The 123,530-nt window shown below is 46.7% G+C and overlaps 1 protein-coding gene across 7 annotated transcripts; it reads left to right on the top strand.

Moving 5' to 3' along the window:
- Positions 1–2,784: 2,784 nt before the first annotated feature.
- On the top strand, positions 2,785–68,474 carry LOC128348801 (maestro heat-like repeat-containing protein family member 7). Of its 7 annotated transcripts, none has more exons than XM_053304479.1 (21): positions 2,785–2,991; positions 8,691–8,863; positions 9,375–9,475; positions 13,362–13,487; positions 19,394–19,498; positions 25,956–26,088; positions 27,527–27,636; positions 29,273–29,422; positions 32,549–32,703; positions 37,638–37,779; positions 38,269–38,465; positions 40,466–40,603; positions 47,904–48,012; positions 52,164–52,304; positions 54,022–54,198; positions 58,238–58,393; positions 60,501–60,599; positions 60,810–60,915; positions 63,960–64,013; positions 64,199–64,367; positions 66,879–68,474. In XM_053304479.1, exons 2-20 carry the CDS (start codon positions 8,716–8,718, stop codon positions 64,339–64,341), a joined length of 2,490 nt encoding a protein of 829 aa, XP_053160454.1. In that variant the 5' UTR covers positions 2,785–2,991; positions 8,691–8,715; the 3' UTR covers positions 64,342–64,367; positions 66,879–68,474. The 7 variants fall into 7 exon arrangements, with proteins under 7 accessions (XP_053160454.1, XP_053160453.1, XP_053160456.1 ...); XM_053304478.1 differs by having other exon boundaries at positions 8,688–8,863; XM_053304481.1 differs by lacking the exon at positions 8,691–8,863.
- Positions 68,475–123,530: the final 55,056 nt, after the last annotated feature.

The following is a 123,530-nucleotide window of genomic DNA, read 5'->3' as shown; positions in this document are numbered from 1 at the left end:
GCAACGTTGCCCTTTGCCTTCACCTTGGTGTACAGTGGACTGTCGAAGTTACAAAGGAGACTGAACCATCTGTGGGATGATATTAAATGGGAACCCTCCCTCCACAGCCGGACTGCCTTGGCCAAATACAGCTGAGTTCAGATAATCAAGCCCCTAGAAAAGTTCTACGGAAAGGATGATGGAGCCGGCACCCCAGGATAGTTTTCTGGTATGGTAGCCCAGAAATTTCTCCTGTACCTCCATCAGCAGCAAGCAATAGAGAGGGAAGAGAGGCACAGAGAGGCAAGCCCTTCTGCTCTGATCTTGGTTTCTCCACTTCTTTCACCTCTTTTCCGAGGTTCGTTCCAAACAATTCATGTCAAAAGCTGGAACTGCTTTTAAAAGACTAGTCCCTTTTCTTCCCTGGAGTGCCAGGGACCAGAGCTGGAAGAGCGCCCTGGCGCTTGCAGCACCAGTCCAGGAAACACATCCAGGGGACACCTGAGGGCCATCCACACGTTCTGTTCAACATTTGTACGTCGAGTGTACACAGGTCATTCACATGTTATGCTGAACACAGGTACAGTAGTACACTTCCTATCGGAACCAAGCATTTGAAGGGCCTGTTTCCAGGTTCACTTTTTAAATGGACACAAGTTACAGGCATTCTGCATGCGTGTACAGACATCTGTATACTTGTACAGCAGAATGTCTGAATCGGGCTCCGAAGCCCTTGAAAAAGCCACTCGCCCACTCAGCGGGCTGCATAGCTTTGACAGGCAGGCTGCTAGAGATGGACTTCCAGAGCATCGACCTTTTGCACCAACTATCCGAATGACCACGAGGGGCCTTGGGAGTAGAGACAGCGAGTCAGGGTCTCCCTAGCTGTTCTACCTGTCTCTACCGGAGACAGAGAGCAAGATGGGAGGTGAAGTGGGCTGTCCTGGTGGAGGTGAGGTACCGAGGGGGCTGAGCCATAAGCAGCAGTCCTTAGGGGGGAAATGGCTAGAAGCTAGGACCAGCAGAGCCAGGAGAGCAGTCAGGGCAGAGGTCAAGCCAGGTAGACAGTCATAGGAACATAGAACATAGGAAGCTGCCATATACTGAGTCAGACCCTTGGTCTAGCTAGCTCAGTATTGTCTTCACAGACTGGCAGCGGCTTCTCCAAGGTTGCAGGCAGGAGTCTCTCTCAGCCCTATCTAGGAGATGCTGCCAGGGAGGGAACTTGGAACCTTCAGCTCTTCCCAGAGCGGCTCCATCCCCTGAGGGAAATCTCTTCCAGTGTTCACACTTCTAGTCTCCCTTTTGTATGCAACCAGGGTGGACCCTGCTTAGCTAAGGGGACTAGTCATGCTTGCTACCACAAGACCAGTCTTCCTCCCTGTTATTCCAGGGATTCTTCTTGCCACCTAATGGCTTAGCGGGGAAGTAACTTGCCTAGGGAGCAAGAGGTTGCTGGTTTGAATCCCCTCTGCAGCGATATAGAAAGATGCTGAAAGGCCTCATCTCATACTGAGCGGGAGATGGCAATGGTAAACCCCTCCTGTAATCTACCAAAGACAATCACAGGGCTCCTTGGTCGCCAGGAGTCAACATAGACTTGGCACAACTTTACCTTCTTGCCATGGCCATGGGGCAAGCTGAATCGGGTTTATTCAAGTTAAGAATGTCAGTTCTGCTTTGCAGGATCAGGCCAAAAAGGTCAATCTCTTTCACCATTCTCTTTCCAGCACCATCTACTCAGATGTCACAAGCAAGCTAGCCATCCCTATTTGTCTCTGGTGTTTGGTACTTTGAAGTATTCTGCTGCTGATGCTGGAGGATCTATTTAACTACAATGGCTAATAGCTGTTAATAGACCTATCCTCCATAAAATTGTCTGTCTTTGTTTATACCCCACCCTTCAATCAAGATTGACTCTCAAAGTGGCTTACAGTTAAAATCCTTGCAAGAGTACAGTATAGTTAGTTGCTGAGATTGTAAATGTTGTTGGGCGAATGTTGGACTACAACTCCCATCATGCCCAGCCACAGTCGCTGAGCTACAAGGGAGGGAAAGCTCCATAAATGCTCTTTTTAATCTTAGCTTTTAAAAAAAATGGAAGGCAAGAAGTGCTTATGGAGGCAGGGGAGATGAGCAAAAATTGCTCCCCATTCCCCTGTTCTGCTGCTTGGCAACATTCTGGCTGAGGTTAAAGCACCTCTCTGTGTGGGGAGGGACACAATTCCACAATGAAAATCAGCCAGTGTTTCAAGTGAGGTCTGACCAAGGCAAAACAAGTGGCACAATTACTTTTCACAACCTTGACATTATGCCTCTGTAAAAGTGGCCCAAGATAGTATTAGCTTTTTTAGCAGCTGCATCATGTTGTTGGCTCATGTTCCACTTGTGTTCCTTTACGTTCTATGCGAACACAGTTTTGAATTAGGGAGACAGCAAGCTACATGCTTCATACTGATGTGTACATCAGAGCATAGATATTTTACTGATAACTTTAATTGTATCCTGCTTTGAGACTGGACTCCCCAAAACGGCGTCACAGCATTCATAGAATGCAATTGTTCCATTAATTATGGCTTGTTCCTGAAGTGTGCTATATCTCCGTCAATAACAACTTTCATAATTTGGATCCATTTGGTGCATACGGGCGCCTGAAGTGAGACTGGCTTGCAAGAGTCCGTTGGAGCAAAGCGTGGGACGGTCACTGGTTGCTTTGTTTGTGAGAATCTCCTGTCCTTTATGACATCACTAACTGCCATGCACACTTGACCGTAACCACCCGTCTGGCTCAGTCTTTGTCGGGGATTGGTTTCAACCAGTGGCAGTCAAGGAGTGTCTTCAGATGTCACAACCAGTCTTCGTCCTTTCAACAGTCTTTGCAGTGGAGAACTGTCAGAAATTCATTTATTTTTGTCAGTTGACTAGTTTAGCTTTGAAACAGTCAGACCTGGGGTGAAAACCATCCGAAAATCCACCTTCCTAGTGGGATTTCCCCCACAATCTGCTCAACAGGTAAGCTACAATTAAATCAAAAGGTAAGATAAAATTATTTTTCTCATGATGTGAACTTTTACTTTCTAATTTAGTCATTTGTTTGCTTTGCATATTTATGTTCCTCTTTCTAGAATAAAATCAAACAGGCATGCAAGAATTAAGGGCAATAAACAATCAAAATACCACGCCAAATACAACTTCTAATGATAAAACCATATATAACCTCAAAAGAACCTCAGAAGTCAAAACAGCAAAAGTACGTCGTTCACACAAAAAATGTTTCCCAACCCCATCTAAAAATAGAGAGGGAAACTGTTGGAATTCCTCAGGAAGGAAATTCTGCAATTGTAATGCCCCCCAGCGAGATTCCTCCATCCTTTGAACCCACCAGCCACTCAATTTTTAACAGGGAAGGGCCAAAGAGCCAGGCTGCGGCAGCACCTATGAGCAAAGATGGCCCTGAAGATAATCCACCCACCCCCGCAAGCCATTTAGGACTTCCAAGGTTGAGATGCAAGACTGTACTAAAGCTCTATGATGTGTTTGTTCAAAGTATGCTCAACCATCCCATTCACATGTTCAAGGAAGCTCTCACAATTACCATTGTACAAAACCATTACAACAGTTCAGTGTGAAATTATGGCAAACAATCAACCTATGGGAAATGGTGGGAACTTGGAGGGTTGACTTTGTGTTCTCCGACCTCCTGCACAGTTACTGGCAAGCCTGACATTATGCTGTACAAGTGTACAGATGTCTGTTCACTCGTACATGTGTTTGTGTGAATTACTGTATCTGGGTTCATTTTAAAAGTAAACCAGGATACAGGTCCTTCAAATGCATGGTACAGATAGGAAGTGTTCTGTACCTGCGTTCCACATAACACATGAATGACTTGTACCCAGGGGCATAGTGACCCACGCGGCCCCGTTCGCAAACCACTTCATTGGTCAGCGCTGGGTTTACAGTGTGGCCAGAAGCACCTTTCCCTGCTTGAAAGGGAGAGAGAGGGGCATTTCTGACCAGGCTGGGAACCCAGCACTGGCTCATGCTTCTCACAAACTGAGCCACTGCTGTTACTAATCCAAATAGTAACAGCAGCACATCCCTGGGATGGCAGAGCTTCCATTAATTGAGGACTGAAAGGAAATACGTTACTAGGGAAGTGCTATCACCCTCTGGATCAAAATGCTCTGAGAGTGATCTGGAGTTGGAAAAACAAACCAGAGAGGCATCCAGGAGAGACAGAGCTGTAATAATGGGTGAGTTCAACTACACAAACATAGACTGAGAAAATTCACATTCAGGTAATGATATAGAGGACAAATTTCTAACTGTGCTAAGTGACTGTGCCTTAAAACAATTGGTCATGGAACCAACCAGAGAGATGGCGGCCTTGGACTTAATCCTGAGTGGTGACATGGTGCCAGATGTCAGAGTTGTAGAACCATTGGAGAACATTGACCATAGTGTGATCCAAGTCCGCATATATGCAATTGGAGGATTGTCAAGGAAGTCCAACACAGATGTGTTAGACTTCAGAAGAGGAAGCTTCTCAAAGATGAGGGGATTGGTAAAAAGGAAGCTGAAAGGGAAAGTCAAGAGGGTCAAATCACTCCAGAAAGAATGAAACTTATTTAATACCACAATAACAGAAGCTGAGTTGGCATATATATTCCAAGAGGAGAAAAGGTACCACCAAGTCCAGGAGGACGCCAGTGTGGCTAACAAGTAGAGTCAGGGAAGCTATAAAAGGGAAGAATACTTCCTTCAGAGAATGGAAGTCCTACCCAGATGATGAGAACAGGAGGGAACATAAACTCTGGCAAAAGAAATGCAAGGAGTCAATAAGGGATGCAAAGAGAGAGTGTAAGGAGCATATAGCTAGAAGTGTCAAGGGAATGACAATTTATTTAAATAAATCAGAAGCAGAAAACCTGCCAGGGAGGTGGTCAGACAGATGATGAGGGTGTGAAAGATAAGGAGATTGCAGAAAAGCTGAATGAGGTCTTTGCATCTGTCTTCATGGTGGAGGATACCGACTGCTCTAGAACTGAGCTTCTCAGGTTTGGAGGCTGACGTTCTGGGCCAAATTGAGGTGATGGGATTGGATGTTCTAAAATGTCTTGAAAAACTAAAAATTAACAAATCACCAGGACAAGATGGCATCCACCCAAGAGTTCCAGAGAAACTCACATGTGAAACTGCCGATCTCCTAGCAAAAATATGTAACTTTCCCCTGCAGTCAGGCTCTGTACCAGAGGACTGCAAAAGTAGCTAATGTAACTCCGATTTTCAAAAAGGGATGGGGGTGGGGGACAGGAAACTAGTGATGTGCACGGAACCGCGGAGGTGTGGTTTGACGCTGGGGGGGGGGCTCTTTAAGGGTGGGGGAGGGTGCACTTACCCTTCCCGCCACTTTCCCCCCCGCCAGCACTCCGTTTTTAGCAAAATCGATGGGGCGGCAGCGTACCTCCCTGTTGCACCTTCTTGTCCGGAAGCGGCCAGAAGTATTGCCTGTGCGCGCACCCGCCACGCACGTGACAGGCATGACGTGTGCGGCGGGTGCACGCGCAGGCAATACTTCCAGCCACTTCCGGCCAAGAACGGGGGAAGGAACCTACAGGAAACTATAGGCTGGTTAGCTTAACTTCTGTGCCAGGTAAATTTATGGAAAGCACACTTAAGGACAAAATGGTTAAGCATATAGAAGAAGGGGCCTTGTTGAAGGAGAACCAGGATGGCTTCTGCAAGGGAAGGTTTTGCTTCACTCACCTTTTGGGGTTCTTTGAGAGTGTCAACAGGCATGTGGATAAAGGTGATCTGGTTGACATAGTATACTTGGACTTCCACAAAGCTTACGATAAAGTTCATCACCGAAGGCTATTGCATAAACCTGGCAGACAGTCATAGGATAAGGGGACAGGTTCATGTGTGGATCAGTAACTGGTTGAAGGACAAGAAATAGAGGGTAGGAATGAACTGACAGTTTTCACAAGGGGGGGGAGTAAGACGTGGGGGGCCCCAGGGATCTGTACTAGGACCAGTGCTCTTTAACTTGTTCAGAAATGATCTAGAACAGGGGTACCCAACCTGTGGCCCTCCAGATGCTGCCAAACTACAATTCCCATCAGCCCCAGCTACAACTTATTGTGGTTGGGGCTGATGGGAGTTGTAGTTCAGCAACATCTGGAATGCTGCAGGTTGGGGACCCCTGATCTAGTTAGGGTGACCAGTGAAGTGGCCAAACTTGCAGATGACACTAAACTATTTAGGATTTAATCCAAAACAGCTTGTGAGGAGCTCCAAAAGAATGTCTCCAAACTGGTTGAATGGGTGACAAAATGACAATGTACTGTAAGCAAGTCATGCATACTGGGGCAAAAAACCCAAACAAACCCAACTTCACATATACACTCAAGGGGCCTGAGCTTTTCAGTTACTCACCAGGAGGGAAATCTTGGGGTTGTGGTGGACAGCTCGTTGAAAGTGTCGACTTAATGTGCAACAGCCGTGAAAACAGCAAATTCCATGCTAGGGATCATTAGGAAGGGGATTGAAAATAAAACTAATATTTTAATGCCCTTTTACAAATTTTATGATGTGGCCATATCTGGAGCACTGCGTACAGTTTTGGTCACTGTATATGAAGGATATTGTAGAATGGGGAAAAGTGCAGAAGAGGGCAACCAAGATGATCAGGGGGCTGGAGTACCTTCCTTAAAAGGCAAGGCTACAGCATCTGGTGCTTTTGAGTTTGGAAAAGAGATGACTACATGGAGACATGATAGAGGTGTATAAAAATATGCATGGAGTAGAGAGAGTGGACAGAGAGAATTTTTTCTCCCTTTCTCACAATATAGAACTAGGGATCATCCCTTGAAACTGATGGACAAGAAATTTAGGACCAACAAAAATTTAGGATGTTACAATTATGTGCTTTCTTACACAACACATTATTAATCTATGGAATTCTCTGTTGCGGGATGTGGTGATGGCCACTAGCTTGAATGGCTTTGAATGGGGTTTGGACAAATTCATGGAGGAGAGGTTTATCAATGGCTATTAGTCTGATGGCTCTAGGCCACCTCCAGCCTCAGAGGCACGATGCCTCTCAATACCAGTTGCAGCGGAGCAACAGCAGGAGACGGTATGCCTTCTCCTCTTGCCTGTGGGCTTCTCAGAGGCATCTGGTGGGCCGGTGTTTGAAACAGGACGCTGGACTAGACAGGCCTTGGGCCTGATCCAGCCGGGCTGTTCTTATGTCTCAAGACTAGTCACCTTGTGGGATTAGATAGATGTTGTATTCTATCTTGTAATCTTTTAGGTTTTATTGTTTAGAAGTTGGTCCCAATGGGGATACTGGAGAGTGCAGGGGCTGAAGGCTGAAAGGAAAAGGACAGAAAGGAGGAGGAGAAAATGGAGTTGTTTCTGAATAAACTCTTAGTTAAATCTATATAGGATTACTTTGTGTCTATGAGGAAAGCAGCTAAAAAACAATAGACATTTTGCAAGTCTCTTCCTCTCTATCTAGTCTTTGCTTTGAACAACTTCTTTAAACAAGTTGCTAAATTCTTCTCTGCTTTGCAAGGGTTGTGCAGAGGTCAGGGACTTAACAAGAAGTAGTTGTTATTGGTGATAGTTCAGGATTTGCATGTCAGATTCCATCTTCGACCTGACCTGCCTGTGATCTTCTTTGGGAAAGTGCTGAATTATTATCCTGCTTGTCATGACCTACTACTGCTCACCTTCGGGAGATGCTTCTTCCCACATGTTGGCACCCCCCACAAAAAAAAGTGGTGGTGTTTTGTTTTGTTTTAAGGAAAGCAAAACAGTAACTTGGCAAAATCTATGGGGACCTCCTAGTCGCTGCCATTGCTAATACATAGGAACATAGGAAGCTGCCATATACTGAGTCAGACCATAGGTCCATCTCGCTCAGTATTGTCTACACAGACTGGCAGCGGCTTCTCCAAGGTTGCCGGCAGGAAGCCCTATCTTGGAGATGCCAGGGAGGGAACTTGGAACCTTCCCATGATGCTTCACCTTCCTGTTCCTTTAAACACAGAATTCCATTGGACAAACCTGTCATTGGGAGAGAATTCTCATCTTGTGAGCAAATAGTTCTTGTGGGGCAAAAAGCAGCTTCAGCGGGAGTGATTTCCAGCAGGCAAAATTTTGCCTGGGGGAAGCGTTGACTTCCCCTGTCCCTGTGCAGAGTTCCCAATCAGGACAAGGCCCTTGCACAGCGGTTCTTGGGAACAGAAGAGATGCTTCCTGTTGGCAGCCTATGCCTGAAGAGCCCATTTCTGTGCATGGCTGGTTTGACCCTAAGAGGATGCCTGCTATGACACGTATGCATCGTATGAAAGCAATGGATGCTTCTTGCTGCAGAACAATTGTTTCGACTCATGTGCTTTGTGGCAGTATAACTGCTTTGCATGCAGAAGGTCACAGGTTCAATCCCTGGCAGCAGCATCTCCGGGTAGGGCTAGGAGAGGCTCCTGCCTGAAACCTTGGAGAGCGGCTGAGCTGCCGGTGTGGCCATTACTGAAGCAGATGAGCCAATTGTTTGATTGGGGATAGGGCAGCTCCAACGCTCCTACATATGCACATTCAGTTAATTAACTGACGGCAACCCAGACCCTTAATCGACTAAGGTCTCGGTAACTGCGTCAATGTCAACATTCGCCCAATTTTGGCTCTTCCCTCAGCAGTGCCTTCTCCTGACTCCATCCCGGGATGTTTGCACAAGAGCCTCCAGCCCCTTCAGCAGCCTCCCTGCATGCCCAGGAATCCAGGAAGAACTGGCAGATAGCAGAGAGCAATGCGTTTGTTCAGACTGTCTTAGGAAGCGCAAGCAGCTCATTTTCTTGCCCCAGGCATGCAGGTAACACCAGCACCTCTCAGCCCTCAGGGCAGACCTGCCACGAGGTGGCGGCCTGCAGCCCTAGGGGGACGTGGATTCCTCAAGGGGTGAGGAGGAGGAGACGCCACGGTACAGGCGTTCCTAGCCTCGGAAGTTGGGGGACCTGAATGCAGCCCTCTTGAGGGAAAAGGCTGGGAGAAGGAGAGATGAAGGCAGAGCAAGTCAGGGACAGTGCAGATGGTCCCACCCTTACGCACTTGAGGAGACCGCCCCCGCCCCCTTCTTTCTCCCAGCTGCCAAGCCTAATGGCCCAAATCTCCCATCCCTGCAAAAAGTCCCTTTCCTCTCCTCCCCCACCCAGTGTAAGTGAGGATCTGCTCTCAAACATCCCCTCAGTCTGCAACACCACTCAGAAGAAGTCAGTAGCACCTCATCCCATCCCGCCCAAGAGCCACGCTGCTTGCGGGCTGGCCATTCACCTGGTAGAGCTGTGCAGGTTAATGTAAATTCTTAAATGAAATATCTGTCCTAGATTCACCGACTTCGATGTCCTCTTATAGCACCGTCGGCTCCGAGGCGGAGCTTAGAGAGGCTGTTGGCTTCATGCGCAGATTCCTCCAGGAAGGCCGGCAGGTACCCACCCCCCCCCTCTCTCTTTTCCAAGCGGCTTCTTCAGAAACAGGCCCTTCTTTCCTCTTGCCACCTGCCCAGCCCCTGAGGCTTCTTTCCCAAGACCCAAAAGCTGTGATTCCGTCTCTATCACCTGGTCGGGCTCAGGGCTGGCAGGTGAGCGACTAGCCGTTCAGCAGGGACAGGTATCTCCATCACGTCTTCTGCCTCCCCAGGACTGGCCCTACTTGAGTATCAGTTTGGCCATTAAAAGCAGGGGTTAACTTCTAAACCAAGAAGCTATGGAACTTACCTCTTCTTGAAACCCCCAGCCCTTAATAATCTTGAACCCCCAGCCCTTACTCTCAAGAGTACGGTTATGTGCTGTAGTTCCCCAGAGGTGAGAGACGTGCACTCTGCATGGGCTCAGATGCGCTCTCATCACATGGTACCCCACATTTCCCAGGACCAAGCTCCGGCATTAAAAAACATATCAATAGTCCAACCCCAGCACAACATCCCTCCAGTGGCTGTTGCTGGTATCTGACTTATGTTTCTTTTTAGATTGTGAGCCCTTTAAGGACGGGGCCATCTTATGTATGTATTCTTTTTAGCCCCAGTTTTATACAAATGTGCATAACTGTGGTTCATAAATGCAACATATTCTTAGTGGATAATTAAGGATTGCCTGAAACACCATTTGGAATTCACAATTCAAGTGCCCTCATAATTTCCTAATAAGGCCTACACACACACAAATATAAATATAAATATAAATATAAATATAAATATAAATATAAATATAAATATATAAATATATATATATTTATATTTATAAAGCAGCAGTCAAGGAACGCAATATACACAGCGGGACATTGTCCCAAATGCTCTTGGGATCAGCAGACACCTGTTGTCTAGACTCCATTCACGAAGAAGCAAGACGAGTTTCCCTTCGGAGGGAGCTTCACAGTTTAGGGGCACCTCTGAAAACACCCTGTCTCTCGCCGTCACCCACTGGAGGGGAATATGGAGCAGGGGCCAGTTAGGTTCACATGGGCGAAGGCAGTATTTTGAGTCAACTAACCCTACGGCATTTAAGGCTTAAAAATTAGCAACCCCACAATTTTAGCTAAGCCTGGAAACAAAGCCAACAAAGCTGTTCTTGTGGTAGCAAGCATGGATTGTCCCCTTAGCTAAGCATGGTTTGCCCTGGTTTGCATTTGAATGGGAGACAACATGTATGGACACTGTAAGATATTCCTCTCAAGGGATGGGGCTGCTCTGGGAAGAGCCCCTGCCTGCTTGCACGCAGAAGGTTCCAGTTTCCCTTCCTGGCATCACCAAGATAGAGCTGAGAGAGATTCCTGCCTGCAACCTTGGAGAAGCCGCTACCAGTCTGGGTAGTCAATACTGAGTTAGATGGACCAATGGCCTGAACATAAGAACATAAGAACAGCCCTGCTGGATCAGGCCCAAGGAGGCCCATCTAGTCCAGCATCCTGTTTCACACAGCAGCCCACCAGATGCCACTGGAAGCCACAGACAGGAGTTGAGGGTGTGCCCTCTCTCCTGCTGTTACTCCCCTGCAACTGGTACTCAGAGACACCTTGCCCTTGATGCTGGAGGTGGCCCACAGCCCTCCGACTAGTAGCCATTGATAGACCTCTCCTCCATGAAGTCATCCAAACCCCTGACTCAGTATATGGCAGCTGCCTATGTTCCTAAAGCTGATATAAATAATATATTGGAATCCTGTGCCCCTCATATCACGCCACAGTCCTTTGTTTGTGTGCTTATATATCTATCTACACTATGTTTGACAATTAATGAGAGGAGAGGTCCTTGCCTCAAAGGACTCACAATCTAAAAATAGACACAAGGTAGATGGCAGAGGAGAGGAGTTAAGACAGGGCAAACGGGGCAGGAATCTAGGATTATTTCATGTACCTGTACTGAGGCTGAGTTGCAGGAGGGTACAGGGGGTTGTGCCAAAGGTTAAAGGAAAAGGTGAATTCCAGGGAAGGACAGACGGGTGAACCCTAGAGGGCTTCCAGGAGGCAGTTCCAGGCATAAAGGGCAGAGACATCCAAGGGATCTGGAGACCTTTGGACCATTGAGGGTGGCCGACCTGGAAGAGCAAGCAGAGAGACTGGGAGGGGCAAGGCCATGGAGGACCCTGAAAGGAAGGAGCTGGGCCTTGTGCTGCATCTGGACGCCAAGGAAGGGATGTAAGGAGGGCCGTGAGATGCTCAAGGTGCTGAGAAAGGCGAATGATTCTGGCAGCAGAGGGCTGGGTGGAGGGGAGGGGCCCAGTGGGAGGTCAGAGGTGGTTGCAGCAGTCAAGGCAGTGGCGTCCTTAGGGCAGAGAGAGCCTGTGTTGGGCCCTGCCCAGACGCAGGCAGTGCACTCCTCCTTCTGGCTGGCGCCACTGCTTCTCACACCTGGGCCGCACTCTCCTTTTCCAGCCAAGGTGGCAAGCAGTGGCAGCACGTGGGTGCATCAGCAGAGTGGCCAGCTGGTGGGGCAGCAAGAGTGGCTGGCTGGCTGGCTGGCAGGAGGAGCAAGGTGACCTGCGTCCCAAGGACACGTTGGCACCCTGGGAGCTCCGCCCCGAGCCAAGGCGCAAACAAGAGATTTAACTGAGGAGGTAGAGGAAAAGGGCTGTATTTTTGCAAAACCGTACTGGGAGAAGCAGCATGATTGGGTGGAGGCCTGAGTACGGGAATAAAAGCGAGGGAGGAGTCAAAAGTAAAGCCAAGGCATTGTGCCTGGTCAGCGTCCATGGGCAAGATGAGAGAGTGCCGAGAAGGGATGGCTTGAGCAGCTCCATCTTGGACATGCTCAGCTTGAGACAAGGAAGAGCCCCACTCGTCTTCCTGCACCGCTTGCAAGGGTTAGACCCATCCCAAAGTGCTGCCCCGATGGCAGTGATGTGGGGGCATCTTGCTGACACCCAAAAACTCACCGCCTAAGGCAACTGCCTCACCTCGCCTCATGAAAGTGCCGCTCCTGGGAGGTTGGAGATGTGGTGCGAGATGGAGAAAGATCTGGGGTAGAGCTGCTGAGCTGGGTATCATGAGCATGTCGATAGCAATGAAAGGTGTGGGATCTGATGAGGTTGCTCAGGGACAGCATGTAGAGAGAGAATAGCAGGGGGGCACGAACAGAGTGCTGAGGGGCCCCGGCAGAGGCGGGGGGACTGTCCCTTAAATACTGAAATAGGATTAGAAGAGAACCATTTGAAGACAGAAACACAGACCTTGGGAGGTGCTGAGCAAGGAAGGGAGATCAACTGGATCAAAAGCAGCAGCAGAGAGATCTAGGACACAACAGAGAGTGGCCATGATCTCCTTCAATTTGACAATGAAGAGATCACTGGTGATTCTGGTGAGGGCAGTTTCAGTGGAATGCAGAGGCTGGAAGCCGGACTGGAGAAGTCACAGGAGAGGGAACTGTCGTGCATCCCGGGAGTCTTGAGGCAAAGGGTTTGAAGGAGACTGGGCAGGAGTTGGAGAGGACTCTTGCTTCCTCTTGCAGGACCAGTAGTAGCTTCTGGATATTTTTAAATACAGAGGCTGGCATGATGAGGAAGATTACTCAAAGTAGTTCCATTGAAATTAAAAGGGCGTTAGGTAATCAATGGGACTGCTGAGAGTCATTTTCCTCATTGTGTAGGCCAGAGTGCATTACAGTAGCCTAGATTAGGTGGTCTCAATTTTGGGTCCTCAGATGTCATTGGACTGCAACTCCCATGGCAGTCCCTTGGCCATTGTGGCTGTGGATGATGGGAGATGTAGCCCAGCAACATCTGGGGTACCCCAAGCTTGGGGACACCTGGTTGGGGGTCACATTTTCCTCTTACTTCTCTTTCCTGCACTCGTCTTCCTGACCTTGTGGGGTCGGGGCTTAGGATTCAACAGAGAAGGCAAAGTTCCTGGGCTGTGTGGATATCTACAACGCGAACACCAACAAGCAGAAGAGCAAGCGACTCATGGATCAGACCTACAATCCATCTGTGATCAGAGATACCCTCAGGGTGAGTGAGAAAATGCCCTTATGCAGGTGTGCGCATGTATAAATCATGCAAAGGTCTCAAAGAAGCTCCTTCTCCCAAAGCGTCCTGAGAGAAGATCAACACAAGCTGCATCTAACTACCATATTTTCCTGAATCCAAGACTAGCCCCCCCCCCCAATTCTTTGATGTTAGAAATTGAGGGGTCATCTTAAATACAGAGTCCTCTTCCTTTTGGGTAAATACAGGAGTATTTGACCTATATTTTTAAGGGGGTCATCTTAAATTCAGAGTTGCCTTCTATTCAGGTAAATACGGTTGTTAGTCTGCTGGGCGCTTTCCAGGTTAGCTGCTCAACAGCAGCAAAATGCTTGCGTTCAGGCAAATCACATTTAAAATGTAAACAGCAGGGGGAGCAGTCTCGCGAAAACTAACAACCTGAAAAAGCAGCAACTTCTTTATGCCGGATATACAACATCATAGCACTATAATTCTAAACTGCCCAGAGACACAAGTTTTGGGCAGTATAGAAATATTATAAATGAATGAATGAATGAATGAATCGCAGTGATTAAATTCAAAATAAGGCATTGGAAATATGAATGGCACTGTTGTCAGCGTAGGGACTGCGGTGTCACAACACAGGAAGTACGGAAGCACACTTCAGACATACGACGTGACCCCGTTGCAGGGTCTAATCTGGAAATTGCTCTGATCCTCCCTTGGGGCCTTTTAGAAGGGTGTGTGATTATCATGTTGTTAGTATTTGCACCTCTGCTAAGCTATAGCAAGACCATTTTGCCAGTCAACCCCCCCCCCCAGCTTTGGGGCATCTGACCTAGTTTGGCTATGAAGGAAGCTATCAATAAGCCCCATACATCTCCCCACTTTGTATCCAAATAACACAAGAACCCTGCTGGAATAGACCAGTGTTCCCTCTAAGAAATGCAAATGTGCGTGCACACACAATTTTTTTAATGTTACTTTTAGATCCCACTCAGGTTGAATCAGTAAGGCCCCATTCTGAATGCATGTGCGCACGCGCGCACACACACACGCACACACTGCCTTGATACTTCTGCTCCGAACAAGACTCTCTGATGCCGCCATTTTTTTTCTCTAGCCCGTCCCGTGCCTATCCAGCAGCTCTTCGAACTCTCGCGAGAGCTGCCACACATGGGATTAGCCACGGGTACGTCTTAGAGAAATACATATAAAGAGGTTGCATGGTGTGGAGAGAGAGCATCAAGAGAAAATTTTCCTCTTCTCTCACAGCACTCGAATCAGGGGTCATCCCATGAAACTGATGGCCAGGAAATGTAGGACCAACCAAAGGAAGTGCTTTTTCACGCAGCCCATAATAAACCTATGGAATTCTCTGCCGCAGGATGTGTCTGGCCACCAGCTAGGATGGCTTTAAGAGGGGCTTAGACAAATGCATGGAGGACAAGTCAATCAATGGCTACTTTTTTTACCCCGGACATAAATCAGGCTAAGCTCCAATGAGCAATGAAAAACCCGAATTGTGTTTGGCATGCTCTCCAATAGCTAGTAAGGATTTTGACTTAAAACTGGTCGATATGTGAATGCTACAGTTTTCACCAGCTCGTCTAGTGGTGACTCAAGACCAGGTCTTCTCCATTTGCGAGAGCTACCACACATGGGATTAGCCACTGGTACGTCTTAGAGAAATAAATATAAAGAGGATGCATGGTGTGGAGAGAGAGGATCAAGAGATCCTTATCATGTTGTGAACCGCCCTGAGCCATTTTTGGAAGGGCAGTATATAAATCTAATAAATAAATAAATAAATAAAATTTGGAACATGCTCCCTGTTGGGGTGAGAGTTCCCCGTCTCCGGCAGCCTTTAAAAGATCTCTTAATCATGAAGACACATTTACTTAATCAATCCTTTGGCTAGCTGTTTGTTGGCTTCACTGTTATTTTAATTGTTTTATGGTTTTTATGTAATTTTATGGTTGGTTTTAACTTTTGTGTAAACTGCCATGAGATGTAAGTTTTTGGCAGTATATGAACATATATGCTAATAAATGTGGTGCCCCGCTTTCCAACCGTTATTCTAAAGATAAATTCACCAACCCATCAGGAGCTCGACTGCTCTATTTAACTAAGATACATGAGCTGACCATTTTAAACGGTACTATATTCCTGGATATTCCTGGGGAATTTACGTTTCTTTCCTCACGGGGAAATAGTGCTGTGGATTATGCTATGGCTTCTAAATCTATTCTTCCCTATGTATCTTTTTTTTAAGTGGGTGAGCAAATTTTAGCAATCACCTTCCTATGAACATCTATTTAGATCTTCCTCAGGAAAGGAGGGGTAATCTGTTCCCCTGTGATTTTGAGGACAGTTCTGCCAATCCATGCTGCAAAATAAAATGGTCATGGGTGGTAGAAAATGAGATATCCCAGTTTTATTATTCTCCCAAAGATAGAATCTTATTTAATTCCATTGTGCAAGCACACTTGGGACCGCATATAATTGTGGCCTTTGAAAAATTAGAAACTGCTCTTATGCAAAAGTTTTTATACTGTAGTAAGCTGCACTCTTTACAGGCCTACCGTAAAAGAGCAGCTAATAATTGGTTTGATCTGCACTGCAGGGCCCTACCCAAGCAACTGCTGAGTATTTACAGAGAATATAGACTGGGCACAGAACAAATAGTTCCACAAATTTACTATCAGATTAAAAAGGCATACAAAAGCAGTCTCAATAATTTGCGAAACATCAAGCATTACGTAATGTCTGGAATAAGCTTATTATGGCTACCATTAATAAAGATAGCCATTCTTTCTGGAGAATGGTTTCGGCAACAGGCCAGGTTTCCATGCCTTGCAGAATTCCGGCTAGCTCGTGGGAAACCCATTTCTTTGCGGTCTATAATGATGCACAGCCTAGCCAGGTCTTTGTTCCACCTTTGATTGAGGAGTTGCCCCATTGGCCTCCAGTTACCCCTGTAGAAATAATGGACCTAGTTGGTCATCTTAAAATCGGAAAAGCCCCTGGTCCTGACCTTCTTCTCCCTGAACTATTAAAGCCTAATATAGAATGGTGGGCCTTAGTTCTAGCCCTTTATTTACATCTATTAATAGTACAGGAGTTGTACCAGAGCAATGGAAAACAGCAATAGTTGTTCCTACCGTATATTCAAAAATGGTTCCTATTTAGATCCATCTAATTATTGACCCATTAGTTTACTGTCAATGGTTGGCAAATTATATGCATTGTACCTTTTGGATAAGCTTGAGGCATGGATTTCAGAAAATCAAATTCTTGGGATTGAACAAGCGGGCTTTAGAGCAGGTCGCTCTACCCTCGATCACTGCATGATCTTGACCCATCTAGCAAAGAAATATTCTAGTGGCCCCAATTGCAATTTTTTGGAGGCCTTTATTGACTTAAAATCTGTGTTTAATTCTATCTCCAGATATCTATTGTGGTCCAAACTTGCAAAAACAACAATAGATAAGAGATTGCTATTTTTGATGATGCAGCTTTATTCTAATTCCTCGTTGCAGGTCAGATATGCTACCAGTGGGGACCTAACTGATCCAATTTCCTCTACTCAAGGGGTCAGACAGGGCTGCGTCTTGGCCCCGACTCTGTTTAATCTCTTTATTAATGATTTGGCACCATTTCCTGCTAACCACTGCTAACTTGGCAAAGAGGCACCTTTTAATGTGGTGATTCTCTTTATTTAGCAGGGGGAGAGTAACTGGCCCTATCCACCACCAGCACAGTACCTCCAGTGACTGTTGCTGGTGTCTATTTTATGTTTCTTTTAAGATTGTGAGCCCTTCAGGGACAGGGTTCCATCTTATTTGTTTGTTATTTCTCTGTGTAAACCGCCCTGAGCCATTTTTGGAAGGGCGGTATAGAAATTGAATGAATGAATGAATGAATGAATGAATAAATAAATAAATTTCTGGAGTGGGTGGATCCCCATGCCCCAAAGCTAGCTAATATACGAGTGCCCATTTTACTCTGCGCCAATGATGCAGCTGTGCTATCTCACTCCAGATTATGTCTGCAAAGACTGTTGCGTGCTTTTGCCGGCTACTGTAATGATAACAAACTAACAGTTAATTATAAAAAAAACAAAGATCCTGGTTTTTTCAAAATCCAGGAAATTATACAAATGGGTAATAAATCAGAATCGCATTGAGCAGGTTTACAGCTATAAATATCTAGGTATAAATATTTCAATATAATCTTAATTGGAATGCCCATAGGCTGTCTTCAATTCATATAGCCCGTAATACTCTCAGTGCCTTTTTGCGTTTTTATTATTCTAAAGGGAGTCAGTTTGTTCCCATGGCTTTTCAGGTATTCCGTGCTAAGATTGTGGCCCAATTACTTTTTGGAGTCCTGATATGGATCCAGGGAGTGTCAGCGGAACTGGAGAGAGTACAGTCTATTTTTTAAAGAGCAATCCTCGCAGTGCCTAGGTGCGTGTCATACTCTGTTCTATGCTTGGAATCTGTGTCTTTCTCCATAGCTTGTAAAGCCTGGGAGCTTACCTTTGCCAGATGGTGTAAACTCTGCTCAGAGATTCAGGAATTCTCTTTTTTTCAATACTTATGGGTGGATTCTTATCCCAACCCTTGGCTAACATATGTAAATAACAAAATAATGCAACTGGTCCTTTCTCCTTTTGAACTTCTCACTTGGGAATGCAATAAGGTGAAGGAAATACTATTTCTCCGGTTGCATGACACTGAACGTCAGGAACTGTTGTCTTTGGCCAACAGGACTTGTTCCCCTCCGCATTTTGGGATTTTGCCACCTAGGGGAGATAGAGGTGCCAATTACTTAACAACGTTGCACTTTTCTAAATTTCAGGTCTCATTTGCTCAGTCTCGGTTCAGCGTGTTGCCCTCTTCTCTTTTGGAACGGAGGTTTGCTGAAGACCAATCTGCTACGGTTTTTTGCCCTTGTGGTGCTGGCCTCCTGGAAACTGTCACCCATGTTCTGCTCTATTGTTCTTTGTATCAGGATGCTAGAGAAGAACTTATTTCCCCTTTGTTACTCAAATTTCCTGGGAGGTGCAAGCGTTTTTATACATATTACTGTCTTGAGGATGTAAGCTCTGAGATTACAAAAATTGTAGCAATTTTTTTTATATTGCCATAAAGTCTCAATTAAGTGCTTAACTGTGAGAGCTGTTTATGCTTTTTAAACTAATTTTTTATGAATGACTGTATTTTGTTTTATTGTGTTTTAGTATTGTTGTATTGGATATGTTATTTCTATTTCTGCTGGCCAATGGCTGTAATAAAATTGATGATGATGCTAATAAATGAATGCCTGAAAAGGATTCGGGTATTACAGAGAGCAGAAAAATCCTCTGTATTACTGCTTGTGAGAGCTGATCTTGTGGTAGCAAGCATGAATTGTCCCCTTTGCTAAGCAGGGTCAACCCTGGTTTGCATTTGAATGGGAGACCACATGTGTGAGCACTGTAAGATGTTCCCCGTAGGGATTGGGGCTGCTCTGGGAAGAGCATCTGCTTCCTTGCATGCAGAAGGTTCCAAGTTCCCTGCCTGCCATCTCCAAATAGGGCTGAGAGAGACTCCTGCCTGCAACCTTGGAGAAGCTGCTGCCAGTCTGGGTAGACAATACTGAGCTAGATGGACCAAGGGTCTGACCCGGTAGAAGGCAGCGTCCTGTGTTCCTATGGTTCTGCTGGCCTACAAGCAGATTTTATTTTATTTTATTTATTTTTACATTTCTATCCTGCTCTTCCTCCAAGGAGCCCAGAGCAGCTCCTGTACATGGTTAATTATGTTTATTCTCACAACAACCCTGTGAGATAGGTGAGGCTGAGAGACGTGTGGCTGGCCCAGAATCACCCCGAGAGTTTCATGGCTGAATGGGGTCTCTTCCCACCCCCTTTTCTTTTCCAGCTCCTTCTCCCTGCAACATCCTCGTCAGTGGCCATGGAGCGGGAAGCAGCATTGTCCAGAATGACCAAACTGATTGGCACCATCACAAGCCACTGTATCACTAGAGTGAGTGATTTATTCCAGCCAGATACCAGTATACCAAAAAAGAACCCATCACAATATGATCATCTAATAGAAAACTATAATCTTTGCATGGGCCTCCAAAGAACTATATAACCTGTAGATTGGAGAGAAGAGCTGGTCTTGAGGTAGCAAGCATGACTTGTCCCCTTAGCTAAGCAGGGTCTGCCCTGGTTGCATATGAATGGGAGACTAGAAGTGTGAGCACTGCAAGAGATTCCCCTTAGGGGATGGAGCCGCTCTGGGAAGAGCAGAAGGTTTCAAGTTCCCTCCTTGGCTTCTCCAAGATAGGGCTGAGAGAGAGACTCCTGCCTGCAACCTTGGAGAAGCCGCTGCCAGTCTGTGAAGACAATACTGAGCTAGATAGACCAGTAGCCTGACTCAGTAGATGGCAGCTTCCTGTGTTCCTAGTAAAAATATGGCAAACCTCTGAACATTATAAAATCAGTAGATAATATAACTAAAACATCAATATAATTATATATAGAAAACCATAGATACTCTTAATGAATACATAAACCAATCAAAAGCATGAGTTCAAACCATCCCTATGTAGTATATGTTCAAAACGGATTTCACCGCTGGCATCTTCAAAGCAAACATAGAAAAAGTGCCACAAATTGCAATCCAGTCATTCATGAAGTTTCCTTCTAAGTTTCTTGATGTCCAGTTTAATAGATAAAAAGTCCAATCAATTATAAATGAAGTGGAATTGCAAGCTCTGTATCTTGTAAAGAGCCAAAATCAGCCACAGAACATACAAGGAAAAAATTATTCCAGTACTTTTCTACAACAATAACAACAACAAATATTTATTTATCACTTTTCCACAAAAGTTTCCAAAGCGGTTTACGTAGAGAAAATAATAAATAAATAAGATGGCTCCCTGTCCCCAAAGGGCTCACAATCTAAAAAGAAACATAAGATACACACCAGCAACAGTCACTGGAAGTACTGTGCTGGGGGTGGAGAGGGCCAGTTACTCTCCCCCTGTTCAGTAAAGAGAATCACCACGTTTAAAAAAGGTGCCTCTTTGCCCAGTTAGCAGTTTGCGGCCTTCTTCAGTGGCATTACTTCAATAGAAGAATCCGTGTTGTTCTCAAAATAATAGCTATACAGTCATATTAAACCAGGTGTTTATTCCTGGTTTGTATAGTTTCTGAGGTCTCTATATAGGCAATAACAATGATAAACAGTCTATACTCTCTTGTTTGTAGAAACGTAGAAGGAAATCTCATGAATGATTGGACTGCAAGATGGATGGAGCTGCATGTCTGAACACTTACCACATATTAAAAACTTGCAGATGGACTAGCTGTCCAGTAGAGAGATGTAGGAGAAAGAATTAACCTCCACTTCCGCCACTCTCACACAGAGGATACTCCTCTAGGGGGTGCGGGCCTCCTAGTATTGGGTGATTAGATCATTAGGGGCATAGAGAGATGGGTCGTGACCAGTGTTCCCTCTAACAGAGATTCCCAGATGTTGTTGACTACAACTCCCAGAATCCCCAAGCAAAAGCCATTGCAGCTGGGGACTCTGGGAGTTGTAGTCAACAACATCTGGGAATCCCTGTTAGAGGGAACACTGGTCATGACCCGCATGTAGACCGCATGGTGACTTGCCTGCCTGGTGTGAAGGTTGTGGATGTCACACTGCGTCTAGGTAGGCAGTTCTGGGGAGGAGTCAGCTGTTGTGGTGCACGTTGGCACCAACAATGTTGGGAAATGCAGTCGGGAGGTCCTGGGAGCCAAATTTAGTATGCTAGGTAGCACACTGAAGTCCAGGACTCCCAGGGTAGTGTTCTCTGAAGTGCTACCTGTTCCACACACAGGGACAGTGTGAGACAGGCAGAGCTGAGGGGTCTCAATGCATGGATGCAACAGTGGTGCCAGGAGAAGGGGCTTAGATTAGTTAGGCACTGGGATACATTTTGGGGCAAGCAAAGTCTATACCAAAGGGATGGGCTCCACTTGAACCAAGATGGAACCAGACTGCTGGTGCTTAGCATAAAAAAGGTTGCAAAGCAGCTTTTAAAATGATGCCTGGGGGACTGCCGATAGGAACTAGGAGGTATCTGGTTCGGCCAGCAAAATCCCCTAAGGTGCGAGGGTGCACCTGTTTTGGATAAAATGGAAGGAGACAGAATAGAGCCAGGAGTTGAGCAGGAGGAAACACATGATAGTTTGCCCAAAAGGTCAAAGGCTGGTACGGGGGATAGCAGACACCAACACCAGATAAGAAAATTGGTGCATAAGTGTCTAAATACCAATGTCAAAGGGAAGATGGGTGACCTGGAGTACTTGGTTACTAGTGAAAACATCGATATAATGGGTGCAACAGAAACCTGGTGGAACGGTGAAAGTGAGCGGGACACTGTTATTCCTGGATATAAACTCTACAGGAAGGACAGGAAGGGGAGGATTGGGGGAGGAGTAGCACTGTATATCAAAGAAGGGATAGATTCCAGCAAGCTAGAAAACCTAGGTGGACCAAAGTCCTCCACAGAATCATTATTTTTATTTGCTTATATTTTTACACCGCCCGAAACTTCCATCTCTGGGCAGTTTGCAATTAAAATCATTTAAAACATTAAATCAACTAAACACTTAAAATCATTTAAACATTACAGTCATTTAAAACCAATAATGTTATTATGGATAATAACATTATGTTATTATGGGTAATAACATTATGGGTAATAACGTCAATAGCATTATAACCTATAATGTTATTATGGGTAACATTACAAGGACTGAAAGGAAATGTGTTACTAGGGACGTGCTATCGCCCTCCAGATCAAAACGCTGAGAGTGATCTGGAGTTGGAGAAGCAAATAAGACAGGCGTCAAAGAGAGACAGGGCCATAATGAGGGGTGACTTCAACTACCCACACATAGACTGGGTAAATTCACATGCAGGTAATGACAGAGAGGCCAGATTTCTAGACGTGCTAAATAACGAAACTGTGCCTTAGAACAGTTAGTCTCGGAACCAACCAGAGAGATGGTGACCTTGGACTTAATCCTGAGTGGTGCCCAGGACTTTGTGTGAGATGTCAGAGTTGCAGAACATTGGGTAGTAGTGACCATAGTGCAATCCAATTCAACATATATGCAAGTGGAGAATTGTCAAGGAAGTCCAACACAGATGCGTTGGGCTTCAGAAGAGGAAACCTCTCAAAAATGAGGGGACTGGTAGAAAGGAGGTTGAAAGGGAAAGTCAGGAGAGTCCAATCACTCCAGAAAGCATGGAATTTATTTAAAATCACAGTACAAGAAGCACAGTTGGACTGTATACCAAGAAGGAGGAAAGGTACCGGCACGAAGGGCATAGCTATAATTGAGCGGATGGGTTCAAAGAACCTGGGGCCCACAGCTACTGAGGGCCCTCCAGCTCCAACCCTACCTATTTTCTCTATTACTTCCCTTGCTCTGAGGGCCGCTGGTGAGAAGGGTGAACACAGGCCCCCTCTCCCCTAGGTATGCCCCTGGGTACCACCAAGTTCAGGAGGACGCCAGTGTGGCTAAAAAGTAGAGCCAGGGAAGCTATAAAAGAGAAGAAGACTTTCTTCAGAGAATGGAAGTCCTGCCCAAATGAGAAGAACAAAAAAGAACATAAACTCTGGGAAAAGAAATGCAAGGAGGCAATAAATGTAAAGGTGAAGTTGTGCCGTCAAGTCAGTGTCAACTCCTGGCGCCCACAGAGCCCTGTGGTTGTCTTTGGTAGAATACAGGAGGGGTTGACCATTGCCTCCTCCCGCGCAGTATGAGATGATGCCTTTCAGCATCTTCCTATATCGCTGCTGCCCGATATAGGCGGTTCCCATAGTCTGGGAAACATACCAGCAGGGATTCGAACCGGCAACCTCTTGCTCCTTAGGCAAGTTACTTCCCCACTGCTCCATTAGGTGGCTCAAGGAGTCAATAAGGGATGCACAAAGAGAGTTTGAGGAGCTTATAGCTAGAAGTGTCAAGGGGAATAACAAAAACTTCTTTAAATATATCAGAAGTAGAAAACCTGCCAGAGAGGCTGTTGACCCCTTAGATGATGAGGGCATGAAAGGGATTATTAAGGAAGATAAGGAGGTTGCAGAGAAGCTGGATGATTTCTTTGCATCTGTCTTCACAGCGGAGGATGGTGACTATATACCCTCTACAACTTAGAATTTCAGGTCTAGCGGCTGAAGAACTGGGCCAATTGGTGGTGATGAGGGAAGATGTTCTAAACTGTCTTGAAAAACTAATCACCTGGGCCAGATGGCATCCACACCCAAGAGTTCCGAAGTAACTCAAATGTGAAATATGTAACTTGTCCCTACAATCAGGCTCTGTACCAGAGGACTGGAAAGTAGCCAATGTGACTCCAATTTTCAAGAAGGGATCCAGGGGGAATCCGGGAAATTGCAGGCCCGTCAGCTTAACTTCAGTGCTGTGTAAATTGATGGAAAGCATACTTAAGGACAAAATTGTTAAATATAGAAGAACAGGCCTTGTTGAAGGAGAACCAGCATGGTTTCCGCAAGAGCAAGTCTTGCCTCACAAACCTTTTGGAGTTCTCTGAGAGTGTCAACAGGCATGTGGATAAAGGTGATCCGGTTGACATAGTATACTTGGACTTTCAAAAAGCTTTTGACAAAGTTCCCCACCAAAGGCTCTTGAGTAAACTTAGCAGTCATGGGATAAAGGGACAGGTTCATGTGTGGATTGGAAACTGGTTGAAGGACAGGAAATAGACGGTAGCAATAAATGGACACTTTTCGCAATGGAGCGAAGTCAAAAGTGGGGTCCCGCTGGGATCGGCACTGTGATCACTGCTCTTTAACGTATTCATAAATGATCTAGAAATTGGGGTAAGCAGCGAAGTGGCCAAATTTGCAGATGACACTAAACTATTTAGGGTAGTTAAATCCACAACAGATTGTGAGGAGTTCCAAAAGGATCTCTCCAAACTGGGAGTGTGGGCGACAAAATGGCAAATGCGGTTCAATGTAAGCAAGTGTAAAGTGATGCATATTGGGGCAAAAAACTCCAACTTCACATATACGTTGATGGGATCTGGGCTGTCGGTGACTGACCAGGAGACAGATCTTGGGGTTGTGGAGGACAGCTCATTGAAAGTGTCAAATGAGTGAGCAGCATCTGTGAAAAAGGCTAATTCCATGCTAGGAGTCATTAGGAAGGGAACTGAAAATAAGAATGCTAATTTTAAAATGCTCTTATGGTGTGGCCACCTCTGGAATACTGCATACAGCTTTGGTCACCATAACTTAAGAAGGATATTGTAGAACTAGAAAAGGCACAAAAGAGAGCTTCTTGAAAATTGGATGATCAGGGGCCTGGAGCACCTTCCTTATGAGGCTAGGCTACAACATCTGGGGCTCTTTATCTTGCAAAAGACGCAACTAAGGGGAGACATGATTGAGGTGTATAAAATTATGCATGGAGTGGGGAGGGTGGACAGAGAGAAATTCCTCTCTCTCACACACAACACTAGACCCAGGTGCCATCCCATGAAACTGAAGGTTGGGAAATTTAGGACCAACAAGAGGAAGTACTTTTCCACACAGCACATAATTCTTTGCCATGGGATGTGGTGATCGCCACCATCTTGGATGGCTTTAAAAGAGGCTTATACAAATTCATGGAGGACAGGTCTATCAATGGATGCTAGTCTGGTGGCTGTGGGCCATCTCCAGCCCTAGAGGCAAGATGCCTCTCAATACCAGTTGCAGGGGAGCAACAGCAGGAGAGGGGGCACACCCTCCCCTCTGGCCTGTGAGCTTCCCAGAGGCATCTGGTGGGCCTCTGTGTGAAACAGGATGCTGAACTAGATGGGTGTTGGGCCTGATCCAGCAGAGCTGTTCTTATGTTCTCATGATCTAATTGGACAGTTTTGTTTGTGAGTTAGGTGTCATAAAGCACTTTTAAAAGTTTGATCTGTCCCAGCTCTGCTGGTAACATATGGTGTAAGAATGGGATATCTTATATGCTGAGACAAAACTGTCCCTTCCTCATCACATCATCCAGCTGAACAGGAAGATGACCTTTATGCCACAAAGGCTAAGTCAGGGTTTAGCCTTTGTAGTTTGGGCCCCCAAATGTTGTTGGACCACAGCTCCCATAATCCAAGGCCATTGTGGCTGAGGATTATGGGAGCTGTAGTCCAACAATATCTGGGGACCCAAGCCTGAGAACCCTGTTGGACTGTGCTCCCTGGGAGACTTGTTCTTCATGGGTAAAGAGTTTCTTTTTTATCTCCTAGCTGCCTGGAATGGTACAGTCTACGAACAGTTTTATCTTTTCTTGATGGTTCTGATGGCCCCATGTTGCTTACACACTGAGGTGACAAGCGCTGCTTGCTGACCTAACACAACGCTTATGTCTTTCTCTAACAATTACCTGTAAGGTTCAGGTGGTTAATTATCTTTTCTTTCCTCCAGGGAATGAAGGACTTCAGGATTGGGCAGCTGGTGGGAAGCATGACCCTTTGCTGCCGTGACTCCAGCGAGGGGGTGCGCCAGTGGGCGGCTGATGGGCTCCACCATTTGTATGCCTTGATCTTGACCCAAAAGGGTAAGAGATGCTCCCAGTGGGTGTTCACAGAGGCCATTCAAAGCGGAATCTGGCCATAGGACTGCTTAGCTGCCATATGTGCTATGAGTAGTCCATCCATCCATCCATCCATCCATCCATTCAATTTATATACTACCCTTCCTGAAGTGGCGCAGGGAAGTTTACATTAAAATCAAAGGCACAGAATAAAACAATTAAGAAATATGTAAACCAGATTAAATCTGATTAAAATTAAGGTTAAAACTAGATATCATTCAAAGCCAGGCTGAAGAGATGGGTCTTTAAGTTCCAGATGGCTCAGGAAGAAATTTCAGTAAAACCTCTTACTGGCCAACTGGGAAATATTATAACCTGACCATAATGCCAAAACCAAAAACTCCAGTCACCTTCAGCAGGGGGTCTAAATGAATCATGCAGGTGCATCCCCTGCTAATTTGGCAAAGAGGCACCTGTTAATGTGGTGATTCTGTTTATATAGCAGGGGGAGAGTAAATGGCCCTCTCCACCCCCAGCACAGTACCTCCAGTGACTGTTGCTGGTGTCTATTCATGTTTCTTTTTAGATTGTGAGCCCTTTGAGGACAGGGAGCCATCTTATTTATTTATTTATTTCTCTATGTAAACTGCCCTGAGCCATTTTTGGAAGGGCGGTATAGAAATTGAATAAATAAATAAATAAATAAACAAATAAATATAATTCCAAGGGTGTCTACCATGTTGGAATCTTCTGCAACACTGCAGGATGTTCTAGAGCAGGGATTCTCAATATTGGGTCCCCAGATGTTATTGGACTTCAACTCCCATAATCCCAGCCCCAGTGGCCTTTAGTTTTTGTTTTTTAATTGTTGTGATTTTTTAATTGTTGTGATTGTTTTATTGCTGTTTTATGATGTTTTAATTGTTAGTTGTTGTTTTGTACTGTTCTATAATTTTTGTTTTAATTGTTAGCTGATTGTAATCATTTTGTTTTAATTGTAAACCGCCCTGAGCCATTTTGGAAGGGCAGTATAAAAATTTGAATAAATAAATAAATAAATAAATATGGCACTTGCAGTCCAGTGACATCTGGGGACCCAATGCTGAGAATTCCTGTTCTAGAAAAGAGATTGGGAACCTATGGCCATTGTGACTGGGGATGATGGCAGTTGTAGTATAATGACATCTGGAGATCGAAGATGGGGAACCCCTACTCTAGAGCATGTACTCTGCTCACAAGGGGATCCCTCTGCACTGCCCTATTTAGAGGGTCAAAAATCTTTCCGCTGATCTTGCCCTTTCCTCTGTGTTTTCTTGGGGTCGGGCAGGGGGAACCCTCTGGGGCAGGCCACATTGCCCGCCACCTTCTCCGTATGACCATCCCTGTCAACTTCTGGAAATTGAACCTGCTCCCGGTGACCCCAAGAGAACACTATTCTCAGAGCTATTCTCCCATGTTTCAGGAATAACCATGACTTATGACAGTCAGGAGTATCTGGATCTTCTGAAGGAGTGGGAGGAAGAAAAGATCTTCTGGCTGGCCTGGTTCTCTGATGTCAGTGACACCACCATGGTAACTGCACCCTCGTATTCTGCCGTTTGTGTGCTTGGGCTTAGGTCTGCTGCATACAGGCCTTTCACACATCACAACTTTCAAATGTACTTCTCCTACTGGCCCAGTTCAGAGCGCTAGATCCCCCTAAGCATTTCAGAACTCCCCCCAACATAATTTCCCTTAGATCCTGCTGCCAAACCTAATAACACATATTGACCCCAGAGGTGTCTTTCCTTCCCCTCCAAAACATTATGTGAGGAGCTTCTCCGGAGGCTTCCCCTCTGTCGGCATCCCTGTCTCTAATGCATATGGTTCTGAAGGAGTCGCGCATCGAAACAGCTGACAGCACTAGACCTGCTTAGCTACAGCAGTAGAACCTCCCTCATTTAGCTGAATGGTCTACTCTAAAGCAAGCAGAAATTCCCACAGTAAAGTCCACTGTGGCTCAGGATGATGGTAGACCCAAGGTTCTAAAGAGTAACTGATGTTACCCCAGTGATGTTGCACTGACACTAAGTAGGTCTTGGCTTGGTTAGGTGGCTTGTGTGCATCTCCTTGAAGGAAAGGGAGGATCTGAATATAACCAATATGAACCCTCCTCGTATCAGATCAGACCATTGGTCCATGAAACCTCGCATTGGCTGCTTTGGCAGTCGCTTTGCAACATCTGAGGCTCCTGAAATCCTTTTACCAGGGATGCCAAGGATTGAATCTAGGCTTTTCTTCAAGCAACACATGTATTCTAGCATCAAGCTATGGCTCCTCCCTCAACATGTGAAGCTATCAGACCCCTTGGCTTATTTTAGACCAGTGTTGTTTACTCTGATTTTTAAATTTGATTTGTTTTTAATTAAAAACAAAGGCTTTTAAATTATTTTGTATTGATTTTGTAGTGTGTGTGTGTGTGTGTGTGCTGTGATTTGATGTGTTTTATGTGCTTTTATTGGATGTTTTAATTTTATTTTATGAGCTGCCCAGAGAACAATTTGTTACTGGGTGGCTAACAAATCATCTTCATCATCTTCATCCTCCTCCTCCTCATCAAGTGGTAGCCGCCCTCCAAAGCTTCAGGGTAATGGCCTTTCCTAGCTCTATTACCTGAGCAGTGTTCCCTGCAAGGCTTGTGCATGTGAGCCTGCACACAAGTTTTTTGTACGTCCGCTCAGTTAATATAGATCCCGCGCGCTCAGGTTGAATCAGAACGGCCCCACTCCGAATGCATGTGCACTGCCTTGATATTGCCACCCAGAACAAAACTCATTCTGTGCACAGCCTTCTCCGTTGCTGCCCCGAGGCTTTGGAATGCGCTCCCTAGTGAAATCAGAGCCTCTCCATCTCTGACCATTCTTTAAAAGTCTTTAAAGATACATTTGTTCACCCAGGCTTTTAACTGATACTGTTTTGATTGTTTTTAATGTTGTTTTAGAATGTTGTTTTAAAATTTTAAAATTGTTGTGTTTTAAATTTCTTGTTTTTGTTTTTAACTAGTGTTTTACTTTTTTAAAAATCTTGTTGTGAATCGGCGTACCTGCATGGACGACGTCCCTCCCTATACATGTGATGGCTCCTATGGTGAGCCCACTGATGCTCCAGTTTAGACCCCAACCTTTGTATGGCACTGGCAGCCCCTTTGATTTAACCTCCTTGTTTTTAGATATTCAAAAAATGCCTCCGTCCTGATGATCAGACAGATTTCATCCTAACTTCCATCAGGGCCATGGTAGACGAAAGCATCCACAGTAAAAAGGCTGCCATCCAAATGTTGAAAGCTATGCTGCGGGAGCCTATACCTAATCTGGTGAAGGTAAGCAGCTCAGGGGCTCTAGGCAGAGGACTGGGAGGAGAGCAGGTCTTGTGGCGGCAAGCAGGAACCGCCCCCTTTGCTAAACAGGGTCAGCCCTGGTCTGCATTTGAATGGGAGACTATATGTGTGAGCACTGCAAGATCTTCCAGAAAGATCAACGGCTACTAGTTGGAGGGCCATAGGCTACCTCCAGCCTCAAAGGCAGGATGCCTCTGAGTACCAGTTGCAGGGGAGTAACAGCAGGAGGGAGGGCATGCCCTCAGCTCCTGCCTGTAGGTTTCCAGCAGCATCTGGTGGGCCACTGTGTGAAACAGGATGCTGGACTTGATGGGCCTTCTTGGGCCTGATCCAGCAGGGCTGTTCTTATGTTCTTATATTCCCCTTAGGGGATGGAGCTGCTCTGGGAAGAGCACTTGCATGCAGAAGGTTCCAAGTTCCCTCCCTGGCAACATTTCCAAGATAGGGCTGAGAATGATTCCTGCCTGCAACCTTGGAGAAGCCACTGCAGGTCTATGTAGACAATACTAAGTTAGATAGACCAAGGGTCTGACTTGGTAGAAGACAGCTTCCTATGACTGTCTTCTCTCCTTGTGTTGTTGTTTTTTTTTTTTTTCCTTTTGCAACTTCTCCCAGCACAGTTGGGTTTTGCAGATTTGCAGAGTATGCTTGGGCTTTGCAGAATTCCATCATAGTGTGTCAGTTCCCGCCCCCATGTGATAACAAAGGCCACTCCAGAAAAACTAACTGGAGCAAGTTAGCAACACACACATCTGATTTCTCATCCTGCTACTGTTTAAATCCTATGGAGCTTTCCCAAATAGACAGCAGGCTTTACCTGCTCATGAGCAGTGTTTACCTGGGTTTACTGTGAACTTGAAGATGTCCCAACAAATCCAATGCAAAAAAATCGATTTTCTTTTACCCCGAATATAAATTGGGCAACACACTAACGCGCATTGAAAAACCCAAATTGTGTGTGAAGTGCTCCCTGATAGCTCTCGGGGATTTGGGGTTAAATCTGCCTGAAATGTGAACGAACACCCTCCATTACGGAGGAGATGCGAGCTAAAGGGCTTTAAAAGCCGCTTGTGAAAAAAAGCTCAGTACAAGAAGTAGCTCTTCAGAATGCAGGGCTGTATCCACACTTTTATTTCTTCAGACATGTCCTTTGGCAGGAGAGGAATCTAAAACATAGCATCACCATAACAGGAGCAGCGAGATGTGCCAGTGCTCGTAGCCCACTCTCCTCCACCAACAGAAAAATGAACCTTGGTACTCAGAGTGAATGCAGGTTGCCAGATGGAGGGTATCCAGCCCCCATCCTCAAGTTCTCTGGGATCTCTCACTGCTTCCTGGGTAGGTCAAGGGTGGCCCTGTTGGGCTTCCAGGTTCAGGTTTTTGTGTAGAGCTACCTAATGGCACAGCGGGGAAATGACTTGACTAGCAAGCCAGAGGTTTCCAGTTCGAATCCCCGCAAGTATCTTTCCCAGACGATGGGGAAACACCTATATCAGGCAGCAGTGATATAGGAAGGTGCTGAAAGGCATCATCTCATACTGTGTGGGAGATGGCAATGGTTAACCTCTCCTGTATTCTACCAAAGACAACCACAGGGTTCTGTTGTCGCCAGGAGTCGACACTGACTCGACAGCACACTTTACCTTTACCTTTAGAAAAGGTGCAGAAAATGGCCATCAAATGAGCAGCTGAAACAACTCCTCTATAACGAAAGACTACAACCTTTTGGCCTTTTTAGTTTAGAAAGAAGGTGGGTAAGGGGGGATATAACAGAGGTGTATAGAATCATGTGCGGTGTGGATCAAGTGGATAAAATAATATTAGAACCCAGGGTGATCCCCTGAAGCTAATTGCTGAGTGAGTCAGGACAGACAAAAGGCTCTGGAACACAATCCCAAATGGAATTATAATCTCCCCAACTCTGTTTGTTTTAAAATGACTTTTGAAAACCTGTTTCATTAGTTTATGATATTTTAAAGTTTTATTTAAAGTAATTCTAAGCTGTTTTACATGATTTGGGGTTTTTAGCTGCTGTTGGTTTAGATTGTAAACCACCATAATATTCTATATAGGGCAGTATATACATGAGATAGATAGATGAGATAAGTATCTTAACTATCTATATACACAGCACGTAGTTTTGTGTATCTATATACACAACATGTAGTTAAATTATGGAACTTGGTGCCAGCAGATGTGGAGATGGCTACCAATCTAGATGGTTTTAAAAGTGATGAGACAAATTCATGGTGGAGAGGGCTATTGGGCTACTAGCCTGGATCAGGGCAGAGCTACCATTGTGTGAACAGGTTCAAAGAACCCGGGCCACCAATGGAAAGGGCCGCCAAAGCCCACAGGGGGTGTGGCTTGGGCTCCAGTGAGCCCCGAGCCAGCTCTGCCCTGGCATTTCTGGCAGCTTCTATTTTTCTTTCTCTCCCTCCACCAAGAGGGAACGCTGCACATGATGTTACTCGATGGAGGGAAAGAAACACTGCCTGAAATAAAAGGGCAGAGCTGGCTTGGGGGCAGTGGGGAAGTTCCCTCGGGGTTCTTACAGAGCCTGAACTATGCCCCGTGCATATGATGTCACGTGCACAGGACATTGCTTGAGGGGCCGCCAGGTGGGGTTGAACCCAGACCTCCGTTAGGCCGACTCTGCGCCTGGCCTGGATAATTGTATAGTTCCATCAGGATCAGAGGTGGCAAACCCCTAAACACCAGGTGCTAGGGAATACCAATGGGACGGGGCAGATCCCCAGGTGCATTTGGTGGACCACTGTGTGAAGCAGGATGCTGGACTAGAAGGACCTTTAGCCTGATCCAGCAGGACTTTTCTTATGTTCTTACGTAGCTTGAGTCCTTGGGATGCCTCTCTATCTTCTCCTCTCTTTCTTCTTTTTCTGGTTTAATGGGGAAAACTGGGGTTCTTCTATAGGAGTTTTTCATCTTGATTCCGAGGGAGGTGCTATCTCAGCAACCTCATTAAACTACACTTGCCAAGGTTCTTCTGGGGGAAGCCATGAACGGTAAACTGATGGAAAACCAGTGAAGTTGGCAGAGTGGATGTGGCCTTGAGGAATAACCTCAGCCTCCCTGTTTCACTTCCAGATTCCCAAAGCCGTCAAGTTCATTTATCATTGTATGGAGCACATCAGTGATGCTTCAGCCCGTCAGGAGATCTACAGATATCTCCGCCTTCTTGGAAACACCAATGCTCAAGAGTTGGTGAAGGCACTCCTCGGATGCTCCCTTCAGTGTGATAGGTAAGAGTAAAGGCATGTAGAGTTCTCCCAGCTGCAACATGTTCCAACACTGACTGTGCTTCTCCTCTTCCTCCTTTTTGTTTTCTGTTCCTTCTCCTTTTCCTTCTCTTTTTTCCCTTCTTCCCTTTCTTATTTTCAAGTTTATTAATAAGCAATTCCACATTTGTAAAATATATCACACGCCTTCACTTTCCCCCCAAAGGTACCTATGTACACTAAATATATAAATATATCTATTTAAATATTCTTAAATTGATGAATTAACAAAAAGGTAGATTATTAACTTAAAATTATTTCGTCATTGTACAGACCTAATTAGTATTCATAAGAACAGCACTGCTGGACCGGGCCAAAGGCACTTCCAGTCCTGCTCCGGGTGCCGACAATGAGGAAGCGCAGTTGTCGTGCATGTGGGACAGGGCCTTCTCTGTTGCTGCCCCCAGACTCTGGAATGCTCTCCCAGTGGCTATTTGCTCCTCAGTTTCCATCATAGCTTTTTGAAAGCATGTTAAATCTTGGCTTTTTACCCAGGCTTTTACGTGATTGTCTCTGATGCTGTTCTTTGTACTTTGTATTGTTTTTATACTTGGGTTTAAATTTTTTAATCAGATTTGTCTTATATTTTTAGCTTAATATTTTAATGGTGTCATTTTTATAATCTTGTTTTTAGATTTTGCTGTAATCCGCCTTGGGATTGTTTTAATGAAAGGTGGTATATAAATTTAACAATCAATCAATCAATCAATCCAATAAAAGCATCCTGTTTCACACAGTGAACAGAAGAACAGCCCTGCTGGATCAGGCCCAAGGGCTATCTAGTTCAGCATCCTGTTTCACACAGTGGCCCACCAGATGCCTCTGAGAAGCCCACAGGCAAGAGTGCCCTCTCTCTTGCTGTTGCTCCTGTGAAATTGGTATTTAGAGCCATCTTGCCTCTGAGGCTGGAGGTGGCCTTTAGCCACCAGACTAGTAGCCATTGATAGACATCTCCTCCATGAATTTGTCTAAGCCCCTTTTGAAGCACGGTGAGAAAACATACTTCCTCTGGTCAGTCCTAAATTTCCTAGCCTTCAGTTTCATAGGATGACCCCTGGTTCTAGTGTTGTGAAGGAGGGAGAAAAATTGCTCTCTCTCCAGAGGAGAGCTGGTCTTGTGGTAGCAAGCATGACTTGACCCCTTAGCTAAGCAGGGTCTGATTGCATATGAATGGGAGACTAGAAGTGTGAGCACTATAAGATATTCCCCTCAGGGGGTGAAGCCGCTCTGGGAAGAGCAGAAGGTTTCAAGTTCCCTCCCTGGCAGCTTCTCCAAGATAGGACAAGATTTTTATGGAGAGGAGAGCTGGTCTTGTGGTAGCAAGCATGACTTGTCCCCATAGCTAAGCAGGGTCTGCCCTGGTTGCATCTGAATGGGAGACTTGATGTGTGAGCACTGCAAGATATTCCCCTCAGGGGATGGAGCCACTCTAGGAATTGCATCTAGGTTCCAAGTTCCCTCCATGGCTTCTCCAAGATAGGGCTGAGAGAGATTCCTGCCTGCAACCTTGGAGAAGCCGCTGCCAGTCTGTGAAGACAATACTGAGCTAGACAGACCAGTGGTCTGAATCAGTAGATGGTAGCTTCCTATGTTCTATGTCCACTTTCTTTACTCCATACACAATTTTATACACCTCTACAGTATCTCCCTATAGTCGCCTCATTTCCAAACTAAAAAGACCCAGGTGTTGTAGCCTTGCCTCATAAGGAAGGTGCTCCAGGCCCCTGATCATCTTGGTTGCCCTCTTCTGCACCTTTTCAAGTGCTACAATGTCCTCCTTAAGATATAGTGGTGAGAACTGTACACAGTGCTCCAAATGTGGCTGCACCATAGATTTGTATAAAGGCATTATTATATTAGCATTTTTATTTTCAATCCTCTTTTCAATCTGTAGCATGGAATTGGCCTTTTTCACAGCTGCCACACACTGGGTCGACACTTTCCACCACAACCCCAAGATCTCTCCCCTGGTCAGTTACTGCCAGTTCAAACCCCATCAGTATATATGTGAAGTTGGAGTTTTTTACCCCAATATGCATCACTTTACTTACAACCACATTTAAACCACATTAAACCACATTTGCTATTTTGTCACCCACTCACCCAGTTTGGAGAGACCCTTTTGGAGCTCCTCACATCTCCATATGGGGCCACTTTGCTGGTTACCCCAACTTCTAGCTCATTTATGAACAAGTTTAAGAGCACTGCTCCTAGTACAGATCCTTGGGGCGACCCCACTTTTTACTTCCCTTCATTGTTAAAACTGTCAATCTAGTCCTGCCCTCCAAGTATACTATGTCATCTGGATCAGCTTTATCCACTTGCCTGTAGACACTCTGAAAGAACTCCAGTCGGTTACTGAGGCAGTACTTGCTCTTGCAGAAATCATGCTGTTTCTCCTTCTGCAAGGCCTTTTCTTCTATATGTTTAACAATTTTGTCCTTAAGTATGCTTTCCATAAATTTACCCAGCATAGAAGTTAAGCTAACTGGCCTATAATTTCCCAGATCCCCCCGGAGCCATTTTTGAAAATCGGAGTTACATTAGCTACTTTCCAGTCCTCTGGTACAGAGCCTGATTGTAGGGACAAGTTACATATTTTTGCTAGGAGATCAGCAATTTCACATTTGAGTTCCTTCAGAATTTTGAGTGGATGCCATTTGGCCCTGGTGATTTGTTAATTTTTAGTTTTTTAAGACAGTTTAGAACATCCTCTCTCATAACCTCAAATTGGTCTTCAGCCTCCAAGCCTGAGAAGCTCATTTCTGGAGTGAATATATGGTCAGTATCCTCCGTTGTGAAGACAGATGCAAAGAATTCGTTCAGCTTCTCTGTAATCTCCTTATCCTCTTTAATAATCCCTTTTATATCCTCTCCTCAGTCTCTGAGGGTCCAACCACATCCCTGGCTTCTGATATATTTAAAGAAGTTTTTGTTATTCCCCTTGACACTTATAGTTAGAGGAAACTCAAACTCTCTTTTTGCGTCCCGTATTGTCTCTTTGCATTTATTTTGCCAGAGTTTATGTTTCCTTTCTGCTCTCTTCATTTGGGCAGAACTTTCCTTTTCTGAAGGAAGTCGTCTTCCCTTTTATAGCTTCCCTGACTGGAATCCATACTGGCATCCTCCTGAACTTGGTGGTAAATTTTCTTTTCTTGATATACATCCCAACTGAGTTTCTTATTGTGGTTTTAAATAAGTTCCATGCTTTCTGGATTAATTTGACTTTCCTTACTTTCCCTTTCCGCTTCCTTTTAACCATTCCCCTCATTTTTGAAAAGTTTCCTCTTCTGAGGTCCAACGCATCTGTGTTGGACCTCCTTGGCAAGGCTCCATTCATATATAAGCTGAATTGGATCACACTATGGTCACTGTTTCCCAATGGTTCCACAACTCGGATGTCTCACACCAGGTCCTGGGCACCACTCAGGATTAAATCCAAGGTCACCTTGCCTCTTAGACAAGTTGGTTCCACAACCAGCTTGTCTAAGGCACAGTCATTTAGCATGTCTAGAAATCTGGCCTCTCTGTCCATACCACATGTGAATTTGCCCAGTCTATTTGGCCGGAGAGGCCAAATTTCCAGACATGTTAAATGACTGTGCCTTAGAACAGTTGGTCACAGAACCAACCAGAGAGAAGTCAACCTTGGATTTAATCCCGAGTGGGAAGCCCACAGGCAGGAGGTGAGGGCATGCTCTCTCTTTTGCTGTTGCTCCCCTGTAACTGGTATTTAGGCATCTTGCCTCTGAGGCTGGAGTTGGCCTGTAGCCATCAGACTAGTAGCCATTGATCACTCGAGTCTGTATGTACTGTAGCACTTTCATGTATTCAAGGTGCTTCATATATTGCAATCCCTAGAAAAAACCTGTATGGTAGGGAGATATGAACATGAATACAAAGAATATGTATATACCACTTTTGATCAAAAAATCCCAAAGCAGTTTACAGAGATATAAATAAATAAATAAAATGGCTACCTGTCCCCAAAGGGCTCACAATCTAAAAAAGAAACATAAGATAGACACCAGCAACAGCCACAGGAAGGATGCTGTGCTGGGGATGGATAGGGCCAGTTGCTCTCCCCCTGCTAAAAGAAGAGCATTGCCACTTTAAAAAGGTGCCTCTTTGTTCAGTTAGCAGGGGATTATGATTTTAATCCCTTGGGTCTGTCTGATTAGACCCATATTGCAGATGACAGACTGAGGCTCAAAAAGTGTGGTTTTGCCAACTTCTAAATAATTCTGTGAAAGATGCAAAATTCAAAGTAGGCACTGCTTGGTTCATAGCTGCTCCGAAGCCTTTTGGCCCTGTGGTGTGACCCATGAAAGGCATAACTGAAATGTGTTTCACATATCACTGATGGTGAACTTGGAGTGCATGGTTACCTTAGAACTGTAAAGTAGTGACCTGCCTAATCTCCTGCTGTGTAAACCATAAGAACATAAGAACAGTCCTGCTGGATCAGGCCCAAGGCCAATGAATCTAGTCCAGCATCCTGTTTCACACAGCGGCCCAGCAGATGCTGCTGGAAGCCACAGGCAGGAGTTGAGGGCATGCCCTCTCTCCTGCCATTACTCCCCTGCAACTGGTACTCAGAGGCATCCTGCCTTTGAAGCTGGAGGTGGCCCACAGCCCTCCGACTAGTAGCCATGGATAGACCTCTTCTCCATGAAGTCATCCAAACCCCTCTTAAAGCCATCCAGGTTGTTGGCAGTCATCACCACATCCTGTGGCAGAGAGTTCCACAAGTGGATCACGCATTGTGTGAAAAAGTACTTCCGTTTGTTGCTCCTAAATTTCCCGGCCATCAGTTTCATGGGATGACCCCTGTTCTAGTGTTGGATTTCTTGCCAGCATCCAGTCCAACCAAACGTATTGCTTCTCCCAACTTCCAGCACTGCATCTGCCATGTGGCATGCCATAACATGCTTCTCCGAACTAGCAAAGAAGATCCTGACCGAGCTGCAGAATACCATGCAGGAGAAGCCTCTCAACCCTGATGAACCTGATATCAGGGCCGCTTTGCAGCCTTTGGCGGTAAGAATGAAACAGGAACATCAGTAGCAAAGGAGGCTTGTTGAGTCTTGAGGTCCCACCCCTTGGCTTGGCTAAGAGCCAGCCGGAACTTAAGGGTGGAGGGAGGCAGAGTCCTGGCTGGGCTTCACCGGGGTCCTCGGCGGCTTCTGAATGCACCCTCGGAAAACGCACGGAGAAGTGGGGTGCTTTGGTTGGCTGCTGGTGACATGGTGGAGCTGCAGATTCTGGCTTCTTGCTTGAAGGGTCTCTGAGCCCCCTGGCTGCCCAAGCTGCAAATCCTTTTCTTCTGGGTGGCCTGAAGAATGCTGTGTGTGTCCTAAAGAGCTTGAAGCATGCAGGGTCCCCAGGGCAGATTCTGTGGACCTGTGGCTGTAAGGGATCCACTCTGCCTCCAAATTGCCCTTAGAGGCATCTGGGGATGTAACCAAAGGAAAAGGTTGCCTGGCAGGCACTCATCCTGCTCAGGTGCAACCCTGCTCTTCCTTGCAGGCCACTGCAGCTCTTCATGACCTTCTGAGACATCCATCTCCGGCCTGCAGACAAGAGCTGAAAGCCATGTATCCCACGCTCTCCATTGCGTTGCTGTGCCAGATCTCCTACACCTTACACTTCACGCCTCAGGAGATAGACATCTACTGGAGGACCTGCATCCAGCAAAATATCCCCACCCCTCCTGTCCCTTTCAGGTCTTCTTCCTTTGGTTCAGATCATTTTGTTTCCTGCTGAAGGGTCCCATCACAGCTAAGGCAAATCTACAGCCCAGAATTCAACTGGTTTAACAGTGATTTCCTGTCCCCAGGCAGCCCAGCCCCCTGGGAACTGTAATTATCCTTCAGTGGTGGAGGCAGTCCAGAAGTGGGTTCCTCCTCCAACTTAAATGCAAATAATTATTACATGCTAGGTCCCTGTGGGTGTGAGAAGCTCCGCTTCTAGGGTGCCTAGGGTCCACATCACCAAAGAAGACAACGTGGGTCACCAGAAGAGAGGGCATGCAGCCCGTTGCAGAAGCGGGGGGCACAGTAATTTGCATACAATCTGCATATGTTAATTTATATGTATAGAATATGAATTAATGTACAAGAGCCCAACCTTTTCCAATGGCTATTTATTTATTTATTTATTTAAAAACAAACAAACAAGCATTCAGGTATAAAACGTCCTTCCTCGCCCACTCATCTGCCCCAATCCCAGACAAAGCAGCAATCTGGGCAAATTATGCTATCTTAGATGTACAGTATCCGCTGACCTGATTGTCAGTAGGGTGGCCAGGTCCACATTACCCCCAAAGAGGATTTGGTCCCAAAGAAGAGGGCTGTCCTCAATAAGAGAGAGCATATGACCACCCTATCCACCTCCGTCAGGCAGAGGCACCCTTTGGACCAGACGTCTGGATGGAAGTCTGGTCCCCCACACCCTATCTTTAAATGTCCTGGGGGCCGGGGTGGCTTCGCCCTCGCTGGACCACCTCCAGCCCGTGCTGTGCCAGGCAGCTGAGCACAGCACACGACTGTGCTGACATGTGCCACCTCCTCAGTGGGTGAAGGCGGCAGGGAAAGAAATGTGGCTGCAGTTAGGCAAGGAAGCACAGCAGCGCCCTGGGGCTGCAGACCATAAGTCCCAGTCTGGATTGGGGGCCCCACGTCTGCTGTTTACAGTGAAAAAAGACCAAACATGGGGGTCAAATGACATGATCATGTCACATTTATTTTGGCCCTCAGTGATAGTTATGTTTCATGCTGGCAACGTGGACAGAACATTTTTCTTCCCCACTCCTGTCAGTGGGCACTAGGGATATCTTACAAAAGAATTATCAGCACCCATACCAAATACAATTAACAGGCTTCTTGAGGGGAAGCCATAATACTTAAACTGGTATAAAACCATTAAGTTTGTAGTACAGCTATAACCTCAGGGAACATCTGCTTGCCTGTTGTCATGATTAGGGCAGTGATGCAGAATCACGGAAGACTATAGCCCGATTCAGAATTTATGGTGCACAAGTCTACAGATGTCTGTACACTTGTACAGTGTTTGTTTGAATGACTGTACCTGTGTTCATTTTAAAAGTGAACCTGGATACAGGCCCTTCAAATGCATAGGAAGTGTACTGCTGTACCTGCATTCAGCATAACGTGTGAATGACTGTACCTGTGTACAGATCTATACCTATGTACACTGTATACTCGTTATGAGTGTTGACCATGTGGATGGGCCTTATGCTATCTATCTATCTATCTATCTTTATTACAGTCATAGACCAGCATAAGGATGGGCCTTATGTTTCCCTTTCTAAAATGAATTTAAGTTTCTAGTCCATAAGTTTGTAGAGAAAGCCTGAAAAGTGCATAGGCATTTTCTTTGAAATGCTTAGAAGTTAGGATTCAGAATGAGACATCCTGTAGCTGTGGAGAAGATGCTGTGGTGCGGTCATTCCTTCAGCTCAGGTTTTTGCCCTTCCCCATAGCCTCTGTCCATCTGTGGCATCCCAGCCTTCTTCAAGTCCAAGCTGTTCTTCACCAAAACTGAAATGCAGCGCACACTATTCAAGCAGAGTAGCCCATCCAAATGGAAGGAATACTCTCACACCCAGTTTGCAACGGCTCTATCCTATAGCAGAATTCCTGCCTGCAAGGAACATGCAATGCATCCAGCATCAAATCTAATAGGAATTTGGCTCTATATGCAGGTCTGCCTTGAGAACCTTCAGATCTCTTATCAGACGCGTAGGTGATGGGGATCAGACCCTCATTATGAATGACAGGAGAGGCTCAGAGCTCCTGCTACACCGTGAGACTCACCAGAAGGGCATCACCCTCTTTGCCAGGTCAGTGTGTGGCTGCTAAAATGAAGAGCTTGTCTCAGTATATTCAGCATCTCCACTAGAACTTAGGTAGTGACCTGCTCTTTATCCACAATCACACCCAACCTTTACACAGCAGATTATAGGTGTGTAAAGCAGTCATTTGGCATTTCACCTATGGTGAGTTTCAGATGCCTCCAGGAGCATTTCCAGACAGGAGGCTTAACCGCGGATTTACTGCAAGGCTTTACTGTGAGTTAGTATTTCCCCATTTTTCACCCCGGACATAAATTGGGCTATGCTCTAACGTGCCATGAAAAACCCGAATTGTGTGTGAAGTGCTCCCCAATAGCTCACAGGGACTTTGGGGTAAATTTGGCTGATATGTGAACACACATCTTCCATTCCAGAGGAGAAGTGAGCTAAAAGCTCTGTCTGGATATGCTCCAGGGTGGTTTCCAGATGACACGCTGCAAGAGTTTCACAATGTGTCCACTAAGTGTGCGTCCATATTGCCTGCGTTCCAACATCACTGTCAGGTGCTGTCCATATTTCTGATGCCTATATCGAGTGCTATTGCTGCGTTGCAGCAGTACAACATTGCATCTGCATTGCAGGAAAGTGGCAGTATTTTTCCGTTGTAGGAGGGTTGCAACGATGTTTCCGTGGCGTCAGTGAGAGGGGGGCCATCTGTTCATATTGCCCCTTCCTGCTTTGATTTTATTTTTATCTTTTATTTCTCATTTTTCCTTATTTTTCATTGTGCAAAAGGGGAGCAGCGGGCAGGAGGTGGTGGCGGTTCGTTGCAAGGGGGCTCCAAGAGGCTCTGCCTGGGCTTGCTTTGCTCACCACTTTTGGGAGGAAAAGCAAGGGGGGCAACTGCCTCGACTCCCCCCCCCCACTGCCACCCTCTCCGCCATTGTTTCTGGAGCTCTTGTGCAAGGGTGCAATGCTGCAATAAAATTTTTGTTTTGGAATAGAGCTTTCCTGATGGCTTTGTACAAGACAGCCCAGAAATATTTTTTTCTTAAGAAAAAGGTTGTCACATCATCCCCCCACTCCCTCCATGACCCCATTGGCCCAAAATGGAGCAGGAGGAGGGGACAGAGAATGTGTTTCAGGTAGAATATGGACACCCACTGCCTGGAAAACCCATTGCTGTGGATGCATTGAAAAATGCTGTACTCACAATTTCAAGCCATGGCCTCATGCCGTCGCACCTTGTAATACTTTTTTACCAGCGTAAAGCTCGTAATCTGGAAAGCACCCGGGTGACTAAAACAAAAGCTTTAGAAAAGGGAGTTTGCAAAAGCAGAATACACACACATCCACAAGCAGCCCAGGTAAGTAGGACCGCCGCCCCCTCCAACCAACTTGTTCCAAGTTTTTAAATAGCTCTCCTATAAGATAATATCCTGCTTTCTCTTTGATGTGTCTCTCGGGGAAAAGACAAACTTGCAGCTCCACCAACAACTTGTGCAGAAATGAAGCCAAAAATCCATAAAACAAGGAATCCCTATTGAACCCCAAGCAGTTCCTTTAATTGCCTCAATGGGCAAAAACCTGTGACTAGATGCTTGATCAGAAAGGAATATATACAAACTCAGTACTGGTACACAGGTTTAACTGAAACAAATGTATAGCAGTTTATTGAAACATGAGATACAACCGGAAAAAGGTGGTGGAATATAGAGTAATAGCAACATACGTGAAAACCAAAAGCAAGGACCTCTATACAGTACTTAGGACTTTTGCATAAGCAGCATCTTTTACTGGGGCTTTCCAGACTAGCTGCTCATCAGCAGCAAAATGCCTCCGTTCGAGCAAGTTGCATTCGGAACATAAACAGAAGGTGAGGCAGTCTCTCAGCAACTAACCTGAAAAAACAGCAACCTTTTTGCACCGGATACCAGACCTCATAGCACTATATCGCAGCGATTAAATTCACAACAAGGCACTGGAAATGTGAACGGCACCCTGCTGTCCGCGTAGGGACTACAGTGTCATGACGCAGGAAGTTCAGAAGCACACTTCCGAGATACGTCCTGACCCTGTTGTAGGGTTTAGTCTGGAAAGCACCCCTGTGACTCTTAAAGCAAAAGTCACGCATGCAAGCAGCTTAAACCACCGTTGTCTTTCTGTTTGAGACACAGCTCCAGGGTGCTTTCCAGATTACACGCTCTACAGCTGTTTGGGGTGGTGTAAAATGCTTCGGCTTGGCAGGATTGCATTGGAAACGTAAAGAAAGGGTGGAAGCCGTTTGTTTAATAATAATAATAATAATAATGTGGAAAGGCGTGTTCTACTCTGTGGAACGGCGTGTTTTCCCAGCAGGGACCATTCATACTGCCCCATTTGGGGCCAAAGGAAAAGGCCCTGATAGATCTTACTGGACCAAACATAGGATCTTGTTTCCAGGGACTTTTACACACAGCAGGTTTTACCACAAGTTTACTGGAAGGCTTTACTGCAAACTTGAAGTTGTCCCAAAAAGCCAACACCAATAGTGGATTTTTTTTTTACCCCGGATATAAATCGGGCTACACTCTAACACGCAGTGAAAAACCCAAATTGTGTGTGAACTGCTCCGTGACAGCTCGCAGAGACTTCGAGGCAAATCTGGCCAATATGTGAATGCACCCCTCCATGAGCCTGAGGAGTCACACGATATCCAATAACTGGGGTAAGGGTGCGAGAGAACCCTTAAACCTGCTAAAAGCCAGGTTTGTTAAGGAGGTTAGAAGGGCGGGGAGCAGAGGGATCTGCGAGGATCCCGTCACTTCTCACAATTAGCCTAACTCTGCCTAGCCCAGGCAGGATTAGGCTGGTCATGAGAACAGTCTTGGTCTCACTTTCATGGAAGTATTATAATAAAGCAAGCTCAGGGACACAGGCTTTTCTATCTAAGTGTGTAACTTACTTAGTAAACCTTTACAAGTATTTGGACCTTAAATGTCTAGCTCAAGATTCCATATTTACCCAAACTGAATATGACTGAATTTTAGACGATCCCCTTAAAAAGCAGAGGTTAAATATAGGTTATACCTGCGTTTACTCAAAAGGAACAGGAATCTGAATTTAATGCAACCTCCTGATTTCTAATACCAAAAACCTAGTCTTGGATTCAGGTAAAGACAGTACTACTCTTAATGGGCTTGGTTCTTCTCATACATGCTTGCTCTGTGTAGCTGGGCTCATTGAAATCCCATCCCTGCAACACTTTCAGCATTTCTAGCAGTAGCCAATCACAGAGGCCCAAAAACCAAATGCTGTTTTCAGGTGCCATGTTGTCTATGGTCATAAGAACATAAGAACAGCCCTGCTAGATCAGGCCCAAGGCCCATCTAGTCCAGCATCCTGTTTCGCACAGTGGCCCACCAGATGCTGCTGGAAGCCACAGACAGGAGTTGAGGGCATGCCCTCTCTCCTGCCATTACTCCCCTGCAACTGGTTCTCAGAGCCATCCTGCCCTTGAGGCTGGGGGTGGCCCACAGCCCTCCGACTAGTAGCCATTGATGGACCTCTCCTCCATGACATTATCCAAACCCCTCTTAAAGTCATCCAGGTTGTTGGCTGTCACCACATCCTGTGGCAGAGAATTCCACAAGTGGATCACACGTTTTGTGAAAAAGTACTTCCGTTTGCTGGTCCTAGACCTCCTGGCAATCAATTTCATGGAGTGACCCCTGGTTCTAGTGTTGTGTGAGAGGGAAAAGAATTTCTCCCTCTCCACTTTCTCCACACCATGCATGATTTTATAGACCTCTATCATGTCTCCCCGCAGTCGTCTTTTTTCTAAACTAAAAAGCCCCAGGTGTTATAGTCTTGCCTCGTAAGAAAGGTGCTCTAGGCCCCTGATCATCTTGGTTGCCCTCTTCTGTACCTTCTCCAGTTCAACACTGTCCTTTTTAAGATGTGGTGACCAGAATTGTACGCAGTACTCCAAGTGTGGTCGCACCATAGTTTTGTATAAAGGGCATTATAATATTAGCCGTTTTATTTTCAATCCCTTTCCTAATGATCCCTAGCATGGAATTGGCCTTTTTCACAGCTGCTGCAAATTGAGTCGACACTTTCAACGAGCTGTCCACCACAACCCCAAGATCCCTCTCCTGGTCCGTCACCGACAGCTCGGATCCTATCAGCATATACTTGAAGTTGGGGTTTTTTGTCCCAATGTGCATCACTTTACACTTGCTAACACTGAACCGCATTTGCCATTTTGTCGCCCACTCCCCCAGTTTGGAGAGATCCTTTTGGAGCTGCTCACAATCCGTTTTGGATTTCACTACCCGGAAGAGTTTGGTATCATCTGCAAATTTGGCCATATCGCTGCTTACCCCTGCTTCTTGATCATTTATGAATAAATTAAATAGCACCAGTCCCAGTACAGATCCCTGGGGGACCCCACTTCTTACTTCCCTCCATTGTGAAAATTCTCCATTTATACCTACCCTCTGTTTCCTGTCTTCCAACAGTTAGCAATCCACACATTTACTTGTCCCCTTATCCCATGACCGCTAAGTTTCCTCAGGAGTCTTTGATGAGGAACTTTGTCAAAAGCTTTTTGGAAGTCCAGATATACTATGTCAACTGGATCACCTTGATCCACACACTCGTTGACACTCTCAAAGAAGTCCAAAAGGTTGGTGAGGCAAGATTTACCTTTGCAGAAGCCATGCTGGCTCACTCCCAGCAGGGCCTGTTCTTCTAGGTGCTTTACAATTTTATCCTTGAGGATGCTTTCCATCAATTTGCCTGGAACGGACGTTAGGCTAACCGGCCTGTAATTTCCCGGATCACCCCTGGATCCCTTTTTGAAAATCGGTGTTACATTTGCTACTCTCCAGTCCTCTAGTACAGAGCCTGATTTCAGGGATAAGTTAAATATTTTAGAAAGGAGGTCGGCAATTTCACGTTTGAGTTCTTTGAGGACTCTTGGATGGATGCCATCCGGCCCTGGTGATTTGTTAGCTTTCAGTTTTTCCAGACAGTTTAGAACATCATCCCTTGTCACTTCTATCTGACTCAGCTCTCTAGCCTCCATCCCTAAAAAGCCTGGTTCAGGAACAGGTATATGCTCAGTATCCTCTGCCGTGAAGACAGACGCAAAGAACTCATTCAGCTTCTCTGCAACCTCCATATCCTCCTTAATAATCCCTTTCACTCCCTCATTGTCTAATGGTCCAACCACCTCCCTGGTAGGTTTCCTGCTTCTGATGTGCTTAAAGAAGTTTTTGTTATTCCCCTTGATGCTTTTGGCTAAATGTTCCTCAAACTCTCTTTTTGCCTCCCTTATTGTCACCTTGCATTTCTTTTGCCAGAGTTTGTGTTCCTTTCTGTTTTCTTCATTTGGACAGGCCTTCCAAGTTCAGAAGGAAGTCTTCTTCCCTTTTATGGCTTCCTTGACGGTACCCGTTAGCCATGCTGGCATCCTCCTGGACTTAGTGGTACCTTTCCTTCTTTTGGGTATATAATCTAACTGGGCTTCTAGTATTGTGGTTTTGAGTAAACTCCATGCACTCTGGAGCGAAATGACTCTCCTGATTTTCCCTTTCAGCTTTCTTTTCACCACACTCCTCATTTTGGAGAAGTTTCCTCTTCTGAAATTCAAAATGTCTGTCTTAGACGTCCTTGGTGATTTCCCCCCCGCATGTATGCTGAATTTGATGGCACTGTGGTCACTGTTCCCTAAAGGGTCGATGACGCTGACGTCACGGACCAGGTCCTGGGTGTCACTCAGAATTAGGTCCAAGGTCACCTTCTCTCTGGATGGTTCCAAGACCAACTGTTCTAGGGCACAGTCATTTAGCGTATCTAGAAATTTGACCTCTTTGTCCTGACTTGAATGTGAATTTACCCAGGCTATGTGTGGGTAATTGAAGTCACCCATAATTACAGCCCTGCCTCTCCTTGATGCCTCCCTGATTTCCTCCTGAAACACCCAGTCACTGTCGGCATTATGATCCGAAGGGTGATAGCACATCCCCAGTAGCACGTTCCCTTTCCAGCCTTGTATAGACACCCACAGGGTTTCTGTGGAGGACTCCAGTCCACCTAGGTTTTCTAGCTTGTTAGATTCTATCCCTTCTTTAACATACAGTGCTACCCCTCCTCCAAGGTGCCCCTCCCTGTCCTTCCTATAGAGTTTATACCCAGGGATAACAGTGTCCCACCGGTTCTCACTGTTCCACCATGTTTCTGTTATGCCCACTATATCTATTTCTGCGTTAGCAACCAAGCACTCCAGCTCACCCAACTTGGCTCGGAGGCTTCTGGCATTGGCATATAAGCACCTATACGCTGAATCTCTCCCCTGATGTATGCTATTCAACTACTCCTCTTAAGGTGGCAACCTGGGCAAGAGTCAAACAGGGATTTTTCGCCCAGAATAACACACACCACAGTTTGTCCCATCCCTCTTCTTAACTTACAAGGGGTTGGAGATCCAGCTCCAGATGACATCGACCTTTTGCAACAGTAACTCTAATAACAACTAGGGGCATTGGGACTAGAGATAGATAGTTAAGATCTCCTTTTTGTTCCTGCTTATCTCTGCCTCTATGATCCCTCTATGGATAGAATATATTCAGGAACTTCCTGGGATTGACTCCCTCCTCTTCTGCTCCTCCTCCTTCTTCCCAGAATGTTTCTAGCTCTCTCTCTGAGCACCATGCTTCTATAGGGCGCTTTCCAGACTAGACCCTACAACGGGGTCAGGACATTTCTCGGAAGTGTGCTTCCACACTTCCTGCATCGTGACACTGCAGTCCCAACACAGACAGCAAGGTGCCGCTCAGATTTCCAATGCCTTGTTTCAGATTTAATGGCTGCGATGACATCAAATATCCGGCATTAAGAAGTTGCTGTTTTTTCGAGTAGTTAGTTTTCATGAGACTGCTCAGCCTGCTGGGCACTTCGCTATTTATATTTTCAATGCGATTTGTCTGAACAGAAAGAAGCATTGGTCTCTCTCTGACCAACAACATGTAGCCAGCAGTTAGATAAAGGTCTTTTGATATCATCATGTACTTCTGAATAAGTAGATTAGTTTAACCGTACATGAATCTCCATGCTTATCATTTACAAGCTGTTGACCCTGAGACTCTGTTAACTTCTGCTGTGATGGGAGTGAGTTAGCTCCTGAAATGCTCTGCTCTGTAAATAATTACCCCCAACGAAGGGACATACATCAGAGTTACATTGTCATAGTTTGATCCTGTGACTAATGACCAGTTATTCCTCTTTGATAACTGAGGCTTGCTTGGATGGATCTTTGGATCCTTTATGTTTCTCTGATTAATCTTTCTGTTTTCAATGACAGAGCCCTGTTCAGAAACCAGGGATGCTTCAATTTGTTGCCCTTTCTGGTGGACATTTTGGACAACAAAGAGGACACGAAGCACATCACTGTAATGACTTTCTTGGTTGAGGTAAGCCTTATTGTCTTTCATTGCAGAAGGAAGAGGAGAACTGAGGTAGGTAGAAGAGGCCATGTTGAGGCCATAAGTCCATCCACAGAATAGGCAAGAACACAATCATTAGCAGCAAGAATGGATGAAGAGAGGTCACCAGCCCTTAGGAGTTCCAGGACTGGATGTACATGGGGACCACTCAACTTGCAAAAAGTATTTAAATAAATTAACGTTTTTCAAGGTACAAAAATATTTTAGGTATTAACAGTTGTGGTGGAGAGGGAAATTTTGCCACTTATCATCAGTGACTTATGGACACAATCCTAGAGGCACTTTATACACACACAACCAAGTTCTGCACAGTACCCAGCAACCATCTTTCTCTGCCAATGCTGTGCTTCCTTTGAGGAAGGACATCTGAATCACCTGTAACAACCACATGACATTGAGGACAGAGGTGTATTTTCCCCACATGTTCCACAACAAATAATGGCAGCTCATTTTTTTGGTACTAAAGATGATTGGGAAAGCCTACATTCCCATGGTTAGTACTTGTCCCATCCAGGACAAAAATAGCCGTGTCCTTTATGATCCATGGTCAGGTAACCTCCAGGTTAGATCATTGCAATGTGTTTGATGTGGGCTGTTTCTGAGGAGTGCTTGTAAACATCCATTTGTTCAGAACGCAGCTGCAAGATTGTTAACCAAGGATGGTTGGACAGAACATCAGGTTAGTTCTTAAACAGCTTCATTGGCTTCCCGTTTTCAAGCGAAATGCAAAGTACTGGTTTTAACCATAAGTTCCCGTGCAGATTGAAAACCAGGTTGATCAATGGTCACCTTCTCCCACATGAACATCTTCAGAGATCCCTCTCAGGTGTCCCTACCACAGTAGCGGCTCGTCCGAATGAGCCATGTGGGGCCAGAGGAGGAGAAGCTCCCTCTAGGTCCCAGCAGCCCCAGTGACTCCTCTTTCTCTGCCTGCCAGCCCTGACCCAATGTTGGGAACCACCCTGCTTGTAGGCTGGCCATTCTTCAGGTAGAGCTGCATGGTTAACTGCCTGTAAGCAGCACACCTGCAGGCAGCACGCTGAAATGCTGGGGCGGGATGGGGCAGGATGGCAGAGAGAGGCAGGAAAAGGTGATGCTCCACTTTAGAAGTCTCTCTCCAGAGAGGCTCACCAGGCACCATCCTTTGTTCTTTTGGCATCAGGCAAAGACCTTCTCCTTTACCTTTCAACCTCTTCATTCCTCTTAATGTTGTCTCTGATTCCCTCTGATTTAATTTGCTGTTTTAGCTTTGCACTGGAATTTGGTTTTCAAAAAATTGTTTTATTCAATGGTTGTAAGCTGCCTTAAGAGCTCAAACTGAACCAAAGGGCGAGATCATCAGTTTTATAACTGAATAGATAGTTGAGTCAGCTCTTTGGGTAAAGGCGTGCAATAGAGATGATTCTCAGTTATGGGTCAGAAGAGACAAATTGTCAATAACTCTTGAGTCTAATGAATGTGAACGTTATTTCTTTAATCTGTGGACAAAAAACAATTTACACAACAATTGATTAACAATCATAACAATGAATAAACAATGAAACCTAACCCAACCACTGTTGTTTACATAATGATGACTGACATCCAGGCTAATTCCTGAGTAGGCTCACTGAAATTAAGTAGTCCTTTAGAGTAACTCCTGAGTAGTACTACTGAGTAACATAATCTGGGCATCAGTAGAAAAAGCACCTTTCAGTCTGTTTGTTCAAAATGATGTACTACCTTTTGATATGTTTATAAACTTGCACCTCTTCTTTCCTCTTTTCTCTCCGATGTCTCTAAAGCGGAGCCAAAATTCCACCCTCCATTTCACAGCTTCATTTCCACATTTTGGAGCTTTTCAAGGGGCCCCAAAGCTGGGTGAACTTAACAGCAGTGATGCTCCTCTCAGTGGCTACTGGCAGCACTAACTTTTTTAAAAAATCCCAAAGTTCCCTCACCATGATGCTGCATTGTACTGTAATCAGTACCTTGTCCTGTACTGTACAGGAGAGGAGAGCTGGTCTTGTGGTAGCAAGCATGACTTGTCCCCATAGCTAAGCAGGGTCTGCCCTGGTTGCATATGAATGGGAGACTTGATGTGTGAGCACTGTAAGAGATTCCCCTCAGGGGATGGAGCCACTCTGGGAAGAGCACCTAGGTACCAAGTTCCCTCCTTGGCAGCATCTTCAAGATAGGGCTGAGAGAGATTCCTGCCTGCAACCTTGGAGAAGCCGCTACCAGTCTGTGAAGACAATACTGAGCTAGATAGACCAATGGTCTGACTCAGTATATGGCCGCTTCCTATGTTCCTATGTAATAAGGTGACTTTGGGGTTTTTAAAAAAATGGGTGCCCAGCAACTAACATTCTAACACGAGACAGTCATATTGTATTCTAGTAGTCTTTTATGTTTTGTGATTTTAGAAGTTTGTCCCAGTGGGGATCCTGCAAAGAGTGTTGGAGAGGAGTCAGGAAAAAATGAGAAAGGGAGGAGGAGGAGAGGGTCTTTTTCAATTCAAAAGACTGCTCTTTGGATTAGCCTCTTCATCTTCAGTATTTCAAAGAAGGATGCATTAATTTGGGGGATTATGGATGGCATCACTTAATTTCAGCATGACATTTTAGTGTGTGGCAAAACCATTGAGGAGCATGATGCTAAACTGACAGAAGTCTCAAGAAAACTCCGACAACACAGACTTACTATCTCTGCAGGAAAATCTCAGTTTTGCACACACTCAGTGACATACTTGGGGCACACAACATCTCAGAGTGGCATACATCCCAAAACAAACTTGGTGAAAGCTGTTTGGGAGGCAGCAGAGCCACATAACAAGGATACACTTTGCTCATTTTTAGGACTCTGAGTATTACTCTAAATTGATTAGACAGTTTGTCTCAAAAGTTGCTCCATGGCTCCTGTTCTCAAAATGACAGGTGGAAATGCCTGTACCATCCTCAAGGGAACTGCTTAGTGGAAAGAATGAACTGGTTAGTGAAGGAACATTTAAGCATGTTTACTACACAAAGGCAACTCTGGAAAGAGGAAATCCATGAAATTATTTGCTTATCTAACTACTCATTCTACTACAGGAAAATCACCATTTGAACTAAGACACAAAGCTACCACCAAACTTACTCCATGGCAACAACTGATAGGGCTTTCCATGCCCTCTCACCCTGAGGATGCAAAGATTCGTGATCGGGTAAGGGAGAAGCAACAAAAATATAAATTGTATCTGGATTGGAAACAGGGTGCGAAACAGCAAACCTTTCAGGTCATGGACTTTGTTCAAGTACGTCTGCCTTATAAAGCAAGAAAAGAATGTTCCCAATATTCGGTACCAAAACTAATAAGCAAAATCCGAGGAGATTCTGTCACATTGGATGATGGAAAGAAATGGAACAGTTCGAGACTTTCAAGCATGCATAAAAGAGGGAAGGAAATCTGATCTCAAGAGGGGAACTGGAGAGGAATTTGATCCTGCCTCCAGTTTTGACCTCAGAGAGGAGGCTGATGAAAGTGATCCTCGGTACCAGAAGAAAAATCACAAACAGCTCCTATGCCAGAGACCCTAAGAATTAGGAGAAGTGTGTGCGACAGGAGACCACGCAAAAGACTTCAAGACCTTGTCACTGGATTTTAAATCCTGGTTGTTATGTAGGGGAGGGATGTGTTGTATTCTGTCTGGTAGTCTTTTATGTTTTGTGATTTTAGAAGTTTGTCCCAGTGGGGATCCTATCAAGGGTGTTGAGGGTAAAGGAGAAGGAGGAAAAATGGAGTTGTTTCTCAATAAAGAGTTGGTGATAAGATAAGATTACTTCGTGCTTATCAGGGAAGCAGCTGTGGAAAAGGTGCACCTGAGGAATTTCAGGGAACTTTCTGCTCCCCTTTGCACTTGAGCTGAAAGTCCTCTTGTGAGGTCCCTCCTCGGTGTCTTCTTTTCAGTTTCCTTCCCTTTCCCGCAACTGTCTGTAACTGACTTTTTGTCCCCTGACTCTTTTCTGGCATTCTGTGCCCCACATTCTGCACTATTGTAGGAGTAGACCGGATGCTCATTAAGTTGAATTGGGGGACTATGAAGGGACTCCCTCCAAACCTGCCTTGACTCTAAAGCCCCATTTGCAATCCTGTTCTAGCTTCTGCACCAGCAAACATTTGAAGGCGATGATGAAAGCCTTATCATCCGGCAACTGAGCAAGCAGCTGATGGCAGCTAGATGTGAGCTCAGGTCTCTGGCACTTGATGGCATGCTTTACCTGGCTGATTATCCAGAGAAGGTGAGAGACACAGTGCCCACCACTGCTTTGCATGCGGCAGGTCCCAGGTTGAGTGCCTGGCATCTCGGCCTATGGGGTCAGGTAGCCGGTGATGGGAAAGACCGTTGCCTTGGAGCAGTGGTGTATTGCTGCAGGGATGCAGACTAGATACCATTTCTAATTCAAGGGTTTCAGCAGGCCACAGAGCAGCTGGCAGGAAGGCAAGCAGTCTTTTGTCTTCCTTGACGCTGGTCCTGTGTTTTTCACAGCAACTCCGGCCTCCGTGATCCTTTCTCCCTTTGCCTATTTAAGAGAGTGCTGCCTTCTTCATGAACCCCGCGGCCTATTAAGGTCATTGGGGGAGGTCTGGTTGCAGTTACCACTGGCTCATTTGGTGGCAACCCAAATCTGGGACTTCTCTAGGGTTACCCTAGAAATTTGGAACACACTCCCAAATGAAATCAGAACCTCCACATCTCCGGTTGTTTTTAAATGACTTTTGAAAACATGTTTTATCAGGCTTTTAGCTTATGCTGTTTTAAATTTTTATTGATGGTAATTTGAATTTGTTTTTACATGAGTTTTAGGTTTTAGTTGGTATTCCAACTAAATGCGAACTAAACTCGGTCTCCATCACAGTTTTTAGAAAGCGTGTAAAATCTTGGCTTTTTACCCAGGCTTATATGATTGTCTCTATTGCTGCTTCCTGTATTTTGTATGCTTGTATTGTAAATCTTTTTTGTCATATTTATGTGTTTATATTTTAGCTTAATATTTTAATTGTGTTGTATTTTTATAGTCTTGTTTAATTTTTCTGTGTGAACCACTTTGGGATCATTTTAATGAAAGGTGGTATATAAATTTAACAATAAATAAATAAAATATTTGGTTTAAATTGTAAAGCCCACTGAGATTTTATATAGGGTGGTATAAAAATATGATGGATAAATAAATAAGCATTGCTTGGCTGAGCAAGCAGTAATCACCTTCCCCACTCCATAATGGTTAGCCCTTTGCTTTCTAATTGGAAAAATACTCTGCTCTTGCTATTATAACAGTTTGTTAAATAACTGAATATCAGACTTCAGTTGATTTTATGACCCTTCTCCCTGTCTTCTGTAACAAGGAGTATCCTCCGCCCTGTGTGGTTGGCCATCTAGGTCACTTTACTGGGTGATTAATCAGATGAAGTTCAAGCTCTGTAGGATTAGGAAACTATCCTTGACTTCTTGTAACAGAACCCCAGGAATTATTGCATCTGTTTAAGTGGGGCATGTATCCATCAGGTGGGTGTGGCCAGAAGTGCACCTAGGTAATTTTGAAGCCTGGACCTAAAGGTCTTTGGAGGGGCCCCCCCTCCTGCAAATTAAGCATCATTTATTAACACGTAGGTTCCTGGGGGCACAAACCACACCACCCAGGACAGACTAAAGAGGGTTTGGGGCACCCTGGGGGCCCCCAACATTGACAGGTAAGGGCGGCTCTGGGTGTGGCTGTTGGGGTGGGCATGGCCATGGGGTCTGTCAAGGAGAGTACCTGCCCTTCTGAATTTGCAGCTACTACACTACTGCCCTGGAGATAGAGACAGAGCCAGTCAGAGCAGACAATACTGGCCTAGATGTCTTGCCTTCCAAGCCAACTACCATAAGGAAGAAAGTCAAGTGAGCCCTGCTGTGACTTAAGCAATGACTCTTCTGCTTCTCTGGAGATTTGACACGCAGGCTTTTATGTCCTACAGGTGGTTAAACTGGAGCCTGCATTGCCAGATATCCTGGCCAGACTGAAGGAAGCAAACCGAGAAATCAACGTGAAGGCCCTCAAACTCTTGCCAAGCCTCTTGAGGAGCCTGCAGAACAATGAAGCTAGTTCCCTCACGATAGATGTGGCTGCCAGGGTGCTCCCCCTTTTTGATGACGTGAGTTGGGCTGGGGTGAGTGGGATGGTGTCTGTGCATATAGAAGAGGGCTCTCTGATTGGAATGGTTAACATAAGAACATAAGAAGAGCCCTGCTGGATCAGGCCCAAGGAAGCCCATCTAGTCCAGCATCCTGTTTCACACAGTGGCCCACCAGATGCCTCTGGAGAGCCCACAGGCAAGAGGTATGTGCATGCCCTCTCTCCTGCTGTTGCTCCCCTGCAACTGGTATTGGGAGGCATCAAACCTCTGAGGCTGGAGGTGGCCCACAGCACCAGACTAGTAGCCATTGATAGACCTGTCCTCCATGAATCTGTCTAAGCCCCTTTTAAAGCCATCCAGGCTGGTGGCCATCACCACATCCTGTGGCAAGGAATTCCATAGATTAATTATGCGCTGTGTGAAAAAGTACTTCCTCTTGTCGGTCCTAAATTTTCCCACCTTCGGTTTCATGGGGTGACCCCTGGTTCTAGTGTTGTGAGAGAGGGAGAGAAATTTCTCTCTGTCCACCCTCTCCATTCCATGCATGATTTCATACACCTCGATCATGTCTCCCCTTAGTTGCCTCTTTCCCAAGGTAAAAGATCTAGCAGGGGGGCTGGCAACAGGGGCAGCTCAAGAGGACCTCTGTGGCCTGAGGCACGGCACCAAATGCAGCCACCTCTTGGGTGCATTCTTTCCCTTTTTTATTTTTAAGTGGGGCGGGTGGGGGCAGGAAGGCTTCTTGCCACTTCACCATCTCTCCTGCATACTCTCCTCCCCATTAACCTTTGTTTCAATGTGGGGGTTAGGAGAGCATCTTGCCACTTTGCTGCCCCCCCAGTAATCTGCTGACTGAGGTGACTGCCTCACCTCTCCTCAGGGAAGGGCCGCCCCGAGTGGTGCTCCGTTTTTATTCATATGATCCAACCTCTCCTCCTTCCCTTCTCCCTTCCCCTCCTTCTCCCTCCTTCTCCCTCCTCCTCCTCCTCCCCTTCTCCCTCCTTCTCCTCCCTCCTTCCCTCCTTCTCCTCCTCCCCTTCTCCCTCCTCCTCCCCTTCTCCCTCCTTCTCCCTCCTCCTCCTCCTCCCCTTCTCCCTTCCCCTTCTTCTCCCTCCTTCTCCCTCCTCCTCCTCCCCTTCTCCCTCCTTCCCTCTCCTCCTTCCCTCCTCCCCTTCTCCCTCCTTCTCCCTCCTCCTCCTCTTCTCCCTCCTTCCCTCTCCTCCTTCCCTTCTCCCTTCCCCTCCTTCTCCCTCCTCCTCCTCCTCCCCTTCTCCCTCCTTCTCCCTCCCTCCTTCCCTCCTTCTCCTCCTCCCCTTCTCCCTCCTTCTCCCTCCTCCTCCTCCTCCCCTTCTCCCTCCTTCCCTCTCCTCCTTCCCTTCCCAAGCATGCCCTCTTTGTGCCACCCTTCAAGCCAGAGCATCCCCATACAGCCCAATCTCTGTATGCAGACTGGTATGTAAAACACCCGGATTTCCTCTCCATTTTGCAAGCAAGGCAGGGAATTCCAGATTCAGTCCTCAGCCCTGTCCCCCACCCTGGCTGCTCCCCTGGCTGTTCCTTGTTTAGAAAGGAATTAAAAAACACTGTTTGGATTCAGCAATATTCAAGAGCATTAAAAAAAAAGAATCCAAATATAATATATGAATATTTTAATACAACAGTGATAAAACTGTATGCTTTAAAAACACTCTCCAACTATACAAAAATTATAGAATGGGATCAATAGAAATATAACTATAAATCTTTTAAAAAAAAACCTAATACAAAATGGCCATCGAGATACTCTCTGTATTAAATCCAATAGTTGATTTCAAAATCGCTGATTAAATGGGAGAAGTGTGAATAAGCTGAAGGGAGAAGACAACAGAAGTCCAAGCCTTAAGTTAGGTGGAGACCAATAGACTAATACATACAGAAATTAATTAATTAATTAAATGGCTCCCTGTCCCCAAAGGCCTCACAATTTACAAAAGAAACATAAGAAAGACACCAGCAACAGCCACAGGAGGGATGCTGTGTTGGGGATGGATAGGGCCAGTTGCTCTCCCGGAGAATCACCACTTTAAAAAGGTGCCTCCGTTAGCAGGGATTTCAAGAAGGGGTTTCAAGAAGACTTGATACAGCCGAAATGTAGCTTTCAAATGTAGCTTTTCTTCATATGGAAGCACCCTAAGAAGTACACAAGAAGATCTTGAAGCAACAGTCATACTGGCATTCTCTGTCTGAATGATGGGTTCTGTTCATACTCTTGATAGCCCAATTCGCCACAGATTTGTGTAAGCCCCTTTCAAAGCAATCTAGGACTAGTGGCCAGCACCACATCTTCAGGCAGCAAATTCCATAAAGATAATTGTGCATAGTCTGGAGACCTCTTGAATATTTTGACAATCAATTTGGCTTATCCTCACACCTGCTCTTTCTGTATGCAAGGAGGCAGCTGCATTTCTTCATCACAGGTTTTTTCAGTTGCAGCAGGCTCTATTCCACTTTCCATATCAGTGAAAAGACTCTTCTCCTTCACTGGTGGTTATCCTTGAGTGGGTTGCTGCTCTCACTCGCTTCAAAGGCAAAGACTTGGCTCTCGCTTCCTCTACGGTGGGAGAAGCCTTCCCATTTCCCGTTCTGCCTACTTCAGTGCAACAGGATGTCGCAGAGCTCCTGCCTGGTGCTAGCTTTTATTGTCCTAGCAGCTGGATTCAGCATTTATTTACCTGGCAACTTATCTGACCCTAAAAGGGAAGCATCTGGATATCCTGAAGTCACTGTTGAAGGGAAGACCTGGTGAAATGGTCAGATAAATAGGAGTACTTGTGAATCCCAAGGCAGTTGCCCTGACAACTATTTCTCGGAATAACTCAGTAGAACTTTTAGCAGTGAGCTAACTCCACCCAAGGTGGCCATTCTGCTCTTCGATATCCCACTCATCAATAACCTCTCTTCAGTGGATGGAGGTTATCCAGACCCAGGGGGACATAGGAAGCTGCCTTATCCTGAGTGAGACCATTGGTCCATGTAGCTCAGTATTGTCTCCATAGACTGGCAGTGACATCTCCAGGGCTATAGGAAGAAGTCTTAGCCCTATCTGGAGACACCAGGGAGGGAACTTCGAACCTGCTTCACAGGCACAGAGCCAGCCAAGCGGCGGTCTGGGTCTGGCCCCGCCCGGCGGCCCCTCTGACAACGTCCCGTGTGCGTGATGTCACACGCACGGGGTATGCCTGGCCCCAGAGAAATCCCCTCCCCGCCCATGAGCGAGTGCTTGCCTGACCTTCAAGCAGCGTTTGCTGCCTGAAAGCATCTATTCCCCTTTCTCTCTCTCCAGAAATCAGATGAATGAATGAACCAAGATGATCAGGGGCCTAGAGCAGATTCCTTATGAAGCAAGGCTACAACACCTGGGGCTTTTTAGTTTAGAAAAAAGACAACTGTGGGGAGACATGATAGAGGTCTATAAAATCATTCATGGAGTGGAGAAAGTGGATAGAGATAAATTCTTCTCCCTCTCACATAACACTAGAACCAGGGGTCATCCCATGAAATTGATTGCCTGGAAATCTAGGACCAACAAATGGAAGTACTTTTTCACACAACGCATAATCAACTTGTGGAATTCTCTGCCACAAGATGTGGTGACAGCCAACAACCTGGATGGCTTTAAGAGGGGTTTGGATAACTTCATGGAGGAGAGGTCTATCAATGGCTACTAGTCGGAATGGCCTGATCCAGCTGGGCTGTTCTTACGTTCTTATGATAACCTCCATCCGCTGGAGAGGATGAACATTCATGGTAAGTCCAACATTCCTTTCAGCTCCATTCATTTGAATGGAGCAAAGGAAATGGGGCAGCAACCAGAAACAGTGGGAGGGGAAGGACACGCAGTTCCCTCCGGCACCTCAGCCTGTGCTTCTCCTTCCATGCCGGACTTCCCAGTATAAGCTCGGCTACTAGCTTGGGCCAGCTTGGGAGTGGCCCTTCAAGTGGAAGGGCGTCCCTCATTTGCACGGATAGGAATGACCTTAAGCAAGCTTCTCCGCCCTCCTCTGCTGGCCACACACAGGCATCCAACAAAGTGCGACTGGCAGCCATCACGACTTTCATCCTTCTGCTGGACACCGTCAAAAGAGGAGAGAGAGAGCAGATGAGAGACCTCACCTTCCAAAGCCTGGTGCCACTCATGGTGCACCTCCAAGACGAGAGTGTCCCTGTGGCCCAGGTAGGCTGCGGCATGCTTCTGGCTTGGGTTTTAGAAAGGGAAGAGTGGGCATGGCGGGGGCAAGCGTTTCTTGAGGTCAGCTGCTCTCCCAAGCATCTGAAGTTGCACACTGGCTGCCTTTGAATACGACGAGACCCACATGTCCCTTTTGAAATGGGGTAGACAATCCAAGGCTAGCCTCACATACCTTTCAAGTCAGGGAAGAAAGGATGCTGAGGGCTGCACTGCACAAAGCATTAATAATGTCACTGCAAGCATGCCAGGCGATTTCCTCTTGTACATAGCACACGCATGGGGGTTCCAATTGAGACTATGGCAGGGGAGATGGGGGGGTGGGCTTTGTGTTGCTCTAGTTCTGAACCAGATTCTCCCACTCTTGTGGGTGCAGTGGGAGCTTCTTTTCCTTGTCAAAAAGCACCCAGAGGGAAGAGATCCATAAGAAGAGCCCTGCTGGATCAGGCCCAAGGAGGCCCATCTAGTCCAGCATCCTGTTTCACACAGTGACCCATCAGATTTCTCTGGAAGCCCACAGGCAAGAGGCAAGGGCGTGCCCTCTCACCTGCTGTTACTGCCCTGCAACTGGTACTCAGAGGCATCCTGCCTTTGAGGCTGGAGGTGGCCCACAGCCCTCCGACTGGTAGCCATTGATAGACCTCTCCTCCATGAAGTTATCCAAACACCTCTTAAAGCTACCCAAGCTAGTGGCCGTCACCACATCCCATGGCAGAGATAGATTAATTATTTGCTGTGTGAAAAAGTACTTCCTTTTCTCAGTCCTAAGTTTCCTGGCCTTCAGTTTCATGGGATGACCCATGAAGACTTCTTTCATGGGAAGAAAATGGCCCTGTGTGCAGTTAGAAGACTGTAGGATCCTGACCACCTTCAGATGGTGGGTCTTGACTTTGTTATGCTTTTACTCCCATCAATGCATCTGTTGGTTTCCAAGCAAGTACGGTCCATGCCCTGAGGAGCTTGCAATCTAAAATTCACCGAAGTGAAGCTACGGAGGGAGGGAAGGAAGATGGAAAAAAGGGTAGCAGTTGCACATAGGGATGTGCACAAACCATCTGACCGACGGTTCGGTGGTGGGGGGGAGGGGTTACCTTTAACGGACCGTAAGGGTGCTCTCCCCCGCTCCGTGTGTTTCCCCCGCCGGTGCTGTGCCCAGAGTCACGGGCACAGGGCAGCAGAATGCCTTCTTGCCGTCCCAGTCAGCATCGGACTGGAAGGGTGCGGTGCGCGGAAAAGGACCACTCAACCAGTTTGGGCACATCCCTAGTTGCACATACTTAGGCTTAGTTTTACTACAGAATGAGGAGGACCGAGGGAGTTAAGCCCCCTTGTTTTGGTGGAGGGGTTTGATGGGAGAGAGAAAGAGATGTGGCATCAAGCAGAGGATCTGGGAGGGAGTTTCAGGAATAAGGTGTAGGAAGGTGTGAAATGTCGCAGGGCCTTGCCTTCTGGAGTTGGACTTGTGTTTAATGTGTATGGCTTCCAAGTTCTTCTTGGGCATTAATGAACATGGCCACTTTGGGTTGCCAGTAAATATTCCAACACAACAATGGAGGGAGTAGGAGATGGTCCTTATCTCCTCCCCAGCCACTCCCTCAAACTCCATGGGCTTTCCATCCCCATGTTGTGACATCGACCAATACCATATGACATGGTGCATCCCATGAGAATCTCCACCCTCACCAGTGGCTGTCATGGTCATGGCCTGAGGGGTTGGCGAGATTTGGAACATGGCAACACCTTAGGAAGTGTCTGTGGAAATTGTAATATGAGGATGGAAGGAAGTCGCAGGAGCATGGCTACAGCAATAGACCAGGGGCTCTCAACCTTGGGTCTCTAGATGTTGTTGGACTACGACTCCCACCATGCTGGGGTGATGGGAGTCCAACAGCATCTGGGGTCCCAAGACCAAACCTGAGGTAGAGAGGGTTCACACAGGTCTCAGGGGGTTGGAACAGAAGCCAACTCCAGGACCAACTTTACTGCATCAGGACAGGGGAATATGGAAGAAAGACCAGTGTGAGTCATTGCTTCCTTCATGTCTGCCATTTGATCTTCTGTTTGCGCTTCCTCATCCCTCTCACCTCTTCTGTAGGCTTGCTGGGATGCTCTGAAGAGAATTGATGCGTATATGAAATCCTTCATCCAGTTGTTAATCCATGACTCTGACCAATGGGGTTTCTGCAAAAGTCTTGTGAGTACTAGTGCCTCTTTGTGCCCACTGCTAGGGAGTTGGCTGTTGGATCCTTCCCTCTGCTGTAAACTGAGGAAAGTGAGAGGAAAAGGGCAGCACTCCCCTTGCCAGCGGTGAGGAAGGAAAGGACTGTCTCTCTCAGACCTGCCTTCTCCCCTGCAGAGGATTCAGGGCTAGTTATCTCTTGCCATTTTTGGTCTTGACTCTTAGGTGAAGCGCTACAAGGAACACGGAGAAAACATCCTTGTGGATCAGACCTTGGTATACCTTGAAAACCCCCGACGTTCCCTGAGAGATGCAGCCATGAAGCTCTTAGGCAAGCCTTACTATTTAGTTCATTTGTGGGCTAGTTACTGTAGTTATGGCTGCCACCAATTAAAGATATCTCAGCCAATTAGGTGAGTTTTAATCTTTTAAATGATCAGCTAATGAGGCTATTCACAAAATGGAGGAAAACCGGGCTAAGGGATTCCAGCCCGGTTTTCCTCCATCGTGAGCACCACCGGGGTCATGGGCGAGCCCAGTGGCTCAATGGTGGCTAGGCCACTAAAGTAGCCCTCCCCTTAAACGAGGTTAACAGAGCAAGCACTCCACTAACCCCGTTTTTTAATCGACCTGGAGGCCAATCATCGGGGGGGGGCTCCCCGAATACCCCACGCACTTGTGCATTCTGGAACTTCCGGGGGCCGGGCAGCCCCCGATCCCCGCCGTCCCAACCAGCTCCATGACGGAGCCAGTAATTGTGTGGGCAGCCGATCTGGCCACCCAAGGATGGCTCCGTGATCGTCTGCGGTGAGGAGTGCGTTAACCCTCTCTCCCCGCAGACCCGCCCGAAGCTCTTCTCACTGATCGTGAGAAGAGTTTCAATGACTCCAAATTGCATAAGGTTAAAATGATAGTTCGGACGCCAAAAAAAAAAAAAAGCCCTCGTACTCTTTGGACTGTGTGTGTGTGTGTGTGTGTGTGTGTGTGTGTGTGTGTGTGTGTGATGCCCATCACCTTAAAATAGTTGTTCTTCCTGCATGGGCGGGGCAGGTGTGTATGTGTTTGCTTCTTTTAAGGTTGTGCTTGAATCTGCAGCTTTAATAAATACTTGTGGGGGGTTTAAAAGTGTGTGTGTTTGTGTGTGTGTGTGTGTGTATAAAGCATTATTTTCTTGTCACCTGCCCGGGAACTCTGCTAATGCAACATTCTTAACTGAAACAGAAGCCATTCATACAATCAAAAACTGTGCTCTACCTGGGTTTGGGAACTATGTGTGCTCCCAATTTTTGGTTGTGTGGAAACAAAGTAGGAGGAAAACCTGGATAGAAGTGATTGTGCGGAAGTAAGGTAGGAGGAAAGCTACCCAGGGTTTTCTCCGACCTTGCTGACACACAATCACTTCTACCCAGGTTTTCCTCTAAACCTAGCTTCCACACAATTGAAAACAGGGAGCACACACAGCTCCCAAACTTGGGTAGAACTGAACACAGTTTTTGATTGTGTGAATGGCCTCACTGTCACTGAGTGGCCTCACCGTAAAATTTGGTTTCCTCTGATTATCTCTGTTGTCAGTCATCTTTTTGTACTCCCCACCCACATGCAGAGAGCGGGGCGGTAACAAGGAATGAATGTGAGGCAAACACAGTTCTTATTCTTTGAGGTCGTTCACACAATCCAAAACTGTTCTAGCCAGGTTTGGGAGCTGTGTGTGCTCCCAATTTTAAATTGTGTGGAAGCAAGGCAGGTGGAAAACCTGGGTAGAAGTGGGTTTTCTTTCTACTTTGCTTCCACACAATCGCTTCTACCCTGGTTTTCCTCTTAGCTTGTTTCCACACAACCAAAAATTGGGAGCACACATGGCTCCCAAACCTGGCTAGAACAGTGTGAGGTGATTCTCATGGTCGCCGAGAGTGGGCGGGGCGGGGGCGGGGGGAAGGCTGCTTTTAACTCGCCTTCCCCACAGTCGACCAAGTTGTCTGTCTTTGGCGCACCTCCCGCACATCCACACATTCAGCACATCAGAAGGAGTGCCGAGAGATCTCCAGCCAGAACCAGCTTTTACTGCCACCACGCATCCCATAATGCACTGTGCGACATCTGCAGTGCATTTGGGGATTCCCCCATTAGACGGGCCCTCTAGACATCCGTCTCTATGTCTCCTTGGGCTGCACACAGCCCAAGGATACCCGGCAGCCGGGTGGTTTAAGGGACCTAGGCTACGCGGAGGCGTCAGGATCCACGGAGACCCCAGCACTGCACACGACCAACCTAAGCTGGGCTAGGCTGTTCCAGGCTGCCAGTGGTCGTGAGAACAACCTCAGTCTTTATTTCTGTTAATGACCTTTTTGTGTGTGTCTAGAAATGATAACTAAAGGGTTAAATCAGTGGTTCTCAAACTTGGGTCCCCAGATGTTGTTGGACTACAACTCCCATCATCCCCAGCTGCAGTGGCCAAAGCCCATTGCAGCTGGGGATGATGAGAGGGTTAAATAACATGATTTAGGGCAGAGCTTTCTGCATTGGAAGCTAACTTTAGGGTCATTACCTCAAGCCCATAACGTTTGCTCACCTCTAAAACAAGAGCAACAGCATATACATGTGAGGGAAATGAATGAAGCTCTGGAAGATGTGGCCATTTCAATGATAGGGATGATGGTCATTGTGGCATCTCTGTTGGACTACAATTTCCATCATCCCCAGCCACAATGGCCAACAGCAACTGGGGACCCAGGTGTGAGAACCTCGGATCTAATTATTTCCCTCTGCAGCAACTTGCCCAGACTGAGGGGATACTGCAGACTTCGGAGCTATATAGTATACAGTGGCAACTGATTGGCTCTCCACAATCACCTGACACCCACGCCCAGGGGAAACTGACCAGTCAGGTCAGTGCAGGGAACCAGTGCCCGGCCTGCAGGGCTCCAGCTTCAAGCTCCTGTCCCTGGGCTTGCCCAAGTGCGAATGTTTATTTTATAGACCTGGTGGTGGTTGGCATCCAGAGAGCAGCAGCCTTGTCACCTTGGAGAGGAGAGCCGGTCTTGTGGCCGCAAGCATGACTTGTCCCCTTAGCTAAGCAGGGTCCACCCTGGTTGCATATGAAAGGGAGACTTGATCTGTGAGCACTGTAAGAGATTCCAAGCAGGGGATGGAGCCTCAGCCTGGGAAGAGCAAAAGGTTCCAAGTTCCCTCCCTGGCAGCGTCTCCAAGATAGGGCTGAGAGAGACTCCTGCCTGCAACTTTGGAGAAGCTGCTACCAGTCTGTGTAGACAATACTGAGCTAGATGGATCTATGGTCTGACTCAGTATATGGCAGCTGCCTATGAAGTTCCTATGACAGCCCTTTCTGGCCATGAACGTTGGTGTTTGTTTCCCTAGAAATCTTTGCTCAGGAGACAAGGAGCAGAGAAACCTTATGCGCCATTGCTACTGGTGAGTAGGTGCTGTGTAACACGCCTCGGACCCCACCCTTTCCCGCCGTGGCCCCGGCTCTGCTCCTGCCTGTGGGGCATGGCAGGCCATTTCTCTCCACCAGGTCCTCCCTGTCCTATCCAGGCCCTGCCTGTGCTGTCTTGCAAGCTGCATGCTTCTGTTTTTTCTCCCTCTTCCACATTTAGTTCTGAATCTTGCGAGGCTGACCAATAAGCCATCCAACATGTACTTGGTGGCATCTGATATTATGGGGGCCATGGGGCGCACATCTACAGAAAGCTTCATCGGGAGATGTTTCAGCAGATTCAGGACGATGTGCAGGAAATAAAACGGCTCTTCTTTGGTGGGGAAAAGGTAAAAATTGGAAAGAGAAAGGCTGAAGTGGCTGGTTCTCCCTTAACTCTAGCAAGTTTAGGCAAAAGGAAACCGGAGGGGACCCCAATGGAGAACCGGCTGCTGGACATTATCATGTAGAGATGGTTGTTTCCTTCACCTGTGACTATCAAAGAAAAGCTTTCTGGGAATTTGCCTTGCATGCACACCTGTTTCTATACTTCAATGAAGCTATGTAGGACCTCCATGTCTAGGAGTTAGTATACCTCTGCATACCATATGAGACAAACAGAAGGGGGAGTCTCTCTTCCCTGTTTGTCAGGTACCCGGGCGCTTTCCAGACTAGTTGCTCAACAGCAGCAAAATGCCTCGGTTCAGGCAATTCGCATTCCTAACGTAAACAGTAGGGGGAGCAGTCTCGCAGCAACTAACAACCCAACAAAACAGAAACTTTTCCTTGCCAGATATACGATGTCCTAGCTCCATTTCGCAGCAATTAAATTCGCAACAAGGCATTGGAAATGTGAACAGTACCCTGCTGTCTGCGTAGAGACTGTTGAGTCACAGTGCAGAAAGTGTGGAAGCACACTTCCGAGACACGTCCTGACCCCGTTGTAGGGTCTAGTCTGGAAAGCACCCTGGAGGTATCTTTTTTTGCCATGGTGGGAAACAAAATATTGGACTGATGGGCCTTTGGTCTGATCCAGCAGAGCTCTTCTTATGTTCATGAGATGGTTGCCCGGCCTCAAGGTCTGACCTGAGTCTCTAGCCACAGGGTCTCCAGGAGAAGAGTAACAGCTACGGATAAGGCTCCAAGCAGATGTGATGCTAAACCCGCTGTTTATGCCTGTGGCGGGGAGGCTTTTAAAAAATTAAAATGGCACCTGTGAGGAAAAGGCTGGTCTGGATGAAGGATGCAGCATGCACATATGCCACAGTCCTGATGAAGACAGCCCCCTGAAACTGCTATAAGCCCTGGGAGGGAAGATTCCATTGGCACCATGCCTGGCTCAACAGGGTTATCAGGACCATAACCAGACTATCTTCTGCCTGACACGATGAGCACGTTTGACCATTGTGGCTGAGGATGGTGGGAGTTGTAGTCCAGCAGCATCTGGGGGCCCAAGCTTGGGAACTATGCTTGAGACTGTGACGGGGATAGAGGATGAGGCACTGGACCACTCAGATGTATCCTCACATAACCTGACTTTCCTGTGGGTGGGTGGGTGGTTGGTTGGTTGGTTGGTTGGTTGGTTGGTTGGTTGGTTGGTTACTCTTCTGTGAGCACAAAGCCTGCAAGAGCAGCCAGATGAGTGATCCCCAATTAGGCTTTCTACATGAGCAGAGCGTCTAAACCGGGGCCAGACGTCCCACCCTGGCCCTGTCAGTCATCCCAATCAGCGCTCCGCTCATGGTTAGGATCAGACTAGTGTCACATTGTTAGGAGTAATTGTCTGTGGGGCATTTCACACGATCGCACAGCCAGGAGAAAGGCAGGCTTAAGCCTACCTTCCCTGTAGATGATCCGGACTGTGGCCACAACCATGCCGTGCCACCACACACACAATTGCCACGGTGGTGACGGGTGCAGTGTTCTGGAGGCCAGGGGAATCCCACAATGCACTGTGCAATGAGCGGGGTGCATTGGGGGATTCCCCCGGGAGACCTGGGCAATAGGTGCTCGTCTCTGTGTTAGTGCAGGTTGGAAGCAGCCCGTGCTGAAACACGATCCCGGAGCCTGGGTTAACAGTCCACTCACTCTGTTAACCCAGGTTAAGAGCCGAGCTTTGATGCTGGGTTTGCACCGCGGCGCTGCCGGGATCCATGTGGATCCCGGTAGTTCTTACAGGCAGCCATGAGAACAGCCTCAGTGTCTGCCAAAATAATCAAGAACAGAAGTTAAACACAGGGATTAGCTTTGAATCATTCAACCCAGTGGGTAGAATTGGCTTTGCCCTAAACTAATTGGAAAGTGAAATCTGAATGCCATCTGCCTCTGATTCCCATTACTGGATCAATGCTTTACATTTTGATATTGATGACCGCCATTTTTTCCTTGTCATAATTCATTTTGAGACAAATGCTAAAGAATATCTGGTTATTGACAATTATATCACTGCTGCTACTGCAGTTTATCATGGATTTTTTCCCCCCACCCTAGAATTCAATGGACAATTTTGTTTCTTGAACAATGTTCTTGGACTTCCAAAAGATTATCCAAGTACAATTGGGCCTGCAACATGAGCGATTGCCTCACTACAGCAATGCCACCCACCACTCATCTTCTTACAGCCTTCATGATGGCAGGCCCTTCCGTGTCCATGAGACCGTGGTGGCCCCATGCCTCCCAATCCTGAAAGCACTTGCCGTCACAGATGCAGCATTTGTCTGACTGCTGCTGTAAGTGTGAGCAGGGTGCTGCTGACACGCATCATGACTGTGGCAGGACTCCCAACCCTCTGCTCATGTAGCGCGCTCTTTGTATAATACCTGAAGAGGGCCACATGTTTTTCTTTTCTCCTCTGAATTCAGGGGCCTGCTGTATACCACTTGGGACCTCTTCCTGCGGTTCAGCTCAGTCCTGGATCTTCTCCATCTGGAGTCTTTTTCATTCAAGCTGTCTCCCATCCTGAGTCTGCTCCACCCAAGACGAGTTCCTGATCATCCCCTGGAAGCTTGAAGGGACTGGCCGGCTGTTTCCATCTCCCTGGCCTGATCGCTGACCATGCCCGCTGTCCCTCATCTTCTGGGGGTGGGATACTTGGCCAGAATCACAGCTCAGAGTCTGCCGTGCCGCTAATGTAAGGATGTGTTACTGCTCTGAGCAGTCATGGATGGACATGTCAAGCCCCTCTGTCTCTTCTGGTCCCTCCACTTGTTTCCTCAAGGGATTTCTCCCTCTTCGCTTCCTCTGGTGCTCTGCGTGGCAGCGTATTGTTTCACGAGGCCTCTCTAAACTGAGGAGTTGTTTCTGGAATCTGGGAATTATCGGGGGAGGGAGGATTTTGGGACCTCCCTGTTTAATATCCTCTTATCTTTCTCTTCTAGTTGGTGGTGCAAAAGTTGCACTCAGGGTGGCGATAATGTGCAGAAATGTAGGGTTTAGTTATGTCTTACATGTTTTACATGTATTAGGCTAAGAGGTTGAACAGTTTAAAAAAAAGTTGTAAAAGATATCTTCCCCAGTATCACACTGAGAGCAAAAAATACATAAATCAGAAAGCACTTGGTTTGTGATTATATCTGGAATATATGTAAATATATCCCAAGATATATCCCAGAAAACAACCTGTATAATGTTTCTTTGAATACAGCATGTGACTTCAACCACATTTAGTGAGAAACTGTGTAAGATTACATTATGGTCTATGATGCCAGTATGCTACATAATGATGTCTCTTGATTGGCAGGAACTGATGTGCATGGTTGACTGTTAATGTAAGAACAATACAAAATGGAACTCCTAAGTCATCCCATTGAGTTTGGGGAATTCTCTCGACATGGCTATAGCACTAACCTAAACCAATTTAATGGTCATAGGTTCCCTCCACAGGGACCCTGGAGTTCTTCTGTGATAGGGCTAGTGACTGCAGACAGAGTTCTCAGTGCCTGCATTAGAACTATAATTCCCAGGGCTCCGTGGGACTTCCCAATTCCTTGACAGGTAAACTTGTTTGACATTGATTTAGGTATCTAGACATGCTATCTGTCACTCCGAGTTGTAGTTATTTCCAGTATCTTCCCTTCACTTTTCTCATTTCCCCTTTACTTTTTTTTTTTTTAAATTCAGTTGTCTTTTTGATACTGCTTGAATGGCATATTTATTTTAAGGGATCTCCTCCCTTTTCTCACTAAGTTTAAAATCTGTTTACTTTTCAAATTTATATCCTCACTGTCATTCTGAATGTGTAAAAATTCATTTTGAATTGGGAAACTGTAATGTTATAATGCCATGGATTATTGTAAACTGAATGTGTGTGTAATAAATCCTGTGCCTTCCTTCCCTTGTATTTAACTCCCGATTCCAACACAAGTTTCAGGATGGTTGCTACTACCATTTCCTAATTTATAAGGGATACAGATCCAATGGTCAACATTACAGAAAATAAACTTCCACTTTTGGTACAACTCAGTCTAAGTAGCGACTCCTCTTTTATCTGCAACATCAAATGTTCACATCTGTCTCCTAGCTTGCATCCATCCAGTGGTCTGCTGTTCCCCAGGCACATGTGCACCATTTGTCTTTCTGAGAATAGGCTGCACAGAGGGGACCTGGGGAACAGTAGACAACTAAATGCATGTGAGTGAAGGACAGGAAGACCAGAATGGCTCAGCACACAGCAAGGCGCTCGGCACATGGCCAACATGGGGAAAGAAGCCTACGAAGGGTTCTGTGAATAGTTCCTCTGCACTCGGCTTCTCCAAATTCAGGACTTGCTAGAGACCTGTAGCCCAAAATGTGTGTGTTTATTTTGAATGAATATGTAACATGATGCCCTCTTCACTGCTCTGCACCTGTTTGCACTAACAGCACAACAGCCTTTCTTTCTTGGAGTTAGAGAGCAATGACCAGTAGATCCGCCACTCTGTGAGCATGCTCTTTTGATTGCATTCTGCTTCAAGCACATAGGATCCTCTCATACCCGTGGGCCACTCACTAGGGATTGATGGCCATGGGACCCTCAACAATCACCACGCAGCACTTAATATCCCCACACAGCACTTAATCTCTTCAGCCAGTCCCGCTCATAGCTGGAATACCAGCAATACTTGACATCGAGACTTCCTCCTTGCACCTGAGTCCACCACCTAAGAACACGCCTGATCCTCACCAGCAATACTACCTGGCTAATAAAACTAGGAAGAAGAAAAGTGAGGTTGAAGGCAATTTATTCAGCAGAGACAATTATTCCAACTTTAAAGGATTTGGTAATAGGTGCTTTGTGGTGGTTTTTTGGTTCAGCTCCTACATAAAACAGAGGAGTAAAAGACGTGCTTAAAGGAGGTTATTAATGGGAGAACCACTTGTCTGTTGCATAACAGGAAGGTCTGAAGGAGAAGCATTCTCAATCTGCAATGAAGAAAGCACCAACATCAGGGTCTGTCTTTCAAGTAATATCAGTATCAGGGCTAGTGACAGATGGAAAGGAATGCTGGCTATAAAATTGATTGTGTTGAGAAAATGCAATTGATTCTATAAGTGGATTTCAAACTTTCTGTCTTCAGGGCAATAATTCCATACTGACTTGTATTATTGATTATTCTGGTGCACGTACTGGGGTTAGGCCATGCAGAGTATCAGCAAAGCCTACTGGGTTTCATTAGAACCCCACATGAATAAAGTGTGCACCCTGGAACACTTTTCTCTGTGGCTGCACTTTGCAAGAGAAAACTGGCAAGCCAACTTTCAGAGAAGCTTATCTGCAATAACTGATATTTTTTTCATGGTGGAACATCCTGAACTTAAACAATTAAAAATAAAGACAAACAATCAAACAGATGCTAACAGATGTTAAGCTAAATGGCTTGTAGATTTCTGAATCCCCTTTGGATCCTTTTATGGGTGAACTCTTCAAGTGATTGCTGTCTGGACCTGGTGATTTGTTTTTAATTCATCAGTATTCCCCAGGACATCTCTTGTCACTTCTATTTGGCCCAGTTCTTCAAACTCACTCCCTGGGAAGGTGAGGTCAGAGGTGCACCTAGGTAATTTTGGAGCCTGGATCTAAAGGCCTTTCAGAGCCCCCTCCCCTGCTGTGTGGGCAGGTGGAGCAGGCCCAGCTGCACCCGGCCCTCAGCACCCCATCCCCACCCCCAAAACAGGAGATTGGGCAGGCAGGCCTTGGAGGGCCCCCCAAGTCTGCGGAGGACTGGACTTTGAACCAGAAGTCCGGTCCAAAGAGTGCCAGTGGGTCAGGCACCGATATCTGCCCTACATCATCTGTAGTGAAAACAAATGCTGCACTTTCTCACCTTTCTCTTCCTTCAATTTGCTGTCCTGTTACGATGATTTTGCTGTTGGTACCAAGAAAAGATCAAATATTGATTTGTGCCAATGCTCTATGATCCTACTACTCTCAACCTGATTTGTATATGGAGAATGAAAATTCCCCATATTCGTATATGGGGAAGGTTCATTACATAAAATGGTCATAATGAAGGTTTCGTTGACAGGAAAGAACCTTGGTAGTCTTACCGTGAAGGTTCTTTCTTCCCGATGAACGGAGGGTATCCGATTTCAAGGGATACCCTTCATCACCGGGAGAGAAAAATGACTAGATGTCTAGATAGAATTGGAAGGCAAGGATCTCTAATTAACCACAAATGAGTGCAGGTGTTTTCCAGAGAGCTTTCAACGGACGCAATGACTAGAGTTGGGACTGCATGAGGAGAAATGAAGGATCAAATCCTTCAGCCATGAAGATAACCAAATGACTTGGGGGAACACAATGAGACTGTTCAGACAACCAGAAACTGGGTGGGAGGTTGGGGAGCTGTGTGCACTCTCAATTTTTGGTTGTGTGGGAGCAAACAACTAGGTAGGAGGAGGAAGCAATGGTTGTGGGGGAGGCAGGAGTTTGGTGGGTCAGGGCCGTCCTACTCAGCTTTCATGTCCAGCATTTGACCAACAAAAGAGGAAAAGTTGTCCTATCCAGCTCCAGTCTCCCACACCTAGGACACTTGTCCTACCCAGTTTCTGCTTGTCTGAACAGCCTCACTTTCTCACATGTCACACTGCAAAATGTAGGCAGCTGCTCCATGTGTCTCATCCTCCACTGGGGCAGTTGCAGAAAAGGACCATTCAACTCCCACTCTAAAATGTGCAAGCACAGTTGTGGGACGTGGCCTCCATTACTCCCAGCTGAGATTGTGTCACGCAGCTGCGTTTGCACCATTTAAAGTCAGACTGAGACAGCCCTGGGAATGTTTTACACACACGCAGCGGTGCAGGCAGTGCTGAAATGCTTGCATTTTGCAATATGGTGTGTGAACCGCTGCCTCCCAGGACTGTGAGAATGATCTGGAACAGGGATATATTGCAAGAAACTCTACACCCTTTAGATAGGGCGGGTATCCATACCCTACATTTATGTAGGCAAATACTGTTACGTGTTGAAAAGAAAAGTACAAATCCATGAACATGAGGTATGAGTATGAGACCCTGAATCAGAGTCTGTGATTGCCACAGCCTCTGTTGCCCATGTACATGAACCAAGGGGAGATTTTGTTGAGTTGAAGGCAGGAAAACACCAGACTCTTGCTATCTGGAGCAAGCAGGGAGGAGACATCTGAGCCATTCTTGTTAATTATCCCACCCTCTTGTTCCTTCATCTACATTGCGGATCATTTATATTCACCTAGTGGTGTCCCTCCCACAGGCTGAATCCTGACCTCTGGTAACCCTGACAAATTTTAATCAATACAAGTTGGCTCACAGATTCACTTGTAAACAACAGCAAAATGTTTTCAAGGTGTACGAAGCAGATTCTAATAAGAAATGATACTACTTGATCCAATTAAATACTTGAACATTGCCAACAAAAGCTTTTTAGTACATAAAAGTTTGTCCCCTGCTTACTGAGCAAAGAGGCACCTTTTTAAAAGTGGTGACTCCATTCCATTTAGCAGGGGGAGAGCAACTGGCCCTATCCAGCCCCAGCACAGCATCCCTCCAGTGGTTGTTGCTTGTGTCTGACTTATGTTTTTTTGTTAGGTTGTGAGCCCTTTAGGGACAGGGAGCCATTTTTATTTATTAATTTAATTTAATTTAATTTAATTTAATTTACTATCTATCTATCTATCTATCTATCTATCTATCTATCTATCTATCTATCTATCTAAACCACTTTGGGAACTTTTGTTGCGAAGCGGTATATAAATATTTGTCATATTCATATAAAAGCTTGTTAACACATAAAGAATCCCCATTTAACCATGAAACTCACTGGGTGACTCTGGGCCAGTCATGTATCTCTCAGCCTAACCTACCTCAGAGGGTTGTTGTGAGGATAAAAACAACCATGAACACTACTCTGAGCTCCTTGGAGGAAGAGCGGGAAGAAGTATATAAATAAATTAAATTAAATTAAACTAAATCCTAAAAGTCTTGATGGTGGAAAAAGGCTAGTAGACAACAATTACTCTCATAACTATCCTCAGTATTAAAAGTCCTCAAATGTTTCTTGACTATGTCCTTAATTGTCTACTAGCCACTGAAAGCTTTTACACCATCAATGTATTAATAAGCTTTTATGAAAACTTGTATGTATTAAAAGCCATGATACTAGCTGGGTGACTCTGGGCCAGTCACTTCTCTCTTATCCTAACCTACTTCACAGGGTTGTTCTGAGGAGAAACCTAAGTATGTAGTACACCGCTCTGGGCTCCTTGGAGGAAGAATAGGATATAAAATGTAAAATAAATAAATAAATAAATAAAATTAAATAAAAGCTTTTGTTGGTAATTTCCAAGTATTTATGTGGATAAAGTATTATCATTTCTTATTAGAATTTTTATATGCATATATTATATTTCTCTTTTTATATAAATACTAGATTGTTAACAGTAGCTGTTCCTGGTCTTCAACAGTTTTCTAGTTTTGGATCAGGTTCATTCCCTGTTGAGGTAAGAAGTAGATTCTCCACACTTCATGGCTACAACTCTCTTGGATTTTACATGCACAGTAATGTTCTGGCTATACCTACACTTACTTGCTCCAGAGCTGTGGAGCCCCTCCTGCTAGATGGTACCAAGTTTATTACAGATCCTGATCACTCATGAGAGGTTCATTTTGGCTGATAAAATATACTGCTAGTTCTTGATCAACAGCCAAATGGCCACTGAACTGCACTGAGATGATTGAACAGTGAGAGATATGAAACATCGAGGCCCACAGGCAGTAACAGGTGAGTGCCACTGAGGCCACTTTTGGAAGACGCTAAAGTGCAGGATAGTTAAAGCTTTTGTGCAGGCTTCCACACACTGCTGTAGGCTTCCACCTTGCTTCCTGGCACAATCCTACCCTCCGTTCATGCTGAACAGGCACCTTGTGCGATTTTCACAGTGCCACCTGCTGGCCAGTTCTTGCATTCTGCGAAGAACCCACCTGTTTTCCCAGTCACCACAAAAGTGGTAATGCAAAGAGATTGGTTCCTCTCCAAACGCAAGAACTGGCTGGCAGGTGCTGCTGCAAAAATCACATGAGGACCCTGCTTGGCATATGTATAAGAGGTAAGATCTTGCTAAGAAATAGCACAGAAGTCTGCAGCAGCATATATACAGGGAGTGAGAACATGCGAAAAATCTTTGAATATCCTGCACTTTGTCGTCATATAGAAGCGGTTTAAGAGCCTGCAACAGCTTAGTCCTTACAGTTCCCCCCTCATCTACAAATATCAGTCTCCTTCTTTTAAGTTGTACATTGTTTGGAGCCCAATGGATCGGGCAGGATGGATGGATGGGTGAGTCCTAGGAGCTGTTGCTCCAATGCAAGGCTCCTCTTCCCCTCTCACAAGGCTTGGAAACTCACCCCGGATTGGAGGCCTGTATCCGTCGCAGCTGATCTTGGGTCTCTTCTGGTTGTACTTGTCACACAGCCGTGGGTCCCCTGCCTGGTTACAGCACCAGTCGTAGACTTTCAGCTCTTCGTCTGGAAACCAGAAATATGAGAAGAAAGGAAAGGAAGTCACACGAATATGATTTAGATATATATTTTTAAAGACAAGGAGCATGACTTGACCATAAGATCACAGGTTTAGGGACTAGGAAGCTTATGCTTTTTACCGGAATTAGGGAGAAGATTGCAGGTGGTCCTTACAGCTGCTCTTATTAAGGCAGGGGTTCCTAAGCCTGGGTATCCCAGATGATGTTGGACTACAACTCCCATCATCCCCAGCCACAATGGTGTCAGTTATTGTCCCCAGGCTGTGGAACTCACCCGTGGATGAGACCTGCAGGGTTCCCTCTCTCCCAGCCTTCAAGAGGAGAGTCAAGACTGCCCTTTTTGTTCAGGCTTTTGGCTAATGAGCGGACCTTGCTCTTTAAAAAAAAAAAAGCTACATTTTGTTCTTTTTTTATTGAATTTCATTGTTGTTATGGTTTATTGCATTTTACTGTTTTATCTTTTTGTTAACCACCCTGGGGTGGGGTTGCCAACATTCCACTGCCTGAATATGGGACACAAGTGTGTGTGTGGGGGGGTGTCTTGGGGGCAGGATCATCTGTGGTGGGGTCACCCCAGAAGCCTGAGTAGCAATGCACTTGTAACAACAACAACAACAACAAAACAAGCCCCATGATTCCACAAAGCTGCTTATACACACAGAACATCCCACGTAGACATAGAGCAAGTGTCAGGTGAAAAATTAAGAGAATCCCCCAGGTTTACACACACACACACACACACACACACACACACACACACCTTCCCCACTGAAAGCCTCACTGAAAGGCTTTTTTATCTGCCAGAACTGGTGAGTCAGTTAACAGGAGTCTGTAGGTCTCTTTACATTTGAAGAGTAAACAATTAGCAACTTGCAAGATGTAAATAAAACCAGGCAATTGCTCCTGCAAGTTTGTAGAGCTTCTTTTGTGAACTTTGTTGTTTCTTTTATATTATAATATGGACTTCAAAGGGCTCGATGCGAATGCATTGAGGGATGAGGGAGAGCCCCAGGCTCTGCCAATAATCTGGGGAAAGCAGCATCCCATTCGGGACAAGATATTTTTGCCTCCGATACGGGACTTCCCATATAATATGGGACTGTTGGGAATGCTACCCTGAGGTATTAGGAGGACAAAGGGCAATATATAAATATAAATATAAATAATAAACGTATTATTAAGAGGAGAGGAGAGCTGGTCTTGTGGTAGCAAGCATGACTTGTCCCCACAGCTAAGCAGGGTCTGCCCTGGTTGCATACGAATGGGAGACTTGATGTGTGAGCACTGCAAGAGATTCCCCTCAGGGGATGAAGCTGCTCTGGGAAGAGCAGAAGGTTTCAAGTTCCCTCCCTGGCTTCTCCAAGATAGGGCTGAGAGAGATTCCTGCCTGCAACCTTGGAGAAGCCGCTGCCAGTCTGTGAAGACAATACTGAGCTAGATAGACCAATGGTCTGACTCAGTAAATGGCAGTTTCCTATGTTCCTAAAACAAGAATCCATGGATTAAAGCATAGCTTCATAGCCTCCTTCCTTTAGGCAACCTTTTTTGCTTTGGTCATGCTCAACAAGTAAAGAAGGCCTTGCGGGCACAAGGAAAGGAGAAATGGGCTGCAGAAAACTTCCACACCTCATCCAGCATGCTGCTTACCACTGGTGTGGGAGCTTTTTTGTGCATCCTTCCAGACTTTCTCCTGATGACCTTCCACAAGCTGGCTATTCTTGTTATACAGACACCGGACCCCAGCGCCATACTTGTTTGGGGTGGAGGAATACAGTATTGTCAAGCGGGAGTTCAGCAAACCTATGAGAGGTAAAGAAGTTAGCTCCGTATTCTGGATCCATGAGTGGGGAAGGGAAAAAGTGCAAGGTAGGCTGGTAAAATGACTATAGCAAGTTTCCTTTTAAAAGAAGAAATAAGAATGCTAAACAGAATGCCAAATCTCACAGAGAGCATGGTGGCCCTCAGTTCCACCTCAGATATTCAGCAACTTTTAGATCAGGGATTTTCCGCCTTGGGTCCCCATATGTTGTTGGACTACAAATCCCATAATGCCTCAGCCACAATGGGCAAAGGCTGGGGATAAGAACAGCCCCGTTGGATCAGGCTCAAGGCCTATCTAGTCCAGCATCCTGTTTCACACTGTGGCCCACCAAATGCCCCTGAGAAGCCCACAGGCAAAAGGTGATGGCATGCCCTCTCTCTTGCTGTTGCTCCCCTGCAACTGGTATTGAGAGGCATCCTGCCTCTGAGTCTGGAGGTGGCCCACAGCCACCAGACTAGTAGCCATTGACAGACCTGTCCTCCATGAATCTGTCTAAGCCCCTTTCAAAGCCATCCAAGCTAGTGGCCAGCATCATATCCTGTGGTAAAGAATTACACATGTGCTGTGTGAAAAGTACTTCCTTTTGTCGGTCCTAAATTTCCCAGCCTTCAGTTTCATGGGATGAACCCTGGTTCTAGTGTTGCGAGTGAGGGAGAAAGATTTCTCTCTCTCCACTCCAAGCATAATTTTATACACCTTTATCACATCTTCCCGTAGTCACCTCTTTTCCAAATTAAATAATCCCAGATACTGTAGCCTTGCCTCATAAGGGAGGTGCTCTAGGCCTCTGATCATCTTGGTTGCCCTCTTCTGCACCTTTTCCAGTTCTACAATGTATGCCATACCATAGATTTGTATAAGGGCATTATAATATTAGCATTTTTATTTCCAATCCCCTTCCTAATGATCCCTAGCATGGAATTGGCCTTTTCCACAGCTGCCGCACACTGAGCTGACACTTTCAACAAGCTGTCCACCATGACCCCAAGATCTCCTGGTCAGTCACCAACAGCTCAGACACCATCAGTGTATATGTGCAGCTGGGGTGGGGTTTTTTGCCCCAGCACGCATCACTTTACACTTGCTTACATCGAAGCACATTTGCCATTTTGTCACCCACTCACACACTTTGGAGAGATCCTTTTGGAGCTCCTCACAAACTGTTTTGGATTTCACTACCTTAAATAGTTTAGTGTCATCTGCCAATTTGGCCACTTGGCTGGTTATTGACTTAGACATAGAGCTGGAGAATCCTTGATCTGCAGGCTGCATGTGTGTTGCAGGAAAGAAAGTTTGAATCCAACAACTCCATCTTAAGCACTTGTTTTGTGCATTAGGTTGTGTGGCATTAAGTTGTTGTGTATAGGGCCTATGAGACATACCTTTTTTGCCGCTTGAGTAGCGATCATCTGACTGTCCTTCTTGCAAAGAGCAAGGGCAAGGGGGTAGACCCTTGTTCCAGGCTGAGGGCCGTCCCTCATGGTTAACCCAGTCAAGGCACCGCAGCCTGTAGTTCACCCGGACGCGGCTGTCCAGCTTGTATATCCACAGGCCACGCACCTCTGGAAGGGGAGGCAATGAAACAACAAGTGTCAAATCATCACAGTGGCTTAAACAGAATCAAGGAGGATCAAGCTGCCCTTCCTCACGTTGCCTGACATACTACGCAATGTTACATGCATCTTGCAACATAACATCTGCGTGCAGCTGCGCAAGTGCATTTTTGCACACATGCAAAAATTACACAGAATTTTGTTAACCTTACGGCCATTATTTCCCATGGTCATACTGTTGTGCAACTCCATTGGCATAATTTGTGCAAGAGCACACTTATGCAACTGCACAAACATTATGTTGTGATGTGCACATGACATTGCGCAGTGTGCCAGCCACTCATCCCATGTTATCATCTCCTCTCCCATTCCTCTCCATTCTGTTGTTTGTTATACTCCATAATTTGCCAAGTTAGCAGTGTGAGCGAGGAAGTTCGCTGTTCAAAGCTCACCTCAGCTCAGCTAGATGGCCTCATGCAGGACACTTCAGACATGTTTAAATTACACTCCAAACCAGCTATTGCAATTGCGAGGGGGAGGTGCATGGGCACACACATCTCGCTCCACACCCAGCACACTGTGCAGTTGCCTGGATCCTGAACTGGATCACCAGGGGCCAAGCAGCAACCTGGCCAGACAGACAGGAGTGGAGAATGATAGCCACAATGATTAAGAGTGTCTTAGGGCAAAAGAAGACAAGGTTCCTGTGTCTCTAAAGGGATGCTGGGAAGGATGTGAAGTATCTTCTATCATTCTGCATCTTTCTTGCCCTGTTGTCCTCCTTCCCATCACACCTTCCTTTGTTAAAGCCACAGGCCAAGCTGTAGCTGCTTGAGGATTCACCTCCAAATTATGAGTGGCAGACTCCAGACTAAGGCCTGGCTCTGGCCTGGGTGCTTTCCAGCCTAGCTGCTCAACAGCAGCAAAATGCCTCCGTTTGGGCAAGTCACATTCGGGCCGTAAACAGCAGGGGGAGCAGTCTCGCAGCAACTAACAACCCAAAAAACCCAGCAACTTTTCCACGCCAGATATACGAGGTCCTTGCTCTATATCGCAGCGACTAAATTCGCAACAAGGCATCGGAAATGTGAACGGCTCCCTGCTGTCCGTGTAGGAACTGAGGTGTCATGACACAGGAAGTGTGGAAGCACACTTCCGAGATTCGTCCTGACTCTATTGCAGGGTCTAGTCTGGAAAGCACCCTGATTCAAGAAGCCCTTTGGGGACAGGGATCCATCTGTATTTATTTTTATTTCTCTATGTAAACTGCTTTGGGGACTTTTGTCGAAAAGTGGAATATAAATATTATTTGTCATCGTCCTTGGAATAGCTTTGGAACAGCTTTGCAGCCTCAAAGGAGAACAGGGCTTTATTCCATTTGCTGTGGGGCAAACCTAGAGTCCTGCTTGCACCTGTAGGCAGACAAGAAGCCAGCAACGAAGATCTGTGCTGGCTGTTTCTTGAGACACATAGACAGTACCTGTGTTGTAGCCCTCAACGCGATCAGGCCGGTATTTCTCAGCTGGCGTTTTATTCATCAAATCATCATTTTTGTAATAGCCATCGCCACTGGAGAAAAAGGAGAAGAAATTATATCCTCAGTGGTCCAGGAATATGCAACGTGCTTCCTGTTCCAGCCTGGAAATTTGTTTTCAGATCTTCACTCAAGACGCTCAATATAGAGTGTTCGGATTAAAAATCATTTCTTTGTTGAATTCTGCCACTGCATAATTTCCAACAGCTAAAATGGGATCATACCAAGGATAATTTCCCACTCATGAATGTTTTTTAAAAACAACTTAAAACACATTTTTAAGGAGGCTTTTTAATGCTCCATTTCTAGTTATATCTGGTAGGTTCTTTAGCTTTTTATAATTTTTAGTTTTTAGCTTTTAAAATAACTTTTAATTTGAACCTAATAATAAGTGTGGCTTTAACCTGACTTTTAACCTGTTTGTTCAATTTGGCTAATTTTATTACTTTTATTGTGTCTTGTATCTATTTTATTGTTGTGAGCCGCCCCGAGCAGTAGTGCACTGGAGGAGCAGGGTATAAATACTTTAAATAAATAAATAAAATTCTTTCTTTGTGTTGCTTCCCATTCATTCCAGTGGCAGAAGCAGATTCATGCTTTCATTCCTTTGCGCCCTCCAGTGGCATGGAAGAGGCGACCCACATGCACAAAATATCCATGTGTGCATTTGACCACACACAGATCTTGGAGTCATGGCAGACAGTCGAATATAATCTGGCACAAATCCTCCTATTCCTAGCTTATCTGGTTAGAGAGAGATGAACGTACCTTGTGTATCCTATTAGCACATTTGTAGCAGCGAGTTTTGTATAATCCCATTGCATCCCGCCATCTTGATAAAGGAAAAGGGCATATGTTTTGTATCCATCGGTGGTAAGAACAGCCTGGTAAGTGTTAGTCTGGAGAAATATATATATAATATGAAAACAATATATTTTTTCCTTGTCTAGCAGCACAGTCAAGACAAAAGAACATTATTTGAGAAGTGATGGTTCTAAATTCTTTCCTGCACAAAAATGGTGAAAGTCGAGCAGGCACAAGCCAAATGGAACATAAAAGCATAGGAAGCTGCCTTCTACTGAGTCAGACCATTGGTCCATCTAGCACAGTATTGTCTACACAGACTGGCAGAAGTTTTCCAATGTTTCAGGCAAGAATTTTCTCCAGCCCTACGTAGAGATGCTGCCAGGGATTGAACCTGGGGCTTTCTGCATGCAAAGCAGATACTCTTCCACTGAGTTATGGCCCCATGCCCTAAAGGGAATACCTTACAGCGCTGACATGTAGTCACCCATCCAAATGCAAACCAAGTCAGACCCTGCTTAACAAAGGGGACAATGCATGCTTCCTACCACAAGACCATCTTAAGTGGTGCAGTGGGGAAGTGCTTGACTAGTGCAGTGGGGAAGTGCTTGACGGTTCAAGTCCCTGCTGGTACTATATCGGGCAGCAGCAATAGGAAGATGCTGAAAGGCATCATCTCATACTGTGCTGGAGGAGGCAATGGTAAACCCCTCCTGTATTCAACCAAAGAAAGTCACAGGGCTCTGTGGGCACCAGGAGTCAACATCGACTCGACAGCACACTTTACCTTTTTACCACAAGACTAGTTCTCCTCCCAGGTGCTAATACAGCTGTCTGATTTGTCCACCCCTCTCATACTGCAGGCAAGCTGATGACATTTATTTAAAAGTCATTTTAAAAATTAAAATGGCATACCTACATTGATGGGTATGATGACGGGGCCTTGAGACCCAAAGTTCTGGTCAAACAGCTTCAGTGTTTTCTCTTGCGAGGGCCCAAAGTCTTATTTTAGAAGCCTTGGCTTATATGGTGCACAGTCTGCCGTTGCTGGAAAGGACCCATCAGGGCTGCGGCATAACTTCAAAGACAGCCTTGACGGTGTCACGATGGGGCCAGTCGCAGCTCATCCCCCCTTGTTTTAGGACCTGCCGTGACTGAGCCCATCACAATGCCATCGGGGCTGTCTTTGAAGCAGCCCCCAGACACTGGCAGCCAGGGAACATTTGGTGGCTACACCCCTAATTACCATTTGTTTGTAAGATAAGGCAAGGTATTACCCATTTAATTATAAGGCTATGTTTGCAACCAAATACTACATTAAAATAACTGTTTATTATTTAAAATGAAACGTCAGCCATGTTCAGTTTCTGAAGGCAACTTACTCTGCTGCTCTGCTTCTGTGCAGGGAAGGGCTGGGCCTTCACCCAGGTGATCTTGAGCGTCCATTTGGCTGAATAAGATGACTTTGTGTACTGCTGGATCTTTGCTTCCACCTCCCGGACAACAGGGTCTTTGGCTGAGCTCAGGGTAACATATTCCTGTGTGCAATGGTGGGGAATATTACATATGATAACCCCAAGAAGGCATCCAAGATTATTTTATTTTATTTATTTATTTAAAATATTTCTATACCGCCCAAAACATGCGTCTCTGGGCGGTTTACAATTAGAAAAATTAAAGGCAACAGGAAGTTCTAGGACCATTTCTAAAGCTCTGTTTTCTTATCTTCTGTGCACAGGCCAAGCAGGGAACCTTGTGACATTTTTGCAGCATCATCCACCAGTCAGCTTTGGTGCCTGGGGAGGGGAAAGTGGGTTCTTCTTGGAATGCAAGAGCTGACCAGCAGGTGGCGCTGTGAAAATCACACAAGGTCCATGCTCAGCATCTGTAAGAGGGTAAGACCACACTAGGAAGCAAGGTGGAGATCTGCAGCAGCATATGTGCACAGAAGTGGCCAGAGAGAGAAATAAAATAAAATAATTTTTTAATTTAAATTAATAGGCATTTTAGAAGAGACAGAGGCAGAAAAGGAGGTGTGAATAGGCTGAAGTCACCTGGGGATGCAAGGCCTGATGTGAAGTAGAAGATCTGCTGCTTGTAGGAGTGCCTGTTGGGCTTCAGTTAGGCTCTACTTGTACATCCACAAATAAAGTGGCTGACATACAGAGCAAGGATGCACCTGTGCGATGAGAGACCAGGCTAACATAACTATCTAACTAATATTTATAATCCACCCCTCCAGTACACTATTGATGGGGGCAGCCATTTGCTGATGCTCCCTAGATCTACTGGTTATCTATTTGTGGGGGATAGCAGGGGTGTTCTTTGTAATTTCTGGAAGTCTATTCTATGAAGGTGTAAGAAAGTGAGAGGGCTTTAAGGGATCACTAGGAAACCCCTATAAGGGCAGCAACGATATAGGAAGACGCTGAAAAGCATCATCTCATACTGCACAGGAGGAAGCAATGGTAAACCCCTCCTGTATTCTACCAAAGACAACCAAATGGCTCTGTGGGCGCCACGAGTCAACACCAACTCGACGGCTCCCTTTTACCTTTTACCTTTATGAAGTTACGGTTGGTGGCTTGTTAGCAAAGCACGGAACCCTGGGATCTTTGGCTGTGAAGCCAGGGGATATCCTTGAAACCTGGAGCTTCTGAAACAGAGGATTGCCAGTATTTCCTCTGGAGCTCCAATATTTCAGTGAGAGTCTTTCAGTAAGGCTACAGGAGGTAACTCAGCAGCATATTGGTAGAGTATGTATGTATGTATGGATGGATGGATTTGATTTGATTTGATTTGATTTGATTTTTATACCACCCTTCCAAAGTGGCTCAGGGTGGTTTACAATTAAAACAAAACCATTAAAACCAATAACAGTTAAAACAGAAATATAAGCAATATAAAACATCAATTAACAACCAGAGGCGTAACTATAGGGGGGGCAGGGGGGGCACGTGCCCCGGGCGCCATCTTTTCTGGTCACATGGGGGGCGCCGCCATGACAAAAAAATTTTTTTTGATTTTTTTTTAATTTTTTGTTAATACAAATGTTTCCTGCTCAGTGCAGCAGCGCTGCAGCAGTCAAGGGAGCACATCAGCGCCCCCTCCCCCACGAACGGTCCCTTCCGCGCCCCCGCGCCCCCCCCCATTGCTTTGCTGGAGCCTGGTGGCCAGTCAGTGGCCTGGCATGGCGGCGGCAGTGGGCGCTTGTGAGGAAAAACCTAAGTATAATGTAGTATGTTGGGGGCGTGGGGGGGCGCCATTTCAGTGCTTGCCCCGGGCGCCGTTTTCCCTAGTTACGCCTCTGTTAACAACTAAAACATCATTAAAAAAACAATTAAACAACCAGAACAATTTTAAAAAACCCGGAAACCAGGTTATACCATTAAAACAATTAAAGCTAATTAAAAACCCTGGAAGGCCAGGCCAAACAGATAGGTTTTAAGGGCTCTCCTGAAGGTCAATAAAGAATTCAGATTGCGGATTACTGCTGGGAGTGCATTCCACAGCCCAGGAGCGGCTACAGAGAAGGCCCGCCTCTGAGTCGCCACCAAACGAACCGGTGGTAACTGGAGATGGACCTCCTCAGATGACCTTAACGTGAAGTGGGGATCTTGCAGAAGAAGGCGCTCTCTAAGATAACTCGGACCTAAGCCATTCAGGGCTTTAAAGGTAATAACCAGCACTTTGTATTTTGCCCGGAAACATATCGGCAGCCAATGTAACTGTTTCAAGACAGGTATAATATGGTCTTTCCACGTTGCCCCAGAGACCAATCTGGCTGCCACATTTTGAACTAACTGAAGTTTCCGGACTATGTACAAAGGCAGACTCATGTAGAGCACATTGGAGTAGTTGAGCCGGGAAGTCACCAGCTGATGCACCACTGTTTGGGTGCTGTTAGAAAATAAACCATGCACACATTTCTTTCTTAAAATCCTTGTTGGTGGAGAGGGGGGCGGAGGATGCTGCTAGCATCGTGAAAAGCCATTCCATCATGAGAGAAGAGTAACTAGCCACATATAAGAAACCCATTTGGACTCACCTGGTAGAAGACGGTGCCACTGCCTTTAGAGAAGTCAGCATTTTCCCAGAACACAGCTATCATTGCTACTTTCTCACGACCGTTAAAACCTTTGGGAGGTGGGTTAGGATAGCTGGAAATAACTTTGTCAGAGGCCGGGAAAATTATTTGTCCATTGTCTGTGAACTGAATAAAATAATATATGTGCATGAGGTCAGAGAAGATTGGAGTATGCAAGACTCAGTTCTGCTTCAGAAATTAGGTATCTGCAACCATTGTAAGCTCATGGAGACAGAGACCTTCCTCTGTGTTTTTGCTGAATGTTAATTCCGGGAAGCAGGGGCTCCCAACCTTGGCTCCCCAGATGTTGGACTACAACTCCCATCATCCCCAGCCACAGTGGCATTTGTCCCTTGTGGCTTGCAATCTGGCCCTTGTGGCTGGGGATGATGGGAGTTGTAGTCCAACAGCATTTGGGGACCTTAGATAGAGAACCCCTGTTGTAAAGAACTATGCAGATGGATGACACAATATAATATCCCTGAGTCATTTTTGGATGGGCAGGATATAAATCAAATAAATAAATAAATAATATTGGCAATAATAATGATAATGCTAAACATCGGGATTCAAGTCTCATCTCCCAAATCCAGGCATAGTCAACACACTTTACTGGCATTTCAAACAAACAAACAAAGATTTCCCCAGTATTTTGCAGCTGTTTAGCGTTTGAGTTCCATAGATTTCTCATTTGCAGAGGAAACACCATTTTCAAATTTGGGGCGAAACAGTAGCATAGTGGTAGAGAACCTGTTTTGCCTGCAGAAGATCCCAGGATCTACTCCTGGCATCTCCAGGCAGGCAAACAACATTGAGCTTCAGGGCTGCTCAACTTTGGCCCTCCGGCAGATGTTGGCCTACAATTCCCATAATCCCTGGCTATTGCCCACTGTAGCTGGGGATTATGGGAGTTGTAGTTCAAAAACAGCTGGGGAGCCTAAGTTGAGCAGGCCTGATAGACGAATCAAGGGTCTGATTTGGGACCTACTTAGAATCTGGATCTGTGGTAAATTCCACTTCAGTAGCTATATCACAAAATACTTAATCCAAATATTAAGAATCGGGGGTCAGCATCAGTGGGTGCCCATATCCCTCAGATGGGCCCACTGCCAGTCCCTGAGACCACCTCTGTAAGGACCCTCAAAGGGGTCCTTGAAATCTCTCTGCTTGAAAGGCTGGCATCACAACTTTTCACATTTGGTCATTAAAATAGATCTGAAATAATATATTACAAATATGGAACGGCATAAGACCCCACAAAATGCTGCAACATATCCCTGGTGTGCATGCCTTACCTGAACTTGCAGCTGAGCATGGTGAAAGTTTTAGGCAACCTCCCCTACTCTGCCCTCCCAAAGCAGAACAGGCTGTGTCTGTCTTGCGAGAGTATTCTTCAAACTGAGAAATTTCCCGCTCTATTTGTTCAAGCCCGACTTCCTTCCCTCTTCGCCTCTGAGTTCCATAAGCTCCGCCCATGGTTGTCTGTTAACTGCAATATGAATCTGTGAACATTCCACTTCATTAAGATATACTGGAGCAACAAGGGGGTGTTGCCTCCTTCCTTTCTTCTTCAGATTTTTGTGAAACCAACGTGTCTGTGGGTTATCCTGAGTCTGCCAGTACCTCCCTCTCACCTGCTGGTGCTCTGGTTATGTATCCATCAGGATCACAACCTTTCCAGCTCTATCAGAGATAGAGATAAAATAGATATAGGATGGACTCACATAGAGGGAATTACACAGCGTCTTTCCCAGTGGGACTCCGATTTCGGGCTTGAACAGCGGGGAGTTGAAGTCCACTTTCCTTTCCACATATTCTTTGTCATTTGCCTTTGCTCCATACGGTAACAGTGACGCCACTGCACACAAGACACAAAAATGGTAAGATGAGTCTCTCTGCCTTCTATCATTGGCTGGCAGAGGTCGGGAAGCAAAGAGGCTCAGAGCATCCATAGCCCCGGTCTCTTACAATATCTGGTTTCACCCATGGGTTTTCACGTCAACCATCATCTCTCTGCTCTGTCCCAGGTCATGCTAGGGCTAGCTTTAGGGATTGAGCCTCTTCATTTCGTGTTCATCAGAAACTCCTTGTAGGACAACTAGAGGGCAAATAAACTCCCTCTCCCTCGAGGCTTCTATTTTATTTTTTTTAATTAAGAGTATAAGAATTGGCCAGCAAGATGTTTGTGGACAGTCTACAAGCAGAACATGGTGGCCTCTAGCACCTGCTATTCAGTGGTATACTGCTGCTGTTTATGGAGATTCCATTCAGTTATCGTGGCTAGTAAGCACTGATAAACCTCTCCTCCAGAAATTCATTTTAAAAGGCTTTTAAAGCTTTAAATGCTTTTTTTTAAACTAGTTTTTAAAGCTATTGGGGATTTAGGACCAACCAATGGAGGTACTTTTCCACACGATGCATAATCAACTTGTGGAATTCTCTGCCACAAGATGTGGTGACAGCCAACAGGCCTTAAGAGGAGTTTGGATAACTTCATGGAGGAGAGGTCGATCAATGGCTACTAGTCGGAGGGCTATAGGCCACCTCCTGCCTCCAAGGCAGGATGCCTCTGAGTACCAGTTGCAGGGGAGTCACAGCAGGAGAGAGGGCATGCCCTCAACTCCTGCCTGTGGCTTCCAGTGGCATCTGGTGGGCCACTGTGTGAAACAGGATGCTGGACTAGATGGGCCTTGGGCCTGATCCAGCAGGGCTCTTCTTATGTTCTTATGGGGCCATAGCTTTGCACCTGTTTTCCCTGGCAGCATCTCTAAGCAGGGCTGGGAAAGACTCCTGCCTGAAACCTTGGAGATGTGTAGACAAAACTGAGCTAGATGGACCAATGATCTGACTCAGCATAAGGCAGCTTCCTATGTCCCAGGTTACCATTACTAGAACTTGTGACAGTAGTAGTAATGATAACTGTAATGATTTTTACAGAAAAGTCCCATTGGCTTCTATGGGGACACTATTAATTAGATCCCCATGTTTCGTCTCTCTTATCAATCGCAGACACTTGATGATCATCGTTTCATTTGTCCTGCTGCACCCACTTGATTGGATGTACAAAAGCAGCTACAAGAGCCAGGGGCGTTTTCCAGATTACCCGCTACATCAGGGATAAAATGCTTCAGCTTGACAGGATCGTATAATCCCCAGAATCTCAAACTCCTACAACGGGAAAATACAGCTACTTTTTTGTGATGCACATGCAACACTGAAGCACTCTATCGCAAAGATAAAACCCGAAAGAAGGCATCGGAAGTGTGAGCGGCCCTTTGCTGTCAGTGCAGGGACTGCAGTGTCACAACACAGGAAGTACGGAAGCACACTTTGCAGATCTGTAGTGACACTGGTCGGGTTTAATCTGGAAAGCCCGAGGGAGGGAGAGAGAGAGAAAATATTATCTGGGCTAGAAGGGGGTGGGGTAGAAGCTACTTTTTCTCACTGGGAGGGTTCTTACCAGATCTGTAAATATATTAAATGCTCTGGTAGGTGTTGGTGATGCAAGCTCCAGAAGGCATCGATTATCCACACCTGCAATCCTATTGAACACCAGGGGCATTGGGAGCAGAGATAGCAAGTTAGGGGCCCCTTTCTAATCTATTCCTCTCTTTGTCTCTGCTTTGAGCTCCCCAGTTTGGTAGACTAATATTCTCAGGTTTCTCTCTCTCACCCGAGAGCAACTTCCTCTTTCTCCTTCTCTCCCCAGCACCTTGAGGTAGTTAGCTGCAGTGATGCATGTGCTCTCTCTCTCTCTCTCTCTCTCTCTCTCTCACATGTAAACATGCATTTCCTCAAAGAAGTCTTTACTTTCAGCATATGCCTTCCTGGGTGTTTTTCACACTGGGCTTTTAGCTCACATCTCCTCCGGAATGGAAGGGCTGTGTTCACATATCAACCAGATTTACCCGAAGTCCCTGAGAGCTATCGGGGAGCACTTCACACACAATTTGGGTTTTTCATTGTACATTAGAGTGTAGCCCAATCTATTCCCAGGGTAAAAAAAATCCACTTTCTGTGTCAGTTTTTTGAGGCAATTCAAAAATGCAGTAAAGCCTTGCAGTAAACTTACAGTAAATAGTGTTGCCATGCCCCCCGGGATTTTGGCTTTCACCTGGATTTTCAGCATCTTACCCAGATTGCTTAGCCCACCCAGATTAGGGATGTGCAAACAGGTTTGATGTCGAATGTGTTCGATGTTGAACCAGTCCGGTTCGACTGTTCGGAGTCGAACCAAACCACTCCTTTTTGGTCAGACCTCAGACTGAACTCCCCGGGGTGTTCACGAATTTTTTATTTTTTTACACTTACCCCCTCTGGGAGAGTTATCCTAGGTGGTGGCGGGGGGGGGTGTCCATGGTGGTTCTCCCTCCCCCTGCCGGCCTCCCTTATTCCAGGTTTTTGGCCTGCCCCACTCAGTGCGGTGGCCATTTTGGAGGCTGCCGCACCTGCGCTATAGGCTGATGCATGGCCTGGGTCATGCCAGGCAGCATGCCAGGGGGAAGGCTGGTTCCTGGAATAAAGGAGACTGGTGTGGGAAGGGAGAACCTCCATGGACCACCCCCACCCTGCTGCCTCGGGAAAATCCCCCAGAGGGGGTAAGTGTTAAAAAAAAAGTTTTTAAAAAACCCCTCTGGACCAAACCAAACTGGGGGGGGGGGGGTTGAGGGGGTGCCGGACCAAACTGGCCCGGTCCAGTCCAGGTCCAGTTCAGACTCAGACCAGCCAGTTCTGTGCCCACCCCTAAGCCAGAGCCAGATCCGCCCGGATTCCAGCTTTATTTAAAAATAAAAATTAAAACTAAGCTCTCAGCTTCTTGGAGAAGCTGAGTTATGGAGCAAAACGTGCAGTCATTCTTCTGCTCAAAAATCATTTTCAAGCCAATTTACATAATATGCAAATTAGTCACCCGGCTCTGGAAAGCCAGAATATGGCAACCCTAGCAGTGAAGCGTGCCCGGATACTCTCCATGAGCTGTGCATCCCCTTCTCCTCCTGAGCATCCTGCTGCAGTCAGGGACAGTTAAAGAAATGCTCCCAGGAGGTCCCTTCCCAGCCAACCCACCTGATGGCACAGGAATTGCTGATACACGCCCAGACTTTGCTGTATTGTCCTGGACGGTTGCGCCTTTCCCACCCTTCGTTTTCTGGGCACCAGAACGGGAGTTCTTGTCAGATGTCTTGCTGGTGGCTGGGGAGGCTTTTGCTGCTGGTGGGCTAACTCCTGGGCCCGCAAGGCGGGAAGCCGAATTCCCGGCTGGAGATGCTTTGGTGTTGCTAGATGTGTCTTTGATTCCCCCGGCAGCTGGCTTAGAAGAGGAAGGGGACAGTGATGCCATGCGAGAACTGGTTGAAGAGCCTGGATTTGCAGCCTTGGAACCCAAAGAGGCACTGCTGGGAGGTGCGAGGACCGAGGGGGACGATTTCCCTGGAAGTGTATGTCCGGCAGTTCCCATGACCTGAGAGGAAGGAACGGATGTTTCTGCTTTGAGCTCAGGGCTTGCTTTGCCAGTGGGCAGTTGAGGCGTCTTTGCTGCACTCAGTCCTGCGTCCAAGAGGGAGGGGTGAACTTTGCCAGCATCAGATGCTGGGAACAGCCCCTTGTTAGCTGTTGAAACAGAGCTGTCAGCATCTCCTCTTCCTTCGGAAACCATAGGAGCTGCGGCCTTCCCGTTCTCTGCGACTGGTTTATTAGAAGGGCCTGGTAGCCCATTTAGTGAGGCTCCAGCTGACTGTGCTTCTGAGTTGGAGAGGAAAGAGTCTGTTTTGCCAGCTTCCTTGCCAATGGAGGTCACCTCCACACTCTGACTCTGGGGAAATGGGCCACTTGAGGACTCACCGGCTACATGTCCTGAGCTTTCAACCGCTGAATCAGAGGGCCCAAAGGACAGAGAGTTGCTGGAGGCAGAAGGAGATGACTTTCCTGGTAGCTGATCAATTGCTGTATTTGTAGTTCCAACCACAGATGACTGAGCAGAGGTTCTGATGTCACCCAAGACCTCTGTGTCACCCCCCAAGCTTCCCATGGGTGTCCCTGCATCTACATTTGCCTCTGAAGAAGAAAAATCTGACCCATCCAAGGTGTCATCGTTGGATTTGACAGGTTGTCCACTTGAAGCCTGCACAGAATTTCCCAAACTTCCTGGGTTATCGGGACCACTCGCACCATCATTCAAACTCACGCCCCCTGAAGAAGAATCTGTAATGCTAGAAATCTGGTTTGGCGCTGCTCCGGTGGCCAAGTTCCCATTAGGAGATGTTGAACCAGAGACCAAGGGCCCTCCAGAAGCTTTGTTGATCATTGCCACTGACTCATCAACAGAAGAGGATTGAGGGAAAGGTTCTCCACCAGTTATTGACCCGGGTTTCTCTTCAAGAAGCTCCGACTCGCTTTCTGGACTCAGGGATGCCTCTGTGGAAGAGGTGAGCCCCTTACTAGCCACCGACCCAAACTTGGTAGTCTCCACCCCTTGAGCAGAGAGAGAGGCTCTCTCATTGCCTAGGTCTTCAGAAACCTCTTCACCTGCAGGTGTTCCAGCTGATTGGGGCTCTACAGCTGACGGACCTAGAGGCGTTTCTGCCCCGCTCACACCAGAAGAGCTTTCTAATTGTTCTGCCCCCTCAGAAGCTGCTGCAGCCTCTGGAGATGGTTGAGGCCTCACGTTCGCAGCTGACTGTGAGCCCACCGTCTCCAAGCCTTTGTTCGAAGGAGAAGCTGACTGTGAATTTGCAGCCAGTGGAGCCAAAGAGGCCTCCTTCCCACTCATGCTGGGAGAGCCTTCTGGTTCTCCTGCCTTGTCAGAGGCTGCAGGTGGCTGAGATGCCTCACTCGCCGCTGACTCTGAGCTGCCACTTTGTGCTCCTGCAGTGGAGAGGGAGGGTTTGCCATTCCCAAATTCTCCAGGGACATCTTCGTTTGCAGATGTTCCCAGCGACTGTGACTCTACAGCTGACGCCCCGAGAGGCCTTTCCTCCCCGCTCACACCAGAAGCGCTTTCTAACTGTTCCGCTCCGTCAGAAGCTGGATGAGCCTCTGGAGATGGTTGAGGTCCAATACTGGCTGATGACACTGAGTTTGCAGTTTCCACCCCTTCAGTGGAAGGATGGGCTGGTTGTGTCTTTGGGGCTGAGGGAGCCAAGGGTGTTTCCTCTCCACTCAGATGGGGAACGCCTTCTAATTCCTCTCCTGCCACACTAGAAGCTCCAGACCCCGCTGTTTCTGTACTGTCTGGAGGTGGTTGGGATCTGTCACTGCTTGCTGGTTCTAAGGCAGCATTTGCTACTTGTTCAGAGGAGGGAGGTGCTGACTGTGACTCTGTAGCCAATGGAGACAAGGGTGTTTTATTTCCACTCTCACTGGAAGCATCTTCCCATACTTGGGCTTCCTCAGAAGCGGCCGCCTCTGGTGAAAATGCATTACCTGGAGAGGGCTGATCAGTTCTGCTGTCTTCTAGAGAACTAGAGGGCAAATTAGGCTGAGTTCCCAATGGCTCTGGAATGAAGGGAAGAGAGGATCCTTCTCCCACAGAGGCTGAGGCAGAGGAGGGTTCTTCCCCAGGAGAGTCTGGGGGAGAGGCGGATCCATCTCCCAGAGCAGCTGAGGCTGAAGGGGATTCTTCTCCAGAAGAGGCTGGGGCAGCGGGGGCTTCTTCTCCAGAAGAGGCTGGGGCAGCGGGGGCTTCTTCTCCAGAAGAGGCTGGGGCAGCGGGAGATTCTTCTCCAGAAGAGGCTGGGGCAGCGGGAGATTCTTCTCCAGAAGAGGCTGGGGCAGCGGGGGCTTCTTCTCCAGAAGAGGCTGGGGCAGCGGGGGCTTCTTCTCCAGAAGAGGCTGGGGCAGCGGGAGATTCTTCTCCAGAAGAGGCTGGGGCAGCGGGAGATTCTTCTCCAGAAGAGGCTGGGGCAGCGGGAGATTCTTCTCCAGAAGAGGCTGGGGCAGCGGGGGCTTCTTCTCCAGAAGAGGCTGGGGCAGCGGGGGCTTCTTCTCCAGAAGAGGCTGGGGCAGCGGGGGCTTCTTCTCCAGAAGAGGATGGGACAGCGGGGGCTTCCTCTCCGGAAGAGCCTGGGGCAGCGGGGGCTTCTTCTCCAGAAGAGGATGGGGCAACAGCAGATTCTTCACCAGAAGAGGCTGGGGCAGCGGGGGCTTCTTCTCCAGAAGAGCCTGGAGCAGCGGGGGCTTCTTCTCCGGAAGAGGCTGGGACAGCGGGGGCTTCTTCTCCGGAAGAGGCTGGGGCAGCGGGGGCTTCTTGTCCAGAAGAGGATGGGGCAACAGCAGATTCTTCACCAGAAGAGGCTGGGGCAGCGGGGGCTTCTTCTCCAGAAGAGCCTGGGGCAGTGGGGGCTTCTTCTCCAGAAGAGCCTGGGACAGCTGGGGCTTCCTCTCCGGAAGAGGCTGGGACAGCGGGGGCTTCCTCTCCGGAAGAGGCTGGGGCAGCAGGGGCTTCTTCTCCAGAAGAGGCTGGGGCAGCGGGGGCTTCTTCTCCAGAAGAGGCTGGGACAGCGGGGGCTTCTTCTCCAGAAGAGCCTGGAGCAGCGGGGGCTTCTTCTCCAGAAGAGGTTGGAGCAGCGGGGGCTTCCTCTCCAGAAGAGCCTGGGGCAGCGGGGGATTCTTCTCCAGAAGAGGTTGGGGCAGAGAGGGATTCATCTCCCAGAGTGGCTGAGTCTGAGAGGAATTCTTCTCCAGAAGATGCTTTGGCAGCAGGGGATTCTTCTCCAGAAGAGGATGGGGCAACAGCAGATTCTTCACCAGAAGAGGCTGGGGCAGCGGGGGATTCTTCTCCAGAAGAGGCTGGGGCAGTGGGGGCTTCTTCTCCAGAAGAGCCTGGGGCAGTGGGGGCTTCTTCTCCAGAAGAGCCTGGGACAGCGGGGGCTTCTTCAGAAGAGGCTGGGACAGCGGGGGCTTCTTCTCCAGAAGAGGTTGGGGCAGCGGGGGCTTCTTCTCCAGAAGAGGTTGGGGCAGCGGGGGCTTCCTCTCCAGAAGAGCCTGGGGCAGAAAGGGATTCATCTCCCAGAGTGGCTGAGTCTGAGAGGAATTCTTCTCCAGAAGAGGCTTTAGCAACAGCAGATTCTTCACCAGAAGAGGCTGGGGCAGAAAGGGCTCCATCTCCCAGAGTGGCTGAGGGGAATTCTTCTCCAGAAGAGGCTGGGGCAGCAGGAGATTCTTCTCCAGAAGAGGCTAGTCCAGCGGAGGATTCTTCTCCAGAAGAGGCTTTGGCAGCAGGGGATTCTTCTCCAGAAGAGGATGGGGCAACAGCAGATTCTTCACCAGAAGAGGCTGGGGCAGCGGGGGCTTCTTCTACAGAAGAGGCTGGGACAGCGGGGGCTTCTACTCCAGAAGAGGCTGGGGCAGTGGGGGCTTCTTCTCCGGAAGAGGCTGGGGCAGCTGGGGCTTCTTCTCCAGAAGAGGCTGGGGCAGCGGGGGCTTCTTCTCCAGAAGAGGCTGGGGCAGCGGGGGCTTCTTCTCCAGAAGAGGCTGGGGCAATGACAGATTCTTCTCCAGAAGAGGCTGGGGCAGCAGGGAATTCTTCTCCAGAAGAGGATGGGGCAACGGCAGATTCTTCTCCAGAAGAGGCTGGGGCAGCAGGGGATTCTTCTCCAGAAGAGGATGGGACAATGGCAGATTCTTCTCCAGAAGAGGCTGGGGCAGCGGGGGCTTCTTCTCCAGAAGAGGTTGGTCCAGCGGGGGATTCTTCTCCAGAAGAGGCTGGTCCAGCGGGGGATTCTTCTCCAGAAGAGGCTGGTCCAGCGGGGGATTCTTCTCCAGAAGAGGCTGGGGCAGCGGGGGCTTCCTCTCCAGAAGAGGCTGGGGCAGCGGGGGCTTCCTCTCCAGAAGAGGCTGGTCCAGCGGGGGATTCTTCTCCAGAAGAGGTTGGGGCAGAGGGAGCTTCTTCTCCAGAAGAGGCTGGGGCAGCAGCAGAGTCTTCTCCAGAAGAGGCTGGTCCAGCAGGGGATTCTTCACCAGAAGAGGCTGGGGCAGCGGGGGAATCTTCTGCAGAAGAAGCTGGGGCAGAATCGGCTCCATCTCCCAGAGTGGCTGAGGCTGAGGGGAATTCTTCTCCAGAAGATGCTGGGGCAGTAGGAGCTTCTTCTCCAGAAGAGGCTAGTTCTGTGTTTGGTTCATCTCCCAGAGTGGCTGAGGCTGAGGGGAATTCTTCTCCAGAAGAGGCTGGGGCAATGGGGGATTCTTCTCCAGAAGAGGATGGGGCAATGGCATATTCTTCTCCAGAAGAGGTTGGGGCAGAGGGGGCTTCTTCTCCAGGAGAGGCTGGGGCAGCAGCAGATTCTTCTTCAGAAGTGGCAGGTCCAGCAGGGGATTCTTCTCCAGAAGAGGCTGGGGCAGCGGGGTCTTCATCTCCAGAAGAGGCTGGGGCAGCAGGGGCTTCTTCTTCAGATGAGGCTGGGGCAGCGGGGGCTTCTTCTCCAGAAGAAGCTGGGGCAGCGGGGGCTTCTTCTCCAGAAGAGGCTGGGGCAGCGGGGGCTTCTTCTCCAGAAGAGGCTGGGGCAGCGGGGGCTTCTTCTCCAGAATTGGTTGGAGCAGCGGGGGCTTCTTCTCCAGAAGAGGCTGGGGCAGTGGGGGATTCTTCTCCAGAAGAGGCTGAGGCAGCGGGGGCTTCTTCTCCAGAAGAGGCTGGGGCAGTGGGGGATTCTTCTCCAGAAGAGGCTAGGGCAGAGAGGGATTCATCTCCCAGAGTGGCTGAGTCTGAGAGGAATTCTTCTCCAGAAGAGGCTGGGGCAGCAGGGGATTCTTCTCCAGAAGAGGTTGGGGCAGAGGGGGCTTCTTCTCCAGAAGAGGCTGGGGCAGCAGGAGATTCTTCACCAGAAGAGGATGGGGCAGCGGGGGAATCTTCTGCAGAAGAAGCTGGGGGAGAAAGGGCTCCATCTCCCAGAGTGGCTGAGGCTGAGGGGAATTCTTCTCCAGAAGAGGCTGAGGGGGATTCTTCTCCTGAAGAAGCTGGGGCAGCAGGGAATTCTTCTCCAGAAGAGGCTAGTGCAGTGTTTGGTTCATCTCCCTGAGTGGCTGAGGCTGAGGGGGATTCTTCTCCAGAAGAGAATGTGGCAGCAAGGGATTCTTCTCCAGAAGAGGCTGGGCCAGTGGGGGATTCTTCTCCAGAAGAGGCTGGGCCAGTGGGGGATTCAGATGAGGCTGGGGCAGTTAGGGATTCTTCTCCAGAAGAGACTGCCGCAGCTAGGGATTCTTCTCCAGAAGAAGCTGGGGCAGAGGGGGATTCTTCTCCAGAAGAGTTTGGGGCAGAGCTGTATTCTTCTCCTGAAGAGGCTGAGGCAGAGGGGGATTCGTCTCCTGAAGAGTCTGGGGCAGAGGGGGATTCTTCTCCTGAAGAGTCTGGGGCAGAGGGGGATTCTTCTCTAGAAGTGGCTGGGGCAGCAGTGGATTCTTCTCCAGAAGAAGCTGGGGCAGAGGGGGATTCTTCTCCAGAAGAGGCTGGGGCAGAGGGGGATTCTTCTCCTGAAGAGTCTGGGGCAGAGGGGGATTCTTCTCCTGAAGAGTCTGGGGCAGAGGGGGATTCTTTTCCAGAAGTGGCTGGGGCAGCAGTGGATTCTTCTCCAGAAGAGGCTGGGCCAGTGGGGGATTCTTCTCCAGAAGAGGCTGGGCCAGTGGGGGATTCTTCTCCTGAAGAGGCTGGGCCAGTGGGGGATTCTTCTCCTGAAGAGGCTGGGGCAGAGGGGGCTTCTTCTCCAGAAGAGGCTGGGCCAGTGGGGGAGTCTTCTCCAGAAGAGGCTGGGCCAGTGGGGGATTCTTCTCCTGAAGAGGCTGGGGCAGAGAGGGATTCCTCTGCAGAAGAAGCTGGGACAGAAAGGGATTCATCTCCCCAAGTGGCTGAGGCTGAGGGGGATCCTTCTCCAGAAGAGGCTAGTGCAGCATTTGGTTCATCTCCAGAAAAGGCTGGGGCAGCAGAGGATTCTTCTCCAGAAGAGGATGGGGCAGCAGAGGATTCTTCTCCAGATGAAGCTGGGGCCGAGAGCGATTCATCTCCCAGAGCGGCTGGGGCAGAGGGTGATTCTTCTCCAGAAGACGCTAGTGCAGCATTCGGTTCATCTCCCAGAGTGCCTGAGGCTGAGGGAGATTCTTCTCCAGAAGAGGCTGGGGCAGAGGGGGATTCTTCTCCTGAGACCTTGTTTGTTACTGACATCTCCCCATGCTCCACAGATGATTGACTTGCTCCAACAGATTCTCCTCCTGCGGGAGAATGCGCTGCTGGTGCCACAGCATTCTCTGCAGGAAACTGGCCTGAAGACTCTTCATCATCCAATCCCCCTGATCTCCCCAAAGGCAGCTGTGTGTTTACATACAGGGGGTCAAATTCTAAATCAGAAGGCAGGAGATCTGTCCCTCCCTGGCCTTTATTGCTAGAGATCGTGGCTGAAGCAACTTCTGGCCCTGCCTCCCTGTCTTCAGAAGAAGGATCAACACTGCCCGGAGCTCCACTGGGAAATATTCCTCCCCTCTCGCTCTCTGAAACTGGGCTCTCGGGAGGTGTGTCACCAAGAGAGGTGTGAGGGGCTGTTTCGCCAGATGCTCCTTGAGTTGCAGCTGCCACTTCATCCTCTGCAGCAGAAGGAGAAGAAGTCTCCATGCCAGGCAACGTTCCTGGTTCTTTTTCTGTCTCCCCTGCTGTGATCATTTCTGAATAGGTTTTGCTCTGGGTCCCACTGCTCACGATGGCGGGTGACTCATTATCTGCTAGCTCTGAACTAGACGTTTCTACCTCTGCATTCAAGGGGGAGGCTGTTCCACTGTTGAGGTCTGCAGGAATGTTCTCTCCACCGGGCGACTCTGTTCCCCTTTCCAAAGAAGACCTGGAAGAATTTGCATTGGCCAAGTCTTGCTGCTCTTTGACAGGTATCTCTGTTCCTCCTCCTGTGGTTTCTTCTGGGGATGTAATTTCAAGTGTTTTGGGACCGACACTGGAAGAATTCATGTTGTCTTGGGTGGAGGACAACACAGAATTCAGTGTTTCTTTCTCTTCGGGACTGGAACTCGTTTCATCAGCTGAATCTGAATTTTCTCCCGGGGCTGTACTTCCAATGCTCGGAACTGCAGAAGTAAAAGGTGCAGTTGTTTGAATCTCCTCCATAAGGGCGAGCATCGTCGATGTGACTGCCGACACCGTGGGCACAAAATAATCACTGTCCGTCCCCCAGGGAAGAGGGTCGGAAGTGTAGTCTTCTCCTTCTTGCCACTCGGTGACAACCGGAAGAGCGGCCGCTAATGCAGGCTCTGCAAAGAGGCAAGCAAAGAAGATGGAGGTCACACATTGCATCGAGAAATGGCTTATCTGTCATCTCACTTTGTTTTGTAAAACAAGGGAGGCCATGAGACTCTGCAGCTGTTGAACTACGACTCCCATCATTCCCAGCTGGCCACTGTGGCTGGGGGTGATGGGATCTGTAGTCCAACAACAGTTGCAGAGCCTTGGGTTGGCCACCCCATTGGAAAGCACTCAGTGGTTTCATGTAAAAGAAATGGAAAATGTCACCTAACAATCTCATTTCAGTAAGAAACATAATAAACTCCTGATACTTACTGTAACACACTCCCCACTTTCCTGAGTAGTGAGTAGTTCCAGGAGCAATAGCAAACAGTTGTGTCACACCCGAACAAGGAACGACCAACACATTTGTTTAGCATAAACCTTCATGGATTTAGTTTCAGTTTTGTTTTGTTTCCTCTGGATGGGAGGTCACCTGGGCAGTGTCTTCATAATAATTGCTTTATTTACAAATATATCAGGTTCCAGCGCTGCAGTTCTAGTTTCCAGCTAGAAACTTTCAGCTCTCTTTCTGTTTCCATCTCCTATTCAAACTCCAACCTGCTTTTTTGCTGCCACTCCTCCCCATCCCCTCAGCAGGAGTGTCACCTCCTCCGGGCTCTGATGGATATCTCATTCCAAAAGCTAGAGAGTGAGCCCTAGCTATTAGGAGATCATCGCTTGTCAGTAGCTCCCACTGATAAAAACATCCTGGCTTTTTTTTTTTTTTTTTAGGAAGCAAGCAACTTTTCAAAATGTGATGTGGGGCAGCAGGGAAAGTGACGCAGTGGGGAAATGCTTGACTAACAAGCAGAAGGTTGCCGGTTCGAATCCCCGCTGGTACTATATCGGGCAGCAGCAATATAGGAAAATGCTGAAAGGCATCAGCTCATACTGCGCAGGAGGAGGCAATGGTAAGCCCCTCCTGTATTCTACCAAAAGAAAACCACAAGGCTCTGTGGGGGCCAGGAGTCAAAATCAATTTGACGGCACACTTTAACTTACCTTAGCAACCATGTCTATCTTTAGCAGTCTGTGCTAGCCCCTATAAGGAAAGGAAAGCAGACACGTGCTTTTTCATGCAAAGCTTTTGTACCCAAGTTTGAAAGTAGCCTGGCTACAGGTCCTTCCAGATGGAGAAATACTGCATTTGGAAAGGCAAGCTCTTTAGGGTTATTCATGCCACATCCAGAGAAAACGCATCTCCATTGTGCCATTTTGTAGCGCCATCTGCTGGCCGTTTGCTGCCAATCTGTGATGAGACTCTCAAAAGGCATGATTTCCATCACAGATTGACAGCAAATGGCTAGCAGATGTAACTGCCAAATTGCACAGTGAGAAAACACATCTGGATGTGGAGTAGATAATCGAAAATAACTTGCATTTTCAAGTGCAGTATTTTTAGGAACATAAGAAGCTCCCTTATACCAAGTCAGACTTGGGTTCATCTAGCTCAGTATTGTCTACCCAGACTGGCAGCAGCTTTCAAAGATTTCTGGCAGGAATCTTTCCCAGCCCTACCTGGAGATGCTGCCAGGGAGTGAACCCGCAACCTTCTGCATGCAAGCAGATGCTCAAACCTGAGCTATGGCCCGATCCCCTAATGGGTCTGTCTTACAGCAGATAGTCCTCATGTGTAGTCACCCATGTAAATGTAAACCAGGGCAGACCCTGCTTAGCAAAGGGGACAACTTGTGCTCTCTACTCCCAGACCAGCTCTCCTCCTCAGTCTCCTCTACTTTAGGCTTCAGGCATGAGTACCGCAAGAGATGCAGGCAGCCTGAACAGAAGCAGGAGGGGCATGGTGGGCTGTCTTTGTACCCCATATTGTACCCCATAGGGACCCCATACCACATCGGCAGTGAAGCCTATGCTTCTGTCTGCCTTTACAGCACCGCTCCATTGCCTGCTCCGTCACAGGCATCAGGCTTCACCTATTTGGTGCTTTTGCCAGATTCTTGGCTACCACTCATAGGAGGCATAAAAAGTTCCCTTCTGCTGGTGCAGATACCGGTGCAGAAGCTGAGAATACCAACTGAGAAGTCCCTGCTTCAAACCTCATCTCAACCCTGAACCCACCAGGTGGACTTTTGCAAGCTGCTAGTCTCTCGCCCCCTCCCCATGCAGCCTGATTGGGACTGGGAAATATCCATCTGAAACCTTGCCAGTCAGTGATGACAATACCGAGCAAGACTGACCAAGGGTCTGACTCAGTAGGCAGCTTCCTATGTAACCTATGAATGTGGGCCAATGGCCTTTACAGATGTAAACGACAGGTTACATCTAAGCCGGACTGTTTCTTCTCAATTGCTACCATCTTAGAATCTGGTTCCATTCCTTCCTCAAGCTCTTCTGCCCACCGTCTCTCTCCTACTGTCATAGGAACATAGGAGGAAGCAGCCATATACCAAGACCTTGGTCCATCCAGCTCAGTATTGTCTACCCAGACTGGCAGCAGCTTCTCCAAGGTTAGAGGCAAGAATCTCTCTCCGCCCTAACTTGGAGATGCCAGAGAAGGAACTTGGAACCTTCCGCTCTCCCCAGAGAGGCTCAGGGTAGACCCTGCTTAGTCAAGCTTGCTACCACAAGACAAGCTCTTCTCGACAACTCCCATCATCCCCATACACAGCTTGCTGCAGCTGGGGATGATGGACATTGTAGTCCAACAAAAGCAGGAGAGCCTCAGGTTGGACATCCCTACGAGCCTACTGCCTCTGGGCCATTTCTTCTCCCAGGTCCCACCCCTAATTTCCTAAGCCCCGCTGTTTCTTCTCAATTGCTACTATCTTAGAATCTGGTTCCATTCCTTCCTCAAGATCTTCTGCCCACCCAGCCTCTCTCTAGCACCTGAGTAGCTCAGTCAATGGCAGCCACAGAAACTTTCTGCCTGCCCTACCTCTCTGTGACCCCAAGACAGCTCAGCCAGTCACAGTCAGAGCCTTTACCACTACCACAAAGTGCGTGCATGACATGGCAGTACACTGTTCCTACAAGGAAAACAAAAAGGGCCAGGGCCTTTTAAATTCCAGGAAACAGGCATCTAATCGTACAGTTTCATAAAATTCTGGATGGTGTGTAAGAAGTCAACACAGAGACAGTTTCACCTTCACGCACTAGAATTTGGGGTCGCCCAGTTTAATGCATATGGAATGTGCAGCCACAAGATGTGGTCATGTCCACTAGCTGGGAAGGCTTTATGAGAAGGTATTCGCTTCCCCATTCATCTTAACGTAGAGGTTCATAGACCTGAACCTCAGGTTGCTTTACCTCTAAGATCTTACCTGATGCTGGGGTTTGTGGTTATTTTGCAAAGCACCAAGGAAGCGACCTCTCCAGTTCCAGAGTGCAGAGTTGCAGCTATTAAGGAACATGCATGGAGATCACCGTAGAGTCTAAACTGTAGAGTCTAAATTGATTTATTGGTGAAGTCCATTTGAGATAGGAAAGACCTCTCTTATCTATCAGCTACATAATGAATAGGTAGGTGGGGGGGAGATGTGTCCATCTTCTTTCTAGGAGGAAAGGAAGCGGACTGACCCACTACAGGAAATAGCTGAGGGGCCAAGGCAAGAGTCATCAGGCAGAGGCAAGCAGGGACAGGTAAGGAGACCCTCACTAGCTACCTCTGCTCCCAGTGCACCTAGTGGTCATTCATTCATTCATTCATTCGCTATACTGCCCCTCCAAAATGGCTCAGGGCAGTTTACAACAAATAAAAACAACTGAAATCAATTAACAGTGAAAATCAAAACTAAATTATTGTAATTGTTTCATTGATTTAAACATTAAAAATATTAACATTAAAATCATTTAAAACCAGCATTAAAAAACTTAAACCATGAATCTAATTATTTTTAAGGATAGATAATTAAACCATACATCTAATTATTATCGTTAAGATAGTTGGTGCAAAAGGTCTGATGCACCATCTCCAACACTCTCTAGCAAATAGCTGGAGGATGCAATGGAATACTGTGAGAGTTACTTCTGAGTAAACATACATGAGATGGGGCTGAATGTGAACTCTCTCGCCACCTGTTTCAAGATTAAATTCATTCATGTGCAACTTAAGTAACACATCATGAGCAGAGGAGTCATGCTGTTGTCTCGGAGCCCTCTCTGTTTACTCGACAGTCTCTGGGCTGAACAATCCCACCAGATCCAGTACATTTCCACAACGATGCATATTTATTCCACTCATGAGGAATGTGAACTGGGCACATACTCATTGCCAAGAGAATACGAACTCAGCCGCAATAAAGCAAAAAATTCAGAGCTCATTATACTCCTCAGAAGCTAACTCCATCCCCTGCTAACTGGGCAAAGAGGTACCTTTTTTAAAACATGGTGATTCTCTTTATTTAGCAGGAGGAGAGTAACTGGCCCTATCCACCCCCAGCACAGGACCTCCAGTGACTGTAGCTGGTGTCTATCTTGTGTTTCCTTTTAGATTGTGAGCCCTCTGGGGACAGGGAGCCATCTTATTTATTTATTATTTCTCTGTGTAAACCGCCCTGAGCCATTTTTGGAAGGGCGGTATAGAAATCAAATTATTATTATTAATAATAATAATAATAATAATAATAATAATAATAATAATAAAAATACTTTAAAAGTGCAAATTAGTGTCCTTGTGAAATCTGGAATACTTTGATGGCGGCTGGGAGGGGGATAGGGCCATAGCTTGGTGGCAGGGTGGCAGAGTGCATGCTTTCTATGCAGAAGGTCCCTGGTTTGACCCCCTGGCATCTCCAGGCAGGCATGGGAAAGATCCTTCTCTTTCTGAACCCCTGGAGAACTGCTGCCAGCCACTGCAGACAATCGTGAGCTAAACAGGGCGAGGGTCAGACTAAGTAGAAGGCAGCTTCCTGTGCTAGCTTATGGGATGCTGATGAGAGTTATGCAAAAGAAGAGTGGAAATGAACTGTTTTTAGAAAAGACAATACACATGCTGGGGAATGAGATGATAGAATGGACGGAACCACTTCTGACTTCGGGTGGTGGGCAATCACATTTTTAAATGTTTCCATATGCAAAAAAAAAATCTCCCTGTAAACAAAAACTATACACCTGAGGGAGCAGGCTGACTGGATTAGAACCTTTATATTTATTTTGCCACAGGAGATATAGATATATATAGGCACAGGATGTAGTGACAGCCAACAACCTGGATGGCTTTAAGAGGGGTTTAGATAACTTCATGGAGGAGAGGTCTATTGATGGCTACTGGTCAGAGGGCTACAGGCCACCTCCAGCCTCAAAGGCAGGATGCCCGAGTACCAGTTGCAGGGGAGTAACAGCGAGGGAAAGGGTATGCCCCAACTCCTGCCTGTGGCTTCTGGTGGCATCTGGTGGGCCACTGTGCGAAACAGGATGCTGGACTAGATGGGCCTCAGGCCTGATCCAGCAGGGCTGTTCTTATGTTCTTTTTTATTTATCATTTATTTATTTATCATATTTTTATACTACTTGATCTCTCTCTCAATCTCTCTCTAGGGGGTGTACAAAATTTAAAAATATGCAAGTCACAGATTAAAACCCACAAAACACAATAAAAACAGCATAAGCGTTATTAAAACCAATTATTAAAATAATTCCCCCTGATCTGCTGGTTCTCCTTTTCTTTCAGAGAGGTTTATTTTTTTCACACGAAGGCATTCAGAAATTGTATCCCACACCTACAGTCTGAGGGGGTCCAAACCACTCTATCCCCTCCCACTCATTTGGCTGCCATGAGAACTAGAATGTTCAAACTTATTTGAAAGCTGGTAGAGAGGTATGTGGTCGCTAAAAGTCAACACCGACTTGACGGCACTTAATCAATCAATAGGTCCTTCTCAGGTTGAAACAGCAGCATGTGACCTGCTCAAAAATGACCCAGGGACAGTTAGCTTACCCACTCTAGACTGTATTTCTTTTTAACACAAATATATAATAATGATATTCTTTTAAAAATATGTGTATATCACACCTTATACCAGCTGGCACTTGTGCCGCTTTCATTAAAAATTATTATTATTATATTTTATTTTAAATATCAATCAATAAATAAACAACAGTAGCAGGTTGTTAAAACACATCAACACTACAGCACTACATAGCACTGTTGTGCTATGCAAGTAAGTCCCACTGAACTCAGTGGGTTTGGCGGTAGCTTCACACATCATGATTGCCGTGGGAAACACCAGTTTCCTGCAGAAAACCTGTAATGTGTGGATGTCACACATGAGGGTACACATATCAATGAACACCAGTATGCACACAACTCTGGCACAGTTGGGGTTCCCAGATGCAGGTAAATGGATGGTTGAACATGTATGCTTACTCGTGTATGACAGACATCCACATGTTACGTGCTTGTTGTGGAAACTGGTATTGCCTGCAGCAATCATGATGTGCAAAACTGCCTTTACTTCTGATAAATTAATGGTTAGGCAATTAGGTAAATTAATGGTTAAGTAGGTAAATTAATGGTTAGGTGTACCCCTGCTAACTGTGCAAACATGCACCTTTTTAATGTGGTGGTTCTCCTTGTTTAGAAGGGGGCGAGTAACTGGCCCTCTCCATCCCCAGCACAGCATCCCTCCAGTGACTGTTGCTGGTGTCTATCTTATGGTTTCATTTTAGACTGTGAGCCCTTTGGAGACAGGGAGCCATCTTATTTATTATGTATTATTTATCTATGTAAACCGTTTTGGAAACTTTTGTTGAAAAGCGGTATATAAATATTTGTTGTTGTTGATAAATAAGAGAAAGAAGAAGATACTCTAAGGCAGGGCTTCTCAAACTTGGGTCTACAGATGGTGGGCTACAACTTACATCACCCCCAGGAAAATGGCACAAGGCCACCCCCAGCTAATCCCCCATTGTGGCTGGAGGTGATAGGAGTTGTAGTCCAACAACATCTAGGGAACCAAGTTCGAGAACCTCTGTCCTCAGGGAAGCCAACAAGAGAAGAAGCTGTGAGAGATTATTCCTGATGTCTAGATGTATCCAAAGAGGTGCACTCCCTGCCTGGAGGGAAATCTCCCACATGCTCTGCAACTTCAGCTTCATGTATTTTGAAGCTGGCTGGTGCTATTTTACCACTTGCTCTTATCTGGAACAGAAGAATGGAAGACAGCCAAGCAAAAGCAGAAACTTACCATGCAGAAGCCATGCGCAGAATCCTACTAGAATCCAAACCATCTTTTTGGGGGTGCCCATCGACCAGCGAATGGAATTTGTCAGTGGGGTGAGGGGGTCAGGTCCTAAGAAGAAAGGATGCAGCAGGGGGGACTCTCTCCCCTTCTCAGTCCTTGGGCAGGACTTTGAGGACAGCCTCTTTCCAGCTTTCTGTATTTATGGGGGAACTGGGAGAAAGCAGGTGGGTGGTTTCCAAGGCCACTCCCCTTCAACCCCCCCACCACCACCGCCATCCTAGAGCTGGAGGAATGAATGGGACTACATTTAATCTGACTCACCCACCTCAGGCCTCCCACTCCCCCTGCCTCCCCTTCTGGCAGAATTATCATCCAAACTGCAGCATGCCACAAACAGAGAGCTGGAGCCAACCAGGCCCACCTTGCTGCCGGGAACAGACAGAATATATAACAAGAAGTCAGAGAGCTGAGGACATTCCAGTGCAGTCAGTCCACCATGGGTTGCGATGGCTTTCTGCGAGGCATGACTCTGTCCTGCTTCTTGTTCACATGTGTTTTTAATGTTTGTTGTGGATTTTGAGCGGATTGTTAGCCACATCGGGGGCCTTCTTAAGAGAGGGAGGGGGGCTATAAAGTTTGCAATAAAATGAATAAATCTTCTGATGTGTCTATCCATCTTCCTACCTATCTGTCTATCATATTTTTATCCTGCTATTCCCCCAAGACTCTCAAGATGGCTCAAAATATCTTCCATCATTTTATCCTCACAGTGACCCTGTGAGGTGGGTTGGCTGAGTGTGTGAGAGGTGCATTACCACCTGGGATACTTCCAGTTGGAGGAGTTTTTTTGTGGGAACTTTGGTGAACTATACTAAAAAAAACAGTTCACGGGCTAAAGGCCGGGAGAGGAATGAATTGTCCCTTGGTCAATTCCACCTTGGCTACCAAGTCCCCCAAGCAAGCCTGTGAATTTCAATTGAGCTGGTCAATTTCATCCTCCTCAAAATTAGGGACAAATAACATAAGAACAGCCCCGCTGGATCAGGCAGGTCCAAGGCCTATCTAGTGCAGCATCCTATTTCCCACAGAGGCCCACCAGATGCCTCCCAGAAGCCCACAGGCAAGACGTGCATGCCCTCTCGCCTGCTGTATTTAGAGGCATCTTGCCTCAAGATTGGAGGTGGCCTGTAGCCACCGGACTAGTAGCCATTGATAGACCTGTCCTCCATGAATTCGTCTAAGCCCCCTTTAAAGCCATCCAAGCTAGTGGCCATCGCCACATTCCATGGCAGAGAATCCCATAGATTAATTATGCTCGGTGTGAAAAAAGTACTTCCTTTTGTTGGTCCTTAATTTCCTGGCCATCAGTTTCGTGGGATGGCCCCGGGTTCTAGTGTTGTGAAGGAGGGAGAAAAAGTTTGTGCTCACGTGTGGAACTGAGGGTGCGTGTGTGAAAGCACCCTCCCATCAGAAGCAACCCTTCCATACATCACACACACACACACACACACAGACAGTTGGCCCTTGAAGTGTTGCTGCTCAAGGTGAAGGACAATGTGAGCACCCACCCCCCACCCTGCCATCTGCAGGTGGGTGCTCAGCAGGCCATGCAGCCGAAGCCGTGGTGGAGACACGTGAGCACTCTCCACCTATACCAGCAAGCCAGGCCATGGGGGCAGAGGCATTCCTAGCGCAAGTCTGGCAGACGGAGAGGAGAAGAGGTGCGCCCCAGCAGGACAAGGAAGGGGAAGTGAGCAGCGTGCCCCAGTGGGGCAAGGAGGTGGCAGTAGTGGGCAGTGGGATGGCACCCATGGTGGCAGGGGCCCAGCTCTTGCTGCCCCTTGCACCCTTTCCTGCATCTGCGCCGGAAGGGAGTGCCCCACTCTGCCTCATGGAAGGGCCGCCCACACAGCTAAGCATGCTGCCACTGCTTGCACTAAGAACCGTCCACACCAGAGCTTCTCTCCCTGCTATTTTTTAACCTGCATGGTCATGTCAGCACAAAAGTAGTACTGCGTTTCTTACAGACAGCAGAACTAACTGTGACCTAAAAAATCTGCAAGGGGGTGTACATTGCAACGAAGATGCAAGAAATCGCCACGTGGAAGTACCCCTGGGGACCATGGGCATGGAGCGTGGTGCCACTGGATCGGCTTCCCAATTTTACTGATCACAGCCAGAGAATATTAGCAAAGTGAGTAGCCAGAATTTAAGGCTGAGAGCAGATGCATGGTGCGAAACCTAGCTACGTATTGCATAGCTGCCAATGCTAGAGTCTGAGGAGGAATCGCCGGCCTCTGCCTTGCATAACACGTTGCAACAGAGCATTCACTTGGCCTGCTTTCCAGTAAGTCGGAGGGGCCATAATTCAGGAGTAGTGGTAGTGCACACAGACCCCTCCATTCCTCTGCTGTGTAGACCACTTTGTGAACTTTTTGTTGAAAAGCAGTATATGGATATTCCTAAATAAATAAATAAGAGAAAGCCCCAGATTCAAACCCTGACCGCATCTTCTGGTATGGCTGGGAAAGACCCTTGTCTGGGGGGTTTGCACACCACCTACACTGCATAGGAACATAGGAAGCTGCCATATACCGAGTCAGACCCTTGGTCCATCTAGCCCAGTATTGTCTACCCAGACTGGCAGTGGCTTCTCCAAGGTTACAGGCAGGAGTCTGTAACCATCCCTATCTTGAAGATGCTGCCAGGGAGGGAGCTTGGAAACTTCTGCGTGCAAGCAGGCAGATGCTTTTCCCAGAGCGGCCCCATCCCCTAAGGGGGAGATCTTGCAGTGCTCACATGTAGTCTCCCTTTCAAATATAAACCAGGGTGGACCCTGCTTAGCAACAGGGACAATTCATGCTTGCCTCCACAGGATCAGCTCTCCTTCTATAAATGCAGCAGGCATTTAAAATAAAATCGACATACTTGCTCAAGAGCACTGTTTCACAAACCCTGAAAAATGTGCAAACACAGTTGCACAGCACTACAGCCATTATTGTGCGTACACAGTTTTCAGGATTCGTGAAACAGCGCTCTTGCGCAATGACAACAATTTCATTTTAAATGCCCACAGCACTGCAGGTTGTGTAGAAGCCACCTGCAGGATCCTGAGTAGTATGTGGACCATTGTGTCTGTACTAAGAGCAACTTTCTCCCTGGCATCCAACTTTGGCACAGATTCACAGTGTGGCCTTGGCCAGGTCTTTCAATACCTTTTGCTTCCCTTTGTGGATGAAATAACCTTACACATTGAATACAAGTGGTGAGAAGCAGTCCGATGCTGGAAAGACCTCAGTGGGACAAGATGCAGCACCTGGGCGCTTTCCAGATTAACCCCTACAATAGTGTCACAACGTATCTGCTAAGTGTGCTTCTGTACTTCCTGTGTGGTGACACCTTGCAGTCCCTACGCAGTCAGCAGAGTGCCGTTCACATTTTGGATGCCTTGTTTCAGATTTTATCGCTGTAATTTAGTGCTATAATATTGTGTGTCCATTGCAAAAAAAAGTAGCCATATCTTCCCGTTGTAGATTCTGGGGGTTGTTTTCAATTCGATCCTGCCAAGCGGAAGCATTTTTCCACAGTTATAGTGGGTAGCAATAGCACTTACATTTATATACCGCTCTATAGCCGGAGCTCTCTAAGTGGTTTACAATGATTTAGCATAATCTGGAAAGCGCCCAGGAAAGACAGACAGGAGCAGAAGGCAAGGGTGATCTGGTGATATACCCCTTGTAGCTATTAAGTTCTCATCCGAAACTGCTCAGGTTGGAGTGGGGGGTTCCATTTCCCCACCTGCTATGCAAGTGTGTCACTTAGCCTGTGCTGCAGTTACCTCTCCTCCCTCCACAAGCATACCTTTGATTGGCCAGTTCCATTCTGCACACCAGAAGAATCAAGGCTTGCCTCATTCTCCCTGTTAACCCCAAACTCTGGAGTCAGTTGTGTAGCCACTGTACCATCTTGCAGATCAGGTCAAGGGAAATCCCTAATCTGATCCACCAACAAATACATCTGAAACCAATGTAGTTGCTTTCCAAAATGCTTCCACCACTGTACAAAGATGAGGACCTTTTAAAACATGAGCAAATATGCACACACACACACACACACACGCACACACTTGCTGCTGAAATGGCTATTTCATTATTTAGTGTCCCATAAGCAACTGGAAGAAGCAGAAGCCTTCTTCCAGATGCTTAGGGGGGGTTATCTTCCTGGTGGGTTGGTTGTCTTAGTGTTTGCACTTGATATAATGGTTTTTAAATTTCCTAACTTCAGGGATGCAGATGATCTGCAAGCTCTAGTAATGAAAGTCAAGGAGCACAGTGAAAAAATGGGACGATGACTAAATGTAAAGAAGACTAAACTAATGACAACAGGTACAGTAACCAGCCTCAGAATTGACAATGGACATTGAAGTGGTGGATAGCTTCTGCCTTTTAGAATCGACCGTCAACAGTACAGGATCCAGCAGTCAATAAATACGCTGCAGACTAGCACTTGGTAGGATTGCAGTGAAGGCCGCCTTGGAAAGGATATTTAGATGCCGCGACATGTCTACACCTACAAAGATTAGAATTGTTCGGACCATGGTTTTTCCTGTGACACTCTATGGATGCGAAAGCCGGACTTTGAAGAAGCAAGATAGAAAAAGCATTAACGCTTTTGAACTTTGGTGCTGGAGAAGACTTTTGAGGATACCATGGTCAGCCAGGAAAACAAACAAATGGATCATAGAACAGATCAATCCAGAAATTTCACTTGAGACACAAATGGCCAGGATCAAACTAATATACTTCAGACACATTGTGCGAAGCTCCAACTCCTTTGAGAAGTCCATAATGCTAGGGAAAGTTGAAGGAAAGAGAAGAGGAGGACGACCAGCAGCAAGGTGGATGGACTCAATTACAACACCAATGAATGCACCCCTGAGAGGCCTTCAAGGCCAAGTTGAAGACAGATCATCCTGGAGAGAATCTATCTATGTGGTCGCTAAGAGTTGACACCAGCTTGATGGCACTTAATCAATCAATCAATCAATCAGCTTCAGAGAACCCTTACCATATGGATTTGACTGACAATCTCCTGTGCAGTTGCCATACACAGAACCTTGTCTCTTTGCAGAGGACTGAGGGGTGTTCTGGTGGGTGGGAACTAACAGTTCATGCAGGCAATGTCCATGTCTATGTATACACTTCCAGGGGTCTCTGTGAGCACACACATTTTTCTATCAATGCTTGTACATGCATTTGCTTTAAAAGACAACACAGAGACTGGGCCCCTTCAAAACCATGTGTGCTGAGATATGCACGTTGAATATAATGTAAGAATAGCACAGATCAGCACTGGTATACACCACACACAAATTGCACGCATGTTGAAAAAAGCACGTGCATTGGGCTGAGCGACCCAGCATGAATGGATAGGTGTTTCCCACAACATAGCTCGGAAACCAGTGAGTTATCCATGGCATTCCGTCTTGGGGATACTCAGAATGCTAGAGCAGTGAACAGGTCCAAGATGTACATTTGTAAGAGGCAGTCACCCGATGTTGCCACTGGCAAGCGGTGCCCACCTAGACAGGACTTGGAATGCACATGCCAGTGGGTCATGCTTCAGGGGCCTCTGAGGGATAAACATGCTAATTCTGCAGTGCCGACATGGCCCATTAACGCTGCTGATGAAGTCACCGGCCATGAATCGTTAAGGGCTCTCTGCTCACCTGGAACAAATGTCTTGGTATGGACTTGCAGAGGGAGAAAGGGTCTTATGTCACCAGCTGATGAAAGACAGCACCATTGATAACAGGACCCACAGGGAGGCGTCATAATGCCCGATTGATATCAGAAAGATCACACGAGGTTTAAAAAGAAGGAGGGCAATATTGCTCGTCCCCCTAAGGCTGAGTGCCAGATGACGTTCTTGTTCAGGGATCATAAGTTTCCTTGAAGGGTGGAATTTTCCACAATTTGGCTGCACTACTGAAAGCAGGGACCAGTGTTGGACGTGGTTTTGTTACTATTTATTTTAATATTTATTAAGTGGCCATACTGCTTTTCCTGTGAAGCTTCTGAATGTCCGGCTCAGATCTGGAATTTGCGCATCAAAATGGAAGCCAGAGTGCCTCTACATCTTTGCAAAGGACCTTGCCCAGCCTAGTACAACAGTTCCCAACCTTAGGTCCCCAGAAGTTGTTGGACTACAAATCCCAGCATCCCTAGCCACAATGCCATTCTGCTGTCGTGGCAGGGGATGATGGCAGATGTAGTCCAACAACAGCTGGGGGCTGACTGCGTTTGCCCACACAGTGTTACCCTGTCCTAGTGGGTAAACACAGTCAGACCTCACACATCTCGGATGTGGGATTAGGGGACCCCAGACCAGAGAGCTGAAATAACGTATAAGCAAATAAACCAGTCTGGGTATTAGAGAGAGCAATGGGTGCAGGAAAGCCATCTGCCCTGTGGGCCAGGGGTGGCCAAACTGAGGCTGTGCAGCTGTTGTTGGACCACAGCTCCCATCATCCCCCAGCAAAGCTGTGGCAGGGGGATGATGGGTGTCTAAGCAGAAGAGGCTGGGCAGCAAACAGTAACACAGAAGGAAGGAACAAAGAGAGGGGATGGCTGAGCAAGCAGAGAGAGCAGCCCTCCCGTTCTTGCTCCATACTGTAATAACATTTGCTATGGAGTAGGAACAGGAGGGATGCTGTTGTTATTTATTTAGGAACATAGGAAACTGCCATATACTGAATCAGACCATTGGTCTATCTAGCTCAGTATTGTCTTCACAGACTGGCAGCGGCTTCTCCAAGGTTGCAGGCAGGAATCTCTCTCAGCCCTATCTTGGAGATGCTGCCAGGGAGGGAACTTGGAAACTTCTGCCCTTCCCAGAGCGGCTTCATCCCCTGAGGGGAATATCTTGCAGTGCTCACACATCAAGTCTCCCATTCAGATGCAACCAGGGCAGACCCTGCTTAGCTATGGGGACAAGTCATGCTTGCTACCACAAGACCAGCATTTTTATACCACCCTGTCCAAAGGCTCTGGGCACAAGTAAAAACAAAACAAAATACCATTTAAAACAAATTTTATTTATTTATTTATTTATTTATTTATTTCCCACTCTTCATCCAAGGTAAACTGCCAATTGTAAACCGCCCTGAGCCATTTTGGAAGGGCAGTATTAAAATCAAATCAATCAATCAATCAATAATAAATAATAAGGAGCCCAGAGCAGTGTACTACATGCTTAAGTTTCTCCTCACAACAACCCTGTGAAGTAGGTTAGGCTGAGAGAGAAGTGACTGGCCCAGAGTCACCCAGCTAGTTTTCATGGCTGAATGGGGATTTGAACTCGGGTCTCCCCGATCCTAGTCCAGCACTCTAACCACTACACCATGCTGGCTCAACCCGCAGTTTCACATTACATGTGAAGGCAGCCCCTCTCTGGCTCAAAACAATATAAAAACAAATGTAAAACGGTTCAGAACCACTTAAAACCAATTAAAAATATTTAAGAACCATTTTAAAACCTTGGAAGGCCAGGCTGAACAAATAACTCTCTTAAGGCTCTAAAAATGTGGAAGCAGAATTCTCTGACAAAGGGCTTTTGTTACATACTCCTGCAGGTACGTAGTAAGGGTAGGGCCGACTCCCTCTCCCCGCTGGCCCCCCACATGTGCCAGCCACGCCCCCTGTGTGTGACATCACATGCAGGGGGCATGGTCAGCACCCAGAAGGGCACCGCATGATCCTTTAGAGCTCATTTCCCAGTTGGGAGTGAAGTGCTGGCTGCGTGTTTTCTTCCTTCTCCCCCTCGCTCTGAGCGAGGGAACAAAGAAAACACGCAGCCGGCAATGAAGCTGGCTGGGAACGAGGCCATCTGGAAATCGGGGCAAAGGGTGAGCCCGGTTATTTCCAGGAGCTCGGTGGCTCGGGTTCCGTGAACAAGTCCGCCCAATTATAGCTCCGCCCCTGTACTCCTGCTTGATTCCTGAATGGAAGCAAACCCCACTTGGAACACGGTGGCTGCAATGGGAACCTCTTGAAGCAATGGAAGTCGTCATCCAACAAAAACTGGGAAGCCTCAGCTTGGCCATGCCTGCCTTGGCTTCAAAGCATTTTGATGGCCACTCTAGAATCTTAGCCAGCTTCCAGTCGTGGGCGTTACCCTCATTCACAATTTGTACTGCCCCATCTGCTACAGGAGGAGAGCTGGTCTTGTGGTGGCAAGCATGACTTGTCCCCTTAGCTAAGCAGGGTCTGCCCTGGTTGCATATGAATGGGAGACTAGAAGTGTGAGCACTGTAAGATATTCCCCTTAGGGGATGGAGCCGCTCTGGGAAGAGCATCTAGGTTCCAAGTCCCCTCCTTGGCTTCTCCAAGATAGGGCTGAGAGAGGCTCCTGCCTGCAACCTTGGAGAAGCTGCTGCCAGTCTGTGAAGACAATACTGAGCGGTGAGCTAGATAGACCAATGGTCTGACTCAGTATATGGCAGTGTACTATGTTCCTAAGTACAGCAGGAGAAAAAATTGGCCAACCTGACAACTTGAGTTGCCCTGCAACCTGTCTTGGATATAACCCCACCATAGATATCTTTCTAGCTTGCCCAACTGCCATCTCCTTCACCATCTCCCCTCTACTCTTAGGGAAACTGACAAAGTCAAGGGGAAGCAGTGTCAGTTCCAGCAAAGGGAAGAGAAGGTGGGGCCAACGTGAGAAGAAACAATGAAAGAACCTGGCATGGCTTTCCCCCTCTCCTTGCCACTTTCACAGGACAGCAAAGAAAGATGGAACAGAAACGGTGAAACTGACTTTCCTTCAACCTTCAGTCTCACTGGAAAGCAGAGAGAGGAGCCCCCTTCGCATGTAATGCAAAACTGCAGGTCAAACAGACCCACAGTTTCCACCACAACCCTGCGTGCCTCCCAGGGGGAACTGGCTGTGCAGGCTTCCTTCTCGCATGAAGGACAGCCCCGGTAGCCAATCAGAGAAGGAGAGAGGGAGAAGCGTCCTTCCTGAAATTCCAGTTACAGCAAGTGCAGTCTTCAATTCAGCCTTTGGATGACATACTGCCACCTTCAAACTTCAGGTAGGAGCAGCAAAACTGACTACAAACTGAAGGTTCAAATTGGAGTTTGAGGAGGGAAACCTCAGGTCGCTTTGAGACAGAAATGCAGTTGTGTGCTTTCGGATGACCACAAAATTCAACCTCTGCCCCGTTCAACTCCAGTTTTGCATTATGTGTGAAGGCGGCCAGAGGCATTAGTGAGATGGACAGTTTTTCCACCACACTTCCTTACAGAGAGGAGAGATTAAAAAAGAAAATCCTTCCCAAATGTATACAACTCTTGAAACAAAACAGTGGATGGAGGGCTAAAATTGTGTGTCGGATAGAATGCTTCTCTTCACAGGTGATGCAAAACATGCAGGAAGGTGACTGTAAATTTCCCTTCCTACATAAACATCACTTCTTTGAAAAACCTGATACAAGCTCCTTCAACTTGCCTTTCTGACTTTCACGGATGAACACCAAAAGCCAGCAAGAGACTCAGATTTGACCTGTGTGAAATGTTTCTTAGTGTTTTCTGGGAAGCAGAACCTGCCGGAACTGTTCTGAGATGATTGTCTGAGCTGCAGGAATCAGAGCCCTCTGGGCCTAAGCTGCGGAGTATGTCAAATGACCACAGTTCCTGCTCTTTCATCCTGGGAAACTGGAGAGCCTTCCGAAGAGCAGATTACAATAAGGGCACAGCCTCTCCCCAAGTGTAGGTCAGCTCTCCTTTCTTCTTGGGAATAATGCTTTGATGGGAGTCTCCAACTCATGGCTTCCACTGGACTTATTCATGACAAGGCAGAAGCCCTGTTTGTGCAGGCATTCGCATGCCATGCGCTTTAGGGTTAGTCAGGAGAGCATTCTGATTAGGACAACATGGGAATAGCCCTGCTGGCCCGAGGCCTATCTAGTCCAGCACCCCGTGGCCCACACTGGCCCATCAGATGTCTCTGGGAAGCCCACAAGCAGTGGTGGTGGGAGCAGGAAGAAATGGCGGGGGGGGGGACCAGAAGGAACAAAGTGCATTTATGACTAGGCAAGCTGTGCCTCACATATCAGAGTTCTGAAACAGAAATGGAGGGCGGGGGGGGGCAAACTACTTGTCAGGGACACTTGCCCCCTTGCACCAACTCCCTAGAGTTGCCCCTTTTCATTCATTCAATTTCTATACCGCCCTTCCAAAAATGGCTCGGGGCGGTTTACAAAGAGAAATAACATACTCTTGTTTGACAGACAAGCATGCCCCCTCTCCTGCTGTTGCTCCCCTGGCACTGATATTTGGAGGCATCCTGCCTCTGAGGCTGGAGGTAGGCTATAGCCATCCAGACTAGTAGCCATTGATAGACCTGGCCTCCTCTGTTGGGGCATCTTCTCTGGCGTTCCTTTTCATTTCTCCCTTTCCTTTTCACCTGCACCAAATGTGCTCATTTTTAGGCAAAAACCATTCCCAGCCCCCTAGCCCCTTGACTTTAAATTACTTTTAAGTAGTTTCTAAATGTAAAAAATTAAATTAAAACAAAAGGTTTTACTGTTTCACATTTTTATGCTGCTGTTTTTATTAGAAGTAGTAATAGTAGCCATCATCATCCTTGGTTTTGGCTGTTTTAAATAATATTGGAAGCCACCTTGACAATCATATAACAAAAGGCCGGGTAGATACATTTTAAATAAGAACATAGGAAGCCACCTTATTCAGAGTCAGACTATTGGTCCATCTAGCTCAGTATTATCTACAAAGACTGGCAGCAACTTCTCCAAGATTGCAGGCAGGAGTCTCTCTCAGCCCTCTCTTGGGAGATGCTGCCAGGAAGGGGGCTTGGGACATTCTGCATGCAAGCAGGCAGGTGATCTTTCTTCCCAGAACAGCCCCATCCCCTAAGGGAAATATCTTAGAGTGCTCACACAGGTAGTCTCCCATTCAAATGCAAATCAGGGTGGATCCTGATTAGCACACTTGCTGCCACAAGACCATTCAATTCTTGCTTGCTGCCAGAAGACCAGTCAATCAATCAATCAATCAGTCCATGTGAAATAGGAGGAAACAGTTCTGTTGACCATAGGTATTGCCCTGACATTTTAGCAGAATCCAGTGGCAATCTGTTCTGATCTCTACTGCTCATGATGGTCCGTTGTTCATATCCACCTGCCTGAATATTAAGTCAGAGGCCAGCCTGCTTGAGTTCATTGTGACTGAGGATGATGGGAGTTATAGTCTAACAACATCTGGGGACCCAAGAACCCTTTCTCTATTGCATACCATCAGCCTTTGTGCAGAAGGTGGGTCATCTCTGAAAAATTAGACATACACAGTCATGTAGAGCTCTATGCTAGCTGACCTAAGAAGCACATTTTAAAGCGGTTTTGGCTGTTTTAAATAATATTGGACTGTCTAGCAGGGCAGGAGCAACCGTTCATATCCAATCTCAACACCACATCCTTTTAGTGGATGCTGTTGTGAATACCTTATGTTTCTTTAGATTGTGAACCCTTTTCTAAGCGTGCCATCTTTATTATTATTTTTCTATGTGAACCGATATGAGAACTTTCATTGAAAAGCAATACATAAAAATGTGTAGCTGTAGCCATAGTTATGGAGTCGGGGATGTCTCTTACATAGAACTGACATATCCAGAAATAAGATACAATTTCCAATATCTTGAGTGCGCCCCCCCAAAAAAAGAATCTGAATCTGGAGAACTTGAAGTGTATAATATTGCTAGTTTGAATGCTAGATTGATTTGACATTCATTTATTTTCATTTATTTATTTATTTATTTTATATAGTGCCTGAATCCAAAGGCTCTAGGCAGTTCACAAAAATAAATTAGCTTGGTCATTTCCTCAAAAGTCTAAGAACACACTGTAAAAGACACTGCAAAAGCATCTTAGAAGCCCGGTTCATGTCAGATGTACTGTGCAATTGATTCATTGTGACAACATTCTGGTAATAGAATGTGAGCTTCCCCCGCCCCCCCAAGAGGGAGAATAAAATGATTGAATGGCACTGCCTTTCTTTCATGGGAGAATGTTGGAAACAAATTGCATTGCCTGTAAATCTGCAGCCCAGGAATGCATGGGTTTCCAAGAGTCACCTATGGGCAAGGAAATGTTTTGTACACAACCCATGAATCAGGTTTTTCCATCCCTGTAGACAAGTATGGGAAACATATGTTCCTCCTTGCAGCCCCACCATTGACTGAGATCCAGTTGGTGGGGACAAGAGACAGGGCCTTTTTAGTTGTGGCCCCTTGGCTCTGGAATGCACTCCCAGAAGAGCTTCAACATGCTCCCTCCCTTAGGGTTTTAAAAAAAGATTTGAAACTACTTATTCAGAGAGGCTTTTAAATGTGTTTTATTACAGGGTTTTTAATTTTAGTTAAGTTTGTTTTAATTGTTTTTATTCTACATTGTGTTTTATTTGTTTTATTGTGTTACATTTTATATCACTTTTACTGTTTTGCTGTTGTGAGCTGCCCCAAGCAGTATTGTACTGGAGGGGTGGGATATACATTACTTTAATAATAATAATAAAAATTTTTTCTAAGATAGTGAACATTGTTTTGCTCTGGAAACTCCCTATTGGCCATCTTCTCCTAGCCCTTTTCAAAATCTGGAAGTGGAGCCAAAAGCATTTGACCTTCCTCCAAGGTGACATTTAACCAGATGGCCGGCATTCAGCGACTCAGGAGTTGGTTAGACTGATGTTACCAAGCTGATTAAAGAGTTAATAGGTGACTAGGCTATTGCATAAGGGGATGCGGGGGCGGAGAGGGAGCGTAGGTTCGCCTTTAGGTCCGCCAAACAAAAAGTCCTTTCCAAGTTAATGGACTGGAGACCAGAAGTGGCGTCATGACATTTGATAAACTCATGGACCAGAACGTTGGACACAAATGGCCTGAGGTGTTAGACAGTTTTCTAATGGAGGGGGAAAATACTGGATGGGACCTGGAGGTTTCACAGGCCCAAACTGCACTATTGGTTTGATTGATAGTTCATTAAGAAATTTCAGCCTTGCCTTTTTAGTCCTCAAAAGGACCCCATTAACACATACAAATTTTAATAACAGGGATTCATCTTAATTCTTCCCAGAAGCACTGCTGCTCCAGAACGCATGCATGAAGCTCCATTTAATTTAAATCAATTTAATGATTCCCATTTCCTCTTGGGTGCTTCCACAACAATCTCTTTCTCCAGTATTACATAGGAACAGAGGAAGCTGCCATATACTGAGTCAGACCATTGGTCTCTCTAGCTCAGTATTGTCTTCACAGACTGGCAGCCATTTCTCCAAGGTTGCAGGCAGACATCTCTCTCAGCCCAGTCTTGCAGATGCTGCCAGGGAAGGAACTTAAGACCTTCTGCTCTTCCCAGAGTGACTCCATCCCCTGAGGGGAAGATCTTACATTGCTCACATGTGGTCTCCCATTCAAATGCAATCAGGGAATGCAATCAGTTTGATTTACCAGTGTTGATAATATTTAAACTTAAATAGAATGTAAAGAAGTAAGTGCTTATCAAATGTCCCAGGGACTTTGGACACCTTAACTGGAGCTCTGGAAGCTGAAAGTAGGTTTATCCCGCTAGGCAATTAGGTAGAGTATCTATCTCCATCTTGAACCCTTTTTGCAATAGACAGATATGGGCAGTGCTTCTGTGAAGAGGTCCTAAATGCAGAGCTCCATTCAAGAAGCCAGCAGCTGGGACTATTTCTGAAGATTCCCCCCACTAACGTTTTCCCAATTCTTTCTCCCCGTCAAGCCGTTACAGCTCAGCATGGCCCTCAAGAGTCACCTGCAGATTCATGCCCATTCCTGGGGACTCCGGGCCAGTCTGGTCACTCTTGGAGGGCGTTGCTTTCAACGTCTTTGCTCTCCTAGCCATTTCATACTGAATCTGGCACAAGGGAACTTCGTGTACAATTCTTGATGGAGCTGAAGGGAAGAAAGCAAAACACAGGAACGTCGTCGCTTAGAAGTGGGAAGAGGATGTGATGTGTCCATATTCTCAGCATTTCTTTCGTGCCTCACCTCTCGCCCAGGGTGTCAGCGCCTACCCTGCAACTGCCTGAACTCGAAATATCACAAGCAAGTAATTTTCAGACTGATCTGAACCAAGTCAAGCCCATAGAGCAAGGCCAGCCTTCCTATTGGCCACTCAACCAGGCTGGGCAGCCCTTCCACGAAATGAGGCGGGGGGCTGCAGATTATTCAAGGGTGAGCAAGGCAGCAGCCCCCTGCTCCCCACTCCCACTTTAGGGGGGAGGAAAGAGGAGGGGTGTGTGTGCAAGGGGGTGGGACTTTGCCCCCAGCCTCAGACCCACAGGTATCTTGAGCTGCTGCTGCTGAACTCAGATTAGGGTGAAGTTCTTCAGAGAACATAATCGCAACTGAGGAGGGGAAATGTTGCTTTCTTTTTCTTGCTTTCTTTTCTTTAACTGTGTTTAACACGTTCTACAGATTGTAAACCCAACCATGAGAGAGAGAGAGAGAGAGAGAGAGAGAGAGAGAGAGAGAGAGAGAGAGAGAGAGAGAGGTAGCTTAAACTTTAAAGCACAGCACTGAAGATGCCGATAGGCATATACAAATACCCCAGAAACTGCACGTTTTCATCCTAAACTTGCTGTTGTTTTTAGTCAGTTTTACACATGCAAGCCTCCATACCTGGTGAAAATGACCCCAAACCGCTAAGCATACCAATGAGCCTGGTATCGGGCACACCGCCATAGCCAGACGCCTTCCCTCACCACACCACATGACATAAGACATAAGCTAAAGCTTGACTTAACTATGACAAGCCCCACGGTTGGTAAATTTTCTGCCAGCCATTGCGGTTACATGAAAGACCCAAAATAACAGCCCCCAGCTGTTCTAAAAATGTGTCTTTAGAAAAACAGACTAGAAATATTTTGAATAAATAAATTGAAGAAATAGAAAAGCTGTCCAGAAATATTTTAAATAAATAAATAGCGGTCAACATCCAGATTAAGTTAGTCATGACTGAATTCCTTTGAAATTAAAACTTGTCTCATTGATTTCATGGGTCCTTAGTCATGTCTAACTGGTCTGGATGTCATCATCTATATATTTAATTCTCTAAGACGTACACGTCGCTAATCCCATGTGTGGCAGCTCTCGCGGGAGTTCGGAGAGCTTCCGGATAGCCACGGGATGAGTGGGTGTGTGTGAGAGAAAATGGCAGCAGTGGGGGTTCTGGCAACAAGAGGGAGAAAGAAAAAGGCGATGGCCGGGTAGGGGAAGAAGGCAGTTGCGGGTGGGTGGGCCGGCTGGAGATGCAGATGCTCTTCACCCAGCTCAGCTAGTTCCATATATTTCACCTTGCCTTCCTGGACGAGTCGCATAGATGCACTGAGGGTGCCATTGGGCTAAAAAAGAAAGAAACAAAAGGGAAAAAAAGAATACATTGAAATATCTGTATATGAACTTGCTGTGAACAGAATCCAGCCATTGGTCCATTAAACTTGGAGACAATCCTGTCTCCAATGACCAGCAGCCGCTCTCCAGGGTTTCATGCAGGGAAGGGCCTTTTCTGGCCCAACCTGGAGGTTCCAGGGCAGGGCTTGAATATAGCAATAGCAATAGCAATAGCACTTACATTTATATACCGCTTTATAGCCGGAGCTCTCTAAGCGGTTTACAATGATTTAGCATATTGCCCCCAACATTCTGGGTACTCATTTTACCGACCTCGGAAGGATGAGTCAACCTTGAGCCCCTGGTCAGGATCGAACTTGTAACCTTCTAGTTACAGGGCAGCAGTTTTACCACTGCGCCACCAGGGGCTCTAGAACCTAGAATCTGCTGCATAAAAAGCAAGTCCTCTCCTTTGAACAATTTCTCCCTTGCCTTGGAAACATCCATTTTGCCTCCCAACTGCCTTGCAATGTTCACCTGCTCCCTTCAAAGACCAGTTCAAACTCTAGCTTCCTCAATGGTTTATTGGGATGCTAGCTACTTAAATGGGGTGCTTTTGTAATGGACGTGACCTGAAGATGGTCTGCTGATGCCTGGAATGCTAGTAATTAGTTTCTATCAAAAGAAGATATTCCATCAGCCCCTGTCTAATTTCAACAAATTGTAATAATGAAGTCTCACCTTCTCCAAAACCATATCTCTAAGTACAGGATCTATGACATTAAGGGAATTGGTCAGGCTCATTGTCAAGATTAAATGGATCCTCCCTGCAAACGGGGGGGGGGGGGGAGACCCCACAATGTCTGTTAATAATTTGCATCATTTCACAAACAATGGCCACATGGAACATGGAACCATGGGTCCAATTGACCCATGGTTCTGTGCCCCCCCCCCCCCACCGCTCTCCCATCTGCATTCAGACATACTGGAGAGCATCCTCTCGGCAGTCAGCGAGACTGTAGAGAGGCGGGGGAGCTGGCTGTGCAGGCTTCCTTCTTTCTTGAAAGACAGCCTGCACAGCCAATCAGGAAGTGAGAGAGGGAGGAGCTTCCTCTCTCAACTCCAGTCCAGCTGAATGCAGCCTTCAGTGTTGCATTCAGATGGAACGGAGGTTCTGTTTATCCTCGGTTCAGAGCAGCGAAATTCATTACAAATGGAAAGTTCAAATTGGAGTCTCCTTAGCACAACCTCGGGTCGCATTATGGATGGGACCAGAATTCCATGTGTTCAGACGTAACTGTAAGGAAACCGCAGGTCCCTGCAACTCCAGTCCCCCGTTATGTACGAATGCGGCCAATGTATGGCCCTTTTCAAGATGATGCTGTCTTTTCTGTGGCTATAAAAATTACATTCACAAAACGTGCAATAAATCAGAGGGTCCCCAGATCTTGTGGGACTACTGCCATCATCCCCCATCACAATGGTCAAAAGCCATTTGCCAGGAGCATTTGCCCTCCTGTTTTCTCTATCAAATGTGGCCCTCATATTTTCTGTTAGATAGCTTGGAGGGGAACTTTGTTTATCTACCCCAACTGCAGCAGAAGTGCACAGGTAAGGAGAGCATATCTGTTGCCGGGCAACAGCTTGAGGAGCATGGAGATAAGGAGGCGGGGCAAGTGCTCAGAGAGGTTATCAGAGGATTTGGTGTCATGCTGATGACACCCAAATCTAGTTCTCCTTATCATCAATATCAGGAAATGGCATTAGCTGCTTAAATGCCTACCTATAGGCAATAACGGGCTGGATGAGGGATAATAAACTGAGGCTGAATCCAAGCAAAACAGAGGTGCTCATTGTTGGAGGTCATAATCTGCAAGATGGGATAGAAACCTCCTGTTCTGGATGGAGTTTGACTCCCCCAGAAAAAAAACAGGTTCATAGCTTGGAAGTGCTCTTAGATCCATGTCTCACCCTGGTGTCCCAGGGTGAGGCTGTGGCCAGGAGTGCTTTTTACCAGCTGCAACTGTTTTGACAGCATCAGCCATTCCTTGAGGAAAATGACCTGAAAACAGTGGTGCACCAGCCGATAACCTAAAGGTTAGATTACTGCAATGCATTTCACGTAGGGCTGTCTTTGTGCATAGTTCAGAAACTTCAGTTAGTCCAAAATCCAGTAGCTGGATTGGTCTCTGGGGTTTCCCGGAGAGACCACATTTATGCCTGTCTGCCGCTAAGTTTATGGGCAAAGTACAAAGTGCTGATTATTACCTTTAAAGCCCTGAATGGCTGAGTTCCGGGTTACCTGAAATAATGTCTTTCTCTACAAGATCCCCACCACACATTACGATCATCAGGAGGGGTCCGTCTTCGGGTGCCAACAGCTCATCTAGTGATGACCTGGGATCGGGCATTCTCAGTTGTTGCCCCTAGGTTTTGGAACATGCTCCCCATGGATATAAGAGCATTATCTTCCTTGGAGGCCTTCAGGACACTTTCCAGATTAGACCCTGCAATGGGATCATGGCGTATCTCTGAAGTGTGCTTTCACGCTTCCTGTGTTGTGGCACCACAGTCCCTACACTGACAGCAAGGTGCCGTTCACATTTCTGATGCTTTGTTTTGGATTTAATTGCTGCAGTTTATTGATAAAACATTGTATGTCTGGCATTAAAAGGTTGCTTTTTTCCCCAAGTTGTCAGTTTTTGCGAGACTGCTCCCCCTGCTGGGCGCTTTGCTATTTACATTTTGAATGTGATTTGCCTCAACGGAAGAATTGCCGCTATTGAGCGGCTAACTGGAAAGCACCCAGGAGGGTCTTAAAGACCCATCTCTTCAGACTGGTTTTTAATGATATCTAGTTCTTAATTTTAATGAATTTTAATCTGGCCTAAATGTTGCTTGATTTTAAGTTTTTTTATTTGTATTTTTTATTTTAATGTAAACCAACCTGAGCCATTTTAGGGAGAGTGATATATTTAAAAAAACAAATAACAGTAAACTCATAAGTGGGGAATGACTGATCATAGAGCTCTGAAACTGGGCACAGTTGTAGTACAGGATGGCAGAACTCTATGTATTGAATTTGATCTATCTGTTGATTTTTAGTGAATTTTTAAGATGGGGGGAGTGTATTCCAACTTTTTTGCTGTTTTTTTAATTTCCCTGTTGACCTTGCACAAAGCTGTCATCTGCCAGCAGATGGCAGCTGTGTGCAAGATCGAATGGAATTTTATTTTTAAAAGTTGGAACACACTCCCCAACTTAAAAAAAAACTCACTTTAAAAACCACTTTTAAAAAAACTGCAAGACTCAAGGCATATTATTATTTTTTAAGTCAGACTTTTTTGAAGCTTTTAAAAAATAGAAACATTTTTTAAATGCATGCCATCCACAACACATACACAGAGGCGCTCTTACCCCTGGACTTCCGGACCCAAGTCCAGGGCCTCCACACCCAGGCAGCCAGGTGTGACCTCTGCTTTAGAGAGGGGGGGGGAATAGGGAAAGAAATGTGTGTGATGGGAATAAGTTAAGTTGCGTGTTGAAATGTTTCTACTAATGCATATTTGCATAAATATACCTGTTTTAAATTCTTACATTCTTGTGAATTCAGGTGCCGTTTGTGTCCTCAAGAACCCATGTGTTAAAAATATTGTGTGTGTCACAGTGTGTGTGTGTGTGTGTGTGTGTGTGTGTGTGTGTGTGTGTGTAGGGGGATGATGCTTAACTTGGGTGGGGGGCTCCAGCCGTGGTAGGGAGCCTCCAAAGACCTTTAGGTCCAGGCTCCAAAATTGCATAGGTGCATCTCTGCACATGCGCGCACACACACACACACACGTGCTCCTTCTCTACCTGCACACATGAAGAGGAAGGAACAGGGCCA

This window comes from Hemicordylus capensis, chromosome 3, assembly GCF_027244095.1.
Source record: "Hemicordylus capensis ecotype Gifberg chromosome 3, rHemCap1.1.pri, whole genome shotgun sequence".
NCBI classification, from domain to species: domain Eukaryota; kingdom Metazoa; phylum Chordata; class Lepidosauria; order Squamata; family Cordylidae; genus Hemicordylus; species Hemicordylus capensis.
This window is presented reverse-complemented; position numbering and strand designations above follow the sequence as displayed.

Bases quoted from the DNA above. Each gene is read 5' to 3' on its own strand.
- LOC128348801 (XM_053304479.1), top strand. From the start codon at position 8,716: ATGTTTGCACAAGAGCCTCCAGCCCCTTCAGCAGCCTCCCTGCATGCC. The intron at 37,780-38,268 runs GTAAGAATGAAA...TCTTCCTTGCAG, and splicing joins CCGCTTTGCAGCCTTTGGCG to GCCACTGCAGCTCTTCATGA. The intron at 60,600-60,809 runs GTGAGTACTAGT...CTTGACTCTTAG, and splicing joins GGGGTTTCTGCAAAAGTCTT to GTGAAGCGCTACAAGGAACA.